This window comes from Falco cherrug, chromosome 7 (genome assembly GCF_023634085.1).
Source record: "Falco cherrug isolate bFalChe1 chromosome 7, bFalChe1.pri, whole genome shotgun sequence".
Classification (NCBI taxonomy): Eukaryota; Metazoa; Chordata; class Aves; order Falconiformes; family Falconidae; genus Falco; species Falco cherrug.
In genome coordinates, this window is record NC_073703.1 from 11,736,615 (window position 1) to 11,857,418 (window position 120,804).

The 120,804-nt window shown below is 50.8% G+C and overlaps 4 protein-coding genes and 1 long non-coding RNA gene across 9 annotated transcripts; 2 read left to right on the forward strand and 3 right to left on the reverse strand.

Moving 5' to 3' along the window:
- Positions 1-3,347: 3,347 nt before the first annotated feature.
- Positions 3,348-6,108, reverse strand: MRPL46 (mitochondrial ribosomal protein L46). The gene is made up of 4 exons (XM_055716018.1): positions 5,836-6,108; positions 5,181-5,379; positions 4,471-4,644; positions 3,348-3,789 (listed from the first exon to the last, which is right to left on the reverse strand). The coding sequence occupies exons 1-4, from the start codon at positions 6,106-6,108 to the stop codon at positions 3,539-3,541; spliced, it is 897 nt and encodes a 298-aa protein (XP_055571993.1). The 3' UTR covers positions 3,348-3,538.
- On the forward strand, positions 6,026-10,574 carry MRPS11 (mitochondrial ribosomal protein S11). Its single transcript, XM_055716019.1, has 6 exons — positions 6,026-6,159; positions 6,377-6,490; positions 6,703-6,792; positions 7,568-7,697; positions 9,698-9,763; positions 10,215-10,574. Exons 1-6 carry the CDS (start codon positions 6,107-6,109, stop codon positions 10,320-10,322), a joined length of 561 nt encoding a protein of 186 aa, XP_055571994.1. The 5' UTR covers positions 6,026-6,106; the 3' UTR covers positions 10,323-10,574.
- A 139-nt stretch (positions 10,575-10,713) lies between these two features.
- Positions 10,714-33,589, reverse strand: DET1 (DET1 partner of COP1 E3 ubiquitin ligase). Of its 4 annotated transcripts, XR_008733150.1 has the most exons (6): positions 33,455-33,589; positions 31,581-32,689; positions 28,407-28,597; positions 26,592-26,783; positions 11,180-17,363; positions 10,714-11,091 (listed from the first exon to the last, which is right to left on the reverse strand). XR_008733150.1 is itself a non-coding variant. In XM_055716017.1 (5 exons), exons 2-5 carry the CDS (start codon positions 32,661-32,663, stop codon positions 17,270-17,272), a joined length of 1,560 nt encoding a protein of 519 aa, XP_055571992.1. In that variant the 5' UTR covers positions 32,664-32,689; positions 33,455-33,589; the 3' UTR covers positions 10,714-17,269. The 4 variants fall into 4 exon arrangements, 3 of the variants coding, with proteins under 3 accessions (XP_055571992.1, XP_055571990.1, XP_055571991.1); XM_055716017.1 differs by having other exon boundaries at positions 10,714-17,363; XM_055716015.1 differs by lacking the exons at positions 10,714-11,091; positions 11,180-17,363 and adding an exon at positions 22,249-22,812.
- A 20,435-nt stretch (positions 33,590-54,024) lies between these two features.
- Positions 54,025-56,998, forward strand: AEN (apoptosis enhancing nuclease). Of its 2 annotated transcripts, none has more exons than XM_055717101.1 (4): positions 54,025-54,157; positions 54,621-55,270; positions 55,573-55,880; positions 56,153-56,998. In XM_055717101.1, exons 1-4 carry the CDS (start codon positions 54,025-54,027, stop codon positions 56,217-56,219), a joined length of 1,158 nt encoding a protein of 385 aa, XP_055573076.1. In that variant the 3' UTR covers positions 56,220-56,998. The 2 variants fall into 2 exon arrangements, with proteins under 2 accessions (XP_055573076.1, XP_005436670.3); XM_005436613.4 differs by having other exon boundaries at positions 55,573-55,773.
- Positions 56,999-97,901: 40,903 nt separating this feature from the next.
- On the reverse strand, positions 97,902-112,188 carry LOC129736530 (uncharacterized). The gene is made up of 2 exons (XR_008733269.1): positions 111,995-112,188; positions 97,902-98,702 (listed from the first exon to the last, which is right to left on the reverse strand). It is a non-coding gene; the product is annotated as an uncharacterized LOC129736530 (long non-coding RNA).
- Between the last annotated feature and the right edge of the window lie 8,616 nt (positions 112,189-120,804).

Here is a 120,804-nt window from a genome sequence, read left to right on the forward strand (position 1 = left end):
AACAGCAGCTTCCTATTATGTGAGAAAGCACATGGGTCTGAACAGTTCACAGCGTATCACAAAGCGCACGAGCAGGGCTCTGCTTAGAGAGCACCAATCCCCAAAAAGCCCGCAGACAGGGAGGGATATCAGCTAGGGAAGATACTTCTTAGGGAAAGTAGAGGAAAGCTGTATCTGTGAAGCTGAAAAGTGGTTTTATTAGGACTTGTTATCTCCCCTTCACTGGAGGGAAGTGGTAGCATCAATTTGTCACAAAGAAAACCTTCATCTCTCTTTTTAACATGGTAGCTTAAGCAACGGCTTAGACACTGGTGGTTTAGACTGCAACTGATCCTTAACATTTGCTTCTGCTGCTGGAGGCTTTATAGCAACACCCGCTGGACTGCATTGCACCAAGTAAAGATCATCTTAATACACCTACTTCCCTGTTGGAGGGGGGGGAAGATCTGGCTTTTGTGTATCATCCTCAGGAATGGAAGTGCCCTGTGCAGAAAGCAGCTTTGAGGAGCAGAAAGTCTCCACAGTCTGACTGCTCTCCAGCTTCCTCCCCAAAGTGCGCAGTCAGATAATGCTCAGACACCAGCCCCGGCAGCCGCAGCACTGCTCTTACGTTGGACTTCTTAGATGAGCCCCACGTTGCTGCTCTCAAAGCGAGGACTCACAGGTCCTTTCCAAAACACCTCTCTCCTGTGCACACTTCACAGGAAAGCTCTTCGATTGATCTGACTGTGCCTTGCACTTAAGAGCCACAGCAAACTCAGTGCTTTCCCAGGTACTTGCTGCAGCTTCAGGTTCTGGTAGAGAGATCTCACATGAGGTGGCCTTTGCCAAGATGAGAAAAGCCCTCCAGGCTCTGGGTGCAAACAAGCTGCAGACTCCCTCAACATCCAGGCAAAAGCTCATGCAGCTCGTCTCCATCTGCAAGGGGAGTTTTGTGTTTCATGCTCAACACAAGTGAAAGGCTTCCCCTGCTCTTTGTGCTGGACCACAGGAGGCACGCTGCAGCTGCAGCAGCTCTCTCCCAGCCACAACTCAACAGCTTCTTCTGTTCCAGGAGAGAGAAAAGCTCTCTCAGAAAAGGTTTTAAGGCTTTGTACTATCTGCCAGTAGTTACTAGCAAAATATATCCCACCAGCCCACCTGATCAGACCTCTGCAACTCTGCAAGTATGGGCCTAAGTTTGCACCAAGTGGAAAGACAGCCGGCAGCCACCAAGCCCTCAACGGAAAAGAACAGCCTCAGTCATGTACTGTGGTACCTCTTGGAGTAGGGAGGAAATGAGAAGATACAAACCATCCTCTCTGCTAGGAAACCTGCATATCTTTCTGCCTTCCCTCTCACCAAGGCCAGAGAAGAGGAGAACAGGCCACACAGCAGAACTGAGCAAAAGCACCCGAGCTGCAGGATCTGGGATTGTTTGCAGCAGCTGGCTGAGAGTTTTTAAATAAAATCAGCTGCAGGAAAAGTAACAGAAAACAAGAAAAGTGCTGTTCCTATGTAGGCTGTGAGCAGCAATTTGTTTTAGGTGATCAGAAAGCAACGATTTCAGCTTCCAGAAAAGATCAAGCTTCTCACACACCTGCTACTTGTAAGAACAAAGGCCTGAGCCCAAGGAAAAAAAAAAAATTAAGGAGGCTCTTGATTCTGATCTTTCCACTGCTGAAGGGAGCTACACCTCTCTTAGCAAAGAATGCCCAAAGACTTGGAGCTTGAGTAAGCCAGAGGGCAAAAACTGCCTGGGTCTGAAGATCAGCAAGCTTTCAGTAAAGCCTTTTCCCTCTTTTGTGCTCCTGGTTTTAAGAATAAGCAAACACTGATTAAACAGCATTTTGTATGCTTTGAAAAGTTTTGTTCCAGCAACACAAAACCTACCTTCAGCACTGGAAACTGGGCAGAGACCTTGGCAAAGGGCATGCCCTAAGCTTGTACCCACAGAACCAGGGACAGCCTGAAACAATGCAGCAGAGAAAAGCCTAATCCTGAGCTGACTGCACCAATGACCCCCCAGGCTGGTGGGGCACAGCTGAGGGAAGGACTCACCTCTCCCCTCTGCAGGAGCTTTCAGTGCTGGAGAAGGCAAGAGTCTCCCATTCAGCAGTGCTGACCTCAGACAGCAGCCAAAAAAATCTGCAATTTTTCAGCCATGTATTCTGCTCCACCTTTATTTCCTCTTTGCAAGTGCTCCCTGCGGCAGACACAGCCCCCTTGCCAGGCCTGCGAGGATGCTTCAAGAACCCAAGTTTTGTTTTGCTGGTAATTTATGGCAAGCCTGCAGCTCCCAAACTGCCCAGCATTAGAAAATGGAAGGCTGCTGTGCTACCCCCCACCCCAATGGCTTGTGGAGTGATTAAGGATAGCTTTAATTTGAGGCCTGCAGCTCAACAGCTCCCAAAGGATTGATAAAATACATATAGCAATCTCCAGTTCCACCTCTGGAGGCCGAACTCTCTCCCGATGATTAACGACAGCTATTTCCTCCCTCTCCCCCTGCCACTAAAGAAGGCTGCTGATTCTCTGCAAGGTCCAGCCAGCACCGTGCCCACACTCTGACTACCAGCTACATTTACAACCAGAAAAAAAAAAACCCAAAGAAATAGAATTTGCCCCAGAGAGGTGAGACAGCACCGTATAAGCCCAGGATAGATCTAATAAAGAAATCGCACTACTAGGGCCAGGCTACCTGCGGCAGACCCGGCTGGGCTGGGTTTGCAGTGCTGACCTAATGCACCAGGAATAGGAGCTGAGAACTGCCCAGAGCCACTTTTGAGGCTGCTCCCAGGAGGCCGCAATGCTAGAGCAGCCTTCCCCCACCAGGAAATATTAGCCTGCCAGCCCAGACAGAGAGCTGCTGCTCAAGCATCACCCTCCCTCAGTATCTGTTGCTATAGCTTGAGGCTCAAGAGGAAGGCAGTGCAGGCAGAAAAGCAGCACCCATCTAAAGAGAGAGCTGCTCCACATCCACCATGTATCACAGACTCTAGGCCAGAGGCAGCTCCACCACAAATTAAACATTAAGCTGTGAATATCCCAGCTTCCATGTCCCCAGAAGCCCACCTTGCCCAGCCTTGTGTCCAGGATGGTTTGTTCCCACCTGGACACACAGATAACCCTTCAGTGCTGTTCTTATTAAAGAGCAGGTACCAGCGACAAGCATTAGCCATTGCACAGAAGAAACCATTTGAGCTTAAAACTATGACAGGAGTCTGGTGGGGAAAGCGAGCCTCCTGGGTACCACAGCCCCAGGGAATCACACACTTGGGAGAGGAAAAGATCACAACATGCATTTCCAGAAGAGGTGGAGGAGGAGGATTCAAGAAGAGCAAAGAACTCTCTCAGGAGAGCTTCACTTCCAAGTATAAGTTTTAATATTTATTCAGTGCAGGCCTGGTGAAGAGAAGTGGGAAATAAGGCAAAGGCAAATTATCCTCCAGAGCCCAAGTCACCATCCCATACACACAGACCATGCAATGCAGCAGCTGTGCTCCTCCCTGGAGTCACGTCCCACATCTTCCCCATCTGCTGGAGCACAGCCTATCGCTTAGAAGTCCAGAACGAATCGATTGACTTTTTTCAGGTATTCTGACTTCAAGTAATCTCCCAGCTCATCCTTTGTGACCCACAGGTAATCTCCCTTCAGCTCTGCCTGGGACAGATCAGTGCTTTGGAGGAAGGCTTTGAAGAAGAATACTTTGGCTCCCACATTATTCTCAGTCCTGATGGCCTTGGGGAATTTATACTTGTAAATCCCATATGGTGCATTCCCCAGGACTTTGGCTTCAATGTGATCTCCTGCAAGAGGCAGCAATGCAAAAGAAAAAACAAGACATAAGAACACAGAACAACAGTGACTGCTCTCCTGTAGTAACAAAAAGGCAACATAAACCACTCTATATATCTGGTTCAGACTGACTTCCCTCCTCTTCGCAGAAATACTGCCAACTGTAAGCCTTTTCTCATGAAAAAAGAACTTGTCTGGAGTCCAGCTAGTCCTCTCAGAGTGAGGGAGGAAGGCAGAGGATATCAAGTTTTGCCAACCCACAGTGAAAAGCAAGGACACACTGGTTTGCCATGACCCATCTGCCACAAAAGAGAAGCCATGCACCTGGAGCAAGCCAAGACGATTCATGGGGCATCTGGCAATGCTCCAGCAGCAGACCATGAGGGCCAGACCCAGCGCTGCAGCTGCTGTCAGCCAGAGATCCCAACTCACAGCCTGCCAGCCCCGTCAGCCTTCTGCATGCTGCAGTCACTCTGCAACAGTACACAGTTACAGAACCGATCACCCAGGACCACAACTCTTGCTGGAAAGCCCACTTCATTGAGCTCTGTCCCTTTGCCATGAAATGCCTTTTCCCAGAAAATGGGAGGCGATTTCACTACAGCAGATGGCAGGTATCCCTCAGATAGGGCACAGGAAGAAAACCCTGGGACAAAGAGGGGGGAGGGCCAGGCACAGGATAAACTACACACCCAAAAATGTAGCCATGGCTCGCTCAGCTGTGCTTCGCAGGGTCTCTCCAGGTTGCCATTCCACTTGAGGCAGGAGCCACAGTTCCTGGTTACCAATTTTCTGTTTCACCAGAAGCATCAGGTTACTGTCCAGCTTCCTGTTCAACGACTTTCGATTGTTGTTTTTATCAGCATCTGCCAAAAACCAACACATGTTGGAAACAGCCTCCTGGCGGCACTGCTCTAATCCCCCTGATTCATCAACCCTCTGTATCTCACACTCTTCCAGCAATAATACACAAACACAGACAATGTCAAAAAAGTCTGGACAGTGCTCTCAGTCACTCTATAAACCACTGCTAGACTACTCTGTTTCATTTCCAGAAGGAATTTATAGCAAGCAGCCTGGATCTCTACCTTGACAAAAATCAACAAAAGCACTAGGTGGAACATGGGAACAAAGCAACCAAACATTTCTCTTTCCTAGAAACAACATCCATTTTCACCATGTTACTCTGGTAAGGTTGAAAACACACCACTTTGCAGTACAGGAACACTGATTTCCTTGTCAACCAGTTAATTTCTCATGTGCTAACAGTACTGCCACAGAGTGAAGACTCTTTAAAACAAGAAAAGACTCAGCAAATGTTTTTCCTCTACTGAATTCCACTCAGCTGTGTTTGGCCAATAATCAGGGTATTCACCACAAACACACAAACCACAGCCTGTACCTGTTATCCGTGAAGCAGCTTTAAATTGCAGTAACTTCTGTTCCCACTTGTCCTCCAAGTCTTGAGCCATAATAATTGTTTTGCCAGGTGCTTCATCATCATCATCATCATACGTACTTTCCTTTCTTCTCCTAAGCAGTTCCTCCTCTTTCAGCTTGCGAATTTCATGATCTGAATAGTGGCTTTTCTCCAGCTCTATCTACAAGGGCAGCACAGAGAATTCTTAAACCACCAGCAATATGGGCTAGACTTGACAAACAGAATTAAATTACTTCTACCTCTGCAAACGCAAGATGATGCAAGTTTCCCTGAGACTGAGCAGGGCCTCCCTGCTCGCAGCAGGAGCCTCTAACAGGGACATCAACAGCATCGAGGAAGACCACGGGAGCACTACCACGACCCATGATACCTGGTGCAGGCAGCAAATTACACACAGAGCACTCAGTAACGCTTCACGGCGGGGAGCGACATGACCCATGGTGCCCCCAGACTGGCTGTGCAGGGCCATCATCTCCTTCCACCCCGTGGCCTGTCACTCCAGAGCCTCAGGCACCACCAGGGACAGGCCGCGGCTGCCAGCCCTGCGGGGTGCTCTCCCCTCCAGGCCCGAGGCGGCCATTTTCCCCTCTGCAGACCCCCAGCACCCCCCCTCTACCTGTTCCATGAGAGCCGCCATCTCTTCCTCCTCCTTCTCGAGAGGCTGCGTGATGCGGGGCAGCCGCAGCAGACACATCGCCCCGAAGAGGCGCCACGGCCGCGGCGCCGCAGCGGTACAAAGCCACCGACCCCAACCGGCCGCTCGCTGAGCGGGCGCCGCCATCACGCTGCGGCGCGACCCACAATGCACCGCGGTGCGCGCCGCCACCTTTGCTCCCCGCTCCCGCCGTGCCTTGCGGCGCCTCGGCGGGCAGGCTACGGGAGCCGCCATGAGCGCGGCGATGGCAGTCGCCTGGCAACGGCTGCTGGGGGCGGCCTGGGGGTGAGCGGCGGGAGCGGGCCGCGGTGTGGCGGGGATCCCCTCGCTCGGGGCTGACCGTTGGGGCTTTCCCGTTCCGCCGTAGCGGCCGGCAGAGGAGGCCCCGCTGGGCCTAACCCCTTTCCCCCCTCCCCGGAGCCCGCGGCTCGTCCTCCCCCACAGCCGGCGCCTGGGGCAGGCCCCGATGCCCTCATGCTCGGATACGGTTTCTTTCCCGCAGGGGCCGTACTGCCACGCTGTGCCGCGGCCTGCGTACCGGCCCCCAGCACCTGCAGGACCTTGCGGAGGCGGCGGCCGCGAAGGGGGCGGAGAACCAGAGCGTGACCGACCCGAGGTGAGACGGCCAGGCCGAGCCCGGAGGGCCCTGCTGGTTTTCTCTCGCTGGCAGGTTTTGTCGCGTTCAGTAGTTTTTCAGCCGAGGATGGACGGGAAATGTGTCAATCACAAGCACAGCTTTTTGGAGACTCGATCCCTTCTTTCTTTCCCAGTATGAAATAAAACTGCAAAAATTAAACAGTGCTTGATATCTCTTGTTTTGCTTCTCAGCCCTTTAATCCTGCAGAGGAGCTCCATGAGATGGGATGGAAAGATCTATGAAGAGATCCCAATAGCTCACATCAAAGCTACGTACAACAAGTAAGCAAATAAGCTGTTCTATTCCTGCTCTCATGCAAAATAAAACCTTGTAACATACCCAGGCTTTGGCCAGTCATCATTTTGATCAAAAGGCTCGAAGGAGAAAAAAAAGCCAGGGGAGTGGTGGTCATGACTGGGAAGATAATAATACTGAATTCAAACCTTAGTGCTGTTCAGGAAGCATAACTGTCCTTATAGCATCTTCAACAGCAGTAAGATTGTTATTACAGTTCTTGACTACATTCTGGTATGAATCACTAGATGCCAACAGCTCTAATGGCAGGTTACTTCTAGCCCTCCATTCTAATGCTATTGCTGTACAGCTGTTGAAAAAAACTGTCGTATTCTCTGTGAGACATGGTTGTGTTTCATTAGTGATCCCCAGTGTGTTATTTTACTGTTTATTAAAAGCTCTTCCAAGTTCTAGAAATGCTTTGTGCAATTTTTTTAAAAAACAGAAAAGGTGAAATGCTCACAGTGAGAGGTGGGTCTAAAAGGGTTAAGCAGTATCTGAGGTGTACCTGGATTAAGTAAACCTTATCCAGAAAGGTTTTGCCACCTTGCTCAGATTCTGTAGGGTGACTGGAAGGTCACTGCTGGGAGGTCTCTGCAGCAGGTTTGTGTAAGTGGGATACCTCAAAAGGGAGTGCTGAGTTAGGGTGGCTTGGAGACAGGAGTCCTGTGGCAAGCCATGCCAGTAAGGTGAGCAAGAAGATACTGGAGAATAAAGCTTTGTTCTAGCTTGCTTCTTTCTTTTGCCTCTGTCTTTCTGTAGCACCCACATCCAAGTGGTCAGCTTTGACAACAGGCCGTTTGCCCGTACATCCTGTGGCACAGAAGGCTTCCAGAATGCCAAGAAGGGAACTGCCATCGCAGCACAGACCGCAGCCATGGCAGCAGCGGTGGTGAGTCTGCGCTGATGATTCTCACCCTTGCAGAGGGGAGCACTGACTGCCTCCCCTCACTACCTGGGTACATGCCTTGCTCGCAGGCAGAATTCTGTTCCTTAGCACTCAAGGCAGCACACCGCTGTTTGCTGACAGTTTCCTTAGCTTCATCTGACGCGCTGCCGTCGTGGTTTATCCCCAGCCGGCAACTAAGCACCACACAGCTGCTTATTCACGCCCCACCAGCAGGATGGGGGTGGGAATCAAAAGAGTGACAGTGAGAAAAGTTGTGGGTTGAGATAAAGACAGTTTAACAAGTGAAGCAAAAGCCACATATGCAAGCAAAGCAAAACAAGGAATTCATTCATCACTTCCCATCAGCAAGCAGGTGTTCAGCCATCTCCAGGAAAGCAGGGCCCCATCATGCATCATGGTTACTTTGGAAGACAAATGCCATCACTCCCAAGCGTCCCACTCCTTGTCCCCCAGCGTTATGTGCTGTGCATGATGTCGTATGGCATGGGATGTCCCTTTGGCCAGCTGGGGTCAGCTGTCCTGGCTGTGTCCCCTCCCATCTCCTTGTGCCCCTCAGCCTACTCACTGGTGGGTGAGGAGCAGAAAAGGCCTTGACTCTGTGCAGGCACTGCTCAGCAGTAACTAGAACAGCCCTGTGTTATCAACACTGTTGCCAGCACAAATCTAAAACCATCCCATACCAGGTACTGTGAAGAAAATTAACTACCCCAGCCAAAACCAGCACAACTGCACATCTTCATACAGACAAAGCATGTTTGAAACAGCAGTTGGAAATGCCCAGAGGGTGAGCTTAGCTGTGTGTGGGGTGATTGGGGAATGTAACTTGGAACCTGTCCTTTTCGAGCACCAGCTTGCATAGCTTCTTTTTTCCAAGTGAGCATCTTAGCCGTTTTGGAAATGTGGCCCCTGAATCAGCAGTGGTTCAATTTTTGCACTGTAGGGGCCTGAGAAGCAGATGTAATTATTGGCTGAATGTTTTATATTTGCTCTCTGTTACAGAACTGAGCTGCTGCCAGCAGTTCCTGTCAGAGAAGGTGATGTCCTTGCACAAGTAGTTTCTAGCTGCATAGTTTACTGTAATTGTTTCTAAAAAAACATGCGGGTGTCCAGGTGGCAGGAGAATATGAGGCTGGCTGCGTCACAGTCCTCATTACAGCAGAATGAGGCAAGTTTAAACTGCAAATCCTTATCCTGAATTAGGTGGAACTCGCTCCAGCCTTTCACGTCAGAGGTGTTTTGGTGCTGCTACCAGCCAACAGGTTATTACGGTTGACTCAGAGGAATAGAAGAACATCTTCACTATTAATCTGTGCTCATCGGAGCCTCGTAATAGCTGCATAGCTGTGCTTGGCCAGATTTATTCTGTCACTGTTAAAGTTGTTAGTACATTAATTGCACCAGAACACAGAAATCAAGAGACCCAGAGGAGCTCCATCCACATGGTGGCAGCACGGCTATGCTTTACAGCAGGTGTTTTTCATTTTCAATTTGCAAGCCGCTAGAATTTTTGCACTGAAGGTGTGGACTCCTGCACCGCAAATACAAAGCTTGCCTGCTTTTCTCATTTACCCTCTAGAAGGAGTCCACTGATCACAGGAGAGAAGTTGCTGCATTAAAGAAGGGAAAACAGCTTTGAGTTAGTCCTTGTTAGTCCCTTGCCAGTTCAGTCACGTATCCATGGATATGTCATTTTCTGCTGTGGCTTTAGGTCGCAGATAGTTTGATCTTAAAGCCTTGCATGCAGAGCTGACAGCTTAGCACAGAAGTTGTCTTGAAACTGCCATGGCTATATCCAGGCCTCCTTCTCCCCTCGTGTCTTTGTGCAATAATCCCCGTACTTGTCTTCTGTATCCATCACTACCTACCCTTTATTTTTACTTAAAGAATACTATGATAGTGGCTTAAAAGGGAGTGAAAGACTCCAGAGGAGTATGAGCAGCAGTAATATCGAAGAGAACACTAACCAGTTGTTCTTTCTGCAGAAAGCACGTGGGAAGGGTGTATTGCACGTACGAGTCATGGTGAAAGGACTTGGACCAGGACGCAAAGTAGGTGTCAGAGTTTCTTTTCATATTTTTCTTTCTCAAGCATCACCCACATTTTTTTTTAAATTCAGGTTAATCACGTGACTACATCTATTAACTTCGTTATTCTGAAGGTGATTTAAAGAATTCATCACTCAAGTGCCTAGTAATGAAATTTTAGAATCATTAGAATTTTAGAGTACTATCACTTTAGGAGCAGAATAAAAGCTGTATTTATGACTTCTTCCAACTAAAGTAGGAAAATTGATGGGAATGCTGCCAGAAGGACTGGAACAGATCGGTTTAAACTGGGTTATCTGGTACAGACTAATTTTTAAGAAAATTACAAAGTAGAATCGTTGGAAGAAGTTGGTTTTTGGATGGGGAGCCAAACTATTTTCCCCTGAGATTTTTTTCCTTCTGTGCTATTTGTTGTGTTGATAACAGCATGTCATCTGCCGTCTTGTTCTTCCAGGCTGCCATCAGGGGTTTGACTATGGGAGGTTTGGAGGTCATCTCCATCACTGACAACACCCCGGTTCCACACAATGGCTGCCGCCCACGGAAAGCCAGGCGAATGTGAGAGGGGAGCGGAGGAGACACAGAGCTTTCAACATCAGTGTGTGCAGCAGGGACTGTTGCTCCTGTCTGTGACAAATTCTGGAAAGCCACCCTCCCTGGATATACTTGCAGAGGGAAGCTTGAAAAAGAGAGGCTGTCCTGGGCCTTAAAAGCCCAGGTGGTAGAAGCTGTGGTAAAAGCAAGAATACATGTACTCCCTTAGTGGGAATCCTCTTGTGTACAAGGTTTGTTGATTAAAATGTTGATCTTTTGACAGCTGTTCCTGCTGTGTTCCCAGAAGCATTTTGGATTATTATTGCCTCTCAGCTGCTCTCTTCCTCTTACCACCGTATGTGGCTCTTGTCTAGCCCTCCACGCTATTATTGCCCTTATTAGGCGGAAGGGGAACTTGAGGTCTAGATCTCCTCCTAGTCATCTGTAGTAAACAACTGCATGGGGTCACATCATCTTCCTTCCCTCTTTCTCTCGCTACACACATTTGGAAACAAGGCATGGCGTAACTCTTCCGCTTCCCCCTGGCTTGCAGAGCTCAGTGTGCTGCGCGAGAGGCAACTCCCCCTGTTCGCACAGCATGGAGCACTGTAGTCTGGATCCATTACTGGCAAAGATCTGTTGCAGTGCTTTGTTTTGCCCAAGCTGTAGCTGGCCTGCCAGTGCTATTGGCCAATTGAACGTGCCAGCCCTTCTAAAGGGGCTGGGATCTTGCCAGTTTTGATGCTTCCATCTCTTTGGTCCTGCCTTGTGCACCATGAACTGGATTTTCTGGGGTCCTGGGGAAAGCAAGCAGGGGGTTAGTAGGCCTGAGGAACAATGGAATGCTGCCAAGGAGATTTAAAACACTTAAGTCTTGAACTGTACCTCTGTATGTCCACAGGCAGCATGAGCTTGTCATGGGTCTGTGATGTATTATTGCTGTCCCAGCTCCATCCAGAGAATTTCTGCCAAGGAAATATGTCTGAGGCTCTCTGGAGCATCAAGCAGGGAAGGTAACAGCAGTAACTGACTACAGGATTGATTTCCTGGATGGCAGAGGCACACTGCCTAGCAAAGGGCATGTCCTTGAAATCCATGCTGCCAGAGAAGCCTTGGCTGTATACAGCATATTTTACCTGTAAACAGAGTGTATTTTGGTGCAGCCAGCAGTCCTACTGCAAACCCAGAATCTTCCTTTCTATTATTTCTCTTTCTGTCATTCCTCCTTAGTTTCTTAAATTGCATAATTAACTATTCTGTTCCTCTTTAGAGAAAGGGTACCATGGCAACAAGGCAGTGAACCTCCTTCATGGGGCTGAATGGCATACAGCAGGTTTTGAAAGAAATCGGTCTGCTTAGAAGAGCCTCTTGAGTTGCATTTGACAGAAGAGAAGAAAACAAGATTCAGATGAATCCCCTACCTTACTCAACTGTCTGAATTTGAATAGAGGGTAGGTTATCTTAAAGGGAAGTTCCTTGAGCTGTCACAGATTTGACAGTGAGGAAGAGAGGTTTTTCCATAGGTGTTTGACACACTAGAAGAGCTTCCCCCTCGCTCCAGAAATATAGCTGAGCTTCTAGTGACTTCATATTCCTCTTTTTAAGGAGAAGATACCAGGTCTGCTATAAACTACAAAGATTAACTCTCCCAAGTATCTGGGCAGCTAGCTGGGGAAGGCATGCGTGAACACTGAGGTGCCTTACAGCAAGGCTGGACTCATTTCTGTGCTGAGCACAGCGACGAGCCCTGAGAAAGGAGGAGCACCAGCCCGCGCTGGCAGGCTTCTCGGCGATGTACTGTCTAACACGCAGAAAACCAAACACTACCCTTCTCTACCACAAGCTGCTCATTGCATCAATGCAGAACTGCCCACATCAGATAAAAATGATAGAACAAATTAAAAAATAAGATTGCAAAGAGATCTGCCGTCCTTCTGAAATTTAGGGAAGAACAGATGGGTGATTCGAGAGTTAGAAAACAAGAATAAACTTTTGTCTTATCCAGACGTAGAATCAAGGCTGTGCCCTTTGTAAAGGCCACTCCTTAACACTTGGTTTCTGAGCATTTGTGAACATTTTATGAAGTCCACTAACGCATTGCCACTGGTTGTACAGCGGGAAGTTTTACCTCCCTGTCTGCCCTGCCTAGCTCTAGTAGTCACCCCTACTTCCTCCAACCGACATCTAATATAGCACTCTCTGAGCTGGACAGAAGAGGCTGACGCTATTCTCCGTGGTTCAGCAGCTGGCTCTGTACAGTATGGTGTGGCATTTGTCTTCCAAACCCCCAGCTCCATGTACCCGCCCTGAGCTCTCCAGCACAGTGCTTCAGTTGTGCAGCTCTTCACTGAAGTCCTATTTTCCACCCACCTTTCCTCCTGCCCTGATGGAGCACCCCTAAAGTTATGTCCTAATGATGCTCGGTCTGAGCTGTTTATCCTGCAGCACATCCTGGTCCTCTGGGGCAGCTGTTAGTGAAGTGAGGAAGCACAGCTGCACACAGCAAGCTCTTCCACCTTGTGCAAGGGCTCAGTTGCTCCTTCCTGCACACACTGTACAGTGAAAGAAGTCTAAAAACTCTCTATTGTTGTTCATCTTGCAGGGAATTAACAGACACCAATAGCACTTAATGATTTCCTCACCCTTCAGATGAAACTATTAATTAAGAGCCTGGTTTTAGTCAGTCACTGGTGTTTACCAGTTCTAATTGCTTTTCTTGGCACCTGGGTGGAATGCTGTTTTCTACTGGCTCACATTACTCCTGAGCAGCAATTCGTTTATTTGTCAGTAGCATGGCCACAGCATTAGTGCCCTCACTAGAATCACAGAATGGTTTGGGTTGGAAGGAACCTTAAAGACCATCTAGTTCCAACCCCCCCACCACGGGCAGGGACCCCTCCCACCAGCCCAGGTTGCTCCCAGCCCCATCCAGCCTGGCCTTGGGCACTGCCGGGGATGGGGCATCCACAGCTGCTGTAGGCAACCTGTGCCAGCGCCTCACCACCCTCACAGTGAAGAATTTCTTCCCAATATCTAATCTAAATCTTCCCTCTTTCAGCTTAAAACCATTACTCCTTGTCCTATCACTACATGCCCTTGTACAAAGTCCCTCTTTAGGTACACATCCTCTCCCTTTGGGTTTCCCATTGCTTTGGAACATTTTCCTGTCCACTTCCTCCTAACTTTTGATTCCCTGCTTTCAAAGAAGCCACCTTCCATGAACCAAGCTCAGAGAGAGCAAAGCCTCATCCTGGTTCAACCCTGGCCTTTCCGGGGTTTTGCCCTCCATTTTAAAACACCACGTGGACCTTTCTCCATCACACAAGGGGTGAAACACAGTCTTCTGACTTAGAGATAAGATGCTGCCTCAGGTCTGTTTACCCCATAACAAGTGCCACACCACCTTGGGGAGTCAGTCTAACTCAGTTACCCTTCCCTTGGACAGGGACCTGGTGACTTAGAAAAATAGCCCCAGGCTTCTCCCTAATAGTACATTATTCTGCAAAGAGGAATTATTTCCCTATCCCCAGCAACAAGGACTTTCTACCTAGAGCTGCGGCTTTATCTGCTGAATTGGTGATTTACTATTTCTTCTGTGAGCATCTCAGTGACGAGTCAGGCAGTCAATTTTGATCCCTTTGTGAGATTCAATTAAACCGTTAATTAAGTGATGTCAGTGTCCTTTAACAGCTGACTGCATGCACAAGCAAGCAAGAAGGGGACAGACCCTGCAGTGCTAATAAACTGTAGCAGCAGGGGTGGTTTACCGCAGCCCAGCTGCAGCTGTTGGGAACATCTGCCCAGGTTTTGCTGGCTTTCGCTCTGGTGCGGGAATACCTGGCTCAAGATGCGCTCAAAGTGGGTCAGTGAGTAGGTGTTTATAACCCTAAAGCACCCCTCGGGAGCCTTTGAGAAGTAATGGTTTAAGTCAGGTTATGTTTTTGCACTCAGACTTTGGCAGATAATCAGTGTTGCTTTCATGCCTGGCGTCCCTGCCTGGCCCCTCTTCTCCCAGCTGCCCCTCCAACCTCAGCCCATGACCTCTCAAACCAAAAAGAGATCAAGGACCCTCAGATCGTTTTTGTGCTTTTCCAATGCTCTCCTCTCTCTAATAGGTACTCAACAGCAGCGGGAACTGCTCAGAAATTTTACTAATGAACTGCCTAATAGCATTCCAAGTTCCTGTGCTGATGGTGAAGCTGGGCTGTGGGGTCCCCTTGGGGAGGTGCAGAGGGGAGCCCGGCCTCAATGCTACTCCCTTTTCTTGACACGACTTGCACCTCCTCTGCTGCACCCTCCAAGCTCCCCCTGCACCAGTGCCACTCCGAAGGGCAGGGTCCTCTCATTCCCCTGCAGTTCATAACTCTCTTCCTACGACCGCATCTACTGAGAGTCGGAGGCTGCGCCCCTGGACCCAAACCTCTCGGCAGCTACAGAGCCCCAACAGCCATCGCTTGGGACAGCTGCTCCCGGCAGCAGCTTCACAGATTGTTTTCCAAAGAAAGTAGGCAGAAGGGAGAAAGCACTGGGTGCTAGGGGCTGAATGCTAACTAAGGATGCAGGCAACAAAAAGGTGGGTCAGGAAAGAGAGAGAACATGGGGGAGAAAATGCAGGAAGAGAAAATACAACATCAAAAAACCCATAAAACTTTCCTAAGGCTAAAACTGCGCAGCTGGTGGTCCAGAGTCAGCACAGATTAGGAAAGGATGTAGGGAAGGGCTCTCCAGAATCAGGCTAGATGTAGTCTCCTTTGTTGTTCTCCCAGCCGGACCATATCAGAAGCACGGAGTGGCCTTGCTTGGGAGCCCTCCCCACCAGCATGACCAGCTCTTTGGGGCTTTCCCTTCACCATTGTAAAGAAGGCATGAAGACCATCCCAAAGTTGTATTTAGAAACTGTTCCAAAGCCTCTCCAAGCAGCAATGACAGTGCTCAAAAACCTTTCTTCCCTTTCACAGCTGGCTCCAAAATCCCTCCTCTGTGCCTTGCCACTTAATAATTCATTTTGCAAAGCCAAACTAAGCGGGCGTGGCTGGGATTGATGTCCACCGTACCTCCTGGCCACATCACTAAGACTCCAACTTTGGGCCCTTTCTCCCTCTGCTTGCCCCTCTGTGCAGGAGCAGGTCAGGCTTCCCAGCACACACAGGACTCCAGGTAGCAAGCAAAACCTGGGGCCACAGCCAGGAGAAAGACACATATTTCAACCCCCAGCCCCTTGGCAGGTCCCTAGATAAGGTGGTGAAATAGGACTCTTATCTCTTCATGCACCAGCCTGCAGGCAAACATCTCGCTCTCCTAATTGCCAGCCACGGCTCTCACACAGCCCCTTGCCAAGAGCTGGATGCTGCCTTTCATTTTGCTCCTGCCAAATCCACAGAAGTAATTTATCAATTTACTGACCAAGTAATCACACTGACCAAGGAATGCAAATGACTGTAGACAGGCCAGCCCTCTGGGCTTCTCTGTAATGCCAACAGCCAGGAAGCAGCCTGCTCCAGTGCTGGGAGAAGCTCTGAACGGATCACATCTCGGTCCTGATCGTAAAATCAGCCCTGTTTACAGAAATCCCTGCAAGAGAAGCAGTACAGCCATCTGGGGAGATCCCCTTCCTAGTGATCCTGCAGCCAAGAGTGCTGTCACCAAGGTGCCAGTGTAAAACTGGGACAAACTCTGCTGGGTCTCAAGAAACCACAGGGCAGAGCTGCTTTCCCCCACCCTTATCAGAGCCAGCAGGTCGGCATCTTCAAATCTGAGCCCTCTCTGGGCAAGAAGCTGGCATGGGCAGAGCCACTCTCGGTGTTTAAGGGGCAAGAGGCAGGACAAGGAGAAACGAACTTGGACTTTGCTGCCTGAAGCCAGATGGGCTGCACTGCACAATCGCGCTGCCAACATAACGTTCGTCTGCCCTGCTACAGGGGGCCTGGTTTGGCTGCCAGCTGCCCTTTCTCCCTGACAAAGAAGGGTTTTACCAGCATTAAGGACTCACCTGTCAGAGCTGAGCCAGTGACCTACCTACACTGCTGCAGGTATCAGCACAGCTAATCTGGACCTTACTCCAACCTCAGGATCAGCCCCTAAAAACCAGGGCAGCAGCAATGAAAACCATCCTTCACGGCCGAAGACGCAAGAGCACACGCTGGCTTGGTGACGGGGGCGATGCCAGTGTTTCAGGAGGGATGTCCCACCCGCGGGGACTCTGCCGTTGCTGCAGTATCCCACAGGATGCAGGTGCAGCCCAGAAGCATTGGTCTGGGCTCCCTGCTGCTTGCTGCAGGAATGCCAGCACCCCTCACCTCTCCAAACTCACCATTTGAACCGTTTTCTCCCCAGAACCGGTTGCTGGCTGCAGCAAGGCCGTTTCCACGCAGGTGGCTGTTTCTCCCCATTGCCGTGGTGACAGTGCTAGGTGCCAGCAGGCCGGAGGCGGCAGGGCTAGGGCCATATCTCCCTGGTGCTCACCAAGGACAGTGGGTACATCTAATCCGACGTTGCTCCATTTTACGCCTTTGAGGAGCACCAAGCAGCTATCGAATGACCAGCTCAGCGGCAGCGAGTAGGCACTCGGAGGGATGTAACACTGCCCACTGCTCTTATTAACGCCCTAAAAATCATGTCAAACAGCGTCCAGCTGGCTCTGGCAGGGCTCCTCTGCCACCTGCCTGGCTCTCAGCCCTCTGAGCCCCCTCGCGCAGCCAGTCTCAGGCATCCCCTGGCTCCAGCAGCCCCAGGGCTGGGCTGTCCTCCAGCAGGGCTCAGGGTCGGATGTGGATGTCAGCGCTGCCAGCACATCCTCACCAGCCCCATCCAAGGCAGCTGCTGCCCAGTTCACCAGGCACTGGGATGGAGACAGTGTGCTGGGCCACACAAGTTTCTCTTGTACCACTCTGACTCCTTACCTGAGCCTGTCACAACATACCTGAATGGAGGAAGGACACTGGTAGATGAGAGGACGAACCTGTGCAAGAGCAGCTTTCAGGGGTCACGGTGCACTGCGAGGAGCAGGGGCTCAGTAAGTCCTCCAGGCAAAGCCAGGGCTGCTTCGGCCCATGCTTGGCATGTTGTAAAGCTATTGGGGAGAAAGAGAGAGGAGGACAGCCATGGAGAGTGAAAGTAATGTGCTCCTGACTATAAAAGGGCTGAATTCAAACTAGTTCTGTCACCCACAGAAAATAAACTCCTCCAAAGGCTCCAGTTCATTCCTGGACAAAGCAGAATGCAGAAAATGTTGAGGGCTTTGTAGTGTTACCCACAACTTTCTACTGCCTTGTTGCAGTTTCTATAGGATTTTCTTTCACAGTGGCCAAATGTGTCGCTCCTCCTCTAGCAAAGCTCCCCTGGGGGGCACCTCTCCCTGTGGTCCTCCCCCCTTTGGCCTGCCAAGGGCCCTGGGCACCCACCAAGCTTCTCCCTGCCACACTCTAAAAATTTCTTCAAATTTTCAGGTGCACTTGGCACCCTCACACAACCAAGAACTGACAGCAATCACCCCACTAGCAAACTGAAACTGCACCAGCCAGAAGGTACCCTAGGAAAAGGATTTGACTTCCAGGAGGAAAGAAACAAGAGACACTATAAAAAATTACCTCTGTAGAAACGCAGCAAAGACGGTAGGCTCTTACAGTGTCCTCCACTCCTCGTTAACCAAGCAAGGGACAACATGTTACCCAGGTGCTGCAGCACAGCCCTAAGCAGTTGGGACTAGGGGCACTGTGCCCCTTTTCGGTTCTCCTCCCATGTAGGACCACGGTAGTCACTTGTGAGTTACTGGTTTCCAGGCTGCTAGTCTAAAACCGGTGCGGTATTTTTATGTCAAAACATCAGGAAAAGAATGTGCAATTCAGGGTTTTTCCCACATCAGTATTTTTCTGAGAATTCATTTTCTTACACAGTAAGTACAGCTCTTCCCTGAGAGAAACAAAGGCAAATCAGACCTTAGCCAGCAAACGGCTCTAGCAGGGGATACTGCTGCCTGATGAGCAGTCAGCCTGGTGGGCAGGTAGTGCCAGGCTGTTACTGCTACAGTGACTGACTTTGCACAGCTCAGCCCACGTCCCCTGCAGCAAGGAAAAAAATAAAAATAAAATAAAAGCCCTTTCACCATTCCCTCCTCCTGAGGAGTATTTGGCCAGAAAAGCTTTTACAACCACATGACAAGACAGGGAAGCACAAGGACTCAGACACATCAATGACCTGAAACTCAGAACGCGAGGCAAAAGCAAAACCACAAAATCTTGTCCCGTTGCTTGCACACAGGACCATCTATTTGCTCTGCAGCATGCACCTATCTGATAACAGGTTCCCACAAGGATGAAAGCTGATGGAGGGCCACACATCCCATCGCCATCCAGCCTTTAACATCTCCAGCTTCACCACAGCCCTGAGAGATGCTGCAGGAAAGCAGCAAGACATAGGACATAAACAAGGCAAGCGATTTCTTAAAGCATCAGAAATCTGATTCTTCTGGCTGGATCAAAAGGACCAAGAGAAGCATAACAGACACAAGCACCTGAGCAAAAGAAAGGTCCTATAAGTACACAGAGAACATCAGGGAGCTAAATCAGGGCGAGCCACTCAGGGCTGGAAGGATAATTGAAAGGAGTCTTTAGTAGATACACCATTAATGGATACACAGGTTTGAATCTAATGGGATTTCTGTGGCTCGCTGTCTAATGTGGTTTAGATAAGAAATACCACAAGTGTCCTGCTTTTAGTATTTTTTTTTTTTAAAAAAAAAAAAAAAAAAAGAAAAAGGAAAGGCAGCACAAGAAGTAACAAAAGATGGGATTCTGCTGCCAGCCAAACATAGTTTCCGAGTCAAGCACCTCGTCGCTTAGTGCCTATCTGAAAAGCCACGGGCTCAAGAGCTTTCCCATACACTCAAGGTCTCCAAAGGAAAGTACCACAGAACTGCACACACGAAAACAGAGGAAGTGTTCAAAGTGGTTTTCACACCCAAGATGCGGACGCTTAGAGGAACTAACACAAACAGGGATGCTGCTAGGTTGACAGAGCAGCAGTGGATTACAAGTGGACCCCAGACTTTGGGAAGGTCCCGTCCACATGTTCTTAGCCACAATGTTTTGCAAAGCTGCGTTATGGTTGGGAACGGCATGCACTGGAAAAATCCGAGTGCCTCAGCCCAACCTAAAAGCAGTGTACAGGCAATGGCTCTTCTGCCAAGCAAGGTGTGTTCAGTTTTTGCCTCTTGATCATGGGCCACCAGCAGAAAATGGCCACAAGTTTATACAAATGTTATAAACAGAATAAAAGAAGAGTCTCTGAATACAAGTTGGGCTAGTAATAATGTACAAAGGGGAAAACGTAACTGAAGGCCAAGAATCCCTCCCCCAGCATTAGCTCATGTAGACAAGAATTTGAGAAATCTGCAGTAACTACGGAAATGTCTCAGGTAGGAACATCCTGGTCCTCCAAGTGTCAGGAAGAGGCAGTAAACCCACACACAATATGCCTACGTAGTCCAAGGCACACCGCTGCCGGCTCTTAGCAAAGGGAATCTCATCTGCACCACTAAGAATTTTGGAAGACAAAGAAAATAAATCAGGCTCTTAAAAGCAAATTCTGTTTATTCATTTTCATCTTGTGTTGCTAACAAATCTTCGTCCTAACCTAGGAAAAATATCAGGTAGAAAATATCTCCCCTTTCCTCCCACCCTCCCCACCACACACACACTTTTTGTTTCTTAAATAAAAGAATCAAAATTTCAAGCATGAGAGATTTTTCTTTCAATATATTTCTGTAATAAAATTAACTCTGTCGTAGATACAAAATGCAGCAGCCAAGACCAGAGGATCTGCTATGCTACTCCAAGGCAATTAGTACCCAGAATGATCAGTTTGTCTGCAAACAGAATAAGAAAATACTTAGCACTTATCCAGCACTTTTTATCCATGAATCTCAAATTGTTTTACAAAAGCTGAAAATATGTTTTTGGCCTCATTTACAGAGAAGAAAACACCAGCTGGAACAGGAAGAGATTTGCCCCCAGTCACAGAACAATTCAACAGCAGAGCGAAGAACAGATCTCTGGTCTCTCAGCCCCAAGTCCAACAATCCGTGCCATGCTCTCTGCTTCACACAGGACAGCCTGAATCTGGCAAAAGCCCCCAACTGCAGAAATGCTGAAGTAGTTGATATTTTTGCCAATGAAAAAAAGCCTAAACGGAGATCTGACAGCTATTTTAGTAAGCACTGACCTCCCAAGGCTGTGATGCCAAGGAGTAAACCCAGCCTTGAATGGAGCTGCTGAGAGCTTTGGAAAAGAATGAGAAAAAAAAAAAAAAAAGAAAAAAAAAAGTCTCATACTGGAAGCGTGAACAAATGTGAGTGGTGCAGAAGGAGGTAAATCCATGATCTACAATGTGCAAATGATTCTCCACTCGGAGCTCTAGTTGAATGTTTGAGGAACAGATCACAGGATAAAAACCTAAACCCTTGACAAATAGTGTTATTAGTTGGAGAGGAACCTGGAGCTAAAGCACACACAGCCTGACATCTCCTTTATTAGCAGTCTTCTGACCTGACACTGCTCCTGACAGACCTGAGAAACCAACAGTGCAGTCACCAGGAAAAAAAGGGTGGGGAAATACAATGTCTTACCCTAGAAATATGCTTAGCAAGGCCAGGAGAGAAGTACCACAAGACAGAGAGTAAAGGCTGATTCAAGGACCTCAGAGCACCCTCCACTACGAGGTGCACCATTCATGCTGTAAGCAGGCACCAGCACCTCACACAGTTATTTTCCTATGCATTACCATGCAAAATGAATGCACGACTTCAACACTCTTCTTCACAGGCATGAGGCCACAACAACACATCAGCCACAGCTCATTTTGGTCCAAACAAGACACCCACAGGGTCCTTTAAAGTAGAGGGTCTCCCATGTGTAAGCACCAATTTTCTAATGCCCCCCTCCGTGTCTTCTACAGGAATGGGACAGCAGCAAGCTCCAGCTTCCGACAGATCACCTCGCAATGCTGGGATGGTTGCGCTGCCCGGCAGCACACAGTCATAAACCAGCCTGTGTGCAGAAAAACCCAAATATTGGCCTACAACCAAAACCTCCATCTTCAAGAGAAAAGAGCAGGCCAGCCTCCTCACTAGCCCACACTGGCAGGTAATATTACACCCAGGAGCTTATTTTATCAGCAGCATAAACACCGCAGTGGTCCAGTCAGCATCGACACACCAGCCAGCCGGGCTTTGAAGCCCGGGAATATCGAATCGGGTTCTCACAGAGAACAGCACATCAAACAGGGATAGGTAAGCAACCTAAGTCAACCAGCTCATCTCCCAACTGCAAATCTGCAGCAACGCACATAAATTCAGGCCTCCTCCCCCCTTTCTGGGCAAACCCAAATGCTACTAATTCTCCGTGCTTGTACTCCAACCTGCAGGAAGGTGCCAGCAGCTGGGTCTCCCTTCCCCTCAGCAGCAGAACCTACAGAAGGCCGTGAGGATTCACCCCCATGCTGCAGAAAAGTCCTTCCAATGTGAGCAAGGAGCCAGTGTGTGCTCCCCACTCCCCTCCCAGCCATCCATCTTCCTTCTGTGCCCACCTCCTCGTGCATTAAAGACACAACCAGCTGCCCCGGCTCTCTGGTGTTAACACAGCACTTTTCACTTAGGAGCTTTTACAGATATTAAGGCACAAAGATTAAGTGACTTGCATAAGAGTCAGGAACACACCTCACGTCTCCCAATTGCAGTGATTTCTCACACCTTTTTTCCCTGACCTCTTGCATATTAAAATCACATGAGTAGATTGCATGGATGAGAACGGGATTTCATTTCCCTAGTAATACTGAAGATACAAACACAGGTAGCTGTATTTCTAAGCCCTCCCCTTGGCTACTATACATTCCCTCTATGACAGGCTGTTTGTCTCAACAAGGTAGGAGAGCACCAGTGCAGAAGGGAACACTCCACAATGTGTTGCAATGCTCCATCTTTGCCATCCTAAGACCTACAACAGGAGAGAAAACAGACATGTCTCTGGGAAACCAGGAAAGGAACCTCAGCTACACTTTGTTCATCAACTGGAACAGGGAACAGCAGCAGCGCTTAATGCAGCAGGACCTCTGCAGTAGACACAGGGTCAGAAGAAATATTCACATGCCTAACTTGAGCAGTTCGGCTTTCCACAGCTGGGGGCCGTGTGAGATGCCAACTGGTAGGAGCTCCCAGGTCAGGTTTCTTGACGTGACTGATGGTTTGGTTTCCTAGAAGGCGTGAGTGTTTGGCTTTGGTGTGTCTGTGGCAGAGGCCCAGACCCAAGGAGAGCAGCCGCTCCAGCTATGCGTCGTACTACGTGCAGCTGTGCCTCATGTGGAAGTTAACCACGTACTCTGCGTTAGTGCGCTGCACCGAGATGGCAAAGGGCTCAAAGGGGTGGAAGGTGAACGCAACCAGGCGTCGCACTGTGTGGTTGATGGGTCGCCCCAGGAGTCCCGCCTGGATCTCAAACTTCAGGAGGCCAGAATCACGAGCGTAAAATCTGAAAGGAAGAGAAAGTCAATTATGGCTGTTCCCGACTATGACTTTGCCGTCTGGGCTCTTCACACACAGAGACAAGTGCCCTTCTCAATCCCTGGTACTCCCTCAGGGGCATGAGGTCCTCAGCTGGCTGTCTGGCTCTTGGTCATACAGGAAAGTCCCTCCTGGGGCAGCTAGTTTTCCACTGTCTAGAAAAGCTTGACTTCATTTTAGTATCATCAGCGAGAGAACTCTGCCTGTCATTTTGGTGGATGTAGCTGACTTTGCAAGAGGGAATAAGTTTCGTCCAGACTCCACCTGTGCTGGCTCTCCATCCTCTCTTAATGCAAGCTGCTCCCCTTGATCCCTAAGGCTGATATACTGTACAGAACTGAGCTCACTTCCCTCGGCAATGGCCGTCACTCCAAGCATAAGGCCACTCCTTCCCACTCCTGGTGCTGCCAGGTAGGCTTTACACTGCTGCTGTTGCGCCTCACTACAGCCCCATTCAGTCAAGGAAGGTGAACAGTTCAACCCAGTTCTGCTCAAGGGTGCCAAGTTGTGCTTTAAACCTCAAGCAAGGCTCTGCAGTTCCTTTTAGATTTGCATCAAAAAAGCATTAACAAGACAGGCTGGGCTGGAAGTACCTGGTGGATTGTGTTCAACAATTACAGCAAGGGCAGAGCTCAAGGGAAACCTTGCGTCTTTCTGCCGTCACCCACAAACCTGCCTGTGGGTCAAGTTCATTTGCGTCTCCAAACAGGTGAGCTCTGGAACACAGCTTCAGCACAAAGCAAACATTGCCAAGGGGATGAGGCCAACAGCACTGAAGAGACAGGCAAGTCTAGAAAGCCTTTTGCTTCCTGAACCTTCTCTGCGTACCCTGTGTACCACAGCCCAGGTAACACCGCCCAGGACATAAGCCCAGGTAATGCCACTGCCCTGTGCTGCTGTGGGAACAGAGGACCCTGTGATGACCCCACCCTCCCCAAGACTTCGATGGTGGAGGTTTCTGGATGTGGTACCTTCACAAAGCAGCTGGGCTCTAACTCAAGTCCGCATCCTCAGGTTGTCTCAGTTCGTGAAGACCATTTTCTCTGCTCTTTCAGTTTCGGGCACAGAATTGCCATTTTGCCTCCCAGCTGTTTCCTTTTCCACCATTACTTAGTACATATGTGTATTTTGCATTTTCCTCTGGTTTTAACTCGGCGAATGCTTTTAATCTCAAAGCACATTTCCCCCCGCCAGCAATACAATGCACTCAGCTCTCAGCCTGGAAGAACGGGTGATGACAGACACAGGCGATGCTGTTTCAGGAGCAGACACACTCCACATTTTAACAACACAGCCTATTGAGAACCTCATGTTCTTCCTGGAGGGCCACTCTCCTCTCCCTTCCCCTGAATAAAAGTGCTAGCAAGCCCTGCCTGAAAATTGCACACAAGAACCCAGGAAGAGAATCACAATCTTGGTATTTGGTTTTTCAAAAAGCCCTTTTCCTCCTACACAAGGCTGGGTATGCAGAGGGTCATTCTTTAAGTAAAGCACAGTCCCCCGTCTGCTCCTCTCTCTCCCCAATTCACAATAATTTACTACTCAAGATGAAGCTCCCTGTAATCTCAAAGATGTGCTCAGTTTGGTATTTTAAAATGTATTTTTAAAAGTGCTCTGCAATCAGAAGCCATTTCCATGGGCTCTCACTCTGGGGATAAATTAGGCGCTGCAATATAAAATTGTATGTCAACAGAAACAGCAAGACCAGCCTTTTCAAACCGTACAAAAATGGAAGATTTATCTGCAGACCAATTTTTTGGTTAAATGGCTCCTTATTAGCCATCTAGATGGATTTTACAGACCTCCCACTATAGGGAAGGCTGTGTTAGAGCCTCTTCCTCACAAGTGCCATCATTTCACCTAGTAAATACCTCTTCAAGCCTCCTCAAAAGATACTGGAAGACGGCAGTGATAGGGAAACTAAAATACTTCCCGCCCGAGAGCAACCAACCACTAGTCTCTCAAGTGGAGTTGAAAGTTGAACCTTCTGGGATGCAGAAAGGCACTAAGGGTTAAAAGGACACAGTGCACAGAGGCACTGAAACCAATGTGTCAAAGGTATGGAGGCCTTCCTATCTCCCACGTCAGGCCAGGAAATTGCACACAGATTATAACACCCTTAGCTGCTGAAGGGTTTTGCACTCCAAACAATTATAGGACTTACATTACAAATCCTGTGGCCCCTTATTTCCAAGCCCTCTAACCACAACAGGCAGCGGCATTATTTTATTAATCCCTTTGTTTTGCATATGAGAAACACAGCAGTACTATTTCAGCTACTGAATGGTTAAGGTCAGTGCCTTGCCTTCTGCTTACTTTCCAAAATCCAGGAGCCCCACTGCTCTGAGGCCCTATTCAAGTCCTAATTGACTCTGCACAGCTTTGAGCTTTTAAAGCTCTGGCTCTGAAATGCCGGTTTGCTCAGGGGAGGGAGGGAAGGTGGCACTTCGCTTTGTTTACTACAAAGACTTAACCTCAGCAAATGACTGCGGTTTTGCTCCCTTTTGTCTGCAGGATCCATACGCAGGTTGGCGCTGGCAAACAACTGCCGCCCTGCGAGCTTTCCCAACGTCAGGCATGACAAGAGGGAAAGGGCAGGCTATTCTCTGCAGATAACATGGGAGCTGGAGATCAAACCAAATCATACAGGCAGAAAAATCAATTAAATATACATAATTTGGGAACCGAGAGCGCAGGAATAATCAGAGGTTCCCCACCACCTGAGTCAGGGCCAGGAAAGGCATGAAACCATTTTCCAAGAATGCAGATGAAAATAAAGTTGGGAAACCAGCCAGAACGGTCTCCCTAGGCTGCCTGAGCCCCCAACAAGTGTGGAGCCACTAAACAAAACACTTAGGCATTGAAGGCTCTCTTTGTTTTCAGAGCATAGGTTTGCTTTTGCAGTACTGTAAGTGGAAAGCCTATTCTGCCTGGAGAACTCAGCCTCTCTGAGTCTTTCAGGATGGAGATGTTGGATTCTTAACTGCTACTACTTGCAGCCATGGCTGCGGCTAACAAAAAGAAAGAAACAGACCTGGTGTTTCCGCAAGAAGCATTGCAAACCTCCTTATTCCCAAGCTTGGACTTACTCCTTCTGGCAACACTGAGGACTCAGACAGAGTCTCAGAAGAGGCACAGAATGGCCCTTACACATGACTAAAACTCCTACTACAGAAACAAATTCCCTACAGGTCACAGAAAGAAGGGGGCTATGAAGAGAAGTACAGCTCCCAGGGTAAGAACTGTAAACAATGAAAGTCTGAAAACAGCTAAATCGATACCACAAGCATTCTGAATACCACCCAACCCAGCTGCTATTTTATTCATGGGACAAACCAGATCACCCTCGCCAGCTAAACCCACATGCTCAAAAGGGATCCTCCCAGCACAGGGAAACAGGCATCCAGAACCATATCACTCTGCAGCCCAAACAGGATGACAGGACTGCAAGAAGAGGAAGAGGAACAACAGCATTCATGTGGAAAAGGCTCAGGCTTCACTTCCCCAGGGCAGCTCAGCGAGAAGACCTGAAGAGCCCTCCCACACATACAAGATAAAACAGTTACTGCAAGAAGAGAGGCCAAGCTTTGTGGGACTGCTGAAACAGACTGTCTGGTGAAAGGATGTTATAAAAGAAAGGCCTTAATCTACTCCCTTTCCTGCACATTTGATGCCACATGGGAGAGTGGATTTAGAGCTACTCTCGCACTGCTCTCCTCACATACAGCTCCTTGGCCTGTTTCATACCTTATAGGGTGATCACCGCAGGTCTTGGGCCGCTCCATGACTGACACCCACTTGTCATCATAGCTGAAAAGGGAGAGGTCGAGGTACGGGCTGCCACTGTACGACTGGGCGCTGATCGGGAGCTGGCCCAGCAGCCTCCGCACGGCCTCCGTGTGCCCTCCATACTTGGCATTCACAATAGTGTCTTTGAACCTGCAGCAAGCCAAGAAACAGGTTTTACTCACAAAGGCCACAGGTGAACAGCACAGCTTGAATAAAGTAAGGAGTAAAACAGATAGGGAAAGAAAAACAGCAGCAGTGTAAGAACTAAACCAGCTCATTTCCAAAGATGTATCACAGTGATTCAAGCACCAGCCAGTTCTGGTGACCTTTTTATCCTCCCTCGTCATTACAGTTTCTGCTCTGAAAGTCCAAACTGACAGAAGGACAAGACCGTGCCTACCCACAAGGTCTGGCCCCAGCTGCTCTGCAGTACAGGAAATGAACAGGATCAGAAACAGGGAGAGGTGGATTAGCAGTTTATCAATCAATCCAAGTTCTACCATGAAGCCTGGAAACAACACACGCAAAAGCCAGAGGGTTTCACAATTAACAACTGAGCCCTTAATGCTGACTTGAGAATCCCCTGCTCTCTGGCTGCTATGTTTTAAATGCATACAGGGAGAAACCTTAGATGAGGAAGAACCTTGATGAGAAGCCTAAAGCTCTTCAGAAACTACAGTGAGCTGAAAGTTTTTCCTGGTGGAGAGATTAACACAGGCTAGATTTCCCTTTTCAAGTAAAATTTGAGCTTTCCATGCACAAGAACAGTCAGATCAGCTGCATGGATCATACATCACGGAGGGTAAAACATTTCCATTTGGCCAGAAACACTCAGTCAGCTCACTGGAATTATGCATTGTTAGTTTGCTACGGAAGTTAAACACTCCTGTTGCAGGCCCTTATAGCCAAGGGGATGAAAAGATTCTCCTCCCTAAGACAAGGCAGGAGTTCTTCAGGTGTCCGTGGTGAGCTCTCATTCTCTCTCACACTAAGCATTATGGATTTCCTGACAGGCAGTTCTAGAAAGCTACAGTCAAGCTTCCTCTTACTTATGGGATGTCAACCTAAAATCAACAGCGCTTCATGCCCATAAGTGATTGCCAAGTACTTTGGATGATGGGAAACAAGTCACTGGAAGAATAAAAACACCCAGAGTCACATAAAAATATATTCCAAGAGAAATAACACACTCTGCATCATTAAAACCACATTCTACTGTTAAAGCACATTCTAGAAACCCAGGTTATTTTGCTATTTTGCCCAGATTTCACAATACGTCTACAGATGAGCTTCCTTTCTCCTAGGCAGTTTGATGAGAACCACAAGCTTGTGACTGATGTTGGAGATAATGCTACAGAACACAGCTTGAGACACGCTAAATTCAGAGAACACCACTTGGCAAAATATGTCCAATTAGATGGCTAATCTTATCTTCAGGGACCTAAGCTACTGGGCAGTAACACTCCAATAACCTCCAGAAGAGTTACTGCTCAAGGACAGCCAGAAACATCTTTCCCTCAAAATTTCTCTTCCTTCTTCTAAGCACTGGATTGCCACTGCTTTGTTCCTTCCTGTAACAAGACAGATGCCACAGAATATAAAATCAGATGCATGGGGCTGCAAGATGAACTATGTACAAGCCAGACCCTTGCATCACCCAGCAACTAAAGGAACTGTTTTTTTCAGGATTGCCATTGTTATTTGATACTAGCCTTCAGCTGATGGGGGTGAGCGTGTGTCTATACGGTATAAAGCATGCTCCGAATGGCTCACCGGCGCTGGATCTGCCTGGCAAAGTTGTTGCTGGAAGCTGAGCAGGGGAACTGGACCGCCTCACTGTGCAGGGTGGCATTCCTGAAGAGGTCACAGAAGTTCTCAAACAGTTCCAGCAGCTCATCAGATGTATTCTCGAATACAGCAATAACCTCTGTGGTCACCATGTTGTACACAACAAAAAATGAAGGCTGGGGAGAGAGACAGAGGCAGCGGTTACCCAGGAGAGTACAGGTGGAGAAGCTGTCCCTTCCTTCTCCTCACATGACACTGCAGACCCTATCCAAATTTCCCTGCAGTGCAGGAGAATCGCACATGCTCACACTAATCCATTCTGCTATTCAAATGCTTCAACAGGTACCAAATTATCCACCTCTATACTGTTATTATTTATGAAAAATAACGGGCTTCCAATTTTTCAGCTCAAACTCTGTGTCAGTATTTCTGTTTTCCTCTCTGCCCTCCACCAAATCCAAAACGCTTTCTAAAATGCCAAATTTAATTTTCATTCCTGCTGACAAAATCATTTTAAATCCAGTGCTAGCTGGCCACAAATTATTTTTCCCTTTGCATAGAGATATTTTTTCCCCCCTTCTTAATATTTCCATCACACAGAGATGAGTCTTTTTACTGTACTGTGCATATACCACTGCCCACAAAAAGTTGTGCCCTCCAGGCACCCTGCCAGCACAGAAATGAAAATATGAAAGACATTAATGATTTCTTTTTAATGCCAACATTCTTGTGCACGAAGGCCCAGGTACCATGCTGTGGATTGGCAATGGCAGTGTTTCATGGCATGAACAAGCAAGAAATCAGGAAAAAGGTGACATTGTGTCAGTGCAGCCACACCAAAGGGAGATGATGCTCCCATCCCATTGGGAAAGGACAGGCTTAATCCTTGGTCATCAAAGGTAGCTTTTGTTAGACAGGAGTGCTAACAATCCCAGCACCCCAAAGTAAGAACCCGTCCTTACTTCAAAGGTAACTAATTCCCATGGTATATGTACATATCTGGTTAAATCTTCTGTCATAAAGATAATTTCTAAATGCTTCACCTCCTGCTCCCAAACGATGCTCAGGGATCACAGCAGGCACTCTGCCCAACCCACCCGCCTGCAAATATCACAAGGCTTGTTTGTTTTACAGCCCCAAAATAAATGTGATAATACGATCCAGCCCCCACATGTCAAAATGAAGCGCGCTAGATGAGGTTACTCACTAGACTACCGCCTAAGGAAAGGGAAGCCCTTCTGAAACACAGGGTGGGAGCAGAGAGAAAATAAGAGGAGACAGCAGAAGGAAAAGCTATTTACATCACTGAAGATTGCAGGGAGTATCCTCCAACCTTAAATATAAAAGTTCCACTGCCAGTTTAACACACAGACACATCTACAGGATGCCCCTGACCAGAGAAACTACCCTCACTGCTTTTTAGCAGCACCTGCAACACAGGCAAAACATCCCAGCATGGGTGGCAGAAGTCGAGTGTCACAGAAATCACGCAGCAAAGCTGTCAAGTCTATCAACACAAGCCTAGAACAAGAACAAACCCCAAGCTACATATACACCACAGAAAATTGTGAAGGATTCAGTGCAGACCATGACAATACACAAGCAACCCACAAGCATGAACATCCTCAACTCTCTTGGCAGAGAAGCCAGAGAGAAGAGAGGAGCCTGAAATTGGATGAAATCTCACATCTCTCTCTGATAGATGAAAAAAAATGGGACCTTTAGATATTTTGTGAAACAAGGTTTCTTCAGGAAGCCCTAACACAAAGCCTACATTCAGGCAGGTGTGTGGAGACTGCTCTACATCTGGAATTATCTCCTGAAAGAACTGGGAAATTAGATGCTTTTTCTCCAGCATAAAACACACTGCCTGAGGAACACCGCAAACAACCACAACCTACATCTTACAGTAACCCTGGGGCGAAGAGAGTCAAGAGCGCGCTGCAGCAAAGCAGGCACAAAAGCCTTGGTAACCACAGCAGAGAGGGAGCCGAGCCTAACACAAACACTTACATCGAGGTCAGAAGCACCATTCCAGATACCAGCCAACAAGCAAAATGCTGCAGGCCATTTCCACAAAGCTTTAATATTTTTGAGACAGCCACTCAGTTTTACACAAATAGATAAAATGCATTAGATTAAGCCTTACCTACTCCCTCCCAAAGCAACTCCACCAAACAACCACAACGTAAGAGAACAATAAAATCAACAAGTCATCTTCCAGAAAGAATTAAGACTAAGGCAACATGCAAAGAACTACTGTCTATTTCTTCTACGATCTAAGTCCTGGATCTGGCAAACACAGGGAGGAAGAAAAAGAAAAGCAAACATCTGGAGAATAATCAGATCCGGAGATTTATTACAAATTCTTGCTAAATACTTTCAACAGAAAAAAAACCACAAGTGGGTTAAAGGAACAGAACAGGTTAAAAAAAAATCCTTCTCAGTTTCACAGAGCTCAAAACCTGACCACCACCCTAACAGTAGTGAAAAGATATGATCAACCTGCAGAATGGTGAAATGTCTGGAGGGACCCAGCACTGACTAGGCTACATTTGCTCTGATTCAACTTCTTTAGTACTATAACGAAAGCAGAAGCAATTGGCACATTAGCTAGATCTAGGAGCTGCTACTCTAATTTGGAGAGATCATAAATAGTATCTCTCATTGCACCTTGAAAGAGTAAGTACGTAGGTAGAACAGAAAAGGTAATTCTACCAGGGACAAATGAAGGCTATTATATATAAAAAATATGCTTGATGATACATGAGAAATGGGAGAGACTACCTAAGTGTACTATATGAAATACCAGCAAAAAAGAAAAACCAAAAAAAAAACCAGCTGGGAATTTGAGTGGGGAAGAGGGTTGTACAACATCTATGAGCATGGGCAACAACCTCGGGAGAAAGGGGACTCAGTAACCATGTCAGATCTTTTCTCTCTTATTTTCAGTTGAGATGGAAGTGATGAAATTATGAGAGCAAAAGACACAGTTATTCAGTTATTCAGTATCAGAGGCATCAAATATTCACACAAGAATGAAGTACCAGGGTTCCTAAACATCATTCACAGGGTCAGCTAAGAATCGCAGCTCACAGCATTGCACCTGCTTCAGCACTTGACCCAAAGCAATGAGCAGCCTGAGGAGGCAGGCAGTACCTGGGAAGGATCCGTCACCCGCAGCGTGACCACATCTTCGCTAGTGTATTTGATAAACAGATGGTTTTCATCCAGAAGCTGCATCTTCCACATGCGGAGCTGCCTTAACTGATCAAAGTACTGGAAGAACCTTCTTTTTGCTATAGCGCTTCCATCCTGCTCGGCCCTTCTCCACAGGTACACCAGCAGCCTGTGCTTCAAAGAGTTTATGAAGGGCTCTTTGTAGGGGTTGGCCATCCCTGTCTGAGTATCCCGCTGCACCTCGGGATACACCGCAGACAGAGTCAGGAGATCGTCCTCATAGCAGAAGCGGCCGATAGTCCGTACATCAATGAATGTACCCTCAGGTGTTACCTGAAAGACGTGAATAGTCTGCTGCTGCACAGAGAGAATGGCCAAGATATTCTTATAGAGGTACAGCCCCTGGTTGTGAGACAGAATGACTTTGTCACATTTGAAAGTCCGTGTGTCACAAAGTCTACCTGTGTGGAGGTCTATGATATGCAAGGAATAATCCTCCAAGGGGGACCGGGGATTAGGCGTTACCGACTCACTGTTGCGGTAAACCTCGAAGAAGGGAGGATGAGGCTCCTCGGGCAGGTACGCGGCAGAGCCAACAATCACGTATCGACAGTCATCAGTGAACAAGCTGCACTCCCGGTTCAAGTGCTCCCCATTGGAGGCCACATTGGTGATATGGAGCAGGACAAAGAAGCGTTCAAAGAGCCGCCCCCGGATGTTGACAGATCTTTGGTCATTGCCGTTGGCCAGGATCTCTCCCTCATAGCCTTGCAGGAGGTCTTCCGCCGCCTGGCAGCCTTGATACTCGTAGATCTCCAGAGAGGTCTGGTCAGAGGAGAAGGCAATGAAGTAGCGACCGTCAGGGGAGAACTTGCGCAAGAAGCAGGGTGGCTTCTCCACGTTGACCACAGTGAAGTTGGGGAAGACATTCTGGTGGAAGACGCGGACTTGGTGCCAGTGGGTGCCGGCTTTGCCTGAGCTGATCCGGCGGCACTCCAGGCGGTGGATGACATTCTGGTTCTGGATGCGGCGAGGCCTGATTGTGGGGGCGTCATGGTCCATGGTCAGAACTCTACTTCATCTTCACCCTGCTAGGGAGAGAGCGTACATGTGCCCTGGAACTACTCCAAGGTGGGGGTAGAACTCAAGAGTACTGGGGAACCTGCTTGCATGGATGGTGTGAGAGAAAGCCCCACAGCACCCAGGGTGGGGGGTGGCTGAAAGGTGCGGACTTGCTTTTGGAATGGGGAAGGTGCCACTGGACACTGGGAGAAGGTGGTGAAACTAGGAAAGAGACCTCAGTGGGAGATACCAGAGGAAATGGAGGGAGCCCAGAGATAACCCCAGTGCACTGAGGGGTTATAGTATCTGCAGGTCTGTCTGATGAACAGGGAGACACAGAAGGTTCTGGGAGGGGACGGAGGGAGCCAGGAGGGCAGACACAGGTGGCCACCAAGGGAGTGGAGGGAGGCCGGGGAGCCGAGGATAAGCCGCAGACCTGCTCGCTGACAGGTACGGGGGGGCAGCCTGGAGAGAACGGAGGGAGCTGGGGGCGGGGGGGGCACAGGAGGGGTCACCGGGAGGCGTACGGGCCTGCCTGCCGAGGGAGGCGCAGGGAGCCCCGGTTCCCCGGGAGCTGTGAAAGGGCTCGGAGCTCCAGGGGAAGCCATGGGGAAGCTGTGGGCCCGCCTGCCGATGGGAACGGGCTCCCAGCTGCTCTCCCGCTGGTCTGGGGGGTGAGGGGGGACACGGGGGAACCAGGGATCGCGGTGACCCCCTGACCGGGCAAGGACCCGGGGAGGCCGCGCGGCGGGGCCGGGAGCGGGGCGGGAGGAGGCCACAGCTTCGCTCACCGCCCGGGCCCGCCGCTGGGTCCCGCCGCCGCCGATCACTCTATGGCCGCCGCCATCTTTCCGCCACCGCACGACGACGCACCGCGACGGCAGCGGCGAGAGGGCGTTACCGCCACACTTCCGCTTCCGGCCGCCGGGCCAGGGAGGCGGCCCGGGCCGGGCCAGACTGTCAGCAGGCTCGGAGCGCCCGCGCCCCCTGCCGGCAGGAGGGAGCGCTGCGGGGCGCGCCCGGGCACCCTCTGCACCCCCGCACCTACACCGCACTCACCCGGCACCCCCTGGACCCATCCTGCACCGCCCGCTACCCCGCACCCACCCCGCGCGCACCAGGTACCCACTCTGGACCCACCCTCCAGGCCCATCCCTACACCCCGTGCACTCCCAGCACCCCCTGCACCCATCCTCCAGCCCCAGCCCTGGGCACTCGCTGCACCCTTACATCCCCATCACCCATCCGGCACCCTGTGCCAGCACCCCCTGCACCCCGGCCACCCCATCCCAGCACCCACCTGCACCCTCACTCATCCACCCCAAAGCCCCCTGCATCATCCTGCGCCCCAGCACCTCCTGAGCCCCGCCATGCCTTGGACATCCCAGAGCCCTCCACCCCCAGGTACCCCCTGCACTCCCAGTCCCCACGCAGGGACATCCCAGGGGACATCCCACCTGCTGCCAGTTGGCGTGCACCCCGACACCCCAACCCCAGCACTGGCAGCAGGGACTGGGGGCACCCCTTTGACCTTTCCGAGGGGCTCGAAAGCTTTTTGCTCATGCAGGGCTCCCCGCAGCCTCCCCCATCCCACCCCACGCAGCAGCTGCTGGGGCACCTGGCCTTCGAAGGGAGGGAAGGAGGAATGTCGGGGGGGCCTTGAGAATTATTTGCCAGCCTCTTGCCAAGGCCGAGCCACCGTGCTGGTGCTTGGAGCCCTCCCACCGGCAGGCGCGAGAGCCAGGAGCGGGGCAGGATGCTGAACCCGGGGTGCTGGAGAGCCCGTGGGGTGGGTGCACCCCCTTTCCGTGGGGTGGGTGCCCCAAAGGGATGCAGCAGTGGTACCCAACCGAGCCAGCCTCACCCCAGGGTGGAGGGGGCATGCTCCTGCTGCACCAAAGCTCCTGCCACTGAAATTCCCAGGGATCTTCCCTGTGGATGATGGGGTGCTTTAGAGTTGCATCAGCGGCGGGGCAGAGTGGGACCCCACCGCTCCAGGGGATAGGACCTGGGTGGCTCCAGCTGCCTTCCCGCAGGAATGGGGGAAGGCAGCCTGCCTGGTGCTCCTGGGCAGCGAGCAGGGCACCCTGAGGGACTGGGGAGACCCTGCCGCCACCCCACCTGCCTGCCACACTCCCATCTCCCAGCAGGTTCGTTCCCAGCAGCCGTATCCCATGTCCCTCCCCACTCTCCCCATTGCCTCCTGGTTGCAGAAGGCATGATGACAAGACTAAAATGAATGGCCCCAGCGTCTCTCTTTGTCTCTCTGCCTCCTGCCTAATTAATTGAGATCCACCTTAATAGGATCAAACTAAATACCAAAGAGCATCCAACCACACAGCAGCTGGCAGAAAAACAACCGCCCAGTACACACACACCGAAAGACAGCTCGCCATACAAAAGAGCCATTAATACAGTGGCAATTAGTGCTTCCGGAGCTAATAACTTCATCACCGCAATCAACCCATGGCCACAGCCCCCCCCGGGGCTGGGGAGGGGGTCAAAGGACCCTCACTGGAGCAGTTTCATCCATCAGCAGGGATTTGCATTGCATGCAATAAATCTCATGTCCAGCAAACTTAGTCCCTGCTTATTTTGGCCTGGGGGTAGGCAGGAGGTGGGGGGGTCCTGGGGCTGGATCTGCCCCCACCCCAGGTGGCTGCTGAAGGCTCAGGGCTCCTGGCATGTTTTGCTGGCTGAAATTTCCCATGCCCTACAGCATTTTGTGCTGCCTCTTGGGGGTCCAGCACTGGGGGACACGTGGCTGTCTCTGTCCTTGTCTGCTGGGGACAGTGGGGAGGTGGGGTGCCCCTTCACATGTCCCTGGGCCTGGGGGAAATGGCAAGCTCCAGTCCAGAGCCTGGGGTGCTGGTACGGAGGTTACTGGAGACTGGTACACAGGGTACTGGGAGCTGTTATAGGGGTTGCTGGGGACTGGTATAAAGTTACTGGGAATGGGGATGGAAGTTACTGGGAGCTGGTCCAGGGAGTTGCTGGGCATCTCCAGCTTCACAGAGCAGCTGCGGGCCTGTGGCTTTTGAGTATCATTGGGCTGGTTTGGGTGGAAGAAGCAGTGTCTGGAAGACAATCCCTGCTCTCCCCAGCCCAGAAACAGGCAGCTGGGGTGGTCAGGGGTGTCCCTCGCCCAAGTCATCCCTTGTCCAGATTTCGGCTCCCAGCTCCACTTGCTCCCCTGTGCAAAACCCCTTTATCATCACAAATGGCCTCAAGCATGTCCCTTCCTACAGAAATGAGTGATTCCTGCCCAGGGGGGACAGTCCCTTGCCTAGGCTTTGGCAGTGTGCCGAGAAGTGGGATGCTCCATGACTTCCCAGTGAGCCTCAGTGCCGGGGTAGTAACACCAACTCCACCACTGCCCTGCCATTGTGGCATCCACCTCCAGCCTGTTTCTCCAGAGCCAGCAGGTGTGTTAAAAAAGAAAATAATAAATTGCAGCCCATTTGGGCTGGTTTGGATGATTTCTCCTGTTCCTGAAGCAAGGACCCTTCTGCTGTTCTTGCTTTGCCTGTTTACCAAGAGACTCCCTGCTCTGCCTCCCGTGGCTGTTTTCCCAGGATTAGAGAGGCTGTGTAAGGAGAACAGTACTGGGGAGATGCAGGGATGCGCTGCTCCCATCCTGGCTGTGCCACCAGGCAGATACAACCCCCAGCATGAAATCGCTGTGGGGAAAAGCTGGACCATCTCCTTGCAGGGATGCTTATAGAGGAAGAAAACCTTCCAGGTCCTGAGCACTACTGTCCCCCTCTCATGGCTGCTGAGCTCAGGCACTGTCAACTTCCCTATTGTGCTGGGGGGTGGGTGGGGGGTGGGGAGCAGAATTTAATATGAAAAAAGGAGGGTGAAGTTTGTACAAGACCCTGGTGTGGGAAGGAATGCTTCAGCCCTGAGCAGTGCCTTGGTCCTTCCCAAGCCCCAGAGCGCGGCCACTCTGTGGGAACTGGCTGCCTCCATGGGTTTTTTAGGTTGAAGCATCCTGGCAATGGCAGCAACAAACTTCAGCTGAGGGAAACTCTTGTTGGCCTAAGAAAAGACCAAAGGGAGCAGAGGGAGACCTTGGATGTTTCTAATTTTTCCAAAAAAACCAAGGATGTCATTCAATATTTTAGTTCTTCCCCAAGCCTGGAGAGTGACTTGTGTTTGCGGAGTTTTGGGCTCCCCTTGCGTGGGGATCCACGTACACATTCACACATGGCTTTATAAAGGGGGTGAAAAGGTCCCGTCCATGTCCACTGTGGCCAGTACTCACAGCTCCCCAGCCCCAGCAATACTCCATGGGAGCTGTGGCCCCTCTCCCCATGCTGGGCAGGTCTCAGCAGGATTGGGCTCCATCAAAGCCAAGTTTGCAGGTTGCAACACCTGTGGACCTTCGCAGCACTAGGGAAACCTTTGCCATCAAAGCGTCCCTTGCTTTAACCAGTTTTAACTGGTACCAGAGGCTCCTTTTGAAGTGGAACTGGGCGAGTTTTGGAGACTGTTGATGGGTTCATCACCACTGGGATGTGGTCTGCCAGAGTGGGGTCTGTGGGCATAGGACTGGGCCCCTCTTTTCTTGCTCCCAAGGCTGTCTTGTCTCTGCTTGAAGGCAAGACCTGCTTTAAACACCTTCCAAAACTCTCCTGGCATTTGCGAAACACCCTGCTGCAGGGGCAGAGCAGAGACAGGACCGCAGGAGCAGGGGCTGGGGGTCGCTGGGGTGCCTGGTCCTCCCAGGGTGCCCACGGGGATGGCTGGGGCTGTGTGCCACCGCTGGGTAATGGGGATCCCCTGAGCACAGGGGACAGGCAGGGACCAGCACCCTCCTGGGTAGGGGGACAGCAGCACCCACCCCTGCAGCGGGGTATTGGGGCTGGGGGGGCACCCAGCTACCCACGGTGAGAGCTGGACCTGCCTACCTGCTTAGCCCACAGCCAGCTCCCTGCGTGGGGTGACAGCCCTGTCCCCTCCTATGAACCCACCACAGGATACAGCCCTGTCCCCCCCGTGCCATCTGTGGGATGACAGCCCTACACCCTACCATACACCCATCACAGGGTGACAACCCTGCCCCTCCGTGCCATCCGTGGGGGTGACAGCCCTATGTCCCCCGTGCCACCCGTGGCGTGACAGCCCCGTCCCCCCCGTGTCACCCCGGGGGGGCGCAGCCCGGCAGCCTCCTCCCGGCTGATGCGCAGTGACATTTGCAATCTGTTGCCATGGGCGCTCGGGGACTTTTGCTGTGGAGGGGGATCGCTTTTCTCCCCCCTCCTCCTCCTCCTCCCCTTCCCTCCCTCCCGATGACGTCATGGATGACCACGGTGGTGACAGGGCCACCTGTGGGCTGGTGAGGGGTTTAAAGAGACAGTCTGCAGCTGCAACAGGAGCCCTGGCTATTGTCTCCGCACCTGAGAGTGGGGGGACCTGCAGTCCCCAGACCACCCCCCCCCACCCCACCATCCATCCTACCCACGCCATCCCATCCGTCCCACCCAATCCCATCCCATCTCATCTCATCCCATCCATCCCACCCCATCCGCACATCCCCTGCCTCCACCACTGCAGCTCTCCCGGGAGCGGGGCATCCCAAGCTGGGTCCTGTATCCCTTCCCTGTAGAGGCTCCTCCAAGGTAAGGCTGCGCTCCGTGACCCCCCGTCCCACCGGGGACCCGGCGGGCTGCAGCCCCCAATGCCGCCAGCGGTGTTTGGGGCTGCAGCTTGTCACGGTCCCCTGGGAATCTGAACCCCGGATGGGGTACCCCCAGCTGGGACCGGTCACTTCTGTCCTCCACCGGGACCCTGCCACCTTCCCCACACCTCCAGGCAGGACACGGGGATGATTCCAGAATACAGGACAACCCGTAGGACAACAAAACCCCTGAGGTGGCAGGTCTTTGCTCACATAAAGGGGCTGGGATGCTCCTGCCCAGGGTAGCACAGGGTACAAGGTCTTCATCCCTTGCCAGCCAGCATTCCTAGACCACCTCAGAAGATGCTGACCACTGGGCATCTGCATGCCTTCTGTGCCACCCCAGGCAAGAGCCTTGGGCACCTCCTTGTCCCCACTGTAGTCCTCATCAAGGGGACCATCAGAGCTGGTACCATGCCAGGCACCTGAAACCCACCACGGCCAAACCCTGAGGGGCCATGGGTGATGCCAGGAGCTGCAGTGCACACTGTAGGAGCAGGCAGGGGCAGGGGGAGAGGAGCTGCCCGCCTCATCTTGGAGGTGGGGGGAGGACCATCTCTGCCTAGTCCCCAGGGCTTTGTCCCACTGTCTTTGTAGCTCCGATGGGGCCAGTAGCAGGTAAGTGCCTCCATTTAGTGTCACTTGGATATGTAGGCAGGGAGCGGGGTAGAACAAGGGTCGGGGACCTGACAGAGGCTCAGAGAAGAGCAGGGTGGAGATGTGTGTGTAGGGATTGGTGTGTGCATTCCCGGCGAGAGGAAGGCTATGTCCCTTCCCACAGGACATACCCCAACAGTGACCGTGCAAGTCATCAAACTCCTTGTTGGCTGCCGCTGGGCAGCCCTTGAGGGTCTTCCAGAGCCCACAGCTGCCTGCAGATCCAGATCCAGTGGAGTCCATGTGGACACCCAGCAGCTACAGAGTCGCTGGTCCCACGGGGGTGGCTGCGATGGGAGCAAGGCAACTGCAGCAAAACCCATGGCTAGTAGCCTGGGCTGCCTTTGCAGCCTTCCTAGGGGCAAACTGCATGGGGTCATGGGGTAGGCGAGGAAGGGGACCATGCTTCAGTGAGTCTGTGCTCCATCCTTGAGGACCTGGACAAACCCAAGGATGCAACTGCCTTTGGCACCCTGGGGGAGAGGAGCCTGCTGGAGCCAGGCTCTCCACGTCCTGCTCCTGCAGTGCTGGGAGCGGAAGGAATAAGCAGTGGCACGTTTCTGCCATCCATCCCTCAAAAGATGCAGAGAGCTTGAGCTGGGCCTGGTTTTTGGGAAGAGGCAAAATGCAGATTGTCTGATAACTGGAAATCTCTGTCTGAGTGGCCTTGGTGTTTGTCCACCCAGCAGCAGCTGAAGCACAGGGACACAGCCTGCACCTCCCGGCACATGGCACAGGAGATTTGGGGGGAGCACCCACTGTCCCCTGTGACGCTCTGCCACCTTTTCCCCCTTGCTGCTGTGGGTGCAGCCCATGGGTGCAGCTGGTAAATTGGGGAGCTCTGGCAGCGCTCACCACCCCAGCATGGCACGGGGCAGCCCTGGCTGGACCCATCTTGCTTTGGGGGGCTTTGGGGAGGCTGAGGCTGCTGGTCCATGGGCATCCATGGGAGAGGTTGTGGGATCCATGGCAGAGAGCTGCTGGGGGGATTGGGTCCCAGGCCTGCAGCTGAATCCATCCCCTCCCTGTACTGTGTGTGGGGCAGGGGTTACTTGAGCAGCAGCCGTGGAAAGCAGGAGTTAATTTAATACTAGATGCACACAGTCAGGGGCTGCCTGTTGTTCCAGTGAGGCTAAAAGATGCAAGTTGAGCTGAACAGACCCAGGGTGTGAGGTCTGGCTCTGGTTTGTGCAGACGGATAGAGAGCAGGCAAGGGTTGTACAACACGTGGGAGGAGTTGTGGAGTAACGGCTGGCCGTGTCCAACGGTCCAGGGATGCACTATCTAGCCGATTTTCTTTTACTGCTTCAAAATCCTGCGAGAGCTTGTTAACCAGGAGAGAATTCATGCCTGTGTGTGAGGGCACCCAAATATACATACATACACACGTGTCATACCCAAATACGTCGCAGCGCTGGGGAACGCCAGCGCGTGAGCTGGTTACGCTCCCAGCTCCCCTGGCAGGCGCTTCCACCTCCCCCCATTCCCACGGGGGAAACTCTTCCAATGCTGGTGACAGATAATGCTGCCGGAGTGTGGGCTTCTCTCTTGACCTTCCTTCTGGCGGTATCCGAATTCCCTTTGCTGGCTCTGTAGGCTTCAATTCAAGACAGCACCCGAGCATGAGGGTAAGCGCCTGCTTGCCACTGTCTTAAGCAGGATGGGGTCTCCAACAGGGATTTCTCCGGGTTGGTGAATGAGTTTGGGACCTTAACTCTGGTGGCAAAAAGCCAAACCCTTTGTCCGTGAGAAGCAGAGTTAAGGTGAAGTGACCAATTCCACCTTCAAGGCTCCTCCCTGGTCTGTTTTTTTTCACTGGGGTCTGTTGCCATGTGCCAGAGCAATGTCTCCCTCTGGTCAAACACTGAGAGGGGATGAAGGTGCAGGTTTTCACACTGCCCTCAGCATGCTTTGAGCTGGACTGTGCCCAGGCCGGGGGGGGGTAAGGCAAGGAACCAATGCCAGCAAGCAGGATCCAGCATCCCTTGCCTCCCAGCCCAGCTCAGCGTGTGCACACAGCAGGCGCCGGCTCCTCGGCAGTGACACACGCAGGCTTTTCAAGCGCAGCCTCTTAACCCCACTAATTCCCTTGTTTTCTGCTGCCAGGCCCGCTGCATCCCTGCCAGGGGGTGGCCCAGAGCCTGCTAATTGCGCTAGCGAGCTGCTCTGTGTCTCTCCATCGCCGGGGCTGTTATTCTCTGGGGTTGTTTGGGGGGCTGCTGGCCCTTGCCTGGCGGTGCAGTGAGCAGCAGCACCCCTTGTCCCTTCTCCTTTACCATCTCCAACCAAATTATCCAGATTCTGGATTGACTCCCTTCCTTTCAGCTCATGGGGGTCTCACCAGGGATCAAGGCAATCCTCAGCACAGCACAGCGCTTCTCCCATCCCTTCCTCCAGGTCAGAAAGGCACCGAAGGCACAGTGCAAGAAAGGGCTGCCTGAGCTCACCTAACCCACTCTCAGCCCAAAAGCCCACATCTCCAAGGCTGATTTGGAGGTGCCAGAGTTCATCTGGAGGTGCCAGAGCTCATCCCCACACTGGTCGCCTGTTCTCCTCCCCTCCTCATCCAGAGAGGCTCAGGGTGCCAGGAGCACCCCAGAGCATCCCTCACCTTCCATCTCCCCATCCCCACCTCCCGTCCCCAGGCCATCTGGCCACACTCATCCATGTTAAACAAATGCTGGAGTCTATTATCAGGCCCTGCCTCCCCCTTCCCCCCCGGACAGATGGAGGCTGAGCACACCCGGAGCCCCGGCCCGCAGCATTCATGTGTGTGAATGAGAAAATTGAATTATTTATGGCCATGCGAATAAGGCTGGCGGCTGCGGAGGCCGAGTGGAAAGGACTCCATTACGTGGCAGATACCTGTTGCTATGGAGCTGGAGCTTCTTCCCCGTGCCCCCCCAGTGCCCCCATGCACAGCTGCATCCCTGCCTGCCCCCCATCCTGCCCTCGTCCTCGTGGGGCTGGGATGGAAAGCACAGCCAAGTGCTGGGCTGGCCACAGTGTGCCTAACTATGGGCGTTTTGCTTCCTGCACTGTGCTGCTGTTCCCCCAGACTGCTTTGGAGGCCACCCCAAATCTCCCCGCATTTCCCAGCAGCACCCTCAGTGCAATGTGGGGATAGTGTGATGCTGGTGGCCAGTGGCTGCCCAGCCACTGTGGTCTGTGGCACACGTTGAAACCAGCGGGAAGCGTTGGGGCAGGCAGCAGCAGCGTCTCATGGCTGGGGCTGGGCAAAGCAGGTCCAGTCCCCACACAGCATGGGGCCAGCAATGACTCTCGGCTTGGACCTCTTAACTCCCCTCCAACCTCCCATCCCTAGATACAATGGGAGCTGTGACTTGAGGTCCCCCCAACTCCCCTCCATGCCCAGGCAGAAAAGCAGCTTTGTGAGAGCAGGGACTCCTTCCAAAGCCACCTGCATTGCAGCTGCTTTCCAGGGATGCCGAATCCTGCAGCGATGCTGAGAGAGATACTTAGACATCCCTCCCTCCCGCTGTCTTCCCAGCTGCTCCTTGCCCCCAAAGTAAGACTTTGTTCCTATTGGGGTGCAGTCCCTCCTGTCTTGATGCCCCATTGGGATCAGGCCAAGCTCCGGGGGACCGTGACGGGATGGGACCCCGTAGCCTCCATCCTGTGCAGTAGCAGCACAGGGACTCCCACTCCCTTCCCTGCAGAGCTAAGAATAGACTCCAGCTCTGCTCCTCACGCTGAGTGGGCTCTGCTGGGCTTGGAGGAATAAAAAGCAGGCAAACGCTTATTTTAGTCGCTGCAGTCAGCAGCTGTGACTCTGATGTACCCAGGAGTGGCTTTGCACCGTGTTTACCTGCCCACTGCTGGGAGCAGAGGCACCACTGCAGACTGTTCGGCCACGCTACAGATGTCCCCATCATGCTCCCAGCCCCAGCATTGAAATCCTGGCTGGCTCCCAGACCGTCACTGGTACACCTGTCTCCTTCCCCCTTTCCTTTCCCCGTGCTTCTGTGGTGATGTTGGGGATGCAGATGCTCCCACCCTTCTCCATGCACTGGGGGATGCTCCTGCCCTGCTCCCTATATGTCCACTGCTGGAGGCCAGCAGAGCCTTGCTGAGACACTTAGGGCTTGTGTAAGGTCCCAGGGCACATCCTGCTATACAGGACACGGTGGGGCTTGTTACTGCTGCCTGAGATAAAGGGGGATTGCAGACATCCCTATGTCTGAGTGAGGCATCTGCCCAGGATGCTGCAGGGGCGAGCTGGCGCATGGCAGCCGTCGCTCTGGGCGCAAGGCCGGGGGAAGCACCCACCCTGGGAGAGCAGCTCTGGGTCCCTCTCCCTAGCATCAACCCTGAGGTAAAATCAAGAGAAAGCTAATTGTTACCATAGTTACGTGAAGTGGCCTTTCTCAGGGAGCCGCGTCATCATTGCTGTCACAAGGTTAAGGCGGTGGGGAGTGGTGGTGGTGGGGAAGGGAGGGGAGAGATGTGTTTTCTTTGGAAAAACCATGGCAACAGCTATTTCTAAGGGAACAGCTGTGCACAGCAAGGCCATGGGGAAGGGGAAGGGGCTGGGGCGTCTCAATGCCAGCCATGCTCTGAAGACAGCAGTGCCAGGTCCAGCAGCTTTCCATGGCAGCCTGTATCCTCAGAGTCCCCTTCCCACTGGTGCCAGGGCTTGCTGGGTGTCTCCCACAGTGCTGGCACAGTGCTGTGGGCTCCAGCACACCCAGCAAAACAACATGAGGCCACTCCAGTCTGCTTGCCATGTGCAACCCTCCTGGCATGTTCCCGTCAGTCAGGGCAGCAAGGGGTTCTAGATGTGTGGGATGGCCAGGACCACCCATCGCAGGGAGCAGGGATGCAATTGCTTGTTAAGAGCAAATACAACAGGGAAAAGCCCTAACGAAGAAGCCAAGGTTAAACAATGAGTGACATGAAGTTTGAACACCCATAATGCAAATACTGGTGGAGATCGTAGGCATGGAGTTGGTGCCACTGGAGCCGGTACAGCCTAGGCTGGCAAAATGGCTCCCTGCAACTGGTGTGACCACTTCTGACGGCAGCTGCTGCTGGTGGGGCCCAATGTGTGGAAAAAATAGGAAGGTGCTCTTGGGGGAGGAACACTAGAGGAGGAGCAAGCACCATGGAGATGTCCTGTAGGTCTAGGCAGGGCTGGGTAAGACCTGGAGATGCAGAAGTCTGAGGCATTTACACCCCAGATCTGTTTTGCAACGGCCAAGTGGACGCAGCAAAAAGAAGATGCTGGTCTCAGCCACAACCTCCAGCTTGGCTCCTGTTTCAACACATAGCTGGAAATTATCTCTCTTTGCAAGACAGACTCTTAATTAAGACCATTTCCCTGAAGGAAGCCAAGATGGAGAGCTTCACTTCTCGGTATTCCAGCGCTTTCTGGCATTCGTTTCCACACCAATTAGGGTGCAAATTAGTCATCCAGAGTGCAATTCAGTGGCTGTGCTCAAGGGAGGCTCTTCAGCACACGTGCCATCTTCTTCCAGGAAGGCAGGTGGCGGGCACAGGCGGGGTAGCCATGGCAGGGACAGGGAAGGGGCAAACGTGGTCATTGGGGTGCCGAGATCTGTGGCTGGTGGTAACGGCCCAGAACTGGACATGGAGAAGAGTCACCGAGAGGGTTTAGGGTGTCTGCATGAGCTGTGAGGGCTTCTCCTTGGCCGCTGGACCTTAGCATGACCCATTGGACCACTGGACTCTGAGACTAAGCATTGGGACTAAATGCTGGATAATCTACAAGTGGCAGCACAATGGCAATGGAAAAGGTGGGAGGAAGAGCAAGGAGCCAGCTGCTCCCCAAGTCTTTATGCAGGGTCCTCACCACCCACCTCTGCTCTCTGGCAGGAAGGCTGGGAGAGGATAGAATGTTCCTCCAGCCTTGGAGTGTTACTGTGCCCAGCCATCCTGAGCCCACATGCCAAGGAGGAAAGTCAGGAGTTCCTTGATGGCACTGGTAGGGGTGGAAGAGGGATCTGAGGATAACATGTTTGGTCTGTGCCTGGCTGTGACACCGTCTGACCCGAAGGTGCATCAAAGGGCTGGCACAGAAATGTGGTTTAAGGGTGGCTGACATCTCATCTTGAGGTTGTTGGGTCTGGACAGTCTCCTGCTCAGGTCTTAAGATGGATACACGGCAGCACCTCTGACACAGTTGTGGCTGTGCATCTGTTCATCTGTGGTGAACCTGTCCTGATTAGCTTTAGCCAAGAGGTTCTTGCAGAAGATGTAGGCGAAACATAGGATATTATTTCAGGAGGAGAAGGTTCCAAAGGGGAATAAGCAAAGCCCCTCTGGGCAGCAGCACGGCCATGCTGGCTGCTCTCCCGGCAGAGCTGCATAGGATGCTGCAGTTGTAGGAATTCCTTGAACTTGGCTTAGGGTGCCTGTGGGAAGCACCGGTGCAGCCGTCCAGTGCACAAGGAGAGTCTGGGCAGCTGATCAGTGGGTGAGCTGGTGCCTGGTGGAGCGGGGCAGCCAGAGAGCTGGTGGAGAGGCAGCCAGGAGGAGGCATCCAAAGTCCAAAGCTGTCTGTTCACATTTCCCCGGGTGACCCGGGGAGTGGGGTCTCTCTGCAGCACCAGGCATTCTCCCTGGTTTTCTTCCTCACCCTCGTCAGAGGGGTGGGAGACAGCCACAGCCCTGCAAAAATGCTGCACAAAGCTCTGGGCCAGCTGTAAGAGAGTAGGGACTGGAAGGCTTCAGCTAAAATACCAGTTTCTCAGTGATCTCAGTTACGAGGCTCGGTTCCCTGGCTGCTTTTGAAGCTGTTTTGCTGAGCCCCAAGGGGCTGTTGGGGCTGGTGCCTCCTGCTCCATTGGAGGAGCCATGTCTGTTTCTGCCTCCACGGGCCATTTCAGTGTCACACGCTCAGTGCAGCTTTCCCTAAATATTCCTAATTACCAACAAACTTTCTCATCTCCCACGGGCACAGCTGCCAGGCAGGGACCAGAAGTCTCCCTTGCCTTCTGGCCAGCTTGCCTGCTGCCCAGTGCCTGCTCCAGCTCCTTCCGAACAGCACCAGGAGCCCTGCCAGGAGCTGCCAGCCCCTGGGGCATGCCCTCCGAGCCCCCATTAGTTGGTGGTTGTCTTAAGCACTGCAACATTTGTAGCCTTATTCTTCCTAATCCCGCCTGATGTAACCGTGGCTGTCCTCATTAGCCACATAATTGTCTAGCAAACACAAAACAGGCCCTGACACGGTCGAAGGAAATTGGTTTAAAAATACGAAGCTGCATTCTCAGATGTTGTCGAAGGGAGCTTTTTTGTTTATTTGCATTTACACAGCACCCCATGGAGTAACGAGAGAGAGATTCTGTGGTGAAAATACCTATTTTTCTTAAAGATCATCTTAGGAGAAGGTGGGTTTGACATGCCAGCTGGGGAAATCCAGCCCAGCCCCAGAGCGGGTGGAGGATGGCTACATCTCCACTTGGTTTCACCTGCTGCATCAAGGGGTTTCCAAGCAAGGAAGGTGGCATCTCCTACTCATGCCCAGACTGGTATGGTTGCTCAGGCAGAGGTTTAGCCATCCACATCTCCCAGTGATAATACCTGCAAATTTCAAAGGGGCTCCATCCACTTCTGACAGCAGATGACAGGGTTAAGTTAATGGAGGCAGCGGTAAAGAAATCTAATTAACCTGCAGTATGTTGTTTAATTTGTGCAAAGTTGTTGTGGTTACTCAGCTATAAACTCCATCCCCAGCTCTAATGACAGTGACTTGCATGGCAGCAGCAGAGAGCTTCCGGGAGGTGGGCAGCCACCTCGTGCTCACCCTTGAAGGTGCCCTCAATTATGCGCAGAGCGTTCCAGTGGTTGCCTCCATCTGGTTCTTCCATGGCATTTGAGACATTTCTCTAGCTCCAACCTTTGCAACAGGCATCTGTGCTGGTTTTCTGTCTGCTCTGGCAATCAACTCTATTGCACAGCTTCCAAAAACCAGCTTTCAGGACCCAGCAGTGTCAATCTGTTGATTGCCCTAAAGTCCAGGAGATGGTTTCAGGTTGCCAAGTTTCCACCGCAGCTCTTAGGCCGTAATTATGTTCAAGGCTCTTTGCTTTGGTTATTTCTTTTTGCTAATGCTTGGAGCCACTGTACTGATCTTTCCTTCAAGGCTGACCTCCATGTAGCTTCCTAGGAGAGAGACAGGCCTGTTATTTAAACCAATTCACAAACCGGCTGCCAAAGGCCAGTTGTCCATTATATGATTTTTTGAACAGCAGGAATCAGCAGGGCTGATGGTGGCTGAGCTCTTTCTGCCAGTTCTAGGAGAGGCATAGGAAAAGAGATGGATGTTGTGTATTAGCATCTCTTCCCAGGTTAACCTTCCCTCAAGATCCTGGACCACCCAATAGCTTCCCTGCAGCGCTGAGCAGAGGGGCTCTGGAGCCTGTAGTGCCCAGAGGTTGATGCTGAGCCTCAGCACCTCTTTCATCTCACACCAAAGCTCCGCGGTCCCCCTATGGCTACTACAAGAGATGCAGATACATTCATACCCTGCAGGGACATCCTTCCCATGGAGGGAAAAACTTTTAACCAGGTCCCAGAAGACTCCTGGTTGCCTGATGAGGTTTGCCAAGAAAGGAGTTGGGAGGGAAGATGATCCACCTCTGGGGTCCATCAGACCCAAGCAGGCTGGGGTCATGCTGCCGTGGGGTTTGTAGCAGCAGAGACCTCCAGCACCAAGGGCCCTGAGGTCCCACTCAACACTGGTGCTCCAAACATGTCGGGGATGTGAAATACAAGTACACTCTTAGCAGCAATACAGTTATACCAAGCTCTGCTAGATCCACAGCCTCCTCCCTGCAGCCCACGGCAGCTTGCACTTTAGCATCTCGGTCTGGTGGGAAGCCTGGAAACCTTGGCTGACTCCTCAATGGACACAGGCTCTTCTTCCAAACCAGCCAGGCAGTGCCCAGTGGTGATGCCCAGGGGCTGCAAGCCAGCCAGGATGGGATTCCCAGTAAATGGGACTCCCAGCAAGCCAACCTGCATCTGCAAACGGGGTTCCTGCCAGAGTCCTATGTACACGGACAAAGCACCACCCTCAGAGCAGGGGCAGTTGTGCCACCACCAGTTTGAAGGACAGACCAAGAGCATGACCCCATGCAAAGATCTTGGCATCCTGTCCCCACACTGCTGAGCTCCACAGCTCTTTCCCTTCAACTCGGGGACAAAACCAGGTCCCTGGGCAGCTGAGGGGAGAGGCAGCAGCTGCTGAGAGGAAGAGGAGCTCAATTTGGGTTTTTCTTTCTCTCTTTTTTTTTTTTTTATTTTTAAAAAAGAATTAAAAAGTGGCAGCACTAGCAAAGGGTAATTATCCCTCTGTTCCAGCTGAAATACAATTAAGGCAGCTCTCAACGAGCCCCCGGGATATTGTGGTTTACTAATTAACAAGCGGATATGCTGTGGCCCCTGTCATGGCAATTACAGCATGAGACAGGCTTCAGGAGCTCTAATTACACGTCAGCCTGCGACACACGCAGCAATACAAATTAACGAGTGCCCGGGCTGGCGACGGAGGGAGTTACCCAGCAAGAGGCTGAGCTGGGCAGCAGGGATGGGCATGGGGGGGGAAGACAGGGATGGGGGGACCTGCTGTGGTTCCAAGCCTGAGGATAGCAGCACAGGCTGCAGGCTAAGGAGGATGAAGGGAGCAGACTGGGGATAAAATATCCCACAGTTGGCAAAAACCGGTGCATCAGAGGAAAGAGAGGGGCTTTCGCTTTGCGGAGCTGTGGCCTGATGAATGGCATTTGGGATGACTGCAATGAATAGCAAGCATCACATCTTCTGCTGTTAATTCCCAGACCAATAAAGCTGCTGTTAAGAAAAGAAGTCAGATGGGAAACACCCAACAGGGCTTTGACTGCTGACAAATAACTAACAGGTCTCCCAGAGCCAAGAGGAATTTTTCTGAAAAATTGTTTATTGGGGAAGTTATGCAGTTTCAGCTTGAGTTCAACCAATAGCTTTGGCCAGGTGTGGGGGAAAAAAAAGCAATTAGGATTTTTGTAAACCCAGTTTTGACACGTTGCATTTAAAAAAGCTGTTTCCTTTCAAAACATATCAAAAAAGATACAATTAAACCAAAATACAGACTGCACACCTAATGAGGACATTTTGTTTCTGACAAAATCAGATGATATTTATCAGCTTTGCTGATACTTATTGCATTTTTACCGGTCCCAGCCCAGCAGCAACAGGTTTTCTGTGACACTAGTGTACCTTTTGAATTTATTGCTCTCGCCTTTCCTTGCTCTCCTTTCCAGCACTCGCCTGCTGCAGGCACCCAAGGAAGGATGGTGGGAAGGTGAAGCACTGGATGCCCTGGGCTTTGGCTGCTGGCATCGCCTGCAAATGCCACTGCAGATCGGGTAGTTCTCAGGCAGACAGTAGGATTCAGGGGGGGTGAAGTGAAGCCCTGGGATTTTGGGGCTCCCTCCAGCATCACACAGGGGTGGGAGCAGTGGAGCTCGGGGAGGAAGTCTCACACTGTAGGGGTGCACAGCAGGTCCCTTGTTTGCTCCCAGCTGTGACAAAGGGCTGAGACAAGGCAGGAGAGGGGGTTTTGGACTAATCCTGCTCCAGGTGTGCTGTCCCCATGTGCTGCAGGGAGAAGACCCTGCACAGTCCCCGCTGCCAGCACCCAAGGCATGAAGCCACCAGAGGCCACCTCTGCTGCAGAGCCATGGCAAAGGGAGGGCACGCACCTCCTCACACATCACTCCCAAAATAGATCTCATTAACCATCGCAATTAACACAAGCCAAGCCCTCTCATCTCCTCATTGCCCCAGCCAAAGCCATATATAAAAATAACTGTTTATTACACAGCAGGCAGGGCCCGGCTTATCGCTGCAGACAGGAAATTGCTGCGCAGAAACCGCACGTTTCACTTTTAATAAGTTTGGCAATAAAACATCTTGTCAAATGAGGCCACGACAGGGTGATAATGAAGCTTCCGTGTGGCCCATAATTGCTTACTGCTTTCCTGGGGGGAAGCCAGAAAAAGGGGAGCAAGAGGGGAGCCGTACGGCAGCATCATCTGTCCTCATCTGCTGCTTTGGGAGCATCCCTTCTTACCCCTGGCAGCATCCTCCAAGCACCGGCACCCACTGAGACATGGTTGAGGGGGAGGTCTGTCCATGTTGGAGAGATACAGGTAATTCCCACAGCATGGTGGAGGTGTCAGAGGAAGAGAGAGGCTGCTGGTGCTCCAAGGGAAAGGAAAAGGTTTTCTGCCTCCCAAGTAGGACTTTTCAGCACTGAGTAGTCTTTAAGGCTGGGCAGATGCTGTCACACCCAGTCCATCCCCATCCTTAGCCAGGACGGGTACAGACTCCTGGAGGTTTTGCACAAGTGGGCTCGGGATGGGGAACTGGAAGACCAGCTATGGCTGAAGTATCAAGGGCTGTAAAGCAGGTATGAGGAAAGCACTCATTGACCAAGATCCTACGGACACTCCTCACTTCTTCACAAAGGTCCTGGCTGATGGGAGCTGCAGAAACCCTTGGCTTCTGCAGCCAGTGTTAGAAGCCACATACTCGTTGCCTTCCTGCCCTTCAGGTTTAAGGTGGCTGAGCTAGAGTCTGAACACGTGCCCAGTCCCAACCCAGCTCTGCTAAACAGAGAAGCAAAGGACTGGCCAGGGGCTGAGGGATGAACCACTTTGCCTTCTTCAGAGGGAGCTGAAGCATGGCAAAGGACAGGTTCCACAGGGACCCCTGTGCTGGACCTCTGCTACAGAGCAAGAGGGCTGCAACACCCTGAGACCCATCATGGCAAAGGCCAGGGAATGACATGGTCCTTGTCTGTTCTGATGTCCTCACACTGGTGACCTCAGACCAGCAGCTGGTGACACCTGCAGCCTGGCAGCACTGGCTACCCAAGCCAGTCCCTTGCACCAAAGGACAGTGGTGGTGTTTCCAGGTTCCCACTTCATGATGGGACTGACTTTCTTTAAAGGAAACCAGGTCCAGCAAGGGACCAGTCAGTGCCCTGACCCATTTCTTGGGCTTCCCAGCTTCTGTTTGATATTTTAGATGCTGCTGGACACAAACCAACCCTGTCACAACCTATCTGAAGTGATGGGAGCAGCTGGAGGGAGCCCTGGTGGGATGCCCCCATGGGTGGGTGACAGGGAGTCACCACGCAGCCTGCAGAGCCCAGAATGGTGAAGCAGTCCCTCATCACCCATGGAGGCAAAGCTGGGTCCTTGCTGCCTTCTCCAATTTAACTTATCCCTGAGCTCCTCATTCCCACCAGCCATCCCCCATGGCAGGGAGTAGACAGAGAGGTCCAGGGGAACACAGGTGCAAGCAGTCTTGCAAAGATGAGCACAAGCTCTGGCATCGCAGTAATAGGAGACAAAATGAGCTGTATCCAGGCTGGGACTGCAAAATGAGGTGGTTTAGAGTCACAGCAGGAACATGCTGGCACTGTTGGGGACCGCTGGCTGGCTCCTGGCCGGGTGGGAGGATTTGTTCGCCCGCAGCACTGCTCTTGGGGAGTTTACCTGGAATTACTGATCCACATTCATAAACATGATCACATTAATTGGCTGCCTCAGCCACAGCCGCCATCTCCTCCCAGCACTGGGACTTCATCTCCTTTCCTATCCCAAATGTCAAGAGGTGTCTGGTTCTCCAGCTGCTCAGCACCATGGCCGAGGATGGAGAAGCAGCTGGAGAAGGGAAAGAGGCAGAGGACAGGTGAGTCCACAAGCCTGGAGCTGGTGACAGACACTCACTGCTACCACCTAGACTCTGCAAAGCAGAGCCTTGAAAATAAACAGCAGGCACCTTCTTGATGGGACCAGGAGCTCTGCAGGAAGCCCTGTATCCCTGAGCAGTGATGACCTGGGGGCAGGCACCTCCGCTGGAGACCAGCTTTTATTGCAAGAGCAATGACCAGGTGGCAGGAGGGGGACCAGCTCCCAGCCGAGGACAGAGCTACCCGGGCTGCTCAGCCTGAGATCAGGCTGCTGCTCATCTCGCTTGGAGTGGGGCCAATCACTTCTAGTAAATTATTCATCTGACAAATTTAGCCTGTTATTCTAGTCGTGCTCTACCCAGAGTTTTACAGATTTCGTTATTATTTCAAATTGTGCAAACATCGCAGAAACCTCTCCTGGGCTCTGGCACACTCTGCCTTCATCTCAGCTCCCGGCTCATCTGTCGCATCTGAAATGGGATTTCTACCATCTGGTACCAAACCTGCCATCCCCAGCAAAGCCACAGGACCTTGTGCAGGTGAGTGGCATCCCTGTTTGGCACAAGGCTCCTACCAAAGGGACAACTATCTACCATGTGAGAACCATCTACTGATGACCCAGAGGTCAGTGGGATCAGAGGAGGCCACATTATACCAATGTACCCATTCAAAGCTAGTCTGACTTTTTTCCACCTCCATCCTTGCATCTGGGGTAGGGGAGAAAAATGACACCACTGTTCCCTGGCAGCCTGGGCTATCTGCCTTTGGAAAACCAGAAAAATCTTTTCCCTTCCTCCCCACGTGCCCATCATTTCACCTGTTGATGTTTCTTTGTAACCACAAGGGTACAGCTAAAACTTTGCTCTGCCAAAGAGAATCGTGTGCCTCTAGCAAAGTGCCCAGCCTCGTAAGGAAGAGTCACTGAGCAAAGACGAGAGAAGATGGATGGGCTTCTTGTGGACAAGCCAAGAGTGATTAGATCTATGAGTACAACAGCAATGTGTCCACGCAAAAGCTATCAACCAAGCAGCACTGAATAGTCGAGGTGCTTGAATCTCGCATCCCACCGCAGGCATTAGGGAGAAGAGCAGCCAGGGGTGCCAATTCCTCACCTGCCTGGAGCTGGTGGAGAAATTCCACCGGCAATGCAAGCCCACTCACACTAGGGCTTGAGTTTGCTCCCACTCACGTGGGGCTGGCCAGCTCACACCTTGGTTAGAGGGAGCAAAATGGGGCCTAAAGACCCAGGAACCCCAAATGAACCATCCCCAAGAGCTGTGATGCACAGTTTCACCAAAACCACCAGAAAAGAGTATAAGTTTCTACATAGAGACCTGACAGGGTATTGCAAAACACTTGAACTACTCTCATTAGGGGAGATTAATTAGCTGAACAGCAGGGACAGATGCAATAGATGCAAAACACAGGGCAACAGATTCAAGGAAGAGGTTTACCAGCCAGAAGAAAACCAGAAAAGAAATAGAAAAAAAATAAATCATAAGGGGAATCTAAATCGTTTCTGTCTGACCAGGCTGAAGGAGCTAACAGTTGGTGAAACAGGGGAATGATGGAACATGAAGACACTTGTCCTGCATCCCCATCAGCCCCCTTGGTGGCAGGGAGAGAGGATGCTCAGCACAGGGCCCCATGGAACAAGGACAAACACGGTGCCTGGCTCCCTCTGGAAGACTAGTGATTTTGTTGTTGTATGGCTCATCCCACCACAACAAGTCACAGTCTGCCCTAGGGCGCATGGCCTCTCAGCAGTGCTAAAGGCATGGGGACACGCTGGTGGCTGGGGCTGCACGTGGCCCTTCTCTGCTTCTGACCACCTTGGCCGTGGCTTTTGTGAGCTTTGAGAGTGAAGCAACGAGAGGCTGGTCTGAAACCCCCCCTGCAACCATGCCCCAGCCAGAGGTGCCCCCCTGCTACCCAGGGGAACCCCATGGGAGAACCTGGAGCACACAGACTCCACACTGCTGTGCCTCAGCCCACCCAGGAAGAGTACCCCTAAGCCAGCAGCGGCAGGAAAAGGGATGCCCACAGGCTCAGCACTGCACCCCAGCACACACACACAGAACAACTGCACCATCCTGGTACCAGCCTGAGTTTGAGTATGGGGCTCAGTATCCCAGCACGTACCACCCAAGAGGGTTCTTCCCACCAGGACGAGCGGGAGAACCAGCTGGAAGCGCCGAGCAGCCCCCACGCCCCCTGCGCTGCCGCCGGGGCGCCTTATAGCGAACCGCGGGCTGCCCCGCCCTGCCCTGCTGCGGCTGTGAGCACCGCCCCCCTGCATGCAAATCATCCCTCCGGGACAGCCAATGGGAAGGCAGGGGGCGTGGCTACGACGGGACTTGCCCGGGCATGTGAGCGCGGCCGCTTCCGGACCGGACACGTGGGAGCCGCGCTGGGTCGGGGCAGGCGGCGGTGGGTCTGGGGGCGGCCGAGGGGGCGTATGGGGCGGCTGGGGGCAATGGGGCCGGGTAACGGGGCGGGTCGGGGTCTGAGACTGGGTAACTGGGGGGGGGAGGGGCTTGGGCCGGGAGAGAGGCAGAGAAGGCCTGGGTAATGGGCAGGCAGGGCCCTAGGGGACGTGTATTGCGGCGGGCAGAGGGGTAACGGGGCAGGGGGCTACGGATCGGTACGGCGAGCACGGCCGTGGCACTGGGAATAGGGCAGGCGAGGCCGGGCAATGAGGGGGCGAGGGGGTGCGGCTGGGATAATGTGTCCGTGTCCCTCGTTCCTCAGTCCCATAGGCCCTGCCCGGGCTGCCTGTGCCTGCCCACACCGCGGGAGGGGGGGGGGGTCGTTGCTGTGGGATCTGTGGGCCCTTTTTGACAGGGGGCATGGGGGCTGCATGGCACTCATGCCCCCCTGCACACGCCGGCAGGGATGCCTCCCGGCAAAGGGCAGATGACCTCGCTGCTGCCTGCCCCGAAGGTCTCAGCGCCCACCCCTGGCCCCGCCGCGGGGGGCTGTGCTCGGCCCCCCGAGGGACCCAGCTCGCCGCAGGGTCGCAGCAAGAAGAAGAGCCGTAAGCACCAGCGGTTCATGGAGCGCCGGGCGCTGCTGGAGCAGAAGGGGCTGCTGAGCCCCCGCAGGCGCCAGAGCAGCCAGGCCCCTGCACGCAGCGCGCTCCCCAAGGCAGACGGCACCAGGGCACCGCGCTGCGGGAAGGTCCCCAAGCCCAAACAGGTCATCTCCACATCCCTGTCCCCATCCGCCTCTCCGGACAGCATAGCCAGGCACCACTCCATGCTCCTGTCCCAGGGGAATGGCAGCTGCAAGGGGGTGCGAATGTCCTCCCCGCTCCTGCGCCCGGGCAAGTACGTGGCCATCGACTGTGAGATGGTGGGCACTGGTCCTCAGGGCAGGCTGAGCGAGCTGGCACGGTGCTCTGTGGTGAACTATGAGGGCGACGTCATCTATGACAAGTATGTCCGGCCCGAGCTCCCCATTGTGGACTACCGGACACGCTGGAGTGGCATCACCAAGCAGCACATGAAGAGTGCGATTCCCTTCAAGACTGCCCAGGCAGAGGTGAGGAAAGAGAGACATGTAAAAAAAACACAAAACAAAAAACAAAACAAAACCAAAAAAACCCCTGTGTGTTATCTGCCAAATACCAGTTGGGATATTTGGTGGCCTGTGTTGAGCTTCTCTGAGGCAGAGACGCAAGTACAGGACAGGGAGCCTCTGAAGCTGTGCAGTGGAGCTCTGGAGTTCTGGGAACCTAAAAACTAGAACTGAGGGAACTGAATTTAACACTGAATGGTTTATTTTATGCTTAACCGGTGTTTCTTTTGCTGTACCACCTGTCTAACCCTTTCTGACGCTTCCAGATCCTGAAAATCTTGAAAGACAAGATTGTGGTAGGACACGCCATCCACAATGACTTCCAAGCCCTGAAGTACTTCCACCCGAAAGACAGGACCCGAGACACCAGCCAGAGCCCTGTGCTGAACCAGAGGGCAGGGCTGCCCGGCAGGGCCAGCATCTCACTGAAGAGCCTGGCCAGGCAACTGCTACAGAAAAAGATCCAGGTTAGCAGCAGGAACCTTGAAGTGGGGAGCAGTTCCTGGGTTTGCTACGAGCCTGTGTGGTCAGCTTGGTCCCCCCCATCTCCATGGGTGCTCTCTGCGAGATGGAGGTGAGCCTTGTTTATCCTGTGTTCCTGGCTATGATCAAGCTGGGGGAGCCCAGGACCTCCCAAGCTGACCACTAAGTATTTCAGTAAAGCAGGGACAGGACCTGTGCCCTCCAGAAAGTGCTCAAGAGATTCCTGCATCTCTTCAGCTGCATCAAACCTTTGCCATCTCCAAACACCCAGCACCTGAGTCCTTCCGAGCAAGCAGACAAAATGACGCTTGTGGGATTTTTGTCACCCACTTTATCTAACATGGCTTTTCCCCTTTTGTTCAGGTCAGCTGCAAAGGGCACTCATCGGTGGAGGATGCTCGGACGGCCATGGAGCTGTACAGACTGGTAGAGGTGCAGTGGGAGACAGAGCTGGCCCGCAGCCTGCCCCCTCGGCCCCCCAGCCCCATCGAAGATCCCACCGCTGACAGCATCCAGTACATGGATGACCAGTACTGGCCCACAGACCTGATGACAAGCAGTCTGTGATGGGGGACAGCATCTTCTCCATGTGTTTCAGGCCATCCTGTAGCCCTCAGGTATTAAAGGTGGAGGTGGCTGCTGACCTTCATCCGCAGGGCTTGTGCCCCATAGGCTCTGCCTGGCACCCAACCCTACTGTAGGCAACAGCACAGGGGAGTTGGACACCCCCAGCCCTGTTCAGGGACAGAGAAGTGGCGACACTTGGGCACCAGCAGTCTCCTGAAAACGCTGTATGCAGCCTCTTGCTGTCACACAGCTATCGGTGCTGGGGCTGCCCTCTGTCACTTAGTGCTCAGGGGCGAGCAGGGTCCTGGTGTCAGCCTTGGGGAGCCTCTGTGGGTGTGCGATGGCTGCAGCAGTGGGTGGGGGCTGCCGGGGTACCCCCCCTGCCCTCTGGGGAGGGGTTACCCCCATGGTGGGCAAGTGGCAAGTCCTCCTGTGGGAGGACTGTGGCGTCCTCCTGATGCCCAAAGGCTGCAAACTGTCCAGGGCCAGTCTCCTCCTCACTTCATTTGCACAGTGAAGCCTGAAAAGAAAGTCTGGGTCTAACCAGTGTCTAGCCAGCATGGACAAGAGATAGGATGCATTTAATTTAAAATACACTATTCACACAATTGTCCAATTCTGAATTAAAAATTGTTCTTGCTAGACTGTTGTGTACATGTTGCATGATCTTGATCTGGCAGCTCTCCAGGAGGGTGAGGGCAGGGACAAGGTTGGCAAACAGCTGCCTGTGTACCATGCCATTCCCCAGGGCTTAAAGCCCACCTGCAACCTGAAAAGGTGCTTTGAGTGGCCTGATGGTGGCTGGACGCAGCGGTTCCTTGGGCTATGGAGTGGCCCCCTCCCTCTAGGGCTATCCCTGTGAAGGCAAGAGAACCAAGGGATGGGCTCAGCCACAGCCCTGCAGTCCAGCACTGCCAGCTGCTTGGAGAAAGCCCCCTGCAAGAGAAAGCATCCCGCTGTGTCACCCTCCAGCAGCTGGGCTGTCCCAGCTTGGGGAGCTTCCCCGTGTTAAGGAGATTCACTGTTGGGATTTGTCTGCCCTGCAAGGCTGCATCCCTGTGCACAGGGTCTGGGGCCGAGAGCTGTGCCTGCTCTGCGGGGTGGCAGTGATGCTGAGCTGTGGCGTGGGCTGCTGTGACAGCGTGGGGATGGGGTGATGCCCACCTGCAGGGGCTCTGCCTGCAGGTTGCTGCTTCGTGGCTGATGCATGTAGGTAACTTGGTGCAGATGTCCCCCAGCTGGGGGTTTGAGCACCAGAGCAGGGTTTGGGGCTGGACTGGGGGAGTCGCACGCTTCCCTGGGGAACTGAACAGCCATGGTTATAGAAAATCTGTATTTACTATAGAAACCCGCTGCCTGGACTGTGAGACAGGAGGGGGCTGGAGGGCTGCCAGCACCCCTGGGGCTTTTGGGAGCCTGGCCACCGCACAGTGGGTACAGCAGCCAGCACTGAAATGGAGATCATGTTCCCGGTGGCCAGGCTAGATGTGTCCCAGGCTTTTCCCAGCGGCCGGGGGGAGGGAAGGGGAGCTCAGCCCCAGCCTTGGGAAGCAGCCAAGGGAGCCAGTTGACGCAGGCACACCTGACGCACACATCAATGCCATTACAAGATGCATCTTGTACTTCCCATCTTAACTCCTCCCTGCCTGGCAGAGGAAGCTGGGGACAGCTCAAAAACACTTCAGAACACGTTGGATGTGTCTAAAAAGCTCTGCCTTCCTAGTTGCCCAAGCGCAACTATCCTTCAACAGAAATAATAATAACCTGGGCTGTGCTGTGGGCTCGCGGTCCAGACACTCTCCACCAGACCTGGTAGGAAACATAGCTCCACAGCAGGTCTTTAAACCCAGCTCGTGTCGGTTTGTCCCAGGCGTGTTCCTCATGCAGCAAGCTGTAAAACACTGCTGGCATCACCCTCTGTGTGAGCCTCGGGGTGCAGCTCAGCTGAGCCCCATCATGATGCTGTGCAACTACAGCAAGACCCGGCAGGGTATGGGAGGGACCCAAACCCCATGGGGACACCTAGGGGGGTGCAGGAGGAGCACAGTGGGCATAGATTTGAGGAAGAACTTCTTTACTTTGAGGGTGACACAGCACTGGAACAGGCTGCCCAGGGGGGTTGTGGAGTCTCCTCTGGAGATATTCAAAACCCTCCTGGGCACAACTCGGTGCAACCTGCTCTGGGTGAACCTGCTTTAGCAGGGGGTTGGACTAGATGATCTCCCTGACCATCCTGTGATAGTGTGGTTCTGTTTTTCTCTGTTTCCTCTTGTGCTGTTTTCACCTCTCCCGGAGTGGCAAGAGGGAAGCAAAGCTGTAGGAAAGGTGAAAGCTCGGCAGGTCAGCAGACCCACTGTGAGAAGATGGTGGCATCGCAAAGCCAATGCAGCAGCACTGTCTTCTGCTCCTGGGAAAGGAGACATGAAGGAAGGGCACAGCGGAGGGATGCTTTGCTCATGGCCATATAACCTAGCTCATATAACTGCACCCCCTCACAGGGTACACAAGTTAGTGGGGAGCTCGCATGGGGTGCCCCACAGCTCCCGGCTCACTTGCCCACCTGAGTCCCCCACTTGCTGTCCCCCCAGCCCACCCTGTCTTGCCACCCCATAGCACTGACTTGCTCTGAGCCACGTGATGGCTGGATGCGAGACATGGCGTGTTGGGGTGAGGCTGGAGAAAGCTGCAAAAGGAGGTGGAAGGCCACGAGGCTTTATCAGCCTGTGACTCAGCCTGCCTTGCCATCAGCCAGCGTTGAGGGAAAAGTGTAATTAAGGGGGAAAAGAAACCCACATTTCTGTAGTCTTTATCCAAACACTTTAGCAAGACCCACTTCCAAAAGTAAGCTTGGGCTGAGCTCCAGGCAAGGGGGAGATTTCTCTAAGCATTCATCCCCTGTGATTCAGGACAGCTTTTTCCCTGCCTGCCCACAGCGGAGTTCCCCAGCCTACCTGTGGGACTGCTTGGCGTGAGGTGCTGGAAAAGTCTCAGGCTGCCTCTGTGACCTTGTCCCCATCGCCACCACATTGACTTAACAACCCTGCTGAAATACGTCCCCTGCTTTGGGGCAAATTTGAAGGTAGCAAGGCAGCCGAAGGCCAGCTGCTCTTTGGTGCTCACATGCCCTGCAAGCTTTGCCTCTATGCTGTCATCTCCAGCTCTTGGGGAAGTCGAGAAATAAATCCGGGGGAGTCAACCCCTATTTACCTCAGATTTGAAGGGCTGGAAAAACCCCAACATTGTGCACTGCAGCACCCCAGCCCCCTGAGAAGGGGTTGCTGATAAGCAGACCCCACCATGGATGATGAGGGGTGGTGGCAATCCACTCCCTGCCAATGAAGCAGTGTTTGTTTGCTCTGAGTAATCTGAATGGCAACAGGAGCCCTGTTTGCACCAGGTGAATCCTTCAAGAGCTAATCAGGATTTTCACAGGTGTTTGTGAATATTCACCTACATGCCAGGGAGTTGCTACGGCTGAAAGCAGCCAATCTTTGCTCTGTTCTTCCCTTGAGTGGCCTGCTGGTGCTCATGCTGGGAAGCTGAGCATCTTTAGGCAGGCTGAGATCTTTAGGCGGGTAAAGGAGAGCTGGGCTGGCTCACCATTTCGCTAAATTTCATGATAATTGAAGAATCTGCAAAAAACTCGGCCGTTATCTCAGCGACCCTGAATAATGATTAACCCAAACCCACAAGTCCAGCAATGGGCTTTTTTATCAGAGGGAAAACATTGTCAAATGAGTTTTTTCCAGCCAACTGCGAGGGCAGGTAACTGATAAGCTCATCATTGGAGTGGGGCTGAGCCAATGGGAGCCGATGGTGACAGCTTTTACTTCTGTCTAGCAACAGCTTCTCCTTGAGCAGCAGACAGCAATTCAATGCTTTCCCTTGCTTTTATTGCACTACTCTCCTGCAACATGGGGGTTTTCATGGGGGACACTCAGAAACTGAGTTTTGCATAGATTGTCCATGGTTTTCTGCATGTTTTGGTGTCTATTCCTATCCCACAGGGCAAGAGCTTTGCAGCTGTAACAGTGGATGCACACCCCCATCCCGCTCAGGTCCTGGGCTCTGCTTGCACCCTGCCTTGCTCATGCACCTGGAGCTCTGCTTCTGCTGGGTGGCTGTCAGACACCCATAGGGTACTTGAAATAGGACCATAGCAGCACAGCAGCTGTACCAGGAGACCCTGCACCAGTGTTGGGTCTGACTCTCCTGCCCTTCATTGCCAGCACCTGGCCATGGTCCAGCACCTCTCCTGGCTGCCAGGGGCTGTTTGTGTGGGGACCATGGCTGGGAGCAACATTTCCTGATCAAACACCTGGCTTGTTTTGGATGCTGGCTCTGGTTATCACAGAACGTGCGGTTAAAGTGCCACGTAAGCCCCAAACGTCTTGGGGTGGAGCAATGCTGGTACCTAATAACAACCTGGAGCAAGCCCCTAATCTGGGGCAGGCTGTCCCCTCGCTGTGGGGACACAGAGGGTTGGGTCACCCCCTTTGCAGGCAGAGAGACGAGGCTTTGCTCAGGCAACTTGCCAGAGACCAAACCAGCTGCAGTAGAGGGAAGAACTGGCTTCCCTGCACCCCTGCCCCATCAATACCTTTACCCACCATCACCCCTCTTCTCTACACCCCAAGTGTAAATTAGAAGGCAGAAAACTCGCAGCCGGACATAAATTAAAATCTCAGGAGCCTTAATAACTTGCTTGGCCGGAAGAAGCGAATAGGTGTGATGTGGAAATGAATAGGCACATCTGGCAGCCGCTTAGCACTTTGGCTGCAGGAGGGGTGTGTGTGCGTGTGCATGTGTGCATGTGTGCGTGTGCATGTGTGCGTGTCCATGTGTGCGTGCATGCCAACCGCCAGCACAGCCTCCCGGATTGGCTGCAAAACCCCTTCCCGACCAATGCCAGGGACCAGGGTGGCCTAGCAACAGCCTTTTCCTAATGAAAAACAAGCCACTTTTAACCATCGTGACTGTCTGCAGGTGAGAGGAAAAGGCACAATTCCCTGCATGCTCCATCCTCCCCAGGGAGCTGGCCCCAAAAGGGGCTGCAAAGGCTGAGCCGGGTGGGCTGGGGTGCTCCAACCCAAGCACCCATGTACCCCTCAGTCCCTGCTCTGTGGATGCATTGGGTGCATGGGAAAGTTTTATTGCAGGCACAACTGCAGGAGAAATGTCCTCCTGATCAGCTGTGGCTCCATCCCCCTGTGCAGGTAGCCTGGGTGCTGGGCTTACGCCTGGCATGGCAAGGGGATCCCTGCCACAGGCACCCCACAGCTCTGCGCCCACAGGGCAGGCTGGGGGCTGGATGCCAAGAAGCCACAGGGGCTGTGAGCTGCTGAAGATGCCACCTCTAGGGCAGGAGGCATTGGTGGGGTGCAGTGCTAGGGGCATGCAGGGTGTGCCCCAGCACCACCAGATAAAGGAGTAGCCGAGGAGCTGGTCACCATTGTGGTCTTGCTTGGAGATGTCACCTTCCCTTGTTCCTGCCCTGGGATTCTCTCCTCCAACAGCTGTCCAAGGAAAGAGCTCTGAGGACAACGTGGCTGGACACCTGAGCATAAGCCCATGCCTTAGCAATAGCCTCTCTACAAACCAGGTTACAAAATAACTTCTGATCTTATGGCTGGGGGGACCAGGAGTTGGTCCTGAGGTCGGTGGGCATGGGGACATGTTGCAGGAGGCAGGCTGGAAGCTGGGGACAATGACAGAGGTTACTGAGGCACAGCATCAATTTTGGGCTGCAGAAATGCCTCTTCCTTGGAAATAGCAAGCAGCATGTCAGCTTACTCCTGGTAAGGTGTGCAGTTCCCAGTAAGGCAATGTGGGGAGAGGACCCAGCTCAGCCAAGCCAGCGCTGGGAGCAGCAGCAGTGTGACATGGTATTTCCTTCATCGCTGGTTGCTGCATCATTTCAGGGAACTTTAAGCTCTGCACCAAACCTATGGTCTTTCAGCCTGCTTTTCTCCTGTCAGCTCACCCCGGGGGTGATGGGGAGATGTCAGAGCACCTATGGTGATTTTCAAATTTTCTAATTCAAAAGGGAGGCTTCAGCTCAGCTGAAAGCACAGCCTATGCCTCCAGCTCAGACCTGCCCCACTGCAGAGCTGCGTGCACCATTCCACTCCCACACACCCTGCCCCCCTTGTAAAGCGTTAGAAATAACCCTTTAGTTTGGTTTTAGCGTTATTTTTTTCGAAAGAAGAAAAAATAACATCATCTTTCCAATGCCACCTGACCGGGGCAATGCAGCAAGTGCGCTACGCCCCAGGCCAACAACTCTGTCGTGGCAGATGGAGCACGGCAAAGGCTCTCCTCTGGGGGAACCTGATGGACAAAATTAAAACATAACTGGAGGGGTGGGGAAAGCAAAAAACATGACTCTCCACTCCTCTGGGCTGACCCCCTGGGGAGGCCCCCCCCGGTTTTCACTCCGTTTCTGCCCGTTCCAGGTTTGTGCGGTCCTGGCTGTTCACTAGATGGTGCCCTCGGGCTGCCGGTTCCTGAGCTGTCCCCTCGCAGGCTGGGGATGGGACAGGGCTCTGCCCCGGGTTCCCAGGGTGCGTTTTAAGCAGGTCACAAGCACAAAAGGGGCATGAAAGTCATTTGCATCACTCATTTAAATCCCTGTGCGTTTTGGGGGCTTCGGGGTCTGGGTCCAGTAATATGCTGCAAACACTGGTCTCTCTCCCATACCTCAGGTTTATCTGAATCCCTCAGTATTTTATATTTCTGCCACTGGCAAGGTGATTTACATTGCCAAGACAGGAAAAGAAGATGGGATGGGCAAAGAGGGAGTTCCATGGTGAATGCATTTGAGTAAAATAGCAACTAGCCATCCACAACTGTCACCAAAAAAACACCTACAGCCATAGTTCTGCAGCCCTGGTGCAGGGGGGGAAGAGGAGGAAGACAAGCTAACACACATTAGTGTTACTAGGAGGATATTTATTCATTTAGAAATGTAAGTCAATGGGCATAAAGCAGCATTATCTGTCCGTTAGGGAGGAGCCCTGTCACAGGGCAGAAGGATGCAGTGGGACAGGAATGCAGGGCACCCGTGGGGCTGCCCATGGACCCAGGGCAGGAGCAGCTGGGGCTGCTGCAGGTCAGCACCGGGGTCTGTTTCCCATCCTGGGAGGTCACGGTTTGCATTTGGCCTTCACCTGGCCTGGTTGGAGACTCTCTCTGTTTTTTTAGACCACTCCTGCCTTTGTAAGACGGGGATCCCAGCCATGAGTGGCAATTTGCAGGGGCCAATTCACACAAGGCCACTCTGTGGTGGCACTGTAGGATGTGCCAGCATCCCTCTTAGTCTCCTGGTCTCTTAAAACCGCAGAATGATGGAAAAGATCAAAGCCAGATCTACACAAAGTAGTATTAGTTGTCATTTTAAGATGGCACTAATATGCAGTTCTGGGTGAAAAAGTTGCTCCCAAACCAATTTCTTGTCTCTGCTCATCTCTGCCCTGCCCCAGGCAAACCCTGAGTCCTGCCCGTGTGTGGGGGGCTCACATTGCTCCAGGTTCTGTAGAGCCAGCCGGACAGTAGGGTCTGAGCCACAAAGGCTAAGGACTTCTCCTAATTTTTATTGTTATTTTTATGTTTTCATTCTTTTAAAATCTTTATTTTTATTTTTGGGGGATACTGGACAGATCGAGCTGGAAATAATGTGGAAGAAATTATGTTTGCCTTTAGCATCAGTAGCCCAAATGTCCCAGAGGGAGACACCTCACCAATGAGCCTTGAGGAGCTAATGTCAGCAGGAGGCAGGAATGGTCCTCTTGGCCTCTGGCATCATCAACTCCAATAAAAAGATGTAAAAGAGGACAAAATAGCACTCAGAGGCCTCCACAGTGTCTCTCATTTGGGGGTCAAATGTGAAGAAAGAGTGCATGAACACAACAACTGCCCACAGAGCCTGCTTTTGACCTTCCAGGTCTCCCTGGAGGAGGGAAGTTTGGCAAAGCCAACCCATTAAATTGGGAATTCAGTCCCAGGTACCTCTGTGAGGGCTGCTCTTCAATGATCAAATGATGCTCCTGCCTTGGACAGACACAAGTTTATCCCACCTCTAGGAATGGCACCTTCCTCCCAGCTGAATCCCACCTTCAGGAACCTTCACCTGTGGGCAGGAGGCAGACCTGTCCCTTCATGCCTGGGGGCCTGACAATCCACTGCCTTCAGCCCTGCAAATAAACCCCATGTTTAGCACCTAAGTCCAGCGTCAGGAAAAACTGCAGTAAAGCTACACACCCCTGTCATGTCTATAATTTACCTTTGTGTAAGCTCAGAATATCCCCTTATGAAGGAGTTTTTGTAGCCCACGCTACATTGAACATGAATGTGTTTTCCATATTTACTTGCAGCTCAGGAGAGAAAACTTGCAGCAGGGAACCAAGTCTTTACCTGCCTGCTCAGACAGGTGAATATTTCATTAGGAGACCACAAAAGTTGTTACAGATGTCTGGGTTTGACCCATTTCAGCAGATTTCTCAAATTCACAAAGAATTTAACAGAGAATAAATCCATTAATTCACACTCTGATGAAACAACACGGGCACAAAGAGGGAAGCATGCAGAAAGCTATCCCCTCCTCCCTTCCCGAGCCTCCCCTGCTTCGGGCTGGCCCACACAGATGCTAGCCAGGATGGCCACACAGGTGCTAGCCAGGATGGCCACACAGGTGCTAGCCAGGATGAAGCAGGCTAAACCTGAACCCCAGTTTGCATCCCTGGGGCGGCACGGTCCCTTCTGCAGCTCTCAGAGCTGTGCTGCAGCACCGATGCCCTCACCAAGAGGCTGAGCAGGGACTGCAGCCTGGCCCAGCGGGGGCTGACCACTGCTGCTTGCCCTGGGCAGTGGGAAATGCTCGGCACAGGCGGGCTCTGTCTCCTTTCAAAGCTCCTTTGGCAAGCGCCGAGCCCTCCGGGAGGGGACGGGGGCAGTAGGGGTGGGGAGAGAGGAAGACGAAGCAGCTGATGGGGAACCGGTTTAAGGGGAGGGAGTACTCCCTAGGACTTGCCTCTAAATGTGTCCCCTATCTCAGGCTACCGCTGCCTCCCCCAAGGGACCCATTTCACCTCCTGACAGCTCCGCACATAGGAATTGCTGCAGCGGGAACCCACGGAGCTTTGCCGGGCTCCACCAAAGGCTTTGGGCACACGCTCATACCCTCGCAGGGGGACAGCCATCCATCCCCCAGTCCCCGATAGCCTTCATAGGCAGGATCAGGATCAGTCCTGGCCGCCTGCATCCCCCGAGGCTGACAAACACTCGTGCCAGGACCAAGACACTACGCATGTGTGCACCTATTTGGCCTGTCTCTCCATCCCCGGGAGCAGGGCTGACCTGCTCGGCATATCCTGATAACGGGCCATTTTCAGCAAGAGCCTTATGAAACTGCCTTTCACAGGCAGCACAGAGGATGGTTGTTCCCAGGGCCAAAACCTCCCTCTCCCCCGCTCCTGCCATGGGATGCTCGGCTGCTCAAAACCTGCGGGAACCCGTGGTGAAGGAGGAGATGTGGGAAGGGGGATTTACGGCTTGCTGCAAGGCAAGCGGGGTAGCGGGAGGAACCGTGCCGAGGCAGGGGTTTTGGGGGAGAGGGCGGCATCAAGGCAGGGCTGTAGCCGGCTGACGCCAGCCCCACTCTGTGGCCTGAGACCCTTCCAAGGCGCCGGCCGAGGTACAGATGTTCCCATTGTGCATCTTGGGAGCCTTCTCGGAAAACTCCAGCAGCTTCGTTCCTCAAGCTGCCTTTTTAGCTCCAGCTTTTGGGTTTGTGTTTCTTTTTTTTTTTTTTAAATCATATATATGTTTGGAAGAGAGCCTTCTTGCTGCTGCATTTCTTTGCCTTGTGCCAACCCCCCCAGTGTTTTAAGAGCTCCCTCCCTGCTTCATGTCCCCCCCCTGCCTGAATGATCGTCACCATCTCGGGGGTTGGCATATTAGGCTCCGGTGCAAAGCAACCGCTGCCAACCACAGCCTGTTTTGTACTGCAGGGGCTGGTTAGTGGGGTAAAGCAGATGGGTGGAAAGGCAGGCTGTGCACCAGGGATCCTGCAAACCGGTTCTGCTCCAGCATTGTCAGGCATTTGATGCTAGACATGCACATGACCCTGTCACTGCTCCCTAACTCAATTTTCCCACCACCAGAACAGGCAGCGTTACAGTGGGGAGAAGAGAGGTTTGCAAATCACTTTGAGATTCTCAGTGATAGGGTTTTTGTTTCCCTCCCAGCTTCCTATGGGCAAAAGCAGCTAAGCAGGGATAAGAAGTGAGATGCGTGACCTGCGAGAGGGATGTTAGATCAGCCTTCAAATGCAGTGGAAGAAGCAGCTTTGAAAAACTGAGCTGAGAATGAAGCTGAAAAACGATTGAAGGATTTTAGGAAGAAGCAGCTTCTTAGAGCAGGATCAGGGACAGGAACCAGAGCTGCAAGGTGCCTGCCCCTGCCTCTAGCTCCATCATTGGCCAACTTTGTTGTGTGCTCAGTCCCTGCTTGGAGAGGGACTGACCAAACCCTTGGATTAAACCCAGGTGTGATCAGAGAGGCTGATAAAACCCTGTTTTGGGACCTGCTTGTCTCCTGCATGTCACCCTGCCCTTGCTTATAAATCATTTTGGCAGTGTCGCACAGCACTGCTGGCTCCCCATGGCTGAGGTTCCCAGTTAGCCTCCAGGTCCAAATGCAGAGGAAGGGGGCAAGGAGAAAGCCCTGCAACACTCTCAAACCCTTATCCTGGCCTGAATCCTCTCTCAAGTACAGCATCTTTAAGGTTAGCAGTGAATCCAGGTGTAATTTAGTTAGGAAGTATAGCTTAGGAGAGAGGAAATTACCCCACCTCCCCCGGCCAGCACTAGCAGCTTAGGGAGAAGTCGGCAATAAATGAGAATCAACTCCCAAAGAGAACTAAAAAAGCAACACTGCTAAGAGCCAGAAAGCAACTGAAAGGGCACATTTGTAACAGGAAAGATGTTTACAGCCCGCTAGCAGCAAGAAAAGCCATGGCTTTTAAAGGTAGCAGGGGCAGAGGGCATCTGTCTTTCAAAACAATCAGGAAAGGGAATCTGAAAAGCAAACACAGCTCTCTGAGACATTAAAGAAAAGGCAGCAGCTGGTGGAAGTCACCCTTGGATCACAAGGGCATCTGGAGCAGGGATCACATCAGGAGGCACGCCAGCAGCAGGGTGACAGCCAGGGCTGGCAGCGGGCAGGAGGACAGAGCTCCCACGAGCCCTTTACTGGCGACAGACTGCCTTGGGAAACTCCAGGCCAGAGGGTTTTAATCTGCTCCTGGAGATAGGCTCTTCCTTATCAGCTTCCTTCTCCAGGCACAAGGCTCTCAGGGCTAGTGAGCCAGCACATCCCCCCACTCTACTGGTGGCAGGAGGAAGAGGGCAGCTCAGAGCTGGTGTCGACATGGTGCTGATTTCATACTGCTTTGCTTCCCATGTTCCCTAAAAAACATCCAGCAAAAACGTGGGCAGCCCCAGCACCAAGCCATAAACACAAGCCAGACCAGTGTCCACTGCTCCCCAGCATAGGAACTGGGGTCTTACAGAGGCTGTTTCATATCCTGCAAGTTGCATTTAAGCTACTAAAAGCATAACCTCTACCCTACCGTGTCCATCTTTGAGGTCTCTGTGCCTGCCAGGAACCATGGCCCCATCCACCTTCCCCTTCTGATGTGCACCCCAGACACAGAACGTGGGCATGGCAAGGTGCCAAGGAAAGGGCTTTCGAAGGCTGCCTTGCTAAATAGGGAGTCAAGACAGCAAAGCAGGGAGAGCCCCACACAACAGCTTTGAGATGTCTGGTCTGAGAAACTGAGAAGCACCTGTAGGATTAAGGAGCCAGGCAGAAGCTTTCAGAGCACCCTCAGTCCCTAAGTGATGAATAGGAGCCACCTCCCTCCCTCTGACACCTCATGCCTTTTTGAAGTCTTGGCTCATACCCTGAAAAACTAATAGCTTTAAAGAGAAACATAAAGAGGATGCATCTTCCAGCAAAAGGTATGTAAGCATGCACATCCTACTGCTGTTCATTAAAAGTAGCTAATAATTGCTACTTTTTTTTTTTCCAGCTCAGATGAAACACTGTGTATAAGTAGATAAGAGGCTTACATACCCAGGAGGCTCAATTAATGTTCTTAGTTCACACGGCCTCAGGTAGAAGGCATTGCTGACCCTGGGCTGCAGCTTCCAACTGTTGAAAGAATAGCTTTAAGTCCTTATAATCCAAAGGCTTTTATTTTTAGGTATTCCTAGTACTTCTCATCTCCACAGCACTTCAGCACAATTTTCCCTGGCTCTATAGGTACTGCTGGCCATACACCAGCAGCCTAACAAAAATTATTTCTTTGTCCTCCCGCACCACCTAAATCCTTACAGGAAAGGAGACACCTGATGAACCTGATCTTATATAGCCCGGCCGGTGAGCGGGCAGGCTCAGCTGGACTGGCATGAAGGGCTGCACTGGCCCACCTGTAGCCTCTGTCCTACATCAAGCAGGATCTGCCTCTGGTGCTGTTTTAAGTGAGTCTGTGGGAGCCCAGGATACCTGGAGGAGGGATTGGTTGTTTTCCTCATCTGAGCCTGCTAGGCAGGCTTGTTCACTCTGAGTTAGTTTTTGCTATTTACTCTCCTGTAGTCTTTATCAGAGAAGAAGCTCTGGGGGTTCTATTTTTTCCTAGAAAAATAGTGAATATTTGAGCTGGGTATGTGTTTTCTAAGGAATGTTCTGGGGTGTAACTCCCAAGTTTTGCTGACTTTCAGAGGTGGCTTTTAGGCTACTCCCTGGGTAAACACCCTACGCTGGGCTGTCAGCTGGTCCCTGCAGCTACTTAATGCTTTCTTCATCACTTGCTGATGGCAGCAGCAGGGTTCGGGTCTGTCTGTTTTCTAGGGCTGATCAAAGGAGCAAGGTGTCCTTCACTGATGAAGTCAGAAGGATGGTTGAAGCAATAAAAAAGATGCTTTAGAGTTGCTGGGGTATAGTCACGGGAGACAGCAGTGCTATAGAAGCACTGGTGATAATATGGGTGCAGCACTAGTGCTGAGAGCTATAGATGTTCTGGGGCACAGGTGCTATGAGCAGGTTAACCATGGATCAAGGGTCAGCAGAGCTGGGCAGGGCTGTAGTCATGGCTGAAGCCTGCAGTGTGTCAGCCTGTGCTCCTGGGCTCTTCCTCCTGCTCTTATGTCGCATCAGTGGGTGCCAGAGCATCCTGAATATTTACAGGGTGAGGTGAGTGGTCTAAGTGAAGGATGCTGTGCAGATGCAGTCAGGAAGCATAGCAGCAGTGAGCAGGGGGTTCTTCTGCCTCTGTGGGACACTGCCCTACTGGCATTGCCCAGAGCACTGCCTGTGCCCTGGCCATGGAACACAAGTGTTTGCGTGTTTCTTCCCTCTGCTTGGCTTGGGGCTGTACCCTGACCCAGCCTTCCAGGCTTTGGTCCCTTCTGGCATCATTGGTGACCACATGTGAAGGTGACGTTCAGGTACAAATGGTTCCAGTTCCCAGCTGTATGCTTCCCCACCAGCCCACTCCACCTTGTAGCTGATCTTCCTCATGGCTGGGTGAACCTGGCATAGAAGTATGCAAGTGCTGAGATGAACACTGTGTTTTATTCCAGGAGCACAGCGTCCCTACGCTGCTGGACACACCGTGCTCCCACATTCATCCTGTGCGTTGAAGCTGATGATCACTGTTTCTCAAGCTGGCACACACCCTACCCCTCCTGCCCAGCTCTTCTTTGCCAGCCCAGCCATCCTCTGGGACTGCACGGTGTCTGCAAAAGACAATGTGGGCTATCTGTTGGTGATCCTGGCCGGGAGGCTTCACCAGCATCTGCACTAAACAGGGAAGAGAAGATTAAGTGCTCTCTCTGCTCCTGAAAGGACCATTTAATTCACTTTCACCCTCTCTTCCCCCTCCCCTGGACCTCCCTGGCATCCAGGACACAGGGACTTTTATTACACCACTGAAAACCTTGAAGGGGACGGATCCTTTTTTTTTTTTTTTTTTTTTGCCTGTTCCACCCCTTAGAGAAATGTCTCCTCTGACAGGCCACCAAGCTTACGTGCCTGCTGTCACGACCAGACAGCTCGTGCCCCAGGACAGCCTGCCAGTGGCTTTGCTCAGCCAGCATCTGCTTTGGGCTCAGATGGCCCCAAGAGCAAGATTTAAAGCTTGGCAGTGGGGAGGGCTCTGAGAAAGAATGTGTTATCAGCCAGGGACAAAGATTGTCTCTTGCTGTTGGTCCCCTTCAGTGCTTTGTAGGGACCTGGCACAAGCCCTGAGGTGCTGGCAGGGTGGCAATAAGATGGGCAGGAGGCTGCAGCTGGCACCAGGATGGGGACAGCCTGGCCTTGACTTTTCCTCTTCTGTTTTTTTTTCTGTGCTGGGCTATCAGTTTGCCTCTTGCTAGCCCTTAGCACTGACCAACTGTGGCAGGGAACAGCTGCCTGATGAAACAGTTGAAATTCCAGAAATGTCTGAAATTAATTTAGCTTCCTTGGTTTTTGCTGGGGATGCTGAAACCCACTTCACTCCGGGTTTGTCCTACTGGAAGTGAGTTTTTCTCTGCATTGCACAGGGGCCAGCCATGCAGCTGGGCTGGTTTTCTTCTTTGGGGGGGAAAGCAGGCTGTGGGGAATGCAAGGTATTATGGGCTTTGCATATTTGTGTTCTCTGGCTCAGCTCAGGAGCGAGTTTGCTGTCTACGTGGGGCCAAGTTCTCCCTGGTGTAACAGCCCTAGAGGCATCAGGAACACAGGTGGGACTACTCTGGCCCGCAGAGCAGCTTTCACAGCTCAGCACCAGGTGACTCGCCAGATGCAAGCATCTGAGTTTAACTGGAAAGGGGCTAGATTCCCCACTGGAGAAGACAACTGCAAAATGTGCTGGCTGTTAGATACTTAATTGAAACCCCTTTGGACCTGCCTCATTAAAACAAACTGGAAATCAAAAGGTTTCTCTCAAGAGATGCATAAGCAGGAAAGGTATATCTGCCTGTTTGGTGAGCCCCCCAGCCCAGAGAGGTTTCCCTTTATTTGCCGCCCTTTACCAGGAGGGGTTTGGATGAATCCTGCACCCTGTGTCTGACTTTGAAATACTGCTTTGTGTGCAGAACCCCTCCACCCCTCTGATGAGAGTTACAAATGCACTGATGTAACTGTGACAGCAACCCTGCACTGCAGCTTCAGCAGTGTAGGAGGGCACCTGTAGAGACACACCGCTGTCACTGCCTTCCAGCCCTATTCTCAGCTCTTTGGGTTAACCAAGATTGTGTCCTTGCAGAAGTCCATGGCAAAACTCCAGCTGAGCTGAAAAGTCTCAAGTTTCTTATTAGGAAATCTTGCTAAAGGTACAGTAATAAAACCAGTATTTCTAAAAGAAAATCAAATGCCAAGCAAGAATAGTATGTTCTCCTAAAGATGTGCCAATAATGAGAAAATCCTCAGTCAATAAACAGCAAGAGAAATTCTAAGCTGCTAGAAATCAGGTGCGGCTGTCTCCAATTAGCCTCTTACCATGTGAATACAGCACATCTGGATTTTCTTTTGTTGCTCTGACATTTCTTTTCCAACAGACATAAATGTCCAACATGTCTTTTCTTTTTTTTTTTTTCTGGGAGACAGTCCCGCCTTTCCCAGCACTCAGTCCTCTGGCAGTTGTGCTTCCTTACTGTAAGTGGGTGAGGTGCCAGCCTGCACCGCCGGGCTCTGGAGAGACAGTCATTTACCCCAGGGAAGGTCTGGCAGGTGAATTTGAGCTGCATGAGAAGAGCAGTAGGCTTTGAAAATTGAAACCTGAAAGGAACATATGCACATGCTACTGCAAACCACCACCTTGCCAAAGTGTAGCTGTTGTAGACAACGGAGATCAGAAGACATGCCATATGCCCCCAGCACCAGCTTGCTGCAAGGCTTGCTTTGGGGCGATGCGCTGGCATTGCTGTGCCACAGCACCAGCGTGCCTGGGCTGCTCTCATCCCACAGCAATGCTAGCGCATCGCCCCAAAGCAAGCCTTGCAGCAAGCTGGTGGTGGGGACATATGGCATGTGTTCTGACCTCTGTTGTATGGGGAAAGCAAAGATGTGAGTAAGGCAGAGTGAAATGAGGCTTTCTGTTTCAAGGAAACTGCAGGCTTTGAAGGTCAAGAACTCTTCCATAAGGTCCATGCCATGGGCTTACCCAAAGGCTCCTGGAGACTCCTGGCTCTGCCATGGAGGTTGCGAAGGGGGCACTTTCCATCCACGACTCAACAAGCTCTTGGGGGAAGATTCAGCCTATGAATAAGGGTGAAACTTCAGAACAGCCTGGCACAGCCACTGTTTGGGTAAGGCGTGTTGGCAAATGTCTTCCCTTCACTCAGCAGAAATGGGGAGAAACCTGTCAGCCAGTGGTTACTAAAGACTTTTGCCTTTTTCCCTTGTCCATTGCTTGAAAAGAAAACACAGCTTTCTGCAAAGTGTGTGTTTATTTGAAATGAGTTCTTGAACTCCTTCCCTCCCTAGGTGTCAGACTGTAGGACATCTGTGGTGTCAAAGCGGCATTGCTTGCTCTGATGGGACACAGGTCAAATTTCTTCCTCAATCTCTCACTCCAAACACCCTCTCCAATATTTGCTTTAAAAAAAAATCACTCTTTCCATGTCCATTCTGCCAGAAATTTCTCTTACTAGAATCTCTTGTAGTTCAAGTGCTGTCAAAAGAAGAAAAATAGCCCAAATAATCTTATTCCCTAGTGTTATCACACACTGGCTGCTCCATCCAGGATGTGCTCCCAGTAAAGCAGAACTAGAGTCGCCAGTAATAATTACTATTATGGCGCTGCTAAAAGCCTTAAAAGTCATGGTGGTTACGGGCAGGAAAACCTGCAGCTAGCAACCAGGTCCAGTTTATGCAAACACAACCTGACTCACAAAAGCCGTAGTCAGACGAAGAGTTGAGAGCTCCTTCTGTCATCCCAGGACTCTTTCCGGCTTTTGCTGGGCTGGCCGAGCTCTGGGATGAGCTGTAGCCCAGGCTGTGCGCTGTAGCAAAGCGGGCTGTGTGCGCCCCAGCAATGCAAGCCCCTCTGTTTCCTTCCCTGAGGCCAACCCGAGCTTGTGTGCACACCACAGACTCCTCTCACCACTTAACCAGCTGCAGGACAACAAGCAGGGCTGAAACCTGAGCAGTGCTGACCACTGTTAGGAGAGCAGGAGAAGGAGAGCACTGAAAGATTGCTTTTCAAGTAGCATGCTCGTTTTCCAAGCCTTAGTACACATGGAGAGGACGTTTCTGTTTCTAGATCTGTCCCCTCGTGCCAGGGCTGGGGAAAGCAAGGGTATCTATGACTTTCCCTGGGCACAGTCCCCAAGCCCACATCTCACCCGTTCACGCTGCTTGTAGCAACAGCAGCCCTCCCAGTGCTCTGGCCATTCAGAAGCGGGCTGTGTCTAACCATGCTTTACAAAGAGATAAAACCTGGAGACTGCTGGAGAAGAGAAACCTCACCTTCCTTTAACAGCGTATTACATGCATCATCTCCTGAGCAGCACCCCTACCTCGAGACACTGGACAACATAACCAGAAGTCATTATGTGATGGACAGTTAATGCAGAATATGTGTTTGTGTCCTGGCAAGGCTGTTCTTCCTGCCCAAGATCAAGTACAGTCTCCTTCTGCTCCTGTCTTTCTGGGGAAGCAGAGGGAAGGCAGGTCTCCAAGACCAAGACTTCAGAAGAGTGTGTTCAGTTCACACAGCAGAGGTACGACTGCCTGGTGCCTGCAGCCTGTGTCTGCAGAAGGGGTGATCTTGCTGGGCTCCCTTCCTCCAGAGATCCCTGGTGCCTTGCATATTATCCTGGCAGTACCTCGTTCCTACCTCTTTTGCACATCTCTACCTTCCTCTTGTCCAGGGGCAGAGCTCTTGGCTGGGACACCAGGAAAGGCAGCTGCCAACGTTGGCAGCTAGACTTCTGCATCATGTACAGAAAGCTGGAAGTCTGGGGGTGGGATATTTAGGTGAGTATTTGGTGGATAAATGTTTCAGAGTCATTAACTGAGCAGGAAAGGAGTTGAGTTTTGATACCCTAAAGCACATATCTCTGCTCTTTGTCCTGCTGCTTTGCTGCCCATCTGCCCCATCCCAGGTAGCCAGGAGAGGCATGACGTGCCAGCCTCTGTGTGTGTGTGTGTGTGTGTGTGTGTGTGTGTGTGTGCAGCCATCAGAAGCTGTCAGCTGGTCACAGGGGTGTGTGTTTTTTTCTGGTGAACTCCACGAGCAGAGGAAAGAGGCGATCCTGAAGGCCGTGTTGCACCCAGGGCAGAGGCTCACACGTGCCACTGTCCACTGTCCCAGGGACAGGCGACCTTGCCAGGGTCTGTGGTGCTTCCCCACATGCTGCGTCATGCCAGAGGCTTCAGGTTCACATATGTGAGGGGACAGCTACTAGGACTCTAAAACATAAGGCTGCCATCTTTCTCCCCAGACATGCTGGCTCCGTCCTCTGCAGGTTACCATGGGAGCCACAAAGCTCTGCCAAAATTCACACCTTATAAGAACTTCTGAGTGGAAACTCCAAATCTGTGCAATTTCCACATTCTCAGCAGCAACTTCTCCATCCTTCCCCCCTTTTCCCAGTCCTTCATTATCCTATAGATCCATGGATCGGACAGGGCTCCCCATTTCAATGTCCGTGCCCTGCAGCTCTGTGCTGTGCCTGCCCTGGCACTCAATGGAGCCATTGATAGCAATCCCTGGTTTGCTTTGGCCTCTGGTTCAGCTCCTCAGAAATCCTGAAAAAGACACCAGCATTTCCCCAATGTACACCTAGGAATAAAGCATTTCAGGGAGGCTACACAGCCCTGGCCCTGCCTGAGCGGCGCAGCAGGACTCAAGGGAGGATTTGACTCCATCTCCTCCCTGCTCCTCTTTAGCTCTCCCTGGGGATGTAGAGCAATGGCTTTCCCAAAGCAGACATTGCTTTCTCCAAGCTGTGGGTACAGGGACCTCACAGCTACTTAGCTCCAGCCCAGGCCCTCCACCACTCGTTGGCTACTGATCTAATTTAGGGACTTTCTACATGTGTTCTGGGGCACCCCCTTGTCCCCTCCTTCTTGCCCCTTCTCTGCCCTGGAGTAAAGGCACGTCCAGCTGGTTCACAAGCTGATGCTTTTGGCTTTATGCTAATGGAAAGTTTTCCTCCACAAGGCAAATTTATTTCCTCCGGCCAGTCACAACTAAAATCCAGTCCTCAACTTAGCAAGGACAGAGCAAAAGTCTCTGTATATGACTTGTGGGTTCTGGCTGGCAAATCTTAACATCATATATGGTTGTTGACTTTTCAGGTTTACAAATGTACAAGTCACACATTTTGTAGACCAGCTGGTGGGAGGTATTTTCTTTAAGCTCTTTGAAAGCCCCAGTGAAGAACAGTGAACATTTCTTATCCCCAGGCTACATACTTATTTTATCCTTAGATGTTCTTAGTAACTATTCACAGATTAAGTCTCTAATTTTCTTCAGGTGTAAAGGTCAAGACAGATTTTAGATAGCAAGGGCTATCAGCAGAAATGGAAGAGCACGGCTGAGATCCTTTTTTGATCACTACAGCGTGATGCAGAGAATTTAACAAGCCGCATGTTGCAAGGTGAAAACTATATAGACCAACATTTTGATGAATTACATAAAGATTTATATATACATATTATACATGTATAAAAATGCATATACAAACACACACAACTGGAGAAAATGAGTTTAGCTAAGGGTTGTGCCTGGCACTTACATTGCTTTCGTCATATAAGGAGCTCAGCATGGTTTACCAAGCTATATGAGAGCACTTTTCCCTTGCTGCTGAAAAATGGGAATAGTTGTTTTAATGTTTCATAGCAACAACTTGAAAGAGAAAGCAGTGTCCAAGTGAAGCTGTTGGCTAGCTGGGGGAGGCAGGTTTATTGGGGGCTGGCTAGTGCAGCGGAGTTAATGCACTTCTTTCATCAGGTGCCAGGGGCACTCTGGTGACCACAGGCTCACAGGGACACAGGCTGCCAGAGACCCCGTCTTCCCTATCAACCAAAAGGCAGCCTTTCGTGGTGTGGCTGGGCTTTCCATAAGCCTTAGCTTGTGCTGATAAGCTTCTTACTGAACTTGCAATAGAGATTGACAGCATCTGTCCATCGTGGTGAATGCTCCTTGGACCTGCCTGCCTGCTGGCGTGGTAGGCAGTCCAGTGCTTGGACAGGCAGGGCAGCCTGGCTTCCAGTGTGACCAGCAGGTAAAGGTGACCTCCACACTCTCTCAGAAACCAAGAAAGTTCTTGCCTTGTGGACAAACATCCCACAAATCAGTTTCAACTGGGTCATGCTTGGGTTCTCTGGAAATGTCTTATGGACCCATCTGTGAGCTTGAAAGGTATTCATCCCCTGTATCTACAGTGTGGTGGAGTCCAGTCATCCCAGTCCTGCCCAGTGTGCCATTGTGCTTGGTTCTTAAACAATCAGCAAAAACTAGATTTTGTTCCAAATTGTGCCATTTGTGATGAAGCATGTTGGCTGATGGAGTTTTGGTGCCTGGAGGTTCAGTATAAACTGCTTTCATCTTGGCACACCATGAAGGGGACCAGTGTTGGATTTCCATGACTGCTCATGGCCCAGCAGAAGGTCTTCCAGTAAACAAGCAGATGAGAGGCAACATCTAGCAGAGCCAGCTGGGAGAGAAGGGGAGAGGCAAAGGAAGGGTCAAGCACCACCATGCATGGGCCAGGGTTCCCCTAACCTTGGGAGTACTCCATCCCAGAAAGCACTCTCCCATCAGCCAGTGAATTGTATGGTGCCAACAGAACGAGAAGATACCCTTGGTTCTAGCTTAATCCTTACTGTTTCCTTCTTCTCAATTCTAACAGTTGTTCTTTTTTTCTTGGTTGCTCTTTTCCTTCCCTCCCTGTCTCTTCTCCCTGTGCCTGCTCCAAGCCATCTTTTCTTAATTGCCTGCATGTATTTTTTAAAATGAAAGGGCTATACAAACAGAACCCCATGAGTGCCAGGCTAAATTCCTAAAACAAGCTTTCTCTTCCGCGAGGAGACCCAAACACATTCACTCATTGATTGGGCCGCTAGCTGATACTCGGCTCACCCCCCTCCTCCTGTATTTCAGATAGGTTTTCTTTTTTATTAAACGTCTCTAAAAAGACCAACAGATTGCCTGTGAATGACCACACAGTAGAATCCTACAAAGCTCCCATTCATGGCCAAGAAACTTGTACAATCCCAGTGGTGCAACAGAAAGACAGCTCTTTATAAACCAACCTGAGTTAAAAGGTCAATGGCCATAAACTCCCCCACCCTGCTTTCCTGCAGGGTTTGGGTTTTTAATAGTAATCAGTACTTTTTTACTATCATAAGGAATAGGTCTTTTGAAGGGTCGGGGGAAGGGTTATTTTTTTGCTTGAGGACTGCAGGGAAAGAGCTGTATCATGCTGAGAGATGTGCCCCAGGGCTCCTCCACTGCAGTTCCCTTTATTCAGTGGAGTTCTTGGCTGGATGGATTAACGCTGGCCTTGTTTGTTTCATTCTGCTGGCCTTGGAAAGCAGAAGCATGCTTTGGCTTGAACATGGTCTGAAGGTGAAAGAATGTCCTACAGATGACCATGGAATCTCCTACAGAAGATGACCATGGACGTAACCTCTGAGAGAAGACAGGCAATGGAGTTATCTGGTCAAGAGTCTTAAAATCAGGCCAGCTGTTATGGCCAAGGACAGGCAAGTTTCCACAGTGTCAACAGTCTCTGTACATATAGCAGCATCCTCTCCACTTGATCATTTGACCTTCCTGCCATGAAGAAGCTGCTCTGGCTGCCTGACCCACTTTTCACCTTCTGTTGCTTAACTATAGTGTACAGACAATACACAGGTCTCTTCAAGGTTCTTTCACTTGCACTAACAAGAAGCCATACAAGAACGCTTACAAAAGGACAAAACTAAAAGGAAACAGGTCATCATGGACAGAACATCCAGGTGGTCTGTGCCTGTGTGGCCGGCTAACATCTATATGTCTCTCCCCAATGGCAGAGCTATGACAGTAATCAGATGTGTCCTAGAGACCCAAGTGGAGAAGCAGAGAGAGAAATTTAGCTTTGCTACATCTATGTGAACACAATCAATACCTTCTCCAAGCAGGTTCCTCAGCCAGAAGGTTAGGAAGAGCCTAAGGACATCACTCATTAAAGTGTGCGGTGGATTCCCAGAGAAGAAAGCGCACAAGTAGGCTGTGCTAAGGCAGGACCAGTGAGCCCTGTTAGCAGATGACCCTCAAGGGTTTGTCCAAGGAGGAACAACTTCTGCCACCCTTTTGGACTTTTAGGAATTGACCTGGATACTTTCATATCTCTGATAGCTGTAAAGTGAAACTGATTTTGAAAATGTTAAGTAAATTTTATAGAAGACGATAAAATTCCTTTCTTAAAAAACGCTGTAGCCAAAGGAGACGGAGTCCTCCACTGCAATAAAAAAGCATTAATGGGACCACAAATAGGAGGACTTGTAGCTTTTTCATGAATTGAGCATGTATTTCCTGTCTGAGAGACACGTCTTTACTTAGGAATTATTGGGAAACGACTACAATTCCCCGTGGCAGTAGGGATGAATGGGTGGGCCTGGGTAAAGGCAAGCGTGTTCCCATGGAAGTGTATGTTCAAGTGAACTTCAAAGGCATCAGTACACAAACATACACGCTCAACGTGGTGGGAATAAAAGGTTATTTAAGTTCTTTCATTAAAAAATATTATTCTTCAATTATTTTAGCATGTTTAAGGTGTTTAAGCCCTCATTAATATCCTTTAAATCTGCCTTTCACATACACTGCAAAGCTTTTCAATGAAGGACTCATTTTAATGGATTTAGAGGTAATCTTGTTTTTTAGCAAATAAAATAAAGATTTCACTAATTAAAAACGTTACAACATTTAGACTGGTCTTTTCTTTCCACTGCTTTAATTAAAAAGCATCTTGGGGGAAGGTTTCAAGAGCTGGATTCAAGTTTTATTTAATAATCCTAATACCAAGGACAAAAAGGAACAAACTGTTCTTGAAAGAGTTTCATCCAGGAGATGTAGGGAGTGGGAAAGGCTTGGCTTAGCTATGAGTGACTACTTCAGGTGGTCAGATCTGAGCAAACCCTTCATGAGAACAAATAGTGGGTATGTGAAGCAGACGACACTGCTCCGTCTCTTACCATGGAGAGCGGGGTTAAAATAGTCATGCTTTTGGGTCAAGGATGAGGAATACACTTCTTAGGTCCCTGGAGAGCAATCGCAGCAGTGGCAGCTCTAGCCCCATGTGGTCAGCTGCACATCCTATCAGCTATCCATCCCCTCTGCAGAATATACATCCCACAAGAGCTGCAGCCCGGCCAGCTGGCCTCACAGCCTGCCAACGGAGGGATGCAAGTGCTTGCTCTGTGCACTCATTTAACAACCCACACCACCTTTGGTAGGTGGTTGAGGTACAAGCTACAGCAGAGTTGAGATCTGGTGATCCCTGTGTATTTGCTGGGAAAAGGCAGGTTATCTGTTCCTCAGGCTAGCTGTCTGCAGGAGATGGTGTGAGCGCTCCCTCCAGAGCCCATGCTGACTGCCACGTGTGCTGGGTTTGAATCAACATCTTGGTGGAAAACAGGTTTCTTTGGTGGAAAACCAGATAGGAGAGGTTCTGCTCCCTCCTCTTTTTCCTTCCCTCACCCAAACTCCTGTTGGTGAGCACCTCTTTTGTGCTTAAAATCAGTGAAATTATCGAGGTTTGTAAGACAGCTTATGTTTATTCTTGATGGCTTTTTTATAACACAGATCCCTGACCCAGTTAGACATAAGCTGGCACAACAGCGTGGGGTGGCCAGCTGCCTCACAGCACAGAGGAACAAGTGGCTGGAGGTTGGCAAGATGTGAACTCGAACTGGCTTTGCCACTAGGAAAATTGCAGTGGCACCACACCCTGCCCCTCTTCTCCCTTCTCCTCCTCCTAACAGTGCTTGAACAAAAGACCGAACCCCAGCCTGCTTTGCAACAGGCACCCTATTACACAGTGCCGCTCTCTGCTTGATCCCAAATCCTGCCACCTCGACTCTGAGGTGCTGGAAGACATTGAGTTGGTGCTAAATGGCAAGGAGGCAGAGAGGTCCTGGTATCCACATAGCGCACAAGCGGATGAAGAACAACATCCTAAGGATTGCTGCTGTTGTCCCTTTTCAGGGAATGGGAAAGGGCCAGAGGCTTCCTTTTCCCCATGGAAGGAAGGAAGCTGGACTAGATGACCATTTTAAGTTCCTTCCAATTGAAGTATTCTATTATATTCTATTCTATTTGATTCGATTCTATTCTGTTCTATTCTATTCCATATCATCTAAGCCTGTTTCCTTTGGCTAGTGCAGGAATAGCTGGAGCTCTGGCTCCCACTTCATTCTGGTGAGCAGGTATGAGTGAAGACACATGGTGAAGATGAAGGCTTCTCTGGCACTGACCTAAACAGATACCCACGGCTTTGACCATGGGAGAGGGACTACCCTTCCACCTTTCAGCACCGAATGCCTCTTCCACCCCTTGATGGAGAAGCCCTGAAGGACTCTGTTGATCTTGGATGTGTTTTACAGCCTTCACCTTGCTCAGCATCTAGGCTGTGAAAACATACAGGATGAGATGGTGAGAGTCTGAACATCAGATTCAGCAGGGCACCTTGTTGCTAACTAGCATAGAGGATCTTTAGGTTCACTCACTTGTCCTTCATAGACTATAAAAGCTATTTTCAAAGCCTGGCCTCACGTGTCTTTATTGGTGTTGAGCAATACACCGCTTCGCAGCTCAGTTGCTTGCATTCTTCCCACACATCTGTTAAAGGACCAGCAGCAACTGTTAAAGAGTGCATGAGACATCAGCCACTTCTGGAAAATGTTAACATTTTCCTGCCTGATATGCTCAACTACCCTGGAATTATTTAAAAAAAAAAAAAAAAAAGGAAAAAAAAGGACTTTTCCACAAGATTTCTGGGAGGGGTCTGCAAAGAGGAACTTGTTGTCAGCCACAACTCATGACTAATGTAATATAAAAAGCGTCTGTTTGGCAGGATTTTAGGTAAGTGTTTCAGGCATGAGGGTATTATTTTATGTGCAAGGTTATATTTAGAATTTGTAGACTGCAGAGTCGCAAGAAAATAATTGCATCAAGGAAATCTGGTGAAATCATAAACCATGAGAATGCAAAGTCTGAATCATCCGAGCCCGCAGGAGCCTGGGATTTATTCCACCAGAGCTCGCAGCAGCTCATCCATTTGTTGGTGGCTAGGGTATTTCCTTAGCTTTAAAGAAGTTTATGCTTCCGTGTTGATATATTTACTAAGGCAATAAGTGCAGCATGTGAGAATGACTGAAGCTGTAAATGGTTTCTAGACCCTTAGAAATCAGACTTCAAACTGTCTTGTTTTGAACTGCACTTCCTCCTTCTGGCACGGGTGCATCTGGAAGCTCCAAAGATATGAATCCTCAGGAATCTGACTGTTGTTCAGATGTGGCTTTCCACATGATGATTCACACCCTCCTCATTTTGGGCATCCTGGTGTTCAAGAGATGATGTGTCCTTCCTCCTAAGGATCAGTCTAGAATATAAAATGCACTAGGACGTGATGACAAAGCATTGGCCTGTGACACCCTCACCCCCCTGCCCCCACAAGATCCTCTTGTGTGAGATAAAAGACCCTCAGAGGGCTGTGGAGGTGTTTATAGCCCACAGATAATGCACTGTTTGCCTGTATGAGGTTGGAGGTGGGAGGGTTGCGTATAGTGGCTCTTGCATTCCTGTATGGCAGGACTGTAGATATGCAAGCTGGATGCTTTTAAAAGAGGGGAGAGTTTTCAGCTCAGCTGGGACAGGAACATGCATCAAACCCTCTGACCCTGATCTCCCTCTGTCAGCTCCAGACCCCTTCTCCTCGCCTCTCTCCATACAGGTGCACAGTGCTTCCCCTCTGCCTCCTGGGGCGGGCAGCCCACGACTCCTTCTCGTCCCAATTCAGAAGATCTCGCCATGTCTCCCTTCAGCCAGGTTGGCATCCCCATCCCGGCTCAGCCGTCCCCAGCAGCAACAAACACTCAGCTTTATGACTCTTGTGAGTAGACTGCAGTGACATCTTTGCATACGTACAAAATCTGACTATGTCTGCAAAGCAGTGCTGACAGTAGAGGCTGCAAGGAAAGCTGAGAGAGAATTCCTTCCAAATTCTTGCGCTGTATCTCAGAAATGGTCTGATCTAATGATTTCACGTGTAGCCTTTAAGACTCCTCAACATGTTGCAGTTGGCTAAGCAGAAGTCTGTCTGTTTTTAAATTAAATAGATACTTTATTGAGTCTTCACTCTGGTTGCACAGTGCGATGGGTCAGAGATGATCCTGGCGGTCACTGCTCTTGCCTTTTCTATCAATAAAGGCACATGTTTATCCCAGGGCAAGCAGGACGTGTGAATGGTGCCAAGGGTTGGCTCAGGTAAATTTTCCTTGCAGTAAAATCATAACACCTCCTCTTCACTTCTGCATCTGAGCTGAAGAGCATAATGGGTTTCAGTTACTTTTATTTGGGCAGTGAAGACAAGAGCCTTGTCACAGCATCTCAAGGGACAGTCAAACACAAACCGTCCATGGTTCCCAACCTCCCTCCAACTGAAGGGCACATATGATACCTAAGAAGAGTCTCTTTCTTCACAAGTCAATACACTGCCATAGTGTCCTCAGTGAGCAGGAAGGAGGGATGGGGCAAAAGAGGGTTTCGGAGAAAGAGATGAGAGCGGTGGTGACATTTATTTCAAGACCTTCATGATGAAAGGTTCCTCATGCTGTGAGGACTCATTCATGCCATTTCAGAGCTGGCATTCAACCAGGGCTTAATCCGGTGCAGAATGAAATCAGGCATTATGAAGAGATGGATGGTTGTAATTGAAATAATAACATAAATATAATTGAAATATAAATATATGTATGCGCGCACACACACACACTGTATAAAACCTCCGAGGAAACAACAATAACCTTTTAGCTCTGCAAGCCAACTAACCTATTCCTGTAACCGCCTCTAATCTGTATGTTTGCACCTGGGGTTCTTTAAGGAAACACAGAGTTGTAATTAACTGGGGGTGTGGAGAAGTCAGATGAGTGGGATATTCACACTGCAAGACCAGAGCGTGAATTTGCACCAGGTCACAAGCATAAAGAGAGCAGGCGGGCCAGCTTCGTCCCAAGAGATTGTTTTACGTGCTCTCCATCATCAAATAGCCACACATTGCAACTCACAAATTTCCTCCAGTGACCGTAAAGCTTCTCAGAAAGCTTTACTTCTGAGTTAGTCATTCAAAAAGTTACTCTGTGACATTAATAAAGACCCTTGGATTTCGTTAGACTTCTGCACAGCTTTAGCAGCCGTGAAGCTGGTACCGAGCTGCCATGAGACATTACAGTACCTACATTGTTGGTGGGAACCTCAGGGAAAGAGTTTTCTGGACATGCCCTAGCGTCCACTTTCAGGTGATAACTTCTTGGCTAATAAACACATTTAAAACACAAAATATGAATTTCCCTTATTGCTTATGATGGAGTGGCTGCCAAGCATCGGCAATTAGGATTATGTCTGGAGAGGGAAGGGGCTTAGCCAGCGCCTTCGGATGCTCAGCACAGGAGTCCTGGCTCACAGCTGAGACTGCTTTCACATCTGGCTGGAAAGGCTGGCTGGTTGTGATGCTTAGGTGAAGCTTTAAACTGGGTCTAGGTCTGGCTAGATGAAGCACAGCTTACCCCAAGATCCCATGGTCCAGTTCTTGGGCAAGCAGTTCATTCTTTTTCCCTGATGACAATACTGTTCCTGGCCTGGTTTTAACTTGGGGCTGAAAGCTGTCTGCAGAGCCTCCACATCCAAACCAGTAGTGTCAAAGGTGTTCAGGAGGCTCCAGGAACAAAACTGAGGAGTCTATAAATCTAAATCTCCAATCAGTCTAACACAGCCCACAAACAGGCTCTTGTCTGTTCCTCTCTTGTCGCAGCACTCTCCAAGCTAGCCAGCTGCAACAAGGTCTTCTACCACCACACTCGTCATGCCAGTCCCTCTGCTGCCTTCTCCTCCTCTCACCTCATCCAGGGCCCACTCTCTCATCTCTTGCTTCTTCATCTCTTGCTTCTTCCTCTCTCTGCTCTCTCTTCATTGACTATCAACCATTTAACCAGCCACAGCTGCACCTTATCTACATTGGCCAACCCGCCACCCCTGAAGCCAGCCCACAGTTGTATATTATCAATGCTAATTAACCTAGCTTCATTCCTCTACACTCTCTCAGATGCTGCAGCCCACAAAGTGGCTTTTGAAAGGAGATGATGATTGCACTGTTTGCTGAAGAATGCTCTGAAATGATTGAGACATCCATAGCTACCTTAAGGTAACACCGTGGTGCGGCTAGCAGGGCAAATGTAGAGAAATTGACAGTGAGTGATGGAGCTGAGAATAATATGGAGGTTTCATTCTGTCAATGCGGATGTTGCTGATGGGTGGAGGTGTCTGGTGTGTGTTCTTGTCAGTGACAACTCTGAAAAATGCCAAAAAATTGTCATCGGTGATTAAGCTCCCTCACGCAGGGAGGCTTTGGGAATAGCAGTCAATGGCTTTATAATTAGCAAAAATTACTGAGAAAAGAGTCATTTGGATGCTTCTTTTTTCTCATCAAAGACTGTCTGTCTCTAAGTCCCCTTCTGAGCTGGTCTCTCTCCCAGCCCAGCCTTCTTGTGATGACAAGGGACAACAGACCGCCTCAGATCACACAAGACAGGGTGGATTCACACTTGCCAATGTGTGAATCATATAATGACTAAAGAAGCTCCACGGGAGTCTGCTCCTCTGGATACCAGTCAGCATTTGCATCGCACCTGATCCTGGCTGTGTGGTCAGTCCCATGCATGGTGTTCCCTGCTGGGGCTCATCCCTGCCAGCTAAAGCAGTTGATCATTCAATAGACCTGCAGCTGGCTAACAGACCTGTAAGCCTGTGCTCTAGAAACATTCTGTGATCCTCCCGGCCTGCAGCCCAAAGATCCAAATGTAAAAACTAGGACCACATCAGGACCTTCAGCTCTGAGCTGGTCCTCCTGGACCAAGCTCATCTTTTGCTCCTGGTACCATTAAATCCTCTTTTCTAGCTGGATCATGTGTGCAGCCAGAGGAACAGGAGCCTGTCAATGTTTAGAAGTGGGTTGCTGGTGTTTTAGGCACAAATTATACTCGGGAAATACTGCTAGTGTGGCTTGCATGCTCAGCTATTCACCATATGTGTATGAAGGCCTGGCCGGCACGTCCATGCTGATACGCAGAGTGTGCAGAAGCCCGAACCTTTCCTTCTGGAGCTGATGAGCCTGGCTGAGCCCCACGGAACTGTGATGGATTCACATCCCTGCTGGATGAGGCTCCAAGAGGATGCATAACATGCCTTCCACAGGCAGATTGCATACATTAGTGCAGCAGTTTCTCAGGAAAACCCATTCTTAGAGAGAGCTGGCTTCTATTTAGCAAACACCACATGAAACAAGTCATAAGACTGCTGTCTCCTATAGCAGGATATCTTTTCTTTCTTGAAGGAGTCTTCTTGGATGTACAGATTTTATCTGCCCACGCCCCCAGCCACCCCAATTTCACCATCTTTGTATCTGCAACTGTATTTTTCTTTCCAGGGGGCTGGACATGCCTGCCAGTGAGCCTTCTTCCACTGGTATGAACCCAGGGACTGTCACCAAAACACAGTGTGATGAGGGTTGGAGTTACTGGGTGCAAGGGAGCTGGTGGCACAGTGGTCATACGCTGACCCTGGATGATACAGTGACATCCAGCAGTGGGATGCTCAAGTCACTTGTCAGTGTATAAAGCATGTGCTCAAACACCCATGAGTTGCCCTTGGTTACTTGGATGTGACTCTGTTGGCTGCAGGGGAAGCGGCAATGGATGGGGGAGCAAAGCAGATCCCTGGGAGAGGGACACGGTGTCCCCGTTGTCATCTGCCATGTGGAAGCGGCAGGGATTGCTTCTGCTGCGTTCAGCAGCTGGTCCTGTAAAACATACCACGGAAAACGGCAAACATCTTGACAGCAGAGGCCCCTTAGCAGAGAGCGCTGCCTGCTCGCTGCTTCAGGGTGACACTCGGGAGAGGTCCCCGGAGGCATCGGTGGAGCCTGGGGCTCCCACTGGAGCCAGCCCTCAGCTTCCCTGAGTCCTGCAGCCTCCGGCGAGCCCTGGGCAGCGTCCTGCCAGCAGACTGGAGCTCCTCAAGTCTCAAAGACTGGAAGTGTTGTTCCAGGCATAAGGCAGCAGTGTTTTAAGCCGCCGGTCCCCCGGGCTTTCTCTCGCAAGCTCTGTGATTACGTCATGTCTCCAGTGAGGTCAGTGCTCAGCTATCGGGATGGAGTTTCAATTACTCCTGGGCTTGCAGGCACGCTCCCGCCTGCGCAGGATGCGGCCAAGCCATCAGCAGGAGGGTGCAATGGGACTGTCCCTCCTCAGTAGTCCTTTCTTCAGGGACCGGCTTCCCCTCCCACAACCGTGCAAGTCCCGTGGCGGGAAGAAAGGGGTGCTTGTTTCTTGCCTACCGTTAATAGAAAGGGCTGGAAGTGTAACCAGAAATGACAACTTGAGTGAAATGCGATGCCTCCAGAGGGGCCCAGAAGGCAGCAAAGTGGTGCCTTCCAGCCATGCTAGAGACCCCTTTCTCCCCCTTACCGAAGAAGCAGTCAGCTTGGGAAATCTTGCTTTTGCAAATGTATATTTTTCCTTCTAAAAACAATAAATGGTGTTATTGATGGACAAAGCTGAGGTCCAGTGTGGCCACACACTGGGGTTTGGCTGGCTTCCTCTGCTGTCGCTATACTCTACATTTCCCAGGGAGACTTTGGATGCTTCCTTCTGCTGCAAGGGCCACACAGGCAGACAGAACAACCCATTGGAGGATCCTCTGCATCCCATCCAGTCTCATCGAGGACCTGGGAGGTGCAGAGGGGTCCAGGAGAATAAGGCACTGGCCCCTGACTGTAATCTGTGTCTCCAGCTCCTTCTGTCACTGCTGCCCTGCAAGAACAGAGCCTGCCTGAAGCCTTAAGGTCCAGTCCAAGCTGACCAACCCATTTCTCAATACTAAGTTTCAATTCACAAGCCTATAAATTCGTGTGCACACAGAAATGACCATCCTCAGATGGAGAAACAGCTCTGAGCAACGGCTGCTCTTTCAGTCCCACCTACTGCATGGGCTGGGCTCATTTGAAGCCATCCTTATCTCTCAGGTACAAGTGATTCGGGAGCTCTGTTGAGCACAGATGCTCAGGCACGGGTCCAATGTCACCTGGACAAGGTCTAAGCAAGGAAGGAAACATGGCTTAGTGTCTGGCTTGGACAATGTTTAGTTCTCAGGAGCTGTCCTCACAATTTCCCCCCAACACTGCCTCTAACCAGTAGTTGCCAAAAAAAAATAATAAAGGTCAGACCCTAGACAGATGTTAGAAAAGAAAAATTAGAGCAAATAAATAGTATCTGGCTTCATATCAGGAATCCAAACTACGAACAAAACCCAACAGCCGGTCACCATTAAAGCAAACATAGGAGAAGCAAGCGGAAACTGGCCAAGCCCTTGATCTCTCCCACACATCTGCAACACCAAGTTACTTCACTGATTTACATCCCCTCCTGTCTCACCCAGCTCCCATGCATCACATCCCCCTTCACGTGTTGACTTCCATGTGTGCACAGGCACACTCACACATGCTCACGCTCACACGCACCCATTCCTCCCATCCCCTCCAGCCCACTCTGCTCATTTTGGTCAGTGCCCTGGCTGCCATGGCATGGCTGCTGCTGATTCACATGTCGTCACCGGCGGCTGCCCTCCCACAGTGCCCCCATCCCTTGGATCTGCGGCGCTGCACGTCGCTGGCACGTAACAGGGCCAGGAGCATTTACTGCCATGAAGTAGGGTACTGGGGCAAATGCCCACTGCATACCAATGAGTGGAAAGCAGCCCGTGAGCAGACGCAGAGCAAAGGTTCCCTATTCTCTTTTCTTGGCTGCCGGCACATGTGGGGCAGCGGGGATGTGGGAGAGGAGGGAAGGAGTGGCGTGAGCCAGAGACAGCAGTAGGAGCTCTGTCGCACTTTGGGATGAATGCTAAGCAGACCCCACCGGGCGGGAGTGCCCAGATGAATGGGATCCTTTCACATCAGCCTGACAGAGGAGGGATTTCATAGTTCTCTGAGCAGCACAGAGCTGCCTTAATCCAGCAGATACAATGCCCTGCTCATACGGCTCAGGAAACAAAATAAATATGTTCTTGCAAAGACATCACAATGAAGCTTTTAAGAACTCAACACAAGAAGGCTCTACCTGGTCCTCGGGTCTCCTTGCATGTGTGGGAGCTAAGAGCCAGGCTTTTTATTTTCTCACTCTCTTTACTTTTCTCAACATTTTCCTCCACCGCTGAACCTGGCCCTGGGGTGGAGGAGAAGAACATTTCCATATAGGCTCTCCTCTAAAAATAAAAAGAAACAGTCACCCCCAGGTTCATTCTAAAGAAAACGATCACAGAGACACCTGGCGAAAAAAGTAGAAATACAACTGACTTTGCAGATCAAGTAAAAATAACCAAAAAAGACTAGAAGACCTGAGGGGACCATGCCTGGACAGGACAGAGAAGATGTCTGCTCCCCATATCTAACACCTCTGGTGTCTCTACCAAACAGCCATGACAGCAGCAGCATGTAGTAGTGACTGCAGAAGAACCATGGAGGGAAGCCCACCGTTGAGGAACAGGGGCTGTTCATTCCACCTTTCCACTAATCCCACATGCAGGCAGGGATGCAGCAAAACAGCCCAACAGGGTGCAGTGTAGCAATGCCCAAAGTGGAGCCTGAGATGAGCCGTTTGTACTGTGGCTTAGTCCTTCAGCAGGTATGCCAGCCTGCAGGACTACACACTGCCACAGCTTGGCAGAGTCTGGTACCCGCCGAGCTCTGAACAGCTTCGAGACACTTTTTCCACTTGCATCCAACCATGGGTGGAAAGGAGTCTTTAGCATTAGTGGCTAACCCAGCTGCCCTGCTCTGGCATCACCTGGCTCCTCATATTCTCCTTTTGTTCTGTGCTGCTGCTGCAGCAAAGAGCATTAACTCTGCTGTACAGGTGTGATGCTATAAGGGATCTGTGGCATACTTGCTGCGCTGTGTGGGGTGGTCATGGTGCTGCAGTCAGGGCCGTTTGAGTCCACCCCTCCCTCCCAAGACTGCTCTTTCCCAAGTAGCATGCAGCCTTGAGAACAGGCTGGGTGACTCCAGCCCACTTAAGGCATATATGGTTCATTTCTTATTTCCTTGATGGTTTAGGTTCCCAGCTGAAGGGAAACCCTGTTGTGCTGGGAAGGGATACATTAATATCTCTGCTCAGAGGTCACAAAGGCTCTTTCAAACACTGCAGCTGAAATCTCCCCTGGGTATGGCTCCCAGGAGATGGGCTCATAATACCCAGAGGTTATGACAGAATTATACCATGTATACGGGAGGGGTGACTGCCTTATTCGGCCATTTGTGCTGTCCTTGTGGTTGAGGGTCATGTACGCAGTGCTACTTGGGCAGCCTTTGGCACCTATCTGGAAAAAATGTCAGAGTGCAGGACTCTCTGCTCCCACACATCAGCTTGGGAAGCTGCCTGCATCTTCTGCACCTGGCAGGTGCCGAACAGCAGTATAAAACTGTCAAATCCATTCCCGAGATAAAGAGCTTGTGTCAAGCTGATCAAAGCATGAAGACATGAGAAACACACAGAGGCAAAGCTTTTAGGACCAGAACTGGTGGCTTTTCCGCCAGAACCCCCTGCATCACCCAGGCCATAAGATGTCAACTGGCAAATCCTGCAATGGCAGAGATTGTTCCTCCTATCAATGAGAAGAGATGTACCTTCTGGAGAAAAAGCTCTGCTTTCCAAAATGCCAGCAGCCTGCTGTCCCACCACAAGACTTCTGGCCACATTTTGCTTTCCCGAAGTCTCAAGCTCTGTCAAAAACCCAGTGCCAGTGCCCACCGCTGAAACGGAAACATGCTCTTCCAAAAATTAACCGAACCGTGGCCCTTGCTGTTAGATGTGTGTTAGCTCCCATGCTCTGCAGCCTGTCTGGATGTGGAGTAAAATTCCCATTTTTCTGCCAGCTTCCCCTGCCCCTCTGTGTGCGAGCGCTGCCGTTCCCGTGCCAGAGCTGCCGAGACGAGGCGGTGGGTTGGCTGGGATAACGGCAGCTCCGTGATTCCCCCGGCCGATGATCTACCAGAAGTGCCAAACTGTGTCAAGCGACGTGTGAGTCACCACTCACAGCTTCTGCTCAGCAATTCTGGCAAAATTTAGGTCTTTTTATTATTCTTTCTAGCAGCCTTACCAAGCTGGCATTTTTAGCGTCCCAAACCGAAGTTGAATAGAGCTGCCAAGGGCTGTCATCCCAAATTTCTGCTTCTAATTTCCTTGCAGTGGAGATGCTGAGATGGCTGAGAATATTTCATTTTACCACCTGGCCGCCAAAAAGCTGGGTCTGCATTTTGGGTGATGTCACATTTCCTGAGCTTTGGAGAATGGTTGTCTCTCCTTTCTCTTTTGGCGCAAAACAAGCTCGATCATTCAAAAAAAGAAACCCCTCATGAGCTGCCAAGGAAATACCAATGAGAGAGACAGGAACAAAAGCACAACTGTAAAATCAGAGGAGACAAAAGGATTCAATAAATTTGATTTTTTTTTTTCCCACCCAGACTGTACCATTCATGTCAACTGATGACAAGAATTATTTGGTGACGTTGGAAGAAGTCAGAACAAATCTGCTCTTCCTTAACAGCCCTGTGTCTAAGCCACCCATCCCAGTGGGTTTGTGGTTAATCTGGCTAAGGTCTATGCCCTCTTTGACAGAAGCTGTAGCTTCCATACAGCCCTCCCTAGCAGGATTCATCTTAGACATGTCAAGGAGATGACTAATAACCAAATGTGCTCTCAGGCTCGGTGATTGAATTCATTTGTGTGGCCAAAACCCCCATTAATAGTCTGTACACACAGTATATATAGTTACTTTTTAAATATAGAGGCATTGTCCAGAGGTATTTCTATTGCCCTGTTTACTCCCAAACCACTTGGGCTCAGACATCTCGACGTCCTGAACCTAAATGTGGATAAAGTGTGAGGCAGCGCTCCAAAGGGTGAGACAGAAGGGAAATCACTGTGCCAAGCAGCATTAATGGAAAAAACATTTGAAGCTGCCACAGTTCAGCATTTCTTTTTTTTTTAACCTGGGTAACCCAGGTTAAGTGCTATGGCTGGGTGACATTAGAGGTGGGGATTACGTGCTCAGGGTCACACCAGAGGTGGGAGTTAGATGCTCACGGAGAAGGAAAGGATGTCAGTCACAAGGGGAATGCCAGATTTGGTCATTGGAGTATCTCACTACTGGAAAAAAGTGGAGGTTGATTTGCTGGGAATTCCCATAGGGGCAGCTATCTCCTTTTTGAGTTGTTATTTGTCAGGGCGCAGCCTTTTCTTCAGTTTGCTAGTGGAATGACCCCAGCTTCCAGAACATTTGCTACTCCGAAGCACCTATGAATGAACCTCTCTGCAGCGATTCTTAGGGAAAGAAGCATCTGATGGCTATTTCCAGTTCACTCCTTACACTCTGTCACTCAGGAGCTGAACTGCACCAAGTTTTGATTTTGGTTTGCACTTGGTTGTGTTCCTGAGGGCCTTGTGGTTTTTTTTCCATTCTGAATGAAGAACAGAAAATCATTTAAAAAGAGCAATGGAAAAAAATAGCATCTGTATGGCAAGGCCATGTGAGCAGATGACCAGTAAGGCTTAAAGAATATGGGGGTTTGCAAATATTTTCACCCAGAAACAACATTCCACCACCTGTAAATAGCAGCAATACAAACAGAGAGCCTGAGCTCAGAAATAAATGCATGAATCACTGTTTTTATTCTTTAGTCACATTAGTTACTAAGTACTTGGGAACTCCAGTTCTTGCACTCTTCTAGCTGGGCTGGGAAAAGCAAAAGTGTAGGGCCAAATTCTGACTCAGAACAGTGAATAAAAGTATATAGGTGACCGAAGAGCTTATGAGAGCCATTCTCCTTTCAGTCTGCCTTGTTCTGCTAGAGCTCTTCTGCGCCTTTCGCTGAGGACTCAGCATCTTTAGAAATGTGCTTTGGTTTGATCAAAAACAAAACAAAACTTTCCAGCTAAAGGAAAGCCTGAGGGTCTGTGGCTCCGGGGTGATTCTGCTGGCTGGTATGAAAAAGGATGCAGTGGGGATCTGATCCCAGCCGCAGGCAGCCGTGGAACTAGACTCCTCTGCTGTTCCCGTCCCTACCTGCAGATCCTGGGAGCTGTGCTGTGCAGGAGTCAGGGACCACCATTTTGGCTGACTGCAAAGGCAGCTAGTGAGATTAGTACAGGTCCCGGTGCACCAAGCAAGCTTCTGGAGCATCTCCTGACATGCCAGGGGTGGCAGCCATTACACAAGCTTTTTTTCCCACATTTAGCCCCCGTAGAGAAACCCTGTTGGTGGTTTTGGCAACACTGAAAGCACATCAAAAAAGAAAGGGTTCTTGGGAGAGGAAATGGGGAAAAATGAAAGGGAAGAGCCTGAGACTGCATCTCTGTCACCTAAGGGACAAAGAGAAACGGGCATTGCTAATTAATGGGTGGTTTTCAACATTATGTAACATGTTTTAAAAAGTCTCATTTGAACAAGAGCTGCCCTGATGTGCCGGGGCATGTTTGAGCTCTTTCAGGTCTCAGCTGGTTTGCTCGCACCTCAGCCCTGCCGAGCCCGCCCAGCTGCTCCCGCAGAAGCAGGGCATTCATGCTCCCGGAGTGTTAATGATTTCACCCTCCATAAACCCGGCCACTCAACCACACGCTCAGCGGGACACACACCGAGATGAAATGCTCTCTTTGAAGGCCAGGAGGAGGTGACAGGACTGAAGTTTCTTCCTGGGACAGTTTCACCTCCATCCGAGGGAAGTTCCCCATGGGAAAGATTGTCTGATTCTCATCACCCATGGAGGCATCTAGCTCTCTTAGCCTCACTGGTATTGGTGTATTTTAACAGTCAGCCAGCCCTGGGCTTGTGCAGGCTGTTAATGCCTGTCCTAGAGCATTTCTCAAAGCCAGTCCTCCTCTTGGCTCCTGCTTTGACAAAGGGGCATAGGCAGAAGACCTTCTCGTGGCAAAGCTCTCCACCCCAGGCACACACGGTTAATTTGTTCCCCAAGCACTCTGTTGACAAATTTTACAGGAGGCTGGGAAAGTAATGAAAATAGTCTGCACTGCATGTTTATTTGAAAAATGCTATAAACCCCCCCCAAAAATTTTCACACTGAGGTGATCTGACCAGCCCAACGTGGAATACTTAAGTGGGTAACAGCCCCGGACCTGCCTGCATAACCCAGCTGGGCACGATGCTCTTTGTTGCCGTTGCGTGCTCTAGCCATGCCTGGGGGTTGGTGAGACTCTGCTGCTGGCTCTGGGCTGCTCCCACTTGCATCCAGCTGTGGGATCCACCATGCCACTGCCAGGACTGCCAGTGCACCAGGGTGCTCTGTGATCCACCCTCCCCGAGCCAGGAGCATGGGACACATGGAAGGAACCTGAACCAGGGATGCTCCTGCATTGGGAGGTTCTCAAGTGGTGACACAGGGTAGCACAGCATCTTCCCAAGGCAAAGGCAAGGGAGGAGGAGACAGCAAGGAAAACCCAGGATTTCCCTTCTGTTTTCAAGGGGAAAAAATGATGCAACCATTCAGATGCAGTGAATTAAACATGATTCTGTCTCATAACTAAAGCATCATGGGGAACCACCTCTTCAGATGAAACTTCACAGGTTCCTCTCCCTGCAGTTTGGACATTTGCAGCTGAAAGGAACGACAGATCCCAGTATGCAATGGTCCCTCTCCTTCTAAAAAGCCTGAGGGAAATGTGGGTACTATTGGGTTAAAGCATTTTCACTGGTAAGACTCCTCCACACCAGTACAGATGTTTCTATAGCTTTTATCCTCGCTCCATCTTCTTGGCTGCAGGAGGGAGTATTTCCCTCTGTGACACGCTAATGCTTTTTGCATAGGTGTTAATGGCAGTAAGATCCAAACCCGCCAGCTCTGTTGGGTGAAGCGGCTTTACATGCTCTCACACGGTGGTAACATCCACTGAGAAAAGCCAAAGGAAAACAACTGAGCCTCCTGCTGCCCGCTGGCCCTGTCCTGCCGTCCTGGGTGGGGAAATTCCTGTTAACCAGCCCAAGTGATCACACGAGAGGGTGAGGGGGCAGAAGAAAATGCAAGTGAATGGTTTTACTTCAGATACAGCTCTTAAAGCTTGTTTTGATGAGCGGTCATCTGATTTTTTCACTGTGCAAGTTCAGCCATCCATCTCAGGAGGAGGTGGGGTGGTCCTTTGCCAGCAAGTCCATTATGGATGCTCTGGGTCAGTGAGGGGTAGGACTGAGAACTGGAGGAAGGCAAGAGCCTTCTCAAAATAGGGGACGGAGGAGCACAACATGTCTTCATCTTCTGGAAGATCCATGGTCCACAGCAGATAGAAAAGCAGGAGAGGAGCAACACAGTCTCCATGAAACTGCATGGTGCTTTTGGAAGGAGGAAGGGATAGCTGAGGTATTTCATGGGGTAGCTGAGGTCAGAGTTTGGACCAGTGTGTGACTGAGACAGCAGCTCACATTTTGCTTCAGGATCACCCAGACGTGCTTCTCCCAGTGACCAGAGCTCCTTCTCCCTCTTCTGTAGCAAGAAATGCCAGTGCTCCACCTTCCCATTTCAGAACCTCTGGCCTCCAGTGAGGTGCAAGGCAGCTTCAGAAGGATGAGTGAAATCCCTTAGCTGCTGGCATCACGAACAGGACATGTCACTAAAGTGTGGGAAGATGGAAAGAGGACACAAACTGCAGACTTCCTGAGCAAAGAGGGAACTCCATCCTGTGCCTGACACAGCCCCTCCAGCCACTTTTGCACAAGCCACCCGGTCCCCACCATGAGACTGACCACACGCCAGCCTTCTTGCCTGCCTCTCCCGCCCCCTCCTGCCTGCCTGCCTAGCCTCTCCTAGAGAGGGAAAGCAAACAGCTTCTGTTTATTCCCTTTCCTCCATCTGCTGGTGCATAATATGAGCCCACTCTGCCGTTTTTCCCCTTCTTTTCCCCCTTTCGCCTTCATGAAGGAGCCAGTCTCCACTGAGCCGAGGGACAGCCACCCACACTGCCCCACGCTGAGACATGGTCCTTGGTCTAAATGAGAAAATTTAGAAACAAACAAAATCTTTCATTTGCCTTCACCAGTTTCAGATATTTGTCACAGGAAGACAAGTCCAAAATATCGACTTCACGTGCAAAATGTTTCTTCTATTCTTAACCTTCTAAGCTTTTTTTAAAATAATACCTGTCATCCCCAATAAATGAAGAAAGGACCTTTCCACGGGGGGAAAGTTAAAAAAACAACCTTAATTCTTGTGAATACACCTGCTGTGCTGTCTTTTCCCATTCCCTTCCTATCCTACTCTGCTGTGTGGGACAACTGCATGGTTGCCTGCAGAGCAGCCCCCACCGGACACTGCGAAGCTCTGTGGGATTTGGGGGCTGGGAGGCAGCAGGGGAACATCACAGCTGGCTTTCGCAGCTCCTCTGCCACACAATGCCACTGTCATGAGGTAGCTACAGCTGAGCACGGGACACTCTCAGTGTTTGCCCTGCTCCTGCACACTTCCCTGTAATTTTTTGTGGAGCACTTAGCTTGAGCGTGAAAATCCTGTATCAATACATAAAGCAGAATCTTTTCTAATTAAGCACTCTGCTCTTAATTTTTCTGGGGAGAAATGGCTAGAAAATAGCCAGAGGTGCACTGGGGGTTGAAGGTCCATCCTTTTTTCTTTCTGTCTGCCCGACTCATATTCTCTGCATGTGACATCAGATTAAACTGTCCCCCTTGCAAGACTAGAGCTGGTCCCCCACAAGGACTCTCTGCAGAGCCACACTCAGCATGACAGTATCTCTGTGATGGTGTGTCAGCTCCCTGGCTGGATGCTCTTGCTGCCCTGCATGAGTCCCACATCATATATTTCATTAATACTCCCTGGAAGCTTCACCCATGGGAAGTCAGGAGTGTGTTTGTCACATCTAGGCATAGCAAAACACGCCCCAGCACCTGGGAGCACTGGGACCTGCTGGCAGCATTTCTGAGTTATACGCCTTCACGGCACAGGCAGCTCCCAAAGCTCAGCAAATAGCCAAAACCTCCCTAAAACTCACTTTTCGGTAATGGGTGGAGATGGGAGGAGCTCTCCCACCCCCGCTGTGAGTTATCCAAGGTGAGTCTCCACTATATGGGTCTGCTTCCAAATAAAAACCATCATTGCTTACACATAGTATTTATATGTTCCTCCGCCCTGGTTTTGGCTCCTTCCCACTTTTCTTCATAAACTGCAGGCTGAAAAGGGCCATTCAGGGAGGCTGGCCGATGTGAACGTGGCTCCAGCCCCTCTGCCAGTTCCCTGCTCCAGAGTGAGCACAACAGATTTTCAGCAGGAGAAATATCTTTCTTGGCCTCTGTTAACACTTTCACTTCTTACACTTAGACTATGTTCCCCTGGGCTTTTCTTTTTTCTTCTTTCTTCTTTTGATGCTAATTGTTTTGATAGAGACCATAGCAGCAACTGGGCAGCAGAGCTGCAGCCCATGTAAACTCCAGGTGAACTCTGCGTATCCACATAAGCCTGGGGAAACGGCGCCTTCTTCCCATGACCCCACTTCTGAGAAAACTCTAAACCAACATAGACAGCCCTTGATTTCTGCTCCTGAAACACATTTGCACCTGGTTTGCTATCAACAAGTGCAAAATGGAAAATAAGCACAAATGTGGGTTCCCCTATAGTGGATCAAACAGGTCTTTATTTCCTTTAGTGATTAGATGGGAAAACGTATATTCACCAGCAGTTTTGAATGGCAGGAGCTGTGGGCATCAGCAAAACACTCCTGCTCGCAGGACATGGAACCATTTAAATCTCTTACCACGTGACAAACTGCACGCAAGTTAAGGGGGGAATATGCCAACAGTAAAACTGTCTTTCCTTTTTCTCTTTTTCCTAAATCATGAAATCGAGATGCAAACAGCTGTTTGCTGTGCTGCAGATTTCCAAAGTTGCAGGGTGTTCCCGGGAGTACCTGACAGCCCCACAACAACAGCCAGGGCTGGAAGGAAGGGGCAGCTTCCTCTCAAAGCTTGAAGAAAGCTCAGTACTAATCAACCCTACTGCCGTCCCAGATTTTATTGTTATGCCTATCAAATCTCAACCAAAACCAACATCCTTTCTGCTTAAACTCATCACTGTCTTTCTGATTAGATATATTCCCTCTGTCTATATAAATAGGACAAGCTGAGCCAGGAGTACTGTAAGAGAGGAGACAGCCACAAGTAAAGAAATAGTATCTTCAGGTTTTATTAAGAGTAATAATGTTGGGAGCTAAAAACAAACCAAAAAAATGTATTTTACCCTCTTTTGAAGACACAATCTTTATCTTTAAGGATAAGGATTTCCATCTGTTAAAGAAATTCCCCAGGGGAGCCAGCGTGTTTCCTTTCAAGGAGAGACTTGAATCCCATGCTGATCTTTTATTCAACAATTTCATTTCTTCCCAAGTGATGCTGGAGTCTACATTACTTTACCTGATGGAAATTTATGCAGAAGGGTGCATCTTTCGCATTACAGCTCAAAAAAGACATCACCTTCTTCCTAGAATAGGCCCAAGACAGCACCAGCTCCAACTTCTTCCAGTCGTGGATGCAGAACAACCTCAGATTTGGGCATACAATTTCTTTGGTGGTTTTTTTTCTTGTTGGAAGCTGAATTCCTTGCTTTCTGTAATATATTAAATGTATCCTAGCAATCAGATCTGCAGCTGGGACAACCAGTGTGGCTCCACTTAGTCATTGGAGTTTGGCTGATTTGCATTTCACAACCATTTCACACCTCACTTCCAGTCACTTATAAGCATACATGAACACACTTGCAGTGTCTCCATAATTGCTATGAAGCTGATTTTTAGAGGAAATTTGAAATCTCTCCACTGTATATTAAGTCACTGAAGACATTCTTAGCTCCAACAGGACAGCTGGATTGGTAAACATGGATCAGATATCCTCTGGTCATCAGTGCAAGGACAGACTGGGCAGAAATGGGACAGAAGCTTCTCATTGATCAATATGCTTGAAGGTAAGCTGAACCTGGTGGTGGAAGCACATGGAAAACTCTGGAGCACATAGAATGACCTTGATCCTTTTTTCCAAATCACCAAGCCAAGCAATGCCAAACTCCACAGCTGCTGGGTTTTGCAGAACACTGTCATTGGGGTCAAAAAGGGGATTCCCCAACTCAAGCGATGAAAAATACTGCCAAATTGTAATGGCTTTTGTACATAGCCGTGTCAAAAGAGAGGGCCAATTATCTAAAGAAAAGCTGTTTTCCCCCTCTCAGTACTTATGCTAGCTGTGCAGCAGACAATTATTCCCCCCAGAGGCACCAAGGTCCATTTGCTGTGAGTTAGGGTCATGTTTGTTGTACACAAACACTCCTTTAGCCATTGGGAGCTTGCAAAAATATTTGTGAGTCCAATGACAATATACCTGGTAGCACAAAGATCTACCTGTGAAGGAATCGTCTAAGGAGAAGAGCATTATTATTGTCCTGTTTTTAAAAAGATGCCTTATACAATCAGGAGGCTGGAGTCTGGTAGCCAATCACCAAATGTAGATGGCAAGTAAACAAAGGACGAAGTACACAAATGACCTGTGGTTCTGGCTGGGATGACTCAAAAGCTCCTTACAAACACGTAAGAGAACATGCTGGGGACCTGCTCCCATGCCAGTGTTTGCGGTGGGGGTGGCAGGGTGCCGAACAGGTGCTCCCATCAACTCCATCCCAAGCAGCATCTCCTTTCCAGGTGGACTGAGTCAAAGAATCTGGGGAGAAGCTGGGGGCTGAAGCTGGGGATGTGAAAGATTTTGTCTGGAAGACATGGAGTAATGGCAAGCTGAGAGGAGGCCCTGCAATAAACCAAACTGTGGGGAGGGCACGGTGCTCTTTGCTCCCACAACACCACCCAGAGCTAAACCATCTCTTGAAGGCTGCTGATAAAACCCACCCCAGCCCAGCTTCGCTTTTCAAAACATCTCTGGAGCAAAGAGCCCTGCTGCCCACCATGCTGTAACCAGACCTTGTCCCGGTGAACTTGGCAGAACAGCCCCCACCCCCACCCCCCCAGCGCAAAACCAGACCACATTTCTCTCCTGGTGTCCATCACAACACTCCGAGAGCTGCCCAATTTAGGGACCTTACAAGGCTTTCTTCTCCCCCTGCATTTGCTACATGTGTTTGCTTTGGCTGTCTCACCCCAACCTCCTTTTCATTTCTAATTTTTTTATTCAATCACTTTACACACAGCAATTGGCTCTGGTCAGAGCACACACAGGTCCTCACTTGTTCCTCAGCTGGAGCCATAGACCATGCAGTGTTCGAAATCACAAAGGGGAGGAAAATGTAGACAGAGAAGAAGTGACTTAAAGACCCAGGTAGCTGCAGCATATGGCGAGTGGACGGGACTAGTTCACAGTGGTCCTGGCTCGAGGGGTTCGTGGAGCTGGGCTGAGCTTTGCTTTTCTCAAATGGCTTTCTGTTGTCCACGTGAAGGGACATCATATTTTTTAAAAAACTGCCAGTCAGAATACAAAATGCCATGTTGTTCATGGTGGGGGTTTTCATCCGTGACTGGTTTTGACTGTTTTTTTCCTGTTATTACCGCTTGCAGTGTGTGTGTAAGCTGGTGTCGGCATGCTCTGGTGAAATAAGACATCGATGGTTTGGTTTGTTTGCTTTGCTCCAGCAGGTGCGGCTCCCTTGTGGCAGCATGGTCCTGGCTCTTTCACCTGCCTCATCATGTAAATGCAGAGGTTGTGATGGTGTCTGTGCTAAAAGCCATTACAAAACTGGGCATAAGGGATGTGCTCAAGCCACTACAGAGGACTGGGGAGAAAGTGGGCACAGGGTCCAGCTCTTTGGCTCAGGCACAGCCTCTGTCCTCACAGAAGGACAAGAAACTGTCTCATTGCCATGTGAGTCAATGAGGGAACCTCAAAGGGGTAAAGCCTTGAAGTGGTGGCCATCCATACACCATGCTCTGCGCCACACACCACAGCTGGGCTGGGCGAAGCCTCATAGCTCAATGACAACTAACAGGTGCACTGAAGTTAGCTAAAGAGTTAGATGACATCTCTCCCTCTCTCCTCCTCAGGGCGCTTACTGCTTTGTAAAACATCTACTACATGATGCTGCCAACTTTGTCACGCAGGATTTTATACCAGTCTTCATAAACGCTGTTACACCCGCCTATAACATCACCAATGTCCTTAGGACTTGACTAAAAATCTTCAGGTCTCATGGCTGAAGCGGTTTCTCAGGATCTCTTTTCAGTTCTGTTTTGACAGGTAATTTATAATCCACCTCTATTATTTTTACAGCACTGAAGAGCCCCATTATGAAATAAAACATGGCCAACCAAAGACACACATTGCTTCCAGATGCTGACCAAACGCAGACCAAAAACTATCTTAGATCATTCAGGAAAGGCTCAGAAATGAGACACAGAGCTTGTCCTTGCTCTTAGGGAACTTCCCCACCTTCTCTTTTGCCCACTGTCTTTCTAAATCTTGCGTCACAAACAAAAGCTTGTGTCACAAGCATCCAGAAAGCGGATGCATTTTGAGAGGGAGAAAACCACAGTCACCTGTGGCTGTGGTAGCCTGGCACTGGAGGAGTTAAACCCTGGTAGCACCTCTGAAGGGCTGGAATCCACAAAGGTGTGCAAAAGACAGCCAGCCCCTCTGAAGTGCTGAGTTTGCCCAGGGGCTGCTAAATTCCTGCCTCTCCCCAAGCAGTTGACATCTCCATCCCCACCAGCTTGCTGGCTGCCTTCCCTCCCCTGCCTAGCTGGGAGAGGGAAAGGAAAATAAAGATGACTATGAGGCTGGAGAAAACGCTGCTGCTCCTGCTGCAAAGGTGGTTCCTGGCAAAGGAGGATTTGCCATGTCATGGGACATTTCTTGGCTTCAGCCCTACAAACAGCTCCCACCGAGGCAGCCAGCAGCCTGCGAGGAGGAGGATGATGGAAAAGTACCAGTGAGTGCTCGCTCCCAGCCCTCCTCCTCCTGGAGGGAGCTTTACAGATACCCCACACGCTCCTATGCTGCGGTATTTAACACGGGCCTGCGGGGACCGTGATGCTTTTGGAGGGCAGGGGCCTCGGGGGGTCGCAGACACTGCGGTGGGAGCATGGAGAGTGCAGGAGAGACAAGACCAAGTGGCCTGGTCCTTTCAAAGGTGATTGGAAAAGAGTCTCCGGTCTCCGGCTGGCCCTATTCCCACAGCTGATCTGGCACCCAAGGAGGACAACAGAGGGGTTGCTTGGACAGTCCCAGGATTTCCAAGCCTGTCTCCATGCAAAGGAGTTAAATCTATAGGCAACTGACCAAACTCCAAGCCCAGGAGCCAACAGATGCCCCAGAGATGACAGACTAGCTGATCTGAGAGCTGTCTGAATATTTTGCAGTTAAGACTTAAAAACGGGAGGTGAGCAATTTATAATGAAGCAGTGTCACCAGCTGGCATGAGAAAAGCATTTCCTCTCTGTCAACGAGCAGGAGAAAAACTGGAGGAAATTATGTGAAAACAAATTTCATTTGCTTTTATTCATAAAACATTTCCCCAGCTCAGCAGCTGAGCAGCTTCAGGACGGTTTTCGGGATCAGGGATCAGAGTGTGTCCCCTGAGCCAGCAGCAGCAACTGCCTTAAGCTGTGTTTGCAGTGTGGCATGGATCAACACTTGAGTTAAGCCTCATCCCGATGTCAAAAAGCATGCCAAGATAGCACATGTGTATGAATATTGGCAGTGGAGGCATGACTGTATTTTCTTAAGCTGATGCTATGTAAAAGATAAGAACACTCAGATCCCATGTTTGTGGGCTTCATGCAGCCATGCAGAGGAAGAGAAACAGCTCTTCTCCGCCTCTGAATCTCATTTGCCCATTATCTCCCAGCTCCTGCTCTCCAGCCTGGGGAGTAATTGGGAATACAGATCTCTTTGTAATTCTCCTCCATAAGCACATGAGTCAGAGCTGCTGCCTTCATTTGCAGGTAATCACACTAGTGAATGCAGCCACACTAGCTCCTTGCCTTCCAACGTCCTTAGAGGGGGTCTTCAGAGTTTTAATGCTCTGAATCTGGATCAGCTCTCTCAGCCCATTATTTATGGCCATTTCTCCCAACCTGAAACAGGTCCTACAAGCTCTTTGGTAAATGGGATGAGAGATCATCTAATTCCAAAGGAGTTTCTGAAAGTGCCACCGTCTTCTACTCAAAATGGCATCATCCTAACCATTTAGCTTCATGATTTTCCTGTGAGTTAATGTCATAACCATCCCTTCCTTGCCTCCGCAGATACCCGGGAGTCCTAGGGCCTCTGCAAGTCACCCCATGCTGATGCAGGAAGACACTGTCCAGAGTGTGTCATAGAATTATTTAGCTTGGAAAAGACCTTTAAGATCATCGAGTCCAACATGGTTAGAGGAGTACGGTCATTCAGGGCCAAGCTGGGGAGGGTACTAAGAATGGTCAGGAGCCACAGCATCTCCTGATCCCCTCAGCAAGCCTGCCCTTGTCACGGCAGATCCCAGCGTGTGTACTGTGGCTTGGTAACATGGGAGAAGAGGGAATTAGAAAGCAGCTCTCCTCACACCTCCAACCACCTCTCAGAGCTTTCAGCTTTGCTAACTTAGAAGGACCAGTGGTGTCTTCTTGAAATGTGGTGGGTGGGTGTAGCCCGATTCTCTGAGCTGGCCAAGCGCAAGGCTGCACTCAGACCACACAGATAACAGTCTAACCCCAGACAACAGTTTAACTCCTGCTTAATTCAGTTGAAGGATTCAGCAGCAGATATCTGTTGAGTTCTTCTGGGAAAAATACAAAAGCAGCAGGCACAGGAGCCTGTTGATTGAGGAAAGGTGATAGGGAGAAAACAACTGTCCAACCAAGCTGGGCGGCGTGCAGCAAAGTGCAGGGCCCTCTCTGAGCATAAACAGGGGTGCTCTGTGTGCAGAGAGCTGCAGGACTTCTAAAAGTCCAGGTCTTGAGTCACTGTTCCCTGCCAGATACCTGTGGTCATCAGCTCCAGGGCACTGGCAGGCAGGACAAAATGACCAGAGCTACCTCTGCCCTCCTCAAATCACAGTTATGCAAATTGCTCACTGGATTAACAAACTGATTTAGATTAAACACAGGTTTCTTTTTTACCCAAAGGTTGCAATGCCAGCCATGCTACCACTAAGACCAAGAGTGGATGTTAAATTCCTGCCCTCTGTTCATGTGCTGAAAGAAAATCATGGCCAACAGGCAAAGCATCCTCGCTAATCCAGCTTGGACCCAATGCCCACACAGTCCCCAGCGTTTATGTTTAGCGTCCAGAAACCCAGCTCCATACGCTCCCATGCTCTTTTGCTGATGAATCTTAACCTTCTCCCAAAGGACTTCCTCCTGCTGTCCCTGGCAGGTGCCCTGGGTTTATATCCTCTTTGGTACCTTCAAAGCCTAAGCATGAGTACCATGTTAGGGCCACTTCTTGCATTCCCGTAATATCTCTGCTGCCTTCCCCACACAGACACTGTTTCAGGAAACTCCCCTAAGACCCCTGTAGAGTTCTGGTAAAGAGCATCAAAAGCTTTGGCCATTTTCATGCACAAGCCTTGAACTGTACCCTATTGCTTTCACTTCTGCTGCTGCCTTTTCTGAAGATGGGGGGTTTACCCTCTCCCCAGCCAGAATAGCTCAAGATACCTATCATATCAGGCCTACTGATGTTTTTAGGAAGATTCACCACCAGCTGCTGAAACAAATGCCTAGCAGCTGGAGCAGGGCCCAGAGAAAAGACATCCTCTGTAAAATCCCTCTCTACACCTGATTAAAACTCAGCAGGCTTTTCTGCTGAGACACAGATGCAATCCTTGGCCTTGAAGAGGGACATTTCAATAGCCTGAAGTGGCTTGTTAGTGAATTAAGCACTGGACTGGGAACAAGATTCCTGCTTTTCAGCCCAGAGGCTGTGTGCAGCTTTGGTCCCATCCTTTAAAGCCGTTGATCCAGTGTTTCATGAGTTTCTATAAAGGGGCTGCTCTTGCGCGTGCCTGCGCTGCCAGCAGCACAGCAAAGTGCAGTTATCCCAGGTAGCTTTAAATGAGTTAGCACAAGCGCTGGAAGGAGCCTAGCCCTAGGCATCTGGTTTGCTGCGCTGCAGATTCCACCCACTCCTCCACAGCAAGGAGCCAGATGCCAGGCTCACCCCAGGGAGCTGGGGCTGGGGGTAGCAGCAGGCTCCCAGCACACCAGGGTGTCACCAGGAGAGACGTCCCACCACACCGCTCAGCCCATGGGTTCGCACCACTGCAGCCTGGGTTTTTGCCCTGCTCTGTGCTCTCCGGTCAGATGAGAGCCACTTTAATTTGATGTGAGTGTGGTAATACAGACATGCCCAAACGCTGCACCTCCAGTCCCTCATCGCAGACATACACCTGGCCAGGCAGGCACTTCTCCAGCCAACACAAGAGGGGAAATAGATCTCTGGTGGAACCTAAAAATCTGCTTTTTCCCTCACTCCTGCTCTCTCTCAACTGGAGTTTTCTGGTCCCACTGGCTGCCGTTGCTTATGCAGAGGTCTCTGACATGTGAAATGAAATACAGAGGCAGCCACAGGCCCTGCAGTTAGGTTCTGTGAGTCTCCAACGGCAGCAGGTTGGCAGCTTCTCAGAAGACAGCACCAGCACTCACCCCAGGACAGAAATTTATATCTGAGTGTGTTTGAGGTCAGTCTGCTCTGAGCTGTGTCAAGCATCCCGTTGAGGTCTCAGCTCTTATTAACCAGTTCCTTCATTCCGGTGCGGCTCACAGCCGTGCCTAGAAAGGAAACCTCTTTCTGTATCTTTACATACTGAAGTTCCCTCAGCAGGAGTTCACTGCAGCACAGACCAAGGCTCCATGGGGAGGTTGGATCCATGTGAGGGAGGCAAATGTATTGCTGTCCAGAGAGCCAGAAGCTGTTATACCAGACCAGTTGCTTCTTCATCCAACCTCATAAATCTCTCGTGTCATCTCTCTTTTGCGGAATTGAAAAGTGACCATTTATTCTCAATCTACCCCATCTCTCCCAGCTGGTTTCTAATCCTGGCTCTCTGATGTTGATCTTGGGGCAGAAGTTTCCCATCAGCTCTCCCCAGGCTTGCTGCTTTGAGGGAATTTAAAATAATTGACTTGTTATATCACATTGTATGCTTATATTCACTTGACAAGTGTTTTTTGAATGAGTTTCCTGCTCAGAGCTGGGTTTCTGAAGGTGTCATTGAGTAACTCCTTGTCACACAGCAAGGGGGTAGTTTTCCTCCTGTGTTCAAGCTGCCTTTCTGGTTCAAGTTATGCAGGCAAGATAAAATTAAGGTGCCTTTGTTTGGGGACTGTCAGAGAGGACAAAAGTGACAGAACTTGGCAGGGCCAGCAGCAGGGAGGCGATGCTCTTATCATTCACTCAAATAAATGGCAGGGAGTGCGATGGACTCTTACTCTGAGTGTGCTTGTAGCTAGGGACTACCAACCTTTCGCTGGTGCAGTGGTCACGTACCTGGCCCAGGTACTTGTGGAGACAGGGATGCCACCTGAGACCAGTACTGTAATTTGTGGGGTCTGTGGGGAGGAGTCCCAGTTGTGGAGCAATACCAAGCCCAGGCAGTGGGAACGGAGCATGCTCTGGGACACTTTGTTTCTAGATCTTCCTTTCCCACCACTTGTGCTGCCTTGTTTTGCTGTGGTGCATGCATGGCTGTGGCAAAGGCACTGGACCACTGGCTTTCTTAAACCAGAGACATGCCAGTAGCTTATTTGCCCACCTCAGCAGAGAAAGAATAAATGTCATGAACCAACCTCAGCACTAACGGACATGGAAAATTGGCAGGGAAGAGAGCAGCATAATTGTAGTGGCCAAGGGAGCATGGAACAACGCTGCCCAGAGACACACATCAAAGGAAAATCCCTGCCAACCTGGCTGGCTCTGCCACCAGCCCTGCTTCCCTCCTCCATCTTTTGTCTCCTGCCCCGAGGGTACCATGAGGCAGAGCCTGCCTGCCAGCCCTCCACCTCTGCATCCAGACTGGAAGGTAAACAGTGTGGCTTTAAATGAGGCAAGAGTGGCAACAAAGAGACCGCTGCCACCTACGTGTCTTATGGGCTGCTGGGGATGCATGCTGTCCTTCCTCGCACCTCAGCCTCCTCCCCACAGGCTAAGCAGTGTTGAATAGAGAAGCTTGTTTGGGGACAACCGGGGCAGTGGCTTTTCCAGGGCTGGCACGCGCCAAGGGACAGAGATGAGAGCCACACACAGGGCAAATGGAAAAATCCAGCCAGTTCACCTTGCTAATGGCTAATGGAGGGTTATTCTTGGCCACCCTCCCCCGGTACCAAGGAGGAGTGCTGTAAACACTGTCCCAGATCCTTCCCTGCCTCCTGGTACTGCTTCCCAATTAATCCGCATCCTGAGTTTCAGGCAATAGCTTAGGAATGGGCAGAAATACTCACTTACTTAATCTAATTCCCAATGCCCAGGTTCTCCTTGGCCAGCAGAGGCTAGATGCATGCCATGTTACTCAGGACCATTCTCAGACCCAGCAGTACTAGTGCATCACTTTCACCTGTGACATACAGGGTTCACCAGGCAGATCCTGGCAGGGAAAGGTACAAAGTCCAAAAGGGAGAAGAAGAAAGGTGATGAGCTCCCAAGAAAAAGAGTGGGCACAGCTTGAATTTAGTGCTGAGTGACTTGTGTGCTCTGCTTTACCTCCATTGTCCTCCATGCTCAACACCCCTAACTTTGTGTTCTCTAGCCAAGCACCACCATCCAGCCAGAACAACACAGCGTGGCAGCTGAGGTGACATATCAAGAATTGAGCAGCTGTTGAATTACTGAATAATCCGGGTGTTGCCAGCTTATTTGTGGAGTAGCTAAATATCCTGATGCCCCTGTCAAGGATGAGGAGACCGGGTCATGTCACTTTATCTTCAAAGTCAGTGGCATTACTGCGCAAACAGCCCAGAAGTCCTGACTGCTGGTCCCTGCACTGACCACCAGGCAATGCTCCTCCCTAAGGTCTAACAGCAATCACCACAAATATGCTTCACTCATCTCCTAAGCACAGCAGGAAATAAATGGCCGCAGTATATTCGTGCCTTCTGTAGAGCTGCTGTTCAGTTCTGGCGTTGCCCTCAGGTAACCTGGGAGAGAGTGGCTCTTGTAAGGTACCCACGACATTGCTGGCCACAGAATGATGTAAGCTTTAAAAATGAAGTGAGCAACAATAAAGAAGACAAACCAGACAGCAGCGAGCACTTGGTTTTCATAGAAGTTTCATTTTCGTAGGGAAGAGCAGGATTTGCAAACAGGGGAGTCTAAATGCTGCTTCCCCTGCCTGGGAATAACCATAGCGAGCCACTGCAGGGCTATTTGTAGGCAGCTAAATATATGTAAAGCAGAGATTTTTAACACAGCCCTGGGCAAGGCTATGCACTTCTTTTAAAGCAGGAATAATGGTATTTCTGTGTCACAAGTTAAAGTGACACATCAGCATGGGTGGAGAGCTCAGAGAGATCAGCAATAGATGCCGTGCAATAAAGTAGTAACATAAGTCTCATGGATGGGTCAGTCCTTCGCTCCCCATATCAGTTTCCCTCAAACTAGAGTAAACAAGAAACTCAAGATCTTTATTTTCAGGGATCTCACTGAGCCCAAGGGGTCCAAAATTCCCAACAATGGCAAACACCTCAGCCAGATAAGGTCATGCCTCACTCACACAAATCACTTTTTAGAGGGAAACACACACAGATACAGCAAGGTCCACCAGGGAACTTAGAGCTCTAGGGGTTGCAAAGCCCTTGATGATGGGTTTCATGGAAACACCTGGAAAGAAAGAGGTCTGTGATGGTCTTGTCACTAGAGTATGGACGAGGTTGAGCAGCTTGAATCTGTCTTGGGAGTTTTTGCATTCAAAGAACTGCTGTTCTGTGTGGAGTGGGGTCAGTAGATGGAAGAAGGGGGCAAGAACTCTTACCGCATGTTGGAGAGGTCTTCAAGACAGAAAGACCAGCTGGTTTTACCTGCTGACACAGGGCTGAAAATGGGTGGATTTAGCTGAAGGAGACACCAGGGTTTCTGAGTAAGTCAGGCGCTTGGTCCTTGCTCTCCTCCCTCCATAGGAGTGGTGTCTTACCCGTGCACTCCACACCTGACCACCCAGGTTGGCAGTCTGCAGCACTCACAGGATCTGGGGGAGGGAAGCAGGAGCATCACAGCCCACAGTAGCTTAGTTTAATCACAGGCCCTGATGCACATGCTGCCCTCCTGAACAGTTTCTTTCTTGCAGCTTGAACACTCCACATTGTCCTTCCCCACCATTTTGCAGGCAAGGTCCTTCTCCTGGTTGCTAGTGTTAACACAGGTTTCCCTTGTTCTGTCCCTTGAAATTTCCAGTAAAGCGCCTTTAATACAATCTCTCTGTGGCTGCTCTAATTATGTGTGAAATATTTTTTCCCCCCATAAACCAAAGAAAACAAATCAACACAGTAAGATCCTTTCTCTCTGGCTGGTTGGCAGGTCTCACGGTCTTCAAAAAAGTTACCCAAGGTCCACACAGTCTCTGCTGTCTTTTCACAACAGCTGCTTTTGGGTTCCTGTAAAAGGACCCAACAAAGGAAAGGGTGAAACAAATCACAAAGCTCTGAAAGGCTGTTTTCCCACCTGAATAGTCCCAGGCCAAAGAACAGGCTGCCTGCTGAATGGCAGAATATGTGTGGCCTGTGTCAGGGCTGTTTCTGAAGGAAGGAGGGATATGAGGCAGGGTGGCAGCTGACCAGGATCCTTTAAAGGCAGGGATGGGTCAGTCAGTCTTTTATTCTCACAAAGGCCAAGATGCATTCACAGCATCCAGGAAGAGAAAGGGAATTTATTCTGTTTCTGGAAGTGAGGGACTGTTTAACCTCCTCCCCACACCTGTGCATCTCGACACCTCGCTGCCCCATCCCTGGGTAGCACCCAGGTGCGCACACAGCCCTGTCAACACACCTCGGTCATAACCTACGGACCCTGCACCCTTCCCGGTGCTCCTCCGCCTGCAGCCTAGGCTCTCTGCTTGCACCTCCGTCCCTCCCCACAGCAGCCCTGCTCCAGCCCAGCTCTCCTCAGGGCCACACCACCAGCGCTCTGGAGCCCCCCCAGCCCTCACTGCCTAGTGGAGGGATTTCCTTGGTCTGCTTAATTCTGCTGTGGTTTATCGCTTCCCTCTTCATAACTGTCAGCTGCTGCTCAGTTCCAGTCTCTCTTGCAGTGGCTTTTGCTTTTGCTTGCCACCTGGGCCACGTAGGTGGCCTTTTCTAACAATGCTTGGGAAAAGAGGGTCCAGAAAGTGAACGACTTTCAAAAGTGAGCATAGCTGTCACTCCTTTCACACAAGGAAGTATTCTTACATCTTTTTTTCCAAAACCAATACCAAGCACTTACCACTTAGGGGAACATTATCCCCATATTTGGGACTTACTTGAAACACCACAAAGAAGAAAGAAAGAAGGGAAGGAGGTCAAGTTTATATGCTATGGGAGCAGCCAGTCTTTATCTGGTAACCGTGCCAGGTCTGTTACTCACTCATCTGAAGGGTCCTGGCATTATGTCAGGTTCAGGCTCCTAGCCCATTCTTTCTGAGGTGGCTGGTCCCCTCCTGGGGACAGTGACGTTACTGTTGCAGCCTGCCATCAGCATCATTACATCAAGGCTCAGCTTCTTGCCTGCACACACCCATTTCAGGGCTGTGAGATTCACGTCACTGTTAACTCGCCCCCCCAAGGAAGCAGCGTTTTGATGGGGTGACTGCACCAGAGCAATATTATCCCTTTGCAGACATCAAGACTCTTCCCCCATGCCCTCAGGCAACTCTGACGCCGTATCAAAACCAGTTCACTTCTGCATTTTGCCAAAGCAGAAACACCACAGCATCAAAGCAACGCTTGCTGTCTGCTTCTCTGAAGAACCGTATAAATCTCACACAAACCTCAAAGGGGCAGCTTAGGGCTGTGAATAGAGCCATCCCACCTTCACCTCACCAGCTTCATGGGGCAGATCCAGGTGGGGGATCCTGCAGCAGCCCCAGTCCCAGGTGTCCCAGGCTGAGCCCCAAGCAGCTGCCCCAGCTCTGAGCACAGAGACTTGTTTCTGGAAATGCTGCAGCTGGCAGGGCCCTTCCTACTTCACAAATATTGACACTGAGATCTTTGCATCCCAGCCGAGGAATAATATTTTCAGCGAGCCCTTGATCTGCAGAGCTTCTCTGTTGAATGGGGGGGGATTTGGACGTTAGTCCTTTGTTTTCCACTGTAGCATCCCCTTAGGTGGACCTGTCCAACCCTGACTCAGCTTCAGGCACCAGGAACCTCTGGAGAGCCCACAGAAATGCCTCCTGGAGGTGCAGCCACCATTTTGCAGACCAGTGAGGGATGCACATAAAAGTACAGATGCCAGGAAGCACCAGTTATCAAAGACAGACCTGTTAAGAGCTCTGAGCGCATTCGCATCTGGGTTTTTAAGAAAGCAACAGCAATCAGTAAAGTAGAAGCACACAGACTGCTGGGAAGGTGTCCTGAGGACTTCTCCCCTGCATCCTAGCTTGGTTCAGTATTTGGCAGTGAGTGTGGATCTATATCCCAGCACAGATGCAAAAATGTAGGGCAGTTCAAGATGTTCTCTCCTAACACAAGCATAAGCCAAGACAAGCTTTTCTTACCAGCCACACCACATATGCCTCAGCCCAGGTTCAAACATCTACCATTCATATCATCAGACTAGAAACTCAGCAGAGGGCACAGACAGACATCAACATGTGGTGAAGGGCTCAGCTGCAAGGAGCTAAGGAAAAGGAGGAGGCCGTATGGAGGTGTCTTTGGTGATGGAGAACCATATGAGCATCTCTCATAACTCTGGATGCTCCTCAGAGAGCTGCTCCAGTGCCGAGGGAAGGATGGGAGGGTCACAACCTGTTCTCCAACCATGGGGTTTTTTAGTGCAAAGTTTGATCTCCCCCTGTCAGAGCTAAAAAATGAGGCAGATTACATCTTGCACTGGCAGAAAAAGATGAGGTGTGCTATTAGGAGTAACCCTGAGGATATTTCTTGGCCTTCTGAATTAAAACTCCAGCTCCACCTACCCACCCTACAACCCAGACAGAGAAACATGCTCTCTTCTGCGGCAAACAAAAAGATACGTTTGCTGAAGACTGAAAAACAAGGATTGAAAGGCTGAAACCAGAGGCTGAGGTCTTGTGGGTAAATAAACCAAGAAAGAGAAAGACTAATAATAAATGTAAAATAAGTGGAAGGAACAAGTTGCCAACTCACTGTCAACCCTGGGGCTGGATAATTTATCAAGGTCTCCATGTGTCGTGCCTGGAGAAGCCCCTGACACTCTTCTCCTTCCATATAAGTCTGCTACTGAGCTCTGACTGCTCCCATGGGAAAAGGGCTGATGGCAGATGGCGTCTAGTGGTGATCTTAAATCCACATCTGTCATATGCAGGTCCGTATAAATATTACTGTCAAAGTGTGAAGCTTTGAGTGGGATTTTGGTTTTGAGATTGACTTTTTAACAATATTTTCTTGTCTACCAGCATGAAACCTATTTCACTTGCAAATTAGGAACTGAGATGTACACGGGGAAGGGAAAATGAATACTCCAGGGCAAGACTGAGACGGTTAAAAGGCTCAAGGGGCTTCTTGTGTTAATGGAGGACAGAAAAGGCTGACCTCCAAAAGATGAGTGTACACCTCTTACTGAAGGACTGAAAACCCATTTAACTACAGTAAGAAAAGCCCACTGCCTGCTGTGAATGTTCTTGGACTTTCTGCTTAAAAAATGACCTCTGGGCTGTTTCATGCCAGCAGAGCCGAGTATGTCTGAGATCCCCTCATTTGTCAGCTGAAGCTGCTCAGCCTGGAGGATTCCTGGAAAGTGGAAAGCTCTTTGCAGCTGAGTGTCTTGGCCTAGTCCTCTGCAGGGATTTTAAAGCAGCCAGCACAATATCCATGACCTTCTGAGTGGGAGATACATAAGATGTTCCTTCTAGTGCCTAGGAGGAAGCCTTTCCCCTCCTAGAAATAAGTGACTCTGGGTGAGGAGCACCTCATGCACCTCTCAGCACTGAGATGCACAGGTTCATTCCTCCTGTTTCTCAGCAACACTGGCCAGAGGACAAGTCATACCCAGCGCTGCCGAGCAGCCCCTTCCGCAGTGGCAGGCCATCGCTGGTTTTGCTGAGCTTCCTTTTCACTACTGGCAAATCAGCTAAAATATTTCTTTGTGGAGGAGCATTGGTATGCTCATGTCAAAAGCCTTTCCAGCAACCTCTCCCAGCTCCAAAGCAGCTGAAGAGCCTGACACAGGCCACCAGTGCTTCTTTTGCAGAGAAGCTTTTTGAAGAAGGCAGAAGGAGCTACACCTGCTGCCGGACAATATTTGCTGCCTGTTCTTTGCACTCCTGCATCCTCTCACCTCCTCTTCCTCACCAAGCTCAGACAAGCAAACACATTTCATTGAAATAAAACGAACACCACAAAAACCTTGTTTGACAAAAAACCCCAAACAAAGCAAAAGGAGAAACTCTCTGCAGAATTTACCCTGCGCAGCCAGTTTCACTGGGGGTCAGGGAGACCCCCAGGCTTCCCCGCTGCCCTGTCGGCATGCAGGGAGAGGCAGCCAACCCTGCTTCGGAGCCCAGCACATGGCTGAGTGTGCGCAGTGTACGTCACCTCTGCAGCCAAAGTAAAAGAGTGCGAGACCATAAATATCCAGCCCAGCAAACCTGACAGGCTTGACGTAATCTCTCCGCCAGCTTCCAAGGTCAACAGCAATATGTTTATACTGCGCAGGGTGAGAAGAGGCATTCTGGGGGAAAAGCAAACAGAGGAGATGTCCTATGACTGTACAAAAGGTGCTGTATTCCTGTGTTGCTCCATCCCAGGCTGGGGAGGAACATAAAATTAGCACTGTTTTCATTCATTCATTGTATAAATATTCTGCGTGGTGCCCACCCCCATGTTTCCTTGCTGAGCCTGCAAGGCTTCATCAGGGACGCTGGGAGGGGGGGAAGTTAGGTTCAGTCCAAGCAGCTGGTTATAAGGTGAGATGAGGGCATGCATGTGTGCAAAAGGGTAAAAAAGGAGGAAGCGAGAACTGAGATTTGTGTTCGAAGGCAAGCAGGGTGCAAGGGGAGTGTGCATGGGCAGGGAGGTGCACACAGCACTGCCCTGGCCAAGGGAGCATCCACACCATACCTCCTGGACAAAAGCTGTTTCACCATCACCTGGGAATGGCTGGGAAGGCTGGACACGTACCGTACACTCTGAACATGGAGCTGCACAGCAAGGACAGCAGGTCCCTTGTGCAGAGGAGGCACTGTGGATGGAGCTTGACGGGCCGAGCAGTCACATCTCAGCCAAAGAAGGGGCAGGGAACTCAGGAGGACTACAAGGATGTTGTGAGCTTATGCAGGGGGAAAATTAGAAGGGCCAAAGCCCAACTAGAACTTAATCTGGCTGCTGCCATTAAAAAAAAAAGTAAAAAATGTTTCTATAAATACATTAACAACAAAAGGAGGGCTAAGGAGAACTTCCATCCTTTACTAGATGTGGGAGGAAACATCGTGACAAGGGGTGAGGAAAAGGCTGAGGTACTGAATGCCTTCTTCCCTTCAGTTTTTAATAGCAAGACCAGTTGTCCTCTGGGTACGCAGCCCCCCTGAGCTGGAAGACAGGGACGGGGAGCGGAATGAAGCCCCCATAACCCAAGGGGAAATGGTCAGCAACTGCTGCAGCACTCAGACACACACAGGTCTATGGGGACAGACGGGATCCACCCCAGGGTGCTGAGGGATCTGGGCGAAGCGCTCCCCGAGCCGCTCTCCATCACTGACCAGCAGCCCTGGCCACCTGGGGAGGTCCCAGCAGAGTTACCAGATGTGACGCCCATCCACAAGGAAGGACAGAAGGAAGATGGGGCCAAGGGGACAGAGCGCACCCTCAGGGAGCACTGCCCTGCTGGGGGGCAGGGGGCTCTGCAGAGGGGCCGGGCAGCCGGGCCCAGGGGCCGGGGCCGGTTGTGTCAGGTTCAGCCGGGCCCTGCCCGTGGGTCACACCAGCCCCACACAGCGCTGCAGCCTGGGCCGGCTGGGCATGAGCCCCCCGTGTGCCCGGGTGGCCAAGGAGGCCAGCAGCGCCCGGCTTGTGTCAGACACAGCGTGGCCAGCGGGGCCGGGGCAGTGACCGTCCCCCTGCGCTGGGCACTGGTGCAGCCGCCCCTCGAATCCTGGGGTCAGCGCTGGCCCCTCACTGCAGGGGGGACACTGAGGGGCTGCAGCGTGTCCAGAGCCGGGCAGGGGCTGGGGAAGGGGCTGGGGCACAAGAACCATGGGGAGCGGCTGGGGGGGCTGGGGGTGCTCAGCCTGGAGAGGAGGGGGCTCAGGGGGGACCTTATCGCTCCCCACAGCTGCTGCAAGGGGCTGCAGCGAGGGGGGTCGGTCTCTTCTCCCAGGTCACAAGTGATAAGACAAGAAGAAATGGCCTCAAGTTGTGCCGGGGGAGGCTTAGATTGGGGATTAGGAAAAATTTCTTCACTGAAGGGGTGGTCAAGCACTGGGACAGGCTGCCCAGGGAGGTGGATGAGTCACCATCCCTGGAGGTGTTTAAAAGACGCATAGATGTGGTGCTTAGGGACATGGATTAGTGGTGGACTTGGCAGTGCTGGGTTAATGATTGGACTCAATGATCTTAAAGGTCTTTTCCAACCTAAACGATTTTGTGATTCTATGATTAACAGCCCTGTGCAGCCCTGCCACTCCGGGCTGCATCCTCACCACTCCCCTCACCAAGGAGGTGTCAGCCCTTCCCTGCACCCCAAAAGCTCCAGCCAGCTGCAAGAGGCAGTTTCCCTGGGGTGCCCTCCATGAGCTCAGAGGGATGAGCATCCCCAGGGCACCAGCCACCCCCTCTGTTGCCAAGCCCCAGCCCAAATGGCAGCATAAACCCTGGCACTGCACATGTTTAAGCTAGTGAAGCCCATTCCCCCAGACACGCCCTTCACACCCTGCCTGTGGCCATCCCAGGTTGGAGATGAGATGCTGGGCAGCCAGGACAAGCACAAGGGCCCTCACCCAGGCGAGCCTGTGCTGCCCAACACTGAACGTCTGACTGGAGGTATCTGTCCCCACTCCCTCCGTACAGCCTTGTTGTGCAATCGGAAAGACACCAAGAGGACAGCAGAAGCAAAAAGAAAATATTTCCTACAAAATCCACTGCCAAACAAATGTCGTTCTGTGCGCACCATCCCAGCCGCTGGCCTGGGCTTCTATTTTTATCGGGTGATGAACAAGCCACAATACTGGGGTGGGGGCGAGCCCCAGTGTTTACGTCTGCCGGCGCAGGGACAGCCACTGCGAGCAGAAGGCAGCTCATTCAGCAGGAGCTGGATCGTCCTGGTTGCTGCAGGTTGAATAAGTACATTGTCCAGTGCAGGAGGTTCAGGAAGGGCACCGTTTCCAATCTGGGATGCAAACAGGACTGGGAGAAGTTTTGTGTGTGTATGGAGTTTGCTTTTTAAATATGGAGTGAGTTTTCCACCTATACCAACAAGGCTGATATTCACTCTGAAATAAAGGGTCACAGGTGCTGTGTTTGGGGGGGGGGGAGATTCCTCCATGTCCTTTTTACCCCCAGATGTTGACACATTTCTTTTCAGTCCTCTCCAATGGATAACATCTCAGTGGGTAAAGCCTCTCCTGGGAGGTTTCAGACCCCTCCTAGCTTTTAGTTAGAGGGATTTCAGCACTGTCTCTTCCCATCCCTCCAGTGGGACCCCAAAGTAAGACCATACAACCCCCACCCAGGACCCAGCAACAGGGGTTCTGCAGGGACATAGACACTTCAGCATCACACCATACTTTCCCCATCCTGGGATCTTGGCTTGGAGAAGTGCAAGCCCCAAACGTGAGATTCAAAGCTGACGTTGAGGCACCCTGACAGCAGCACTTGGGCAACAGCTGTTCAGGCTTTGCCCATGAAATACTGAGGATAATCCTTGCTGATGCAGCCTCAGCACCAGCTTTGGAGGGTTTCCTCCCGGTGCAGGAGTTTCACCACCAGAACACCCAAGCCAGTCCCCAAGTAAGCAAGAGGAAGCTGCAGTACCCATACAGTGAGGGCTGTGTGCATAGTCTGGGCTGTAAGCAGTAATGAGCCGTCCAAATGGATGTATGTACATGTGTGAGTGCACATGTCAGTGCCTAAACCCTCAGCCTTTCTCTCCCATCCACACCCGCACACTCAAGCCGAAAGCTAGAAAGGATGTGAAGTGTCGAGCACCTGAGCAGAAACACAGAAAACGGGCCATCTCAGCACTCTCCCCACCCTCTCAATTAGTCTCTCGTTTCTCTCATCAGTCAGCTCGCTTTGGTGGTGCTTGTCTCGCTCCTGCTGTGGGAGGTATGGAGGCTGTCAGCCTGCTTCCTCCACTCCCTGCTTCCCAGCCGCTGCTGCTGGGAGGTGAGCTCTGGGCTGGCAGGTAGGTTGGGAGCTGCATCCCATTTCCCACCTGCATCAAAGCACAGCAGAGGCTTCTAAGGGGCAGCCTCACCCTTGCAGAGCATGGCTGCCCATCACTGCCTCAGAAAAGAAAGGTTAGCAGTGCAGGCAAACCCACTCCTGAGTTGCCGCAGCTGGTCAGGGCCTTTGCTGGCTCTGCCTTTGAAAGAGGGAATAGGGCTGGGAACAGGGATGCTCTAGCTCTGACACTGGCTTCACCCATAGCCTTGAGCAAGTCATCTTGCCTCTGCCTGCCTCAGTTCCACGCGGTGCCAGGGCTTTAGGAGCACCACATGGCAGTGAGACCTCAAGTACTGTTACCTAAAGGAACCTGTGACGGAAAAAATGTCTGTTGTAATGTGTTTTGAACTCCTCAGACACTGACTGTAAAAGCATGACAGTACTTTCTGGGCACAAGCCCAAAGCTCCTGGGGTGCCCCTCGATTGCCAGTGCCTTTTCCTGAACACAGGTCACAGACTTAAATTATGCACCAGCCCACTCAGCTACCTTTGCACAGAGTAGCTGGGATCTCGTACCCCCTTCTCATGTCTCTGCTGTTCTTTTCTTGAATGCCTAATTAACTTTTAATAGGACACAAGTGTTCTAGGGACACAAAATCTTCCTTTTCATCCTGACAGTAAGACAAGGGTTTGAGCTGAGAGCTGTGAGATGGCTGCACTGGTAGCTGCAGCAAAGGAGCAACAGTGAGTGGTTTGATTTGCACAATTTTAAAAGCAGTTTGACATTTTATTCTTTATTCTACTATTTGTTCTATTTTTTTTTTTTTTCCCTCTCTCTCTTGGCTGGAAAGCCACCCAAGCCTGCCTTTCATTGCTTCTGGAAAACAGCAAGCAACTATCACCTTAACTGATATAATCTTCTTCTGTCTGGTATTTTTCTCCTTTTCTGCCTACCTACATCCAGTGACTGCTTCCACCATACAAATTCTGGATATTCAATAGTTTTCATGGCAAAAGTGTTACCCACTCTTCTTTGGCCAAAAGGTTTGTCCTCTGTTCAAATATTTGCACTCCCTGAAGGCTGAACTTCACTGGGAATAGACATAAGCCTCCTTGGAACTTTATAATGACATGCAAAAATCTTACCTCACTGTAAGCACTTTTGCAATGTGTTACCTGTATTTCAAAGAGCTCTGAATCGTTGCTCCCCTACTCTGAACAAAAAACAAAATCCATATATGTGACTTTTTTTTTTTTACCTGGCTTCTCCTCAGCTTAAAAAAACAAACACACACAAGAGCAGTTTATGAATCACAATTTCTCTGAACGTATTTAGCTGTTTTTCCAATCATTCCTGATGCAGACAAAAAACTGGGACAGCCAGCAGGTACTGAGCAGTTTCTACCCTTTTCCTGAAGTTGCTAAGAAACTACGTTGTGTGGAGCATCACATTTTCCTAACTAGTCATCTCTGAAATGGAATTTTCTCTGTTCCCTGGTTTAAGCTAACCAAAGGTTTAGATGGGGTTTTCTTCACCAAACCACAGTAGCAGCAGAGGGTACACAGGGCTCACAGTTATTCCACAGCAAAACAACTAAACATATACATTACCCAAAAGGTCTTTATGTTACGGGGAGAAAGGGCTGTGGTTGGGCGTGAGGTGTTTCAGAGTCTCACATACATGAGTCTGAACAAAATCAGTCAGGTCACATTTTATAGCTCCTGCCTATGTGCTTTTTATCCCCAGCTGGAAATGCTGAGTCCTGCCTAAAGCATGAGCTGTCGTGCCGCATCTGGAGTGTGTACTGCCTGTCCCCTCTCATTGCTACTGCTACACCGTGCTGCCTGGTGCAGAGACACCCCAGCTAGCAAGGTGGGGTGGCAGGTGATGCTCCACTGCAGCCTGCGTAGTTCTGTCTGTCCCAGCCCACCCAGCAGCTGGGGGTGGTGGCAGCCCTGGGATGGATGTGATGCCCTTCAAGTAGGTGGGAAGGCCCTGCCTGACCTCAGCAGATGGAGAATTAAAGTTGTTACAGACCAGCAGTACTCTTACACACTAAAAGGTGTGCAAGGTGGGCAAATAAAGTCCAGCGGTTTCAGATGGGGCTGTAAATGTACTGTCCTCTCTAATGGCTGCAAAGCTTTCCCTCACTGCCCTTTGACTTTTGACATAAGGGCACCTGGAAAGTTTTACTGTTAGTATCTAGTGCTTCACTGCTGAAAAAAAAGGGATGATATGAGGGGAAGACTGACAATCCAGATCTGGTCTTGAATCTCTAAGGCAGAATAAGGTACTTATGGGAAGAAGCAAGTCTTTGATCTGGGAGCATTACCTGTTAGGACGGTGGATGCACGGCTCTCACGAGAGGACATGAACATTGCAAAAACATTATAAGCTTCAGGTGTAAAAGCAAGAGAGTCAAGGAAGCATGCTTTGAAATGAGACATGGGGTCCAAACAATTCACGGAGAAAGGAGAAACTATTATGTCATAAACCAGAAAGCAAAGGAAAGTGCTGGGAACAGAAAGAGAAGTGCAGATGTTAAAGACTGTATTAAAAAAGAGCTGGAAAGAAAGAGGCTGAGGACAGGTGTGTGGTTTGGGATGACCAAGGAGGACTTCTCTGCACTCAGTTTTGAATTTTACATTTACTCCAGGCTGGCGATGCTCTCTTCCATGTTAGGGAAAACAGCTTTTTCTTTCTTAAATCCAGAGGGCTTCCCACCTTTTAAAACCTCTTTAAGAACTAAGGGCTTTTAAAACTTTTCCTTCTTTCCCACAGGAACAGCAATGCAGAAAGTAGGCTGTTAAGACCTGATATAATTTGACCTACAAAATTATTCATCTCTTCGTCTCCTGCTCTTCTCTGTGGTAATCCGCATCACAACCTGCAAAAAGACTTTCTCTTAGGCTGGAGATACTGACTCTCCTGCAGCAGAGGCACCTTCACCAAAGAGCTGTAAGGAGTTGTTACTACCCAGCCTGCATCATACCATTGCATTTCTGCACTCAGGATCACCACACCGTGATCTCTTGGAGATCTCTTAGCAGCCAAAATAGCAATGAACAGGGAAGCAAAGAGACCAAGTCACAGTGTGGACAGTCTCAGCCTAAGCTACGGTCTTCTTGCAAGCCTGAGCAACTTCAAACCCAAGATCTTTGTCCACCCTCAGGTTTCCCCGCTGAGGTACAACAGGTTTTTCAGCCAGAAGAGGTTTTCTCACCTGTGAGAGTCTCTGCAGCTTCCCACCTCCTCCCAGCCGTCATCCTAGCCTTTCACAAGCTTAGGTGTGGGCCTGCAGCAAGACACCCATTCTCTCCTCCCCAAACAGAGCCTTTCCTCCCACTCAAAGGTACCAGCATCCCCCACAGTAGGAATAAAAAATAATCAAAATACATTACAGCACCAGAACTACCAAGAATTCAGTTACGGGATCATCCTCCAAATTTTGGAGAGGTTACTTCAGTGTCCATCATCACTAGGTGCTTACAGGCTCCATGTTTCTTCCTATTTCACCCCAAACAGCTTTTTTAGACACATCTACTCTCAACAACTTTCTTTCTCTGCCTTTATAGCACTTATCAGTTACTGATGCTCCAGGTGCTTTCCATTTCCT

What these genes read in the sequence shown, in the direction of transcription:
- MRPS11 (XM_055716019.1), top strand. Translation starts at nt 6,107, where the DNA reads ATGAGCGCGGCGATGGCAGTCGCCTGGCAACGGCTGCTGGGGGCGGCC. An exon ending in CTGCTGGGGGCGGCCTGGGG is followed by an intron (nt 6,160 to 6,376) that starts GTGAGCGGCGGG and finishes TCTTTCCCGCAG; the next exon opens with GGGCCGTACTGCCACGCTGT. An exon ending in CAGCCATGGCAGCAGCGGTG is followed by an intron (nt 7,698 to 9,697) that starts GTGAGTCTGCGC and finishes TTCTTTCTGCAG; the next exon opens with AAAGCACGTGGGAAGGGTGT.
- MRPL46 (XM_055716018.1), bottom strand. Translation starts at nt 6,108, where the DNA reads ATGGCGGCTCCCGTAGCCTGCCCGCCGAGGCGCCGCAAGGCACGGCGG. An exon ending in TGGCGGCTCTCATGGAACAG is followed by an intron (nt 5,380 to 5,835) that starts GTAGAGGGGGGG and finishes CTGCCCTTGTAG; the next exon opens with ATAGAGCTGGAGAAAAGCCA. An exon ending in AGCCATGGCTACATTTTTGG is followed by an intron (nt 3,790 to 4,470) that starts GTGTGTAGTTTA and finishes TGCCTCTTGCAG; the next exon opens with GAGATCACATTGAAGCCAAA.
- DET1 (XM_055716015.1), bottom strand. Translation starts at nt 32,663, where the DNA reads ATGGACCATGACGCCCCCACAATCAGGCCTCGCCGCATCCAGAACCAG. An exon ending in GCCAGGCAGATCCAGCGCCG is followed by an intron (nt 26,784 to 28,406) that starts GTGAGCCATTCG and finishes GGCTTGCTGCAG; the next exon opens with GTTCAAAGACACTATTGTGA. An exon ending in TGCGGTGATCACCCTATAAG is followed by an intron (nt 22,813 to 26,591) that starts GTATGAAACAGG and finishes TCTTCCTTTCAG; the next exon opens with ATTTTACGCTCGTGATTCTG.
- AEN (XM_005436613.4), top strand. Translation starts at nt 54,025, where the DNA reads ATGCAAATCATCCCTCCGGGACAGCCAATGGGAAGGCAGGGGGCGTGG. An exon ending in CTGGGTCGGGGCAGGCGGCG is followed by an intron (nt 54,158 to 54,620) that starts GTGGGTCTGGGG and finishes ACACGCCGGCAG; the next exon opens with GGATGCCTCCCGGCAAAGGG. An exon ending in TGCTACAGAAAAAGATCCAG is followed by an intron (nt 55,774 to 56,152) that starts GTTAGCAGCAGG and finishes CCTTTTGTTCAG; the next exon opens with GTCAGCTGCAAAGGGCACTC.